Source organism: Argiope bruennichi, chromosome 10 (assembly GCF_947563725.1).
Source record: "Argiope bruennichi chromosome 10, qqArgBrue1.1, whole genome shotgun sequence".
Lineage (NCBI taxonomy): Eukaryota > Metazoa > Arthropoda > Arachnida > Araneae > Araneidae > Argiope > Argiope bruennichi.
Genome location: NC_079160.1, coordinates 93,035,916 through 93,180,094, shown reverse-complemented (window position 1 = coordinate 93,180,094; position 144,179 = coordinate 93,035,916). Strand labels below are relative to the sequence as shown.

At 28.6% G+C, this 144,179-nt stretch overlaps 1 protein-coding gene across 1 annotated transcript; it reads left to right on the top strand.

The window, feature by feature from the left end:
* The first annotated feature begins 39,573 nt into the window (after nucleotides 1-39,573).
* On the top strand, nucleotides 39,574-97,106 carry LOC129989193 (homeobox protein EMX2-like). The gene is made up of 3 exons (XM_056097572.1): nucleotides 39,574-40,762; nucleotides 78,404-78,576; nucleotides 95,213-97,106. Exons 1-3 carry the CDS (start codon nucleotides 40,216-40,218, stop codon nucleotides 95,438-95,440), a joined length of 948 nt encoding a protein of 315 aa, XP_055953547.1. The 5' UTR covers nucleotides 39,574-40,215; the 3' UTR covers nucleotides 95,441-97,106.
* The last annotated feature ends 47,073 nt before the right edge of the window (nucleotides 97,107-144,179 follow it).

The window sequence follows — 144,179 nt, the reverse complement described above, 5'->3', positions numbered from 1 at the left end:
TGAAACTGAGGCATGTGGCATATGACTACTAAAAAATAAATTTCTTGACTGTAGAAAACGAAGAGGAAAAACTGTACAAATTGTTTCTACCATCACAAAGAAATTTTAAAAGTGATACAACTTTCCAAAAATGGGAAAATGAAAATAAAAAGAGCAGACAATTGTTGAAACAAAGCAATGTAATTTAAAGGGAAAATTCTACATCCGATATTTACAGATCTTTATTTTATTTTATTCAAGATGTTATTAAATGTTATATATTCACAGAAGATATTATTTTTCTATATCTCAATGAATTTCAGAGTAAAACTTCCTCAATGCATTTCTACATCATACACCGCAAAATAAAACTGTATTCCTTGAAAAGAAAATTGAGACTCAGTTTGATAGTACATATATGTTACTTTTTTAAATATATCCTTGCTAAGTCACTTGTCATTTCATTTACGGAATATTATGTATTTCGTGTATTCAAAAGACATCTTTCTACGCGTGAATCCACAACAATTGGACTCTGGAAAGTTGTAGACGAGGCATGGAAATCAATACCTTTGGAAATTTTGGGAAGAAACCCTTCTATCATAAAAATCTCAATGCAGACTTTTAATCCAGAAATGAGGTTATAAGATCGATTTTAATGAAATAGTCTTTACATTTTAAAAGTTAATTAAACGCTAAGAAATAGTTCGAAAAATATGTTATCAACCGGACACGTCACATTATTTCTCTCCCCGCTGTTTTCAGTTCGCTTCAAAAATACTTGTTGTATTTTTATTTTTTTTTTCGAAAGTATCTTACATTTGGATTGCTAGATTTTGTTTTAAATATTTTATAAATCATAAGTAAGAAAAGTGGTCTTTCAAATTTTGATGAACGGTGAAATCATGGTTGAAAAATTGAAAGTAACTCTTTTTTCTGAAAAATCATACGTCATATTAAAGACATATATCCGCTATCCGAAATTTAATATATGATTTACTAAAATGAAAATTTGTCTATCAAGAATTAAAATGAGGATTTAATAAATGTAAAAGAAGAATTTCCAGAAAATTTTCGGGTAAATATTGTATAAAACAAGAGCAACGTCAGAAGAAACCTAATTTCGGTAGCATAATGAAATTATTGCGCAGAAATTTAATATGAATTATTTCGCCTCTAGCCGTCATTAGTAGACAAAATCATTATGGACCATAAAAGAAAGATTTTAATGAAGATTTAACATATATAGAAGAAGAAGGTCCAGAATAATGTTGGGTAAATAGATAAAACAAGAACAATGTAAGAAGAAATCTAGGCTCAGTGGCGTAACGAAAGCAAGCGTCGCAGAAGCGTAACAATAATTTTTTCGCCTCCAATCGTCGTTACTGGTTTAACAATTGTAAAGGAGGACGAGGGAATGTAGGGAACATCCTCATCATAAAAATGACGTAAAATCACGATCAGTTTGTCTCTATGTTACTCACTAGACTCTATGTCACCTATGTTATGTTACAGACTAGTGCTGGTGCATGTATACCCCTTTGCCACGTTCTATGCCACTGCTGAAGATAATGAAATTCAATGTAAAATAGACATAAAAACGATTTAAACTGCAAACAAAGGACATAGAATGATTAAATATTTTTCTTGAAGAAAATAAAAAATTATCTGAACGAAACATAGCGTTTCTTATATACTTGCATGATTTGAAGGAAGAGAAAAAAACAAAAACAAACGACACATCCTCCTGGCGAAAAATCAGTTGAAGCTTAGGACGGAATTAGTTCACATAGAAATACAAAGAAATTGTTTCAATTGCTACCAACTCAAGAGAGAATAAAAATGTGATGGAAATTTAACTTCAAATTTAATTGTAACTATTTGGTGATACAGCTATAAATTTCGACTGGACAACACTTCCGTGTGCTTGTCCACATTTTGCTCGATAAAAAAATATAAACATTTTAGAGTATTCTGCTATGAATTCAGATCTATAATTAATTAAGAGTGTTTGGAGATCACTGATGCATACCATTGATTTCAACGACAAGCAAAATTATGAATGTAACTGAATAATGTTTTTTTCTTTCTCACACTTGGTTAATTTCGGATACAAATTATATAAGCATATATGTTTCATAACTGAGAAGCAGAATATTCAACTTCAAACATCACTTATTCAAATTCTCCATTAATCGTAGTCCAGTGGATAATTCCTAAATCTTTAGAGATAGATGTATACGCAAACTGTTTAAAATGATGTTAAGAATTATGTTTTATGTTGCTTCAGTCAACAAAGACATTATTAAAAAATGTATAAGATCTAAATTTTTATACAATTGCTTGATTTAGAATAAAAGTTTCATAACATTCAACAAATATAAACAATCTGAATTTTTAGTCTTTTCTATAGTGAAATTTTTTTAACATTTTAAATTATTTTAAAGAATCTAGATTTTTATATAGTCTCTTGGTTTAATAAAATATTCAAAAATTTGTTTAAATCTCCACTGACCAGATTTATTTTGAAGCTTTGAATAATAATATTTTAAATTGTTTCAATATTCTCTTCGAAAAGGATCCACCAATCAATAGGCAGAGCTTGATTGAGTGCTTTAAAATGGTGAAATTTAAAGTTTAATAACGCGATAAATTTTAATATTAAAATATTATTGGGTAAGAAACATTTTACAAACTGTGACGGATGAAATGTTTCAAAATTTAGATATAAATTTTTCAGCATTTTATTTGTTGATTCAAACATAAAATGCAACTATTTCATTTGAAGAACTTTCCTATTGGAATTACATGTTTGTCTAACGGTTTAGAAAACTGTTGGGAATGGATTAGAGCAGAAAATTTAATAGATTACCCTCTATTAAATGATATTTAATAGTAATCTATAAATATCATTTATAGATTACTGTTACTATATAATTACTATTAAATTATATTTAATAGTAATTATAAATACGTTACTTATTTTTTTTATGTACCATCCTATAGGAAAACTACCTATTGCAATGGTTCTCATGATAAATAGTTCAGAAAAATTTCTTCAGTTTTTCACCGATCATAGTCCCTAGAACATAAAACTACTCTTCGTTCAAAGGTACGAAACGACAATGTGGGTATAAATGAAAACATTATTCAAAGTATACACCATAGGCTTAAGCACAACAATCCTTGTCGAAGGATTTCTTGTTCCCAGAATTCATGTGGCCAAGACGAGACCCAGTCCTACACAGCGTCCTTGTGTTCGCCATCCGAGTTCAAGCGCTTCCCTTCCAGATGTTTTTTCAGGGAACCAAACACACGAAAATTGCAGAGTGATATATCCGTGCTACAGGGCGGATGGTCGAGCTGCTCCCACTTCAACTTGGCCAGTTCCGCGTGTGTGACTCTGGAGAAGTGTGGACGCGCATTATCATAGAACAGAATCACCCCCTTCATGAGTAACCTCGGTTTTTTGTTCTTGATGGACCTGCGTAGTCTTCGGAGTGTCTCACAGTACACATCGGAGTTAATGGTTCTTCTGTGCTCTAGGAATTTTACCGGTGACGAATCCAATTCATTCCTAGGACGTCAAAAAAGACGGAAGCAACTCATTGCCTGCTGACGCCACGGCTTCGAACTTGTTAGGGGAAGGTGACGACGTATGCTTCCACTGCATGTTGTCCCACTTTGTCTCTGGCTCGTAGTGATGGCATCAGATCTCATCACCTGTGACGATCCACTGCAGGAAAGCGGGGTCTTCATGATACCGAAACAGATGTTGAAATGCTCTAGCCCCTTTACGCAGTTCCTTTTGCTGACCGGTCAACTTCTTCGAAACCAACTGCGCGCACACATTCCGATAACGCAATCTATCTTGAACAATTGTCCACACTGTTCCAACCCTAACGTCCACCTTCACCGCCAACATTCGCAATGCGACATGCAGATAACTTCTCTCTAGGTTATCCACCTTGTCGATGAGATCGTCCTTGATGACTGCGCTTTCCTGGCCTAATCTCGGATCATCAATCAAACTCTCACGACTTGAACGAAAACGGGCACTCCATTTTCTCACTGACTTGTTTGATACACAGTCTTCCCCGAAACACCTTCCGCTGTTAGAAATCGGATAACGCCGCGCTGCTCCTCAATCGTCGAATTTTACAATGTGAACGCTATCCTGTCTTCACATGCACTGCGGTGCTAGAGACGGTGCTCTTTATAAGAGCCTCGTCTCTATCCTGCGCATCCGGGAGCCCGAGCATGCTCCGATCTACACCGGAGACTCCAATCCCAATGCCTTGCTAAGTTCCCCCATAGCAGCATAGGCAAATATATATATATATATATATATATATATATAATATCTTATTAGATTATATTTAAAATGTAAAAATCTCGGACGATTTTGTAAATTAACCATCTAGTCCAAAAGGGAGGGAAATTGTTGGGGGAGAATTGAAATCTTCATTTTGCTATAACTTTCTTAATATTGAAGATAGAAAAATAAATCCAATTAGCCAAATTAAGACGAACAACTTTGCTTAAAGTGTTTAAATAGCTGCAATAGGTCAGAAGTTCGGGGCTTAAAAGTGATTTTTAAGCCCTAATTTTGACTGTTTTTAACATCAACAATTTAAGTTGTCAGATAGTAACTTAAATGCAAAGGAATCTACATTTGCCTTCCAGCTTTGCGAAAAAAATGTTTTAATTTTTAATCATATTATGTAAAACTGTTCTCCTTAAAGACCAACTTTTTAAATTCTACTAATGATTATTATTTAATTAAAACATGACCATGATAATAATTTCTTTTTCACTGATTAATGCCCACTAAAATACTAGAGGTACTGTCATTCTCCATGCATTAATACCGAGCTTTTCGCCGTTGATGTAATAAACGAATCAATATTTCAAAATTCATAATACAATATATGACTGAGGTCGGTATTTAGACTCATCATTTTTATTACCATCGCTTCACTTAATTTTATAGAATTATTGCTTCGCAAATGCATTATCCACTTTTGCTATCGAAGTTCCACTTTCTAAACGCCCTCATCACATTTTTTTTCCTTTCGGCAAAACAAAATATCTCTTCAAGATTCCCTCATATAGCCAGAAAAAAAAAGAATCAAACCTTTTGTAATTACTTTCATTTAACGTCAGATCAATTATCCTTTAAGAACCATTGATGCCTATTGGCATATTAGGGTAATTGACATTCTCCAAGCATTAGTATTGAGATTTTAGACCGTTCTTGGAATAAGCCGATCGAGATTTCGAAATAAATTATATAATATATCACTGAGGTAGGAAATTTAGATTCACCATTTTTATTATCATCGATTCACTTGATTTCATAAGATCATTATTTCGCAAATGCGTTATCTCTGCGTTTCACGATGACATTTAGAAAGTTCCACTTTCTAAGCGTCATCATTATAATTTTTTTCCCTTTCGGCAAAACAAGACACCTCTTCAAGAATTACTCATATAGCCAGGAAAATGAAAAAAAGAATCAAACCTTTATAATTACTTTCATATAAAATCAGATCTATTATCCTGTAAGAACCATTAACGCTTTTTTAGGGTTACTGCCATTCCCCAAGCATTAATGCTGAGATTTTAGATCGTTGTCGTGATAAGCAAATTGACATTTCGAAATTCATAATATAATTTACGACTAAGGTTTGAATTTAGATTCACTATTTTTTTAAATTCATTTTATTACAAATGCATTATCCCCTTTTGCTATCAAAATTCAACTTTCTACATGTCATCATCATATTTTTTTTTCCTTGTGGCAAAACAAGATACCTCTGCAAGATTCACTCATATAGCCAGGGAAATAAAAAAAAAGAAGCAAACCTTTATAATTATTTTCATATAACATCAGATCAATTATCCTGTAAGAACCAAAAACCAATATCATTTCTTTTTCTTAAAAGTGGCAAAAGAAAGTCTCAAATTATAACATATATTACTAAACCATCTTGTTAGTCGCAAAATCTATTGAATACATTACTTAACCGAATTAATCACGTCAGTCCACCAATCACATCAATTAATTTTAAATAATCTAATCATTCTCCAGAAAATTATTCATAAAAAAGGCCAAAAAATTTTATATTTGACTCGGATAACGCTAGTAGTTAGTAATTATTTGAGATTGAATTTTCCCCCATGGTCGAATCCTCGACTTCTACGAAAGTAAATCAATCGGAAAAATCAAGCGGCTCCGATAACTCGAAATTAGAGATTTGATTGATGATTTGAGTAAAGTGAGTATTTAATGTGATGAAAAATAAGGGTGTGGAACCAGATTACACGGAAAACTTGGAGTAATTTCAGTATCGGACGTTTAAATGATCCGACTACTATGCATGCGCGTAATTCGGGCGCAATCCATCATGTTTTACAGATGATGGTTAAATAAATTTGATGTAAAAGAAATTTCAACATTTCATGAGAATACCATTGAGTTAAATGAATTCCCCGTTTGAAAACATTTATTTGTAAAGTTATTTAATCATCATATAAAATTCCTTTGAAGATATTGTGGGGAATGTTAATAAGGTAAAATAATAGAATAACTGTATTCATTCGATTATATTATCTTTTATTTTAGTTTTTTGTAACCTTTAGATTTAGAGCGAGGGAATCTTTAAGGTAATTTGCCTTCAAACTATGAAATATTGCTTAAAATTATAGTTCAGTAGTACTTTTTATTATACTAATTTTGATGTATGATATATATATATATATTTTTATTATTGAAGCTTAATTATCTTCTAGATATATCTACTAATCAGTTTATTTTCGTCTTTTCAAAAACATATTGATACGTTTTTTTCCCATGAAACAAATATAATTCTTTCTTGAGTATGCGGTTTTAATTTCTAAGTATACCATTATTAACCCTTTCTAGGGTCATTGGAAGTATGCTTCCCACCAAATTTATCAATCTTTGTATGAAATTTTGTAGGTTGGTATAAGTCCTGACAAATTTTTTTAGAAAGACAGAAATTTAGATGCTTCAGTTCTTTATCTCAATCAAAATGATAAGTCGATTTGTTACTTAATTATTAACTAACCAAATTAATTAATTAATCAAATTAAATTTATCTAATAAGCTAAATGAATCCCTTTTCTTATTCTAATTTCAAGCCTAAAAATATTTTAACATAATATGACTAGAAAAAAATGACCCTTTAAAGGGTTAAATAATTTTTCAAGCAAATATTTTCAAACGGGATTTCATTTTACTTAATGAAATTCTCGTGAAAAGTTAGTAATTTTTCTCTACATCACAATTAAGGTATTTCATCTCTTGTCTTTCCACTCAAGTGACGAGAACCAAGTTAGTCCAATCCACAATTTCCTAGGATAAATGGAATATTATGTTGAGATAGGAAATATATTTTCTTTCAAAACCAACCTTAATATTAAGATTTTCAACTGTATAATATGATATCGCAGCCCTTGTCATTTTAATTTTCAGTTTCATTTTCAATGTTTACAAAACTGATACCTAATTCAGATTAGGGAAAACGATGTGTTTTCTCCTTCTGGCTTTCCTCTCTCCAATTTGATTAAAGTCTGGGAAGCCTAAGTATCTATTGAATTCCCTGGAAATTTGATCTCAAATTGATGTTTTATAGGTTCCCTGGAAATCTTAGATCTCAAACTGATGTTTTATGGATTCCCTGGAAGTCTTTGATCTCAAACCGATGTTTTATGGACTCCCTGGAAGTCTTTGATCTCAAACCAATGTTTTATGGATTCCCTGGAAGTTTTTTTAATCTCAAACCGATGTTTTATGGACTCCCTGGAAGTCTTTGATCTCAAACCGATGTTTTATGGATTCCCTGGAAGTTTTTTTAATCTCAAACCGATGTTTTATGGACTCCCTGGAAGTCTTTGATCTCAAACCGATGTTTTATGGATTCCCTGGAAGTTTTTTTAATCTCAAACCGATGTTTTATGGACTCCCTGGAAGTCTTTGATCTCAAACCGATGTTTTATGGATTCCCTGGAAGTTTTTTTAATCTCAAACCGATGTTTTATGGATTCCCTGGAAGTCTTTGATCTCAAACCGATGTTTTATGGATTCCCTGGAAGTTTTTTTGATCTCAAACTGATGTTTTATGGATTCCCTGGAAGTCTTTGATCTCAAACTGATGTTTCATAGATTCCCTAGAAGTGTCTGATTTCAATTTGATGTTCTATATACTCCCTGGATGTCTTTGATTTCAAACTGATGTTCTATGGACTCCCTGGAAGTCTTTGATCTCAAACTGATGTTTTATGGATTCCCTGGAAGTCTTTGATCTCAAACCGATGTTTTATGGACTCCCAGGAAGTCTTTGATCTCAAACCGATGTTTTATGGATTCCGTGGAAGTTTTTGATCTCACACCTGTGTTCATCGGAAAAAAATTGTTGAGAGCTAATATTATTGTACATGATAAGGATATGTAACTAATTGGAGAGGCATCATAAAATATAAATTACCATAACACTCGAACAGTTTTTTCAGTAGTAATAATTGTTCTTGACATTTCAAATAACCGGATCAAATCCACTATTTTTTTTTCCTTAAAAAAAAGCTTTCTTCTTTGCCATTTTCAAACTCAGTCATGCCACATCAAAATCGTATGTAATATCAGTTTTAAGCTGACAGCTATTTCAGTCCTTCTGTAATCTTAGATTCCTCCAAACAGTAGTGTGGGCAAACTCTAGTTTTCACAAGTGGATAAGTCGCCACAATAATATTTATTTGATACGAATAAGTGTAGTATATTTTAAATAGCTTTCTACAGTGTTTTGTGTTAAAAGTAGCACACTTTTTCTTAATTGTAATTTTGGATTTATACTATCAGCATCTCAAGACTGGAACCACGTTTCAAGAATGGACTTTTATTTTTAATGTTGCCTTGGTGTGGATACCTTTGTCAATTCAAACGATTTATTTAAGAGATGATAAAAGAGATTGGAAAAAAAGTAAAATTATTTTTTTAAATTATACTTTTACCATTGATGTCATTTCCCGGCGCGATTTTTAATACTTTTATTATTATTATTCCGGCAATATTTGAAGATAAAAATATTGTATTTACTTAATTACTTTCAATTAATACCATAAACACTGTTAAATAGATATTTTGTTTTCAAAAAATTCTGCAATTTTCGACACATTATTTGTTTTTATTGCAATCAAGAATTGAAAAATAAAAATATCAAATGCAAAGTAAAAGCTAAGAATTTTTTTAAAATTATATTTAAGCTAAGAAGATTGAAATTCGAAGAATATGTATCAAAATAATCAAAGAAACCATAAAGAAATATCTTCATGTTCGTAAAAAATAGCACGAATTAATAGGATTTACTTAAGTCTTCTTGAAATATTATGTTCAACTCTGCTTGTTAAATAAACATGCAGTTAATAAAAACTCTGATAACAATAAGCAAATGAGATCTCAGTAGTTTCATTACAAAAGATTAAAGATTAAACAAAGATGAGATGGATGAGAAGTGGTATTACTTTTGACATATGGCAAAATAATACTAATAATACACTATTTTATAAGTATCAATTCATATTATTGCTCTTTTTAATTAGAAATTACATCAAAAAATGTTATATAAATGCTGATGATAAATAGGAACATTATTTACACTACATTTCGAATCGCAAAAAAATAATTTCAAATAAATCTCCATTTAATTGCGAAATATTAAAATCATATAGATAATCTGTTGATATATGAAAAAAATTAAATTTTAAAAATTATATTTGCTTTAAATTATGAAATGAACAAGAATTATTGATGGAGATTAGTTTTATAAATATTTTTTATCATCATTACGTAGAAACTAATATAACAATAAAACATTTTAAGCCTTTGCTTTTCACTTTAAACAAAAATAAATTACTAATCATAATTCAATTTAAAATGAATCGATGCCATTTCAGCCTACAAATAAGTCTAAAAAACTTCCACTGCACTTCTATTTAAAAATACTTATCAAATAGAAGTGTAATTTCAGAAGGCAAATACTTCTCTTTGAGCGTTTAAACTTCAATTATGATATTGTTTTTATGTGCTTAAACAGTTTTTACATTTCATTCAGAATAACTCTTATAGTTATTTTGAAAGCAATCAGTTTGAGAGTTAGCTAATCAAAATATAAACTTTTTGTTCATCCATTTAAATAAAATGGAAATTTGGCGATATGTTTTTGTTTGCTCTCATACTTACTCAAATAAGAGCGACAGATGTTAATGCCATGTAAATAAAAGACACTTATTATTTAGTCTATGATTAAAGTTTTTAGAGCGCAGATGGGAATCGAATTAAAGATAAATAATGTGGATGGTTGCAGACAATTTTATAACAAAACTCTCCACGCTATTTATTTTACAAATGCTTTTATGAAGAACAATATTAAGATTTATCTGTATCCAGGCTCAGTAATTTGTAATTATTTTGTTTTTTAGGTTATAATATACGAAACAAATTGGTACCTTATTATATGAGATAAGCTTTTATAAGAGACGAGAAGTGATTTAATTTTTCTTAAAAACGATGAAATGCTTTATATCATTCAGATTGCGCTACCATCCTCAAGCGAAAACATTTTAAAGAGTAAACGTTTTATGTAAATCAGAAATAGAAACAAGTATTTAAACTGTTAATTCGAATATCGCTTCAGTTTTCTTAGGATTTAAGAATACGAACAAATTAATTGTCAAAAAATATTGCATTTATTTTGATAAGCCAGCGTCGACTGCTTTAAAGCCACTTTGAAAGGAAGTTAGTTGCATCTATAATAATTAATTTATATCAGAATATGTCATAACAATCATATATGTTTTAAATCAAATTTAATTCTAAATCTAAGATTACTGCATTTCAGAAGTGATTAATTGCTTTTGAGTTTCCTTTAAATGGATATAAGGAAAATTCTATTATAAGATTCTATAAAATTCCTTGAATTTCAAATTAAATATTTAGTGTCATTTCGAATAATGCAGCATAATTATGCGTACTAAAGCCTGATGTATTTTGTAAAAGCAGATTTGCTGAGTTAGTGACTATTATTCATAGTAATAGTTAAGTATGAGACAATGTCTTAACTCTAACTAACCGATATTTTTTTAATCCAGTTATATGCTACCAGTTAAATCCATACAGTTTCAGAAGTAAAAAAAAAGAAAAAGAAAATTATTATATTCATCTTTATTTTCAGGATTTCTGCCATATTAAATCAAATTATTTATTATAATTCGATGAGATAATTTCTTTTTATTATAATTCAAATTTGTTATGTCAGATTTTATTGTCATGATTCATATTCGAAAATTTGTCTTTCAAACAATGTAAAAAATGCAATTTAAAGAATTTCATTAAAGTCAACTTGTTTTAAAATTTGCGAAATAAGAAATAAATTGGAATTTTTTGAAATGTTTTGATTTCCATTACAATATGAAATATAACGCGGTCACAGTTTTAGTTAATAGCAATTTGGAAATTGAGAGTTTTGAATATACCATAATTCGCTGCTTGAAATGAACAGTGGCATATTTGCAAAACACTACTTTTCAGGAGAGCGTTTCAAAGTTTTTGCACAATAGAATAAATTATTCCCGAATATATTATTAGCCACAGCGAAATATTTTGGTGGTAAAATAATTGTTTTTTACTGAACTACTTATACAGGCAAAGAAAAAAAAATGCCTAAAATATTACTATTTAAGAAAGAAATGAAGATATGCCGTTGTTACGTAAGTATTATTATTAAATACTGAAGATAATTCTAGGCAACAATAAGGTAAGTTATTATTTAATTAATTGGAAATAAAATAAAAATAATTCATTTGAAACGTTTTAATATGGAAATAAAGTAGGTACAAACTAGTTTTCAAACTGTTATAAAAATCGGAAAACTGTCGAGGAATAAGGCCATTTTTTAACACACCCAGTAGCTTCTCCTTTGTTTTTTTGCCACCTTGAATGGAGTTGGGTATGCCTGCTCATAATCAGGAAATGTTGGACTCCCAGACTTTCGGGTTTTCTTCATTTCTAAATCTACTACGATTTGGAACTGCGCATCCCCGTAAGACCTTTTTCCATAAATCTTCAAGGGCTCACTCTTTTTAAACATAATGACGCTCATTTCTGAAATTGCTGGGATAGGGATGCCCTTATCCCTAATATTTAGGAAATCGGAGTACATCATCTCAACAAGTTTGTATGGCTTTCCTTTTTTTTTTTGTCATATTGATTATTGTTGAGTATTGAACTGGTGAAAATATGCCGGGTTGTCCACGCAAAAAGTGATTGACAGATTTTTCAATTTGGCTATGTACGTTATCACCTTCATTTTGAGTATGCCCTGTGACAAGATATTTGTGTGTGATTGAATCGAAGTTCATTTTATTAATTGCTTGGAGATACATAGACATTAAGTATTGGTTTTTTTGTTGTCCAGAACAGTTGTCGCTGTAAAAGATGACATTTTTCACTAACCCCTGTGCATCAAGGTAAGAGAGATACTTCCAGACGGACGTTCCGATTTCTACTGGGCCACGGTGTCCCTGTGTTTCGTTCCAGAAGTAACAGAACACTTCATCTTTTTTAATGTTAAATATAGTAAAGTTGTATGAAGCCACCTTAGACAGGTAATAAAAGTCTGACACCAAACAGTTCGGAACCGAAAGAACAGCTTGTAAATCATACACAGCAACAGCAGTTTCAGCGTCCGAGTTTTCTTTGTCTGCCTGCTTCTCCATTCGAGAAAGATCTTTCTCTATGATATGCTGCTCATACTTCTCAGTTAATGCATCCGATTTTGGAGAGTTTTCGTATTGTCGGCAAAGTGAACATTGGTCTTTTTTTGGTTGAAAAAAGCTAATATTATACGTCTTAAATATTTGGAAATATTGGTTGTAAGTAGCACATTTTTTTCCTTCTATTTCTCGTTCCTTCTTGTAGTCTCTATGCAAATCTGCAATCGACTTTCCCCCTTCGATGTAAACTCGTGAAGTGTCTTGTCGGCGGTAGTGGCTAGGGATTTTTGGGATGGAATTGATGTGTTTATGAACACTTTCCACCAAAGTAACTTCTATTTTGTTATGCTTCTGGTGTTTTCCCCTTTGATCTTTTTTTAGAATATTTGTTTCGTTGTCTATTTTTTCAATGACTGTTCTGATGAACCTGTCTGTTATGTTGAATGTGTTTTTGAAGAAATACTTACAGACTCTGAATCTTTCACCTTTATGAATCACATAATATCCTTGGTTTTTACCTCTAATACGTGTCGCATTCAAAGTGACCCTTTCTACTTTTGGCGCTACTGTTTGCATACAATCTTTGACGTATTGACGTTGACGCTGCAAGTCTCCAAGGGCCCAAAAGGTTGTAAACATTTCTTGTCTTTGGCTCTCGTCAATTTTCTCCTTGCAGTTTAACTTACAATTTTGACATGGCGGTAACAGCTTTTTAGCGGCGACAAGCTTGTCAGTGCGACCTATGTATTCTTTACCCAATTGTCTCAAATGTTTTCTTGTTTTCCTCCGATTCTCTTTCTTGGGTTTCTTGGTCAAAAGCTTCGGTTTTTTGGCATCTGGTAGGGATAAAATATTATTATTGCTCATTTCATTGTCAGGGTTGTATGACGGATCATTTTCTTCGCCGTCAGACGCTGCAAAGGGGTCTGGTGCCCCATCAGAATCTCTACCAGTCTTATCCAATTCATTAACTCCATTCTCATTCATTTTGGTAACAGCAGTCTCATTTTCTTCGGTAACTTCATTTTCATTTATTTTGGTAACATCAGCCTCATTTTCTTCATTAACTCCATTCTCATTCATTTTGGTAACACTAGACTCATTTTCTTCGGAAATTTTATTCCCATTTATCTTGGTAATACTAGTACTAGTCTTATTAACTTTGGTAACTCCAGTCTCACTGGTTTCAGGAATTCCAGTCTCAGTCTTTTTAGAAACTCCATCAGTCTCATTCATTTCGTTAACTCCATTATTTACAGTCTTAATATAATTCAAAGTGCCATCAGTATTAATTATTCCGGCATCTTCACAAAAGTCTTGCATCTCATTGTTATCATTGCATCTGTACTGCATTGGTTGTACTGGTTGTAGTTCAAAATAATCGGGGTCCGGCAGGTTGTTTACCCATTCTTGTGTACCTAAAACCGTTGATGTAGAACCTATCGCTGTTGGTGACACTGGTGGCACAATTCGCCATTCATCCCTTGGTGATGGATCTGGTGACACAATTCGCCATTCATCCCTGTGTGATGGGCCTGGTGCTTCAGTAACGCCTTTTTCTATCATTTGGCGCTTTCTCGCCATCTGAAGAATTAACGCTGTCCGCCGTTTCATGATTCATGAAGAACTACAACAAACAAATAACAATAAAATTAAACAACTGCATGCAGAAGTCTGGACAATAGTCAATTGGATGAAGCAAAAAAGCTTTGAAATCAGTAAAGTCTTTAAAATAATGCAGAAAACAACACACTTATTTTGAAGTATTTTGATCTGGTTTTCTCCAAAATGAGGGAAACACCAGAACATCAACCAATACTCCAGTCTTTTTTTAAAAAAACTACAGTTAGCTGATTCTTACATTGAAGAAAAACCGGCATATCAGCTCAAGTGACAGTTTTACTTTGAGTGTGAGATCAGTAGTTAGTCTCCCACTCGATGTAACACCGGCACATCAGCCGAAATGCCGATTTTATTTTCATAATACATAGTGAAACATAGAAGTAAAATGGTATTAAGGGTACTTATGCCGAATCAACTTACAGAGACATAGATGTTCCTCCTCCAAGCACTTCTTCAGAACTGACGCAATGGCGGTTGTGTCGTTGTTTACTAGGAGAAGCGCGCCAAAATACCAACTATGCACAACGACACTAGCGATTGCTGCGTGATATTTTGAAACTAGAGATATGCCGACATTACCACAAGAAAGAGTAAAAAATAAATGAATTTTTTGATGTAATAAAAAAAATCGATTTTTGCAGATATGCCACTGTTTATTTCAAGCAGCGAATTATGTAGAGCTAAGAAATCTGGCTGTTAAATAAGAAGCTAAACTAGAATAGCGTACAAGATTTGATAACTGTAATTAATATAATTATCATATGTGTCTTTTTAAATTGTATTTAAAAAAAGCATATTTTTGTAATGAGAAATGTAAAGTTTTAAAATTATATTATTGTTTTATAAAATATAGCTCATATTGAAAACTAAGAAAGAATTTTATCTCGAAATGCTTGAAATGCATGAAAATAGAGTTTTATCAGTTACAGTTCTCATTAATTCCAACATATGATTTACTCAGTCTAGATAAGAAAAATTCAACCTACATAATTATCAAATTAAAAATTGAGATGACCAAATATTACCTCCAGTACAATTAAATAATCCCGATCGGTAAAATACAATTAGATTGATTAACTAATCTAATTAGTTTATAGACTAAAAGAGTGTGTATTAATTAAAAGTTGCTAGTTAAAACTTTCAAGTTATAAAGTAGATTTTTAAATTAATTTTTATCCCATAGATTACATGCATTTTTTATTCGAAATATTTTACTTGCATAAATTTCATGCCAATGTTGCCAAAACTAGATGCAATTCTAAGTTCAAGAATTCCTTGAAATATTTCCTATTACGTAAGAGAAATGAATGTTTGTTACCGGAAATTCAGTAAGATAAAGGAAAATACTATTAATTCAGATGCAGACATGCAAAACCGCAGTTTAAACAGGAAAACCGAATGCTGTCTTTTATTTCTTTTATATTTCAGGGCTGTCTTTTTATTATTAAACTTAATTACCCAAAAATGATAAGTTTATTCTTAAAAAAGAGTAGTTTTTAATAAAATTCGAATTTTTTTCCCAATATATTTTACATTCTAATTATATCATTTGCTAAAAGTGAATGAAAATAGTTTTTCTTTAATGTTTAATATTTTAGATCTTTTAATCCTTTTAGAATTTCGAAATTTTCTCACAGCTTGCAACATTTTTTTGACTTAACTTTTAATTAAAATTCTTTTTTCTTTTATTTCTTTATTTCTAAAATGTGGATTTTCCGTTCAATCTTTAAACTTGCATTTCATTGATTTTTTTAACTTTGATTTGGCATGTTTATTTTATATAGAATTTTTCTTTATTTTCACGTTTTAATTCGAATTTATGCATCGCATTAATGCATTCGAATTAATGCATTATTATTCATTTCTGTTAAGAAAATTTTATTTCAAAATTTTATGCATAGCTTTAATTGTCCAATTCAATTTCACAAATCAAATAGATTATTCAGAAGGAATGAAGAAACTATGAAGCTATTTTAGGAAGTGATATCGGATATTTTAGTGGAATGTATTTTTGCTGGCTAGTTTATTTTGAAAGGAAAATTTGTTTGATTATTTTTACAGAAGAAAAATTCCAGCTAATTTTAAAACTCTGATGCATATGAGAACTTACTGATTATACAAATCTTAAAAAAAATAATTCACTTCAGCTCTTACAAAGATAAATGTTTCGAACAAATAATATAAAAATATAGAAAATACTGTTTAAATTTAGTTTTTTAAAATTTATATTAGTAGATTTCTAAGAAAACTATTTAAGATTTATATCACTTAGCAAATGAGAAAACTTATTTATAATGCTACTTGTTTGCACTCAAAAACTACGCCAAATTCTGAATTCAATAATTTTCACTAGAAAAAAAATCTTTCCCCAAGTTATGACGAATTTTTTATAAATCTGTTTAGTAATAATACATACATTCTCTCATTAATCTATTTATTAATAAAATATTTAGTAATAAATATTTAGTATAGAGTATGTTGTTGAAAACTGGCAATATGTTTTTTTATCGTGAAAGTATTTCATAAAATTACTAAATTAAATTTATTATTTTAAAGAATTCTTAATAACATTTTTTTACAATTGAATATTGAAGGTCTCCTAGCAGTTAATAATCCCAATTTATTGTCCTGTGCTATTTATTAAAATTATTAAATACTAAAAATAAATCTTTAACGCCCTTTTTAGTTTTAAAATTGACTATATCTCTTGTACAATTTTGAACCCGATTTTGCTTAATTCAAATTTTTGGAATTCAATTATTTTATTAGGATTCCGTCAGCTTCGAAATAATTAAGTTCTATTTTTACAGATTTCTACCAGGAAAAAAAACTTTTTATCCCACTTGTAAAGTATGTCAAACATACTTTTCCCCATGCTAGTCTCTTAAACATACTTTATTCTGACTTTTCGATAGCTTCTGATTTTCTTTTACGAAAGTCTGATAAGCCCAAAATGCTATTCAACAAAAACACCCATAAAGGACATAAGATACAAGTTAAGATAAACATGATTTTCATAATAATTCCAATGAATTATAAAGCATCAGATAAGCTGTGACAAACATTATCCCTAAACGTCTCATATTCTTAGTGGATTTTTTACGTGGGATTGGTGCCAATACGTGAAAGATCGCCCATTTAAAAATTATCAGCGAAGATGGGCGTTACTGGTTCCAGTGTCCAGATCTTGGTAACACCTGTAGACTCCATTTTGTGGTATGATATGCATCAAGTCACACCCTAATGCCTGTAATTATGCTTCTATTTCCAGATGAAGAATCAGGAATAAAGAGAAATGATAGACTTTGTAGACATTATCACGTTTTATCAAGATTTAATGTCATCATATGTGGATTTGAGAAATTCAACTGCGAAAGGGATTGGCTTTGTAATGAATGTGATGATATTACTTGGCAATATAATAAAGAAACTGCTAAAAATTGCTTCATTTAGTAATATCTCATGATCACTACGGTGATGTGTAACCGATGGGATTTTTTTATTCAGTGTTGATATTAACCATTCAAAATAAAAGATCATAGTTTCTCGCCATGCATTGAGCCTGTATGTTGAATCTCGTGCCGAAATGCGAAGGAAAATAATGAAGTGAAAACTGTTGTTGTTTTACATGTTATTAAAATGTTGTTTATTGGCTATTTTTGTATAAAAACAATCTTGGTTATTTTTTGATGCCGATGGACAAGGGAACGAATTTGGTGGCTTTGGATGACAAAAATGAACAATCTGAAAAAGAAAAAAAGAGAGAGAGAGAGAGAGAGAGAATCTTGGTATTAGGTCCATTACGACTTGAATTCCATTGTTTGTTCTAGAATATTTGATGACCTATCACTTGACCTATAAACAGAGTCAATAACAGTCGAGTATCTCTATACTTCGTGAAAAAAAAGTTCAAAATAACATGGCATGAGGAGAAATTGTATTAAACAGGATTTATCATGGTAGACTATCTTTAAACAAAAGAGAAACAAATAAAACAACAAATAATTCATTGAAACAGCCCAAAAAAAATTGATAACTTATTAGAAAGTAGAGAAATTTAAAACGATAATACGCCAATAATATATCGATTTTAGTGTTACGTTTTGTAAATCTCGCAACATACACTTAAGTACTGTCTTCACATATACGAGAGGGCAATAAAAGAAAAGGTATCATAACATATACAAGGTGATTCCAGAAAAAAATATAGGAAGTAGTGCAAAATCAATCAGCTAAGAAGAAATAGCAATTATACTGGTACAGCATCTGTTCTATTGCATATAAAATTTAAAACATTTTTAAAATTTTAAGTTTTAAATAAATTAACAAACTTTTTTTCAATAATCTACATAAAAAAGAACTAACTTGATATTGTCGGTGTACTGCTAAATAGGACCAATTTAAAATAAGGGCCTGGACAGCTTGGTTGGTAGGGCGTTGGATTCACGTCCCTTGGGTTGAGAGCTCGAAACCGGCAGCCACGACTCTCCGTGTGTGGTGGTGGCTGGTGCACGTGTGGAACTGTCTTGGTCATAAAGTCTTTCATGTCGAGAGTAATACCACTGTGGGGACTGGATCAAGGGTGATCGTTCTCTGATTCAGGTCTAAATTACGATCTGTGGATGAATGAATGAAATGCATGAATAAAGTCCAACCCGTAAAAAGGGTTGCGACGTGTTGTAGCTGAGACGTACTTTTGACCCTAGATGGCGCTACTTAAAAAACAAGAGACGCATACTTGCCGTAAAATCACTGACTTCTAAAGTCAGTGGACTTGTCTATGACAGGTGCCATTAGAAACAACAAAAACAATAAAAAATAAAAAATTGACAACAATTAAAAGATTTAGGGAGTTTTTTTTTAAATTTTAAATTGTTACTGCAGTAACAAAAGAAATTGCGCTTATCAATCTTTGTGTGGTATATATTATATAATACCGCACAAATATTCATATTTGTTATTTTCTTTTTGAAAGACTTTAAGATATGTGACTAGGTTCGGGATGAATTTTTTTTTGAAAAACGTCCTATAGATTGAATAGATTGAATAAACATCTATTAAACCAAAATATATCAATTAAATGGAATTTTTCTTTTTGAAAATTGGTAAGGAGAACCTAATCTGACTAAAAATAGAGATAAAGCAAAATTTTCCGATTTTAAAGATTTATGAAACGATTTGCTTAATATTTTGCATATAGCTCTAAGAAATATATTATCTAATTCTTAAACAAAAAAAAATAAACAATATTTCTAACCATTTTTTAAACATTGGGGTTCGAGTGATAAATAACAGAAAATTTTCAGTTTCTTTTCACATTGTGAAGCATTTAAATGACTACAAAATATTTCAGAATGAATAGATTATTTATTTTCTAGTTCAGGAACTGTAGAATATATTGAAAAATTATTATACAAAATTTGAGCAAAAAATGTACATTAAATTTTAATTTATGAGGTTTTCTTTAAGAAAATTTTATCAAAGATTAGAATTTGAGACAACATCATCTAAAGATATAAGATAGCATTAAAACATATGTAAATACAAATATAAAAGTTAGTATAACTTCCCCCCCAAAAAAGAGACAAAATTTCAAAGACTATATAAACGATTTATTCCAAGCCTTAAGAATATTAAATAAAAACATTTCATAATTTCGCTAAAATTCGACTTTTCAGCGTAATTATCTACCAAAATCGTTTTCCATATTCTTTTGATATATACGTTTCAGCAATATATAGTAACAATATTTCTTTTGTCCTAGATTTCATTCTAAACTAATTAAACTGTAATTTTACCTTACTGGATACATTACGATAGTTTAGATGGTTTCTTTCAGTTAAGGGAAGTCAAATTGTATATTTTTATTATAATATCCTGGATTTTTCCTTTTTTTATATATAAATTCTTAAGAAAATACTTACATTCTATTTTGTTGCCAAAGAATTCCTTAAATTTTTTTCGTCTTAAAAGACCTGATTCGGATCGCCGCATGACACGTAATGTGAAGAATTATCATAAAAGTATTTTTAAACGAAGCATAAAAAGCGCAACAAAGTTTTTTTTAAACAATCTAGAGATAAAAGTAAGTCATTAAAAGAAGAAAACCTTGGCAATGGAGATTTTCGACGAATGTAGATTTTTTCTATGCCAAACCACATATGACATTTGCTTTCAGCTTATTATCTGATTTAAAAAAATAAAATGAGGAATCCAAATGGGTCGAGTTTTTTATTATTATTATTAAACATTTATAAAAGTAGAAGTTGTACACTTCTTTCTTCCAAACAATGCCGGATATTAACGGTTTTGAGAAATTTTTGCTGAATTATGTCATCTCTTTTTTTTAAAGTAGATAAAAAAATTACTACAAAGGAATCTTCTATAGTAAATTAAATTATTATGCATATTGAATTAATGTACATATTAAGGTTAAAAAAATTAAAGAAATATTAAATAATTTTCAGATCCTTTTTCCCGGAATTCTACGGTTCCTTACACGCTTTTAAATGGAATTAATAATAAACAATAATTGTCTAAATTCCTATTCTGCAAGATCCTGGAGTTTAATAGAAAGCAATTAGATCTGCATTCCAATTTATTGTAATGCGTGTGAAAATAAAGGAAATGATTATATTCATTTTCAATTTTTTCCTTCTTTATCTTTAACCTACGTTCTCTCTAGGATAAAAAAAGAGCATTAAATACAATTTTCTAACAAAACAATGATGTTTTGTGATCTATTAAAGTGTAATTATTTTTTAGCCACGCTGTAGGAAGATATCTTCATTGAAACCGGGCATTGACCGTGTTACGTTCTTTCACTTTTTTTTTTCTTTCCTTCCTTCTCTTGCGTTGAATGAGGAAATAAAGTTATTAGGCATCTCTTGTGATGCTTGTTCTAATTTAATTGTACCAAAATCCAACTCCTAATTGTATGCAGATTGAATTATTGTTCCTGCGTGATAAATTATTAAGCAACCTCGCACCATTTGACGGGAAAAAAATGCAAAGTAGAAAACCAGACAAAAAGTTCTTATCAAATTACAGGTTTCAGAGTCACCATATTTGTTTGTAAACATTCCAGGACCATGGAAGAAGTAGGAGTGGTAGTTATTATTATTTTTTTTTTCGTTTACCATCTGCATTAAATAATCGTTAGCAGACGATTTCTAAGTTTAAATGGCTTGCAATAGCACATATTTTTCTTTTTTTCTTTTTATGATATAGCATTTCTTTTATTCCTTCGAATCTCTTCATGAGCTGGACTTTTAATTTCCTTCTGAAAACGTAATAAACGGCTAAGTTATGACTCAAACTAAGTTTTTTTTTCATTGCCTGCAAAATAGTATTGATTTCGTGCAACTTTTGCGTGACTCATAACAATGAAAATGGTAATTGCTATGTCGATGAAAGAACGCTATTTATTTTTTGGAAGAATTCTATCGCACAAAATTATTTCTGGAATTGCTTCAATTATAGGATTATAAGTGAGATATATAACAGGAAACTTCATTGAAAATAAATAAATTATGTAAACTATCCCTATACGACTTAAGTACTGTAGTTGATGTGTTTTTCTAATATGCCAGCAATTAAGATAAATTTATAAATAAATGAGAACATTGGAATTGAAGCTTGATATGTAAAATATTGATTTAATCAGTTCATGTTTTGTTTTTTTGTCATATTAGTCATCAGCTCTGTTTCTGATTGGTTTGAATTTGTTTGAATGTTATGAAGAGGGCCGACTAGTTTGTCGTTTCATCAATGTTATTATATGTTTTTTGATACGATGAAAAAAGTGAGAGTCCAGTGGGAATGGTCTTCAAGAAAGTTTCTCGTTTCTCTCCAACAAAGGTCTTATACCCTTTCTTCTCCATAGAATTATATTATAGACGTTTGTCGTATTCTATCATTTTTACTGAATCTTCCGCAAGAATATGCATTTTCGACATCTTTTTGACGCTAGTTGGCATGAAAATGTGATGCAAAACTGCAGTTACAGTCCCAATTTTACATATCGAATTTCTTTTTTTAAGTCATTGCGTTTATGAAATTATTTCATTTACATGTATGTTATAATCATTGAAGTGTATTACTTTGGCTTTACTTGCAGAAGAAAGATATCACTCATTTCTTTTCTCGTTTAATAACAAGTCATTTCATAATAATTTATTTTATTTTTATTTAAGGAATGGCTAGATCAACTAAAACTGTGCTGGTTATCTTGAAGTCTACAGAAGCATCTTCTGTGGTAACGGAGTGATTGGCTGTAATAAAAAAGTCTTTACAGCATCTAATTATAGTTTGGGAAAAATTAATTGTTTTAATGTTGCAACCTTCGCTTGTACCTATTAAATTGTATTGCTGCCTTATCCATAGCTATTCTATAAAAATTATAATATATAAAGTTGATAATAAAAGTTACATAATTGAAAAACACAATAAATATAATTAATAATAAAATAATTATAGATAAATATAATTATATAATAAAATGTAAACATAGTACATAATAAGTAAGTTAATAATAATAACCAATTCATATAATAAAAGCATAACATTAGAAGTGTTTTATTTTGTTTAATATGTATTATATAACAAATCACACTATCTAGTCTAACAACATGTCCTATTACTGGGTAAGTTACTACAAAATACATAAGAATGCATTGTACATAGTAGTAACTTTTGTTTATCGTTTTTTATCGTTTTTAAAAATTTTCATTAATTAGAGTAAATTTTAGACTGTGTTTCATAAAAATATTTTAACAGTTTCTTCTAAAAAATAAACATGTTTTTATAAATAGCTCCGGTGTTCCCTATAATTCTTACTCTTTGCATACGAGAAAGTAACATGAAAGTAAAAAATGTTCGAAGATGAGTGCTGATTATATAATGTATTTATTAAAAACGATTTTTGCAACGTTAAAAAAAAAAACTTTGAAATGAAACTCTTTATACCTTCCTAATCCAAAAAGAGAAGACAAAGTAGCATATAAAATTTTAGTTAGTCATCTCTATTAAATTAGATTTATGTCTTAATTAATTACATGCCTCTCTAGGAGGGAGGGGTTCAGAAGTGAAGAGAAGCGCCATCATCGTAATAGAAGTCAAGTCCGACCTCATTATTCGAGCTTTAACCCTCGCACTGACTATCATTCGCAGCTTATCAGTTCCATCGTATCGGTTTTGTCAACCAGAAGTAATTACGCTCAGGTATAAAAACTTTGTGGAAAACGATGTCTTTAACGACGACCTTAAGATAAAGATCTTCAATAAAGACCACACAAAGACGAGGTGGATTTGCACAGGCTGATACTTAATTAACTACATTTTTTGTATTCCAAAAACAAGAAGAAAGTTTATTGCTTCATTTTCTAAACAGGCGTTTAAAAGGTAAAATGTGGCCAGCTTTTAATTAAATTGTTTTATTAATGAGAATCGTAAAGAAAAAATGGCTGACAAGAAAATAGCCAATGATCGTTTTTTCTGCACAATGTTTAAATTATTTGTGCAGAACAATTAGGTAATTCAAAGGTTTTAGATTCAAATTCTTCGGGATCATTTAAAATACTGTCAACAAATTTCTCAAATAATAAAAACTTTGAACTCATTGAATGAATTATTAATTGCAGTGAGGTTGTATTAATTATTTAAATACATTTTCTATAAATTGTTGGAAGTTGTATTTAAAATGTGGCGATCTATTTATTTAGTAAAATTATTTATTTATTAATTTTTTTTAATTATAAAATTTTTAATAATTTAAAAAATGATATTTATGGTGACAATTAATTTATTTATTAAAATTGCGTATGGTTTTTTTTGGTTTTGTATCGTTTAAAAAAACTGTTAAGTATTTAAGTTAGAACTTTATTGCGACGTTTTTATTTAAATGACGTTTTTATTTAACTAATTTTTAGCCCCAGGCTTTTTTTTAATTTCGATTTTATTTTGATCTCATCAGTTTCTCGATAAGATGGAGAATCGATAAGATGGAGAAATTGCGCTTTATTTATTTAGTACAGTAATAGGAAATAAAAGTTTTAAAAAATCTGATGTTCCTAGCCACTGAGTGGAAATTTTATTTTCATTTCTCGTGTCTGAGGCCTGAAATCAGGAACACGAAGTATTTGCCTGTTAACGGTAATTTATTGAGCAAAAATTATTATATTTAGATATATTGCATTTAGATAACATAATCTCGTTTGTAATAAGATTTGTTACCTTAGAAATTAACGACCCCCACCCTCACCTTTATAGTTCGGAAAATGGCAAAACTGTAACTGCTTTTAAAACAATTTTTTGATTTTTCAGATACACGAAAATTGGTATTCTTTATTACCCCTGTAGAAATATAAAGGATTTATCAGAAAAATAAATTTAACAATCATTTAAGCAATACAAGTAGCTTAAAAATTTCGTTTTGATGAAATTATTGAAATTTTTCATCATTTAATTTTGTAGCCTATTTTATAAGTTTTCTAAAACTGTCTCATTTTTTACTCTACTTGAGTTACAAATGAAGTTACATCTGTTTTATCATCAAGCCACAAACACTATTTTTTATATTAAAACTTTATATGCGTTATCTGGGAAACGATATATTTGAAGAATGCGTTCGACCGTAACAAAGATTTCTGAAAAAAAATTTCAGTTATTAACATAGAATTATATTAAATTGTGCCCTGAATGCTTAATCATTTCCTCCATAAACTAAGGTCAGTATTGGATGTAATTAATATATTTGTGTTTAATTTGAAATAAAAAGCAATTTTAATGAAAAAAATTTATCAATTTAGCAACTTTGTTCGACTATATTTCGAAATTATTTTGAATTACAAGAAATATTTTAGAGCTTATTGCAGATGACTGTCATGAAAATGTACTCCTGCAAGAATGTATTTCTATTTAAAATATAATATGATCTATGGCCGTTTGCGTAAAGCTAATCTCGTAATTATTTTTCGTCCAATTTCTCAATTTTTTTTAAAAAAAAATAATAGTTTCGAATGCTTAATTGTACATTATTTTTATAGTTTTGAAAAATATGCTGTAAAAACAATAACATAGAAATAAATATACGAGTTATTTTTAAAAAGAATAATAATAAATTCTTTAGAAAATATTGTAGGATTTGTAGGATTTGGACAATGAAATAGGTTCATATATGTATTATTTCTTAGCAAGTGATCCGCAAGATGGAACGTTTCTTCAATTGTTCATGCCATTGCTTTTTATCAAAATAAGATATCTGAAAGATTGTGTATGTAACAATATCTAGAATCTATTAAAACATAAATGTTCGAATAGAAATGCGATACATTTTATGAGTAAATGTACTCCAAGACAAAACTAAACATATAAATGATGTTTAGAAATAAAATACAAGCACATTTTGTGTATGAATGGAAAATGTGTGTTTTGTGTATGAAGAAACACATAGGAAATTCTACAAAGAATATTCTTGCAAAAAAGATTCAGAATAGAATTAAATTATGCGTTAAAATAATTTTTGTAGTCCTATAGATTTCAATGTTCCTTAAGCAGCAGCTCATGACGTCAAATAAAGTTACTCAGAAAGACATATTACCTTTTCAAAAGCCCTGGATGGCATTTTTCCGTTCAAAATTTTTCACATTTCTTAATATTCTTCAAGTTTAATGCAATTTACAAATAACTGTACTCAATCGGATTTGCTTGAATTAATGATCCACTGATATATCTGGCAATATCAAAGATAACTATATATCTAATATTTCTAAGTAAAAGTTACTTTCGCGTAATATATTACAATGCACGAAATCGTTTTACAGTTTGCAAAAACCTTTTTAATTAAAATGAGAAAAATAATGGGCTTTATGCAGAATTTTGATTCCAGAGTATAAAAAAACTAAAAAAAATCAGCTGCTGGTATGTCAACAAAGTGAGTGTGTATTCTTTGGAATATATTATGCACCTTCCTTTAAGAGTAAAAAATTTTTTTTCAGACGATTTTTTTTTATTTCATTATTATCGTCTGTAAAAGCAAATTTTGAGGATAAATAACAAAGAAAATTAGTTTTTATATTTTAGTTATTAGTTTTGTTGGCGATAGAAATATTATTTGCATCTCTGTTTGCTTTTCTAGAGAAATATTTCGACAGAAGGTTTTAGTGTAAGAACTTATTTCATCGTTATCCTCGATTTAGAATTATTTGTTAGAACCCTTTTGCTTGTATAAATATTATAATGATTCTCCAGTAACAACACATACTTTTGAATTGTATCTCGATACATTAAATAAATTACTATCTATACTACTGTTTGAAAACAAAATAACGATGCAGCACACTGAGCATTTTGATATGTTGCAATTTACGATTTTTTTCTTTGAAATTAATAGATGAGTTATCTAAAGTTCTGCAATCGTACACAAATAAAAATTTTCCAATATCAAATAAATCACAGGAATTATATAAATTAAAACAGTTTCGGTTGTTATAACAGCTATTCGTTCTTTTGCCCGAGAAGTATAATTTACTAATAATATGCAATTACCTACACACTTCTGGACTTATAAAGTTTATCTATATTGCTGCAATATCTATATTTAGTTTGAAAAACACTATATAAATAATTTGGTTCGGTGTTATTAATATATCCTTTGCAAAAGCATAAATATATCATTTCAAAGCATGTATTCCTAAGCCTAATTGCAGATTGGGCATAATATTAACTAAGAAAAATTTATGAAAGAAAAAATATTAACGAAAATAAGATTTGTATGCTGAAAAGCCAATCTATTTTAACATTAATGTAATGCAAAAATGGACATTTTAGCAAAGCATCGCAAGAAAAAGCCAAATTATAGCTTTCAATTCATTTAATTTTTATCTAACTTCCAAAGTTTGAAAAGTTGACGATGATCTTTATCTTGTTTCAAAGACCATATTTTTAAAAAATTCCTTCGAAATTTGATAAAAATTGTAGATTTGCGCAAGAAACAAGAGTGACAAAACATATACTCTGAAAAAACATACATGCAATTGGTCCACTCTTATCGCTTCCTAATAACTAATTTCTAAATCGTCAGATTGTGACAAAAATCAACTTGGGAAAAGTTTTTCAATGACGGAAAGGATTATATTTTATGTTTAGATTAGTATATATTTCACAAAAAAAATTACAAAAGCTAATTTTTTTATACAGTCTCTAGATCTCATTAATCGTATTTAGTAAAGTATTCTTCATGCTGTAACATTTTTAACAAATAAATAAAAATAATTAATTTTTCTGTTTCTAAAGTTGATCGAACCGATGAATAGTTGAAAATCAGAATATTAAGCAAATTTTCAGCAATATTCGCTGTTTAGAAATAGAAATTTAAAAACTAAAGTTTTGCATTGTTAAGTTACTAAACGTTTTTCTTTCCGGTTACGTTACTAAGGAAGTATCACTATTATTTTGGAAATATTTTTAATGCATAATTATTTTAATGAATCTTTTCTTTCTCTTTTTATTAGTTTTATTTAAAAAGCTACTTCTAATGTTTTTATTTCATGCGAATACTTTTTGCGCTCAATTCAGCAAAAAATGTGCTCTTTTTGCTTGAGATTTAAAACATTTGATGTCAGCAAGGAGATATGGGAACTCATTTACACATAAGGGAAAGAAAGAAACGAAAATATTGAATTCTAAATGCAGATAATGATTATGCCTAATAGATCACAAACCGGCTGCCAACGGACAAACGAATATTTAATTCCTTCTTTTATAACGCAAAATTTCAGCTATTTGTAACAATATGTTATGCTTAATATTTTTTCAATATTTACTATCATGTGAGAACATGATTTTGTTTTGGTAAGAGAGTTTTGAAGATCGAAATCGCATAGGCAATGAAAATTGAAGCTCGAAACCGCGTAGTCAATGAATAAAGCATAAATGACAATTTACGTCATCATTTTTTAATGGCATATATTTGTTTTACCTGCTTTTACCAGTATTGCATTATTATTATGTATGTTTTTCTGAAAGGAGTTGCGTTTTTAAAAGGTTGAACTGCTTTTACCAGTATTGCTTTATTATTACGCATGCTTCTTTGACAGCAGATGCGTTTTTCAAAGGTTGACGTAGAACTTTGACATCATAGCTGTTAGTTCATCTCAAAATCAGTCAAGCTCTATTAAAAATTAAAAATGAAAGTTTAAAATATATATATGACAAATAATGACTTAAAAAATAATTATGTTCTCACATGATAACTTGAAATTTGCGACCGTAGATTTAATTTTTTTTACTAATATGAAAAACTTTTTTCTCGCTTCCTTGATTCTGTTTGAATTAAGAAAGCATCTTTATGTTAATACTTTTGTTACTGATTATTTATACTATTTATGTCTGTGTATACACATCTAGTGGAGAAATAATTACAAAGATTAAATTGTCTTGAAAGCAAGTAACGTTTGAAGGTTAAAAATAAAGTAACTTTTATTTCCCACCTTAGAATCATTGATCATAATCGCATTTCAAACATCCTTTTATTTTTTAATCAAATGGTTCAATTCCTTAATCAAATGATTTGTTATTTCTATTATTATTTTTGCACAAGTTTAACATGTTTTTATATTATTCTTTTGAATATAAAAAAAATCCTAAAAAATTACGATATTTTTTATTTTATTCAAACATGCTTTTTTTCCAACTTTTTCCTTAACATAATATTCCATTTCAGCTCCATTCAGATTAAACAGCTCTAACTCGGTACATTTTATTCATGAAACGATGGAGATTTTTATCATATGTTCTAAGGTGTAAGCAATTTTTTACTAAATATGACTGATGGGATCAGGGGAATGTCAGATTAACAAAAGAAACGGTGAAAATATTTTTAAAAGACAAAGGAGAAATATTTAAAAAATAAGGTAGATTAGTTCAAAATCTTGTCTCTGCCTAATAACTAGAAATTTATAAATTCCCTTTATCAAAATTATTTCATTTATTGTTTTAATAATGAAATTCTAATTTGTTTTAATTTTAGGTGAAAAATATTATAAAAATAAAACTGATATAATTGAAAAAATAAATTTTTGAATTTTTAGATGACATAAATATATTTCTTGTTGAATAATTTGTTTCAAAGTAACTTAATATTAAATAATGAATTTAATTAAATATTCAGTTTATTATAAAGTAACTGAATATTCTAATAAACTGAATATTTAATTAAATTCTTGCATTATGAAAAGTTAAACTGCAAACGATTCTTTACGATCTCTGCCGAGGCATCGAATTCATCTGTAAAAAGCATTTAAAGTAGCAATTTTTCAGTGTTTCATAAATTGTAAGGTTTAAATCACAGAAGAGTGTTTTTTTTTAAATTTAGAATGTTATAAAGTCAAGAATACTATGACATTCTAACAAAATATGATTGATAGTACCAGAGAACTGTTAAGTTAGATTTCCCAAATTTTGGAGAAATATATTTTTTGACACAAATAAGAAAAAATAAAATTTTCTCCGTTATTTAAAATATCTTTCAAATTTTTATTATATGTATATCTCCAAATGTTTAGAAATTAATTGTTTAGTTGCTAAAAAAAAGACGTTTTTTTCTATACGAAAATCAGATTTAAATGTATTTTGTATTTTCGAGTGAAAACAACATGATTTCGATTTTTAATATATTGACTTCCCACTTTCAATTAAAATATTAAAAATAATTCCATAAATTACTAGAATATTACTATCAATAATAAATATAAGTGTGTGTGTGTGTGTATAGGTGAGTGTTGGCGCTCTACAGACTAGACCGTTTCACCTACAGTTACTAAATATATATATATATATATATATATATATATATATATATATATATATATATATATATATATATATATATATATATATATATATATATATATATATATATATATATATATATATATATATATATATATATATATATATATTATATATATATATATATATATATATATATATATATATATATATATATATATATATATATATATATATATATATATATATATATATATATATATATATATATATATATATATATATATACACGAAATATGCAATTCGTAGCGATTTTTTTTTTCAAATTTTGATTAGAATTCTGGTTAGTTAAAAATTCACCTGGAATTTGGAATTTTTCAATCATAACTTTCGAAAATATTATGAATGAAAAAAGGAATTCAACACCTTTTCAAAATTAAAAAAATGTGTTTTTTATGTTTAAGGATAGATGTTTGTTAAATTTTAGCAATTCTTAGAAGGAAAAAAAACTTTCTTTTTCTTAATGTCTAGCAATAGATTATAATGTTGCTTTGAAATTCAAACCATTTCCCTTGTTTCATCAAATAAAAAAGTTAAGTTTCAATACCGCGGAGTTTTAAGACGAATGAAGATAGATGATACTTAAATTTTTAATACAGATACTCTATAATGGGACTGTTTCCACTAGAATGATTCATCTACACAATAAGAGGACTTAAGCAATAACAAACAATATGGTCAAACAATATGGACCTGTACTTATATTTTAACGATTTATTTGAAATCAAATATAATCAAAATTCCTGACTAACCAGTTGGCCGCTTGAGGCGACAGATATGTAATATATTTTATATTTTTATCGTCTGTCATCTCTTGAAATATTTTCAAAATATGTGCCATTTTTTTCAGTAAAACAATGAAAGGCATTTTTGTTGAATAATTTTATCTAAAATTGAAAAATAATTGAAAAAAAAAGCATCGATTGTTAATCGTGCAAGGAAAGTTTAAATTAAAATAATTTTTCTGCAAATTTTATGTTAATTTTTACGTCAAATGGTTTTCTTGGAACAATTTGTTTACAAACTATAAAAAAAATCTGTTTGAAAGATGTCGCAACTTAAATTCATGTCTTTTAGTTTTATTAAAAGTTGATCTAGAGAGTAAGAACTGTCTAAAGTGGTTACTTCTACTGCATAACATAATTTTTTTTTATTATAAGCTGAGTGTCTTGAAAGATCATTTACAAATATTAATGTTAAACCAGGCATAACGGAAGTAAGTCTTTTTATAATGGAGCATGAAATCCCAAATACAAAGAGCGACTGTTAAAGATATATCTTCGTCAGTGAATTAAGTAATTGAAAATAATACTACACTAGATAAAAGGTACAATATAGGTTTAACAGAACACAAACTCACAATACCACAGTTATTTTCACAAATATTGTATACTGTTACACTGTTATTTGCACCAAAAACAGTTTTATAAATTGCAGGCAACATGGGAAAAATAATGGCAAGAAATTGCGGAATCAACAATAAAACTTGTGAAATACTTATAATACGCCTAAAGCGATACACACTTCTTGTGTTTTTATTCTTTTTATTTTGTTATGGTAAATTTATTTTTCATTGGACCAACATTATTTATTTCATCTGGTGTATTCTTTCCGTTTACTTAATTCATTGGAGAAGAGACTCTTAGAATAGTATTATTGTAAATCTGTATTTCACTAAACTTCCACGAGATAATTTACCTGGTGTTTTTTTATTTGCCTAATTCATCAATAAGAAAACTCTTTGCAAATGAGCTAATGTGCAGTTGTAAATTTGTCATTGAAGATATCACATAATTTACCTAATATAGTATTTTCATTTTCTTAATTCATTGGCAAAAATCGTTTTATTAATCGATTTATTATTTATTTTCGTTTAAAAATGTTTTATTGCATCACTATAAATTGGCCTTCCAATTATGTGAGGTAGAATTTGCCTAATGTATTCTTTTCATTTACTTAATTCACTGAATAGGAAGTCCTTAACGCTGTATTATTATATTATTGTAAATCTGTATTCCTTTAAAATGTGTATTTGCTTTATATGGCATAATTTACATGGTGTATCCTTTACATTTACTTAATTCACAGGCAAAGAAATACCTGCAACTGAGCTATCGTACCGCTAGCTCTAACTCTGTATTCCATCCAAACTCTATGATATATTTTATATGGCGTATCATAATTCATTTGTTTAATCGCTTGCAAAGAGCCTTTTGCAATTCAATCATTGTGCAATTATCCTTTTCATTTATTTAATTTATTGAATAAGCGTTGTATTACTATATTAATATAAATCTGTTTGCCACTAAGCATATATGACATAATTCACCTGGTGTATCCTTTTCATTTTCTTAATTCACTGGTAAAGAATTCCTTGCAATTAGGCAATCGTACAGCTGTAAATCTGTACTCCATCGAACTTCTATGATATATTTTATCTGGTGCATACTATACATATACTTAATCACTGGCAAAGAGCCTTCTGCAACTGAATCATTACACATTTTTTAATTTTTATTCCATCGAACTTGCATTACATAATTTTATATTTATTTAATTCATTGAGAAAAAAATCCCTTGTTTCATTAGTATTCTATTCCATTAATATGGCATATTTTCTCTGATGCATCCTTTCCATTTACATAATTACCTGGCAAAACAACCCCTTAGAAATGTGTTATTTCATTATAATAAATTTATATTTTACTTACCTCTATGGTATAATTCCCCTGATGCATCCTTTACATAAAATTAAATCCTTGACAATAAGCCTCCTAAACTTGAGCTATTATATAACTGTATTCCATTCAACATATACAATAGCTTCTATCTGGTGTACCCTTTTCATTTACTCAATTTTCTACAAGGACCTTTCTGTTGTTGTCTATCTCTGTGATTGCGATTTCATATTCCACGGTAATAATGATGTGCTTCTGTAATTTTCTATTCTTAATAATTGTAAATGATCTTTCGGGATACCCTGTATTAGGATAAAAAATATTACAAGGATATTGATATCTTACGATTTCAAACATCACTAAAGGTTTCTTCATATTTTATTCTTTATTATCATTAATTCTAATACCGGCGTCCTTGCATAGGGGTAGCGCATCTTCTCCGTGATCTGGGCGTCCCGGGCATGGTTGTTCTTCATCTGTATTCTATCTGTGAGGTGTGTGAATGTGCTCCCCTGTAAGAAGGGGTTGTGCAAGCGAATGTGTGAGTTTCATCTTCATATGAGCTAGAAGTCAGACTTCTGCCTTTTGGTACTCAGGGGTCTTTACCCTCAGAAGCTACTGCACTCCCTTTCCGTGGTAACGCGGACACGACATCATCATCATTAATTCTAATTGTGAATAATATCTAATTTCAGTGACATTTTAAGCTGACAAAAATTACAAGAATAAAAGAGAGAACATTCTTGATAAATGAATTTGCAGATGTTCATATCTTTAGAAATACGATTAAAAAATCCCCCCCAAAGAAATTCTTATATCAGGAAAGGTAAAGATTATGAATAATACTAAGTTACAGATGCAGAATTTTATAAATTTGAAAAGAGCAAATGCAAATTCTCATTAAATATCATACAAGTCTAAAAAAATTAATATTTTAGAATTAGCATTGCTTTATTAGTATAATAACAGATTAATATGTTCTAAAAATATTATAACTGTAAAAAAGTTCCAACTCAAAGTATTGTTGCATTTTGACATTTTAAAATCAGTGAGTTGAGAAAAGGAAAAGAAGCGGAATTATATCAGGTTTTTCGTGAATCCATGAACAAACTAATTTAAAATGACAACAAAACTAAATGGAAAAATGGAAATCTGTACTGATGCTTTTACAATAAATTGATTTTATATTAGCTTTGAACCAAATCCTTTAACAAAAAAAAATTGTTATTTCTCATAAATAAATATTTCATTTTCTTCTCTTTGCATTAAAATTCTATGAAAATTAACTATATTTGCTAAGATCCCATTACAGGCACTTTGTCATTTACTTTGAATGAAAACTTTGCATACAGTTTTGCTTATTTGGTCTGATTATATGTTGCCATTCACATTCAAGAAAACTGCTAGATACGTTCAATTTTTATATTCATTTACTTATCCATTGAACGAAAATATGAAATATATATTTATTTTTGAATATATTGCTGTGACAATACACTCTTTTAAAAATTTGTGATAATGAGAAAAAATTGGCATGCCAATTAAATCGACTTCTGTGGGCACATATGTAGATGCAGATATGTACATGTATAAAACATCTGCATCTACTGCTTATGTATTTATTATAAACGATATTTTTAATGCAAACGATTCTTTTATATGAATATTTTAATACAAAATATTTTTAAAAAATTTCTCTTATCGTCTGAAAGTTTATTAATTAAAATCAGAAAATCTGTCGAACAGATTACAAACTTTTCCAAACGATTATTAAAAATCACAAAAAGACAGTTTTTAATTGGTTATTAATAATCTTTAAAGAATTAAATTTTATTTAATTACATATTGGAGTAACAACTAAGATATGTGTTTACCACATGTATTTAGATAATAAGAGTTTTCGTCGAACATTATCGGACATTTCCAATCTTCGTCGAACATTAAAAAGAAATAGCTAAATTTTAAATTAATTTTCAAGAGACAGAAAACCTCAAAACAATTTTGAAGTAGAAGAAACATTTTTCGATATAGATAAGGTAAATTAAACTTTGTTTAAACATTTTACTCTTCCGGTTTTAGGTATTTTAAGCCCAATTTACTAAATAGAGCATGAACACCAACTCGTTGTCTACTTGGACAATACTGTTTTCATTGACGAAAGCAAAACCTTTTAATAAAAATCAATTAACTGAAGAAATCGATACTAAAATTTAAATTAAGGAACCGTTACTAAAACCATTTTGATGTCTCATACGAATTGTGAAAAAATGTTAAAACAATTATTCAATAGTTCGAATTTCGGTAGTAAATAAAAATTTAGACGTTTCAGTTTCATTTACATAAACTTCATCTGAACTTTTAATTTAAAAATGTTAAATAGTAATTTTTTTAATTACAATTTTCACTATTTTGTTTGAATGTTTCATAGTATATATTACTTTGATAAATGTGTAAAACTAGACAATATAAAAAGTTGTCAGATATTTAGTTTGATTGGAAAGGTTTCATAAGGTTTTTTAAATTGATTGAAAACGTTTTATAAGGTTTTTTTAATGATTGGCAAGGTTTTATAAGGTCTTTTTTTTATTGTAAAGACTGCTAGCCATGCATTCACAAATGTTCGACTTAATATATGTCGAAAACTTTTAGATTTTGAAGGAAAATATGGAGATTTTGTATATTTGGAGTTAAACCAAGAGAAGAACAGCGAATTTATTATGATAAAGCATAAATTATAAATTGTCATCCAACTGACATCAAATTATAAAAAGTAAAATTTCGAATAAGAATTGAAATAAATTTCATTTTAGTACATTGCCAAAGAAATACATTTGCTTATAAAATATATTATATTATTTGAAGAATGGAATGGAAAGAATGGAAATTCTGCGGTAATACATAGCCGAGAGATAACCTGTATAAATTCTGCCCGGTTTCAAAATGACAAAAAATAAATATATAATAAAAAAATTGAAGAAAAAATGTAAGAAAAACACAGAATAGAATTTGCATTTGAACTATTAGATCTAATGATATCATTAAAATCAAAATGAAATAAAAAATAAAATATTTTTATATGAAAATTAAAAAAAAAAGAATTAAATGATGATTGTCTCATCTTAAAATCTTTTTGTTTTGAAAATTCCAATAGGTGGCGCTTCTGTAAATTTTTTACTGAAGATAAATAAATAAAAAGTAAAAGCAAGGAAATTGTCTTGATTTGATGCATCACAATAATATGTATTTATAAAATAAATTTATATATTTTCGCTAACGATTAATATTTCCTTCATACATTTAATTTTTTTAACTGCATCTCTTATTACGTGTGCAGCTGCGCTCCAAGATTTCAAATTGAAACTGAAAATGTATTTATTTATTTTTGCCTATCTCAGTTGAAAAATTAGAAGAAAAAAAAAACTTATTTTTAATTGTATAGTTGTAATATATGATCCCGAATATCCGATAATCAAGGATTTGCTCACATTGAAGCTATTATTTTTAGAGAAATATTCTTCATATTTTCTTTTCTTTTCCTATTTTTCCGTTCTTTTTTAATTTGTGTAAAGAATTCTTGAAACTTCGCTTTTCTCTAAAAAATTTGGACTTTGACCCCATCTGGTTACAGAGTATGAAAAAGCATTGATCAAAGACTACGGAAAAGACTGCAATCGGATTCAAAGTATTTCAAGCATTATCGAAATTATTGTGCCTCTGCTCTTCTACTTCGTACGCACAAATAAAGGAGATTTTCCTTTATTTTTTTTATACAAAATGCTTGTGTGACACGTTTCTTCAAATCTCTCTCTCTCTTGGACTCCCTACAAAGAAACACATCATTTAGCTGGATGATTGTTCAATTGAAAATATTTTCTTTTCTTTGCATAATTTAACATATATTTACTCACTAGATGGCTCTGGCAACCACTTTAAAATGAACCATTTCTTAATGCAATTTTTATATTAATACGATTTTTTCCTAATTTTATATAATTATTAAAAATATTTTCATATATATTTGCAAAAATGTTTTTCATTGCTTTAGATACTAAGTTTTTCAAACTCGTGTAATTTCAATATTACATACTCTTTGTCAAACGTTGTCTTTGTAATGTAATTAAGTATAAAAAGATAAATCAAATGGATGAATCAAATCTAGAAATTTTCACGCTACCATCTCCAGATAAGAATATTCTTATCTCCAGATAGTAATTGGAGATCTTTTCAGATCACCAATTATTTTTATCACATTAATTTTCGTTACATTATTGTTAAATATCCTCCTTTGGTGATTAGCTGGTTCACCAAGACGTGTAATTTGGTGCTCACGATCACCAAAATAAAAATTTTCAAGCATCACATTTTAATAGAAAGCGAAGCTGATTTATTTTATTAAAAATATATATCTTCTATTTATCGTGTGCATGAACTTTCCTTATGAAATCACGTCTCGTTACATTACAATGCCAATTAAAATATTAGTATCTGCGTAAGCATACAACCGAAAGAATGCGGTTCAGATGAAGGGCCGAAACGTTGCAACAGAATAGGTACGAACTATGAGTGAATCCAAAAACCATCACCAGTAACCTTACAACCCTTCCCATAGAAGCAACATCTCATCATCAGCCAGAGTTACTATACCCAACAGGATCAAGAGAACCAACCACCATACTGAAAGCTTCTCGTCCTTATTTTTGGGATGCCTCCCGGTGTGATATCTGTCCGGGTAAACTAACAACGATTCGCACGTTATTTTTTGCATATGTAAAAGGGAATTTTACGTATCTTTAAGAGGTCTGGATTGCCTGGTTGGTAAAGCATTGGTTTGCATCTCTTGAGTAGGGAGTTTGAACCCCAAGGGTCGAAGACTCTCCGTGTGTATGCGTGTGGTGTCTGGCGCAAGTATAAATTTGTCGTGGTCATAAAACCTTTATGTCGAAAGTAATACCACTGGGATACTGGATCAGAGGTGATCTTTCTCTGATTCTGTGAATGAATTGCATGAATAAAGTCCGCTCTGTAAAAGGGGATGTGACGTGTGAATAAGTAAGTCGTACTCTTGGCCCTAGTTGGCGCTACTGAGAAAACAAGAGACGCTCATTCGGCTTAAATCGCGGATAGATAACTGTCAGCGGGCTTGTAGAGTGCCATAAGTCGCAGCAACAGCAACAGGTATCTTTAAAAGAATGTCGCAAGCAGTAAGGATATTTATCCCTTTATTCGGAGCGTGGGAAAATGCTGAAGCTAGCAATTTTTATAGAGCGCTTGTAAGATTAAGTTAATAAAAATTGGTGGAAAAACAAGAATATATATACGTGTGTGTGTGTCAAACTGAACAACAAAAACGGAAATTAAATTGGCTATACTGAAAAAAAAACAAATTGTTAATTAATTTTTTTCCAGTCATCGTGGAAAAATCTTGTTTCTTAATTAATCAAAATTTTAATTATTCTAAATTACTTACTTGTACGTTTTGTATAATAAAAATACTATATATATATATAATATAATATATATAATAAAAATATATAATAAAAATACTATATTTAATGCATAGTGTTGTCATGTGTTTCTGGAAGTTAAAAAGGCTCAAAAGTAAATTATCAAAATTCTGTTCAATAAGACGGGGCCCTATTTACAATCTGACAACAAATTTGAAAACTCCTTTTATCTGCGCAATTGTCAAAATTACGAAAAGTTGTGCAAGTTGATCTTTAGCAAGATGATTTAGAGAAGATGAAACTGAACTATAAAAATTATTAATTTGGAAATAAATGCATTAAATAGGGATTAATAAAGCATATGTATTAATTGGAATTAATTAATATATATTAATTGGAATTAAATAATATATATTAATTGGAATTAAATTATATATATTAATTGGAAAAAGTTTATCTTTTAACTTCTTCCATTATTGTTTTTCTCTACGTGCTATATTCCATTTATCGAGAGATTAGTATTTTTAACATCCATTATAAAGTTTCACCGTTTTTATACTTCCTCAAATATATCTTGAATTTATTTAAATGTGTATTGCATTGTGGTTCATAATTACTTGAAATCTAAAACAATATACGGACATATAATTTTCAATCAATTTTGGACGACTTTTGATAGAGCTAATCAGAAAAAACTCAATACATATGGCTGTATTCGTCGTTTGTTGCCATTTTCTGTGATGTATGACAATAATCTCCAATATCTCTCTTTCAAATCCACTGAGATTCATCGAAGAATTAGTGGCGAAAGATATGAATTTTGATGCCTTTTTAAGTTTAATGATCCGTTTTTGAGAAGTGCTTTATATTAAATAAGTTTTGTATTTGTATCTTTCTCATTCGGATTGTGCCTACTTCATTTCTGTACTTAAAAAAATTAAAGTAATAACACTATTTTCCCAAAAGAATTCTAGACTAATCTCTCAGTAAGAACTTTCTGTGCCTAAACGGAAGGCAGAAATTTTCATACAAATTAATAAATTGTATAGTATTTCCTTATTTCTCAGAACACATCTATCCACAGTATAGTACAATTTACTTTCGTTAGATGGCGCCAGGCAGATTACCCACCAAAGTTTTTCTCCCGGCGTGTTCGGAGTGACTTGTTGCTTCTCTTCTCAATCCAGCCTTTTCTGCCAATAGCTATTCAGCAAGGGCACTAATCCGGTAACACGTTACGGCGCGTGCGTCGGATGCTGAGAGTTTGCGGCGAACTTCCCGAGACTTTCTTACCCGTTGAAAGAGCGTGTTTTGCCGGTGCGGGACGTCCAACATCCCATCGTCAACCCCACTGCGAAGTCCGTGCATCTTCTTTGTGTGTTCCGTCAATTAAATTCGAATTAAGTATTTGGATTGGAAGAAGTTTACTTCATTGTTTCTCCATTCATTTTGCCCATAGTTGTATATTTTGATAGAAAAAGAAAACTAATCTGTTTAGGTTCGATTCTACGAGGACAAGTTGTGGAAATCTTCAATAGCAACTGAAATGTAAATGTTCATCATAAGACATCATTACTATAGAAAGTATTATCGTTAAAAGTATCAACTGAAAAAATTTTTAGATCATTTTTTTATGAAAATCGTGCACAATACTTGAATCGAGGAATTTTCCTTCTCATAAAACAGCCGGAAGTACCAGTGAAAGCAAGAAAATTTTCTTCTGAATGAAATTGGTATGATTCCTGTGATATTTTGACAGAATATTCACACAGCACCATACTTTCTGTTATTTGGTCGATGTTTTGAAAGTGAGACCATCCATTTTAAAAGTGACTTCCAATCCGCAATCGATGAGAGGTGACTTGAGACCCAGTATGATGCCAATGGCTCCAGCAGCCATTTTATCTCCACACAGAACTACATCCAATCCATCTAAACCTAAATTAGGTTTCTCGATCGAGTCCATAGTTGGTCTGGAAACCAAAAGCACTAGTAAAAGGTCTCCAAGTCCAGAAGATGACCGGTGCTCAGATGGCGAAATCACCACCATCACTCCTCCACCAGCTCATACCCAACAAAAACTGTCAACCACTTCAAGTTCGCCCTACTACAGGACACCAGTGGAAGACATCTACAGTGGTTATGGCCAATATGGACCTCAGAGGGTTTTGCCTACAAGGACATCAGATTATACTCATAGAGGAGATTTGGTAGCGCCTCATGCTACTAGTAGTCCTTTAACATATCCATCTGTGATGTCCCATTATGGACCTGCATTACCATTAGGACATTGTCCAGGACAGTATCCTCTGACATCCTATCTGGTCAATAGGGACTATTCTTCGTATCCTTGGTTGATGGCAAGGCAACCTAGGATCCTGCCCTACAGGCCGCAAGGTAAGATTCATCAACTATTTTAAGATGAAGATAAGAACTATTTTAAGATTACTATATTAAGAGGTAACTTCGTGAAAATTAGACAATGCATGTTTTAAAATGTAATTTTATGTATCTTAATTAATTTAAATTAAGATATTTAATGAGAATATGAACTATGTGTAAAATATTTACGTTACAATCTAATTAATTGCTATAATTAGTTTGTGATGCCGCTAAATAAGATAAAGAATTGTTTCATCACAAAATATCACGTTTCTATCTATTTTTATAGTTAAGTAAATACATTATGACTTAATTTCAAACTAAAAAAAAATCTTTCTTTGATGAATTTTTATCTATCTATGCAGATATAGTTTGGATAGAACAATTTTTATAATGACATTTATGTCAGTTATTGTTAACTTAATATTTAATCTCAATAATATTACTGCGTTAAGTATATCTGCATTACAATGTTATAAATTATATTCATTTATTTTATGATGGTATGAAATAAATTAAAGGCTTGTTTCATCGCAAAATGTTAAGATATTAAAAAAAAAGGCATAATAATCTAATCATAACTATATAATTCCTTTTTTTAAAGAATAGAAACGGTTATATAGAAACTATATAAACACTATATAGAAACGGTTACAGATACACTTGTTTTCACGTTCGAAGTTACGAGTAAAATTAAAGCTATTTCACATTATTTTTCTCTAATTTTATTTAAAGAAATTTAGCTTTTTTACGAATTTTTCATTCTTAAACATATCATTGGTATAACTAATGTAATGTATCTAAAATTGTGTTTTAGTATAAGTCATTTCTATGAAAATCGTATTTGTACTTAACTAAATCACAATTTTTTTTTAAATGTGACTTTATAAATCTTTGTTTAAAATTTAAATTGTTTGAGGAAGTTTAAATTTTCGTAAAATTGTGCGTCATCTTTACAAAATATTATTTCTTAATGCAATTGCTATGATTAAATTTGAATTTTACGTTTTATTACTTCCTGATAGACATTTAAATCACCGCGAAAATGAGGTTTCACTAACTTTTTTTACTGTCATCCGGTTGTAAATGTCAAATAACTTCAAAAAGAAATGATATTTTAAACAAATTTTCAAGATTTTAGGAAATTTTAAAAATTTATTTTGTTGAAACCATCAGCTTAGCAAGATATTTTGAATTTATTTTTTAATTTAATAATTTAATTGGCAGTTTTGAGTATTAGACTTTATTATAAAAAATTAAAAATTTATTGAAAAGAAAAATTTGCATTAATATTTTTTTCATTCTTTTTATTCACGCCGATAAAGTATTATACATCCAAAACTTTCCTAAATAATTTTTATTTGTCTACTTCATAGTGGTCTTAATCTTTATGGTACTTTTGATATATATTTGTACGAAAATACTTTTTAGAACTGTAATGATTTAAAATAATTTATAGTTAAAACGTATATTTAATAATAATTGCTTAGAATTTTCTAGTTTCAATAAGAATTATGTCGAGTTTATTTGATTTAAATAAAAATAATTTTGAGAACACCAATCTTCACTGATAATGGTTATGAATTTACTCCACTTTTGTAAATATTAAAACATTTTTCGTAGCCATAATAAGAATACTCTTTAGATATTAAAAAGCTCAAATTTATCATTATTTGATAGGAATTTAACATTCAAGTAAAAAAATCGTTTTCATTTATGAATTGTTTCTTGTAAAACTGTTTTGGCCGTTTGATTGAATATCTGCGTAAACAAAATGTGAAAAATAAAAAGGTGTGTGTGTTTTTAAATCCACATAAATATAACTCAAAGTAAAACATTATTAAAAGCAATACATTTAAGAAAGTAGGCTTCAATTTTTTTATTACAAAAGTCTTTTAACAACTTCGAATTCAAAATTAATTATTTTCGGAAAAACGTTTTCTTCTATCAATTAGTTTTGTTAAACTGTTTTCAATTTCTAGCAGGAAATACTATGTAACGAGTTAAAACGAAGAATCATTTTTTTCTTTCTAGATATGCCATTTATAAAAGTATGCTTAATAAACGCTTAATAAATTACTCTTCACAGAAATAATAATGTTTCCTCTATTTTGCATGAAATGTATGTTCATTGCTTTTTAATTAGATTTTTATGATATTTAATTTGTATTGAAGGAAAAAATCGTTCTCGTTTAAAAAAATTAGTAAATGGAATTGGGAAAGCAAAATAGTTAAAATCGCATTGGTTGTATTGTTGAGGAAACATTTATTATTATTTTTGTTGTAATTATTATTAGTAAATTTCTATCAGAATAGTAAATAAATATTTGTATTATAATTTGATACTTAATATATAAACATTTTATAGTACATTGTATATGTTTTTTTTTTCTAAATTTTAAAAAATAAAAATGTAATAAATCGTAAAAAATTCAAAGATTTGGTTCAAAATTTCTTAATATTGATTTTTTTTTTATATTACCAAAAATAAATATTTTTATACAAACTCCTGTTATTCTTTCAGAAGATCGAAATTTGGTGAAAAATTAATTTCAGATTGTTTTTATTTTGCTGAAAATATTGAAGTGTCTTAAATCCTTTTCCCAAATTCTGTATTAAACTCAAATAAAATCAACACAAAATCTTTTCAAATTTCTTCCATAAGTTTTTAAAGTATTTGACAATTATTTTTCATAAATTAATTAAAATATTAAATTTAATTAAATCAAATCATGGAAAATCTTTCAAATGAATTCACATAATTTTAATTCTTTAGAATTTAAATAAGTTTTATAGGTTTGTTCATATTCATGTAAATAAATTTTGTCATGCCAAAGTTAAAAAAATTTTTGTGATGTAGTTTCTAAATGCATTTAACAATTTGTTCTTGTTAACATATTATCGATTAAATTAAGAAATAAATATTAAAACAATGTATACTTGTTTTACAACGGAAAGAATAAATGATGATTTATGAAAGATGAATGATATATAATAAGAAATTAATGAATAATTAAATTTGTACTTTCAATACTGATTTTATATATGAAATATTTTAAATGGCGATAGATAAAAAGATTATAATTACAAAAATATACAATTAAATTAAAATGTCAATTTATGTTCATAGTACGAGAAATACGTCGACACCCCTAAATAACAAGATAAATAATAAAATATGACATGTAAAAATATAAATATAAAAAATTACTTTGTCTTTTAACACTTATTTTATCTTTACTTTTCGCTAATCATTTAATTTTATCTTGTGGCAGACAAATAATTTGAATAAATAAAATTTTAAATATATTTAAAAATTGCCGCTTTTTCTAATCTTTAAATGAGAAATGAAGTCTTTATGCCTTTGAAAACTGAAGGAAAAAATATGAATGATTAGGCCAAATCTTTTAATGCATTGCACAATTTTAATTGTTTATATAATTTCAAGGCTTGATAAACATTATTAAAATATTGTTTCTAGCTGGCAAATTATAATTATTTATTTCTAATAATTTCCTTTCTGAAAGAAAATTAAAAACCATACCGCTATTTTATTTTACGTTCTACTGAATGTTTTCAAATTAAAAAAGAATGTTCGGAAAATTTATCTTTTTCGATTATTTCTATTTTCTGAAAGTTCAAATATAATCATTAATTTTTTTTATGTAGTTTATTTTTTAGAAAGAAAATATGAATTGAAAGCGTTCAAAAATGAACGCATTCAATTTAGTGCATGGTTTGTTAATTGCTTTTTGTCTCAATGAATGAAAAGTTTTGCTTCAATGCACCTAATTTTTTTATAAATGTTTTTCTATTTTATTCGTTTATAAAGACAATTACAAAGCGATTGAAATATAGATAATAATTAATTTTTAATCATTTCAGTGACAACTTTAAAGAAAAGATAATATTTCTACAAAATTCAGTGATTTATTACTGTTTTCATTGCATTCGTTATTATAGTTACACGTTGAAAGTTTGATTGAGTTTGAATTTTGTTGTAATAGAAAAAAGAATTCCAACCCTTTTTTTTTAACCTTTTTTAATGCAGTATGTTTTGATGATGCAATTCAAATCATTGAAAGAATAAAAAATTCAACTAAGAGGTCAGCGCCATTAAAATTGCGTATTTTCTTACAACTTTTAAGAAACTATAAAGAAAAGATATTTAATATTTCTACGAAATTCAGTGATTTATTACTGTTTATATTGAAGTCTTTTTAGCTACACACTGAACATTTGATTTAGCTTAAAATTTTGTTGTAATAGAAAAAGAATTCAGATTCTTTTTTTAACCTTTTGATTGCAAGCTGTTTTGATGAGGTAATTCAAATCATTAAAAGAATTTTTAAAAAATTCAACTAAGAGGTCAGCGTCAGTAAAATTGCGTATTTTCTTACAACATCGAAACAGTAATTAACCACTGAAAATCTATTAAGTCGAGATTTTTCATCTTTTTAAAAAATATATTCAGGTTCTTACATTGGAAACTCAGATTTTTCTAAAGAAAAATTTGTTCGTTATTTAGAAAAACTTGATATTTCAAATGAATTTTAATTTTTTGTTTAGTAGAATGTAAGCATATTTGAAAATTAGTTGAGAGAAGTTTTGATATTTTGAATTTGAATTTTTAGTTTACTTTTGCAATGGAGATGTATTTCTTTATTTTCTGTTTTTTAATCATTATTGAAATTGAAAATTAAATGAAATCATGTCTTTTCAAATTTTGAATTTCTTGTGCAACTTTAAATTAAAAATTGTTCTCGGATTAATGTAAATTGTCATCTAATATTCCATTAATAAATAATTAACTTTAAACCAAAATATGCTTTTTTTTATCAACACCAAATTACTCATTTTTAAAGCATTTTTATAAAAAATGAAAAATCGTGATATTCTGTCATTAAAAATTTTTTTTAATTGGAATTTTTAATTTTAAAAGCAAAATTTGTATTCTAATGAATTAATTTTTCCAAAAACTATTCAATGGAATGTTTTAAAATTAAGAAATAATTAATGAAATCTTTTCAAATATAAATTCTGCTAAGAAAATTTTGTTCAAACATATATCGGACTAGAAAAAAACTTTTTAAACAAAATTTTTTAATTTAAATTAAAACGCTTTTAAGTTTTTTAAGTTTCTAATTTACCTAAACAAAACTTTTTAAATAATAATTGTACTAAGAAAATTTAATTCTAATGTTATCGAAATATTTATAGATATAAATAGTTATTTTTATGTAGAAAATGGCAGTATTTAATATGTATTGAATTTTCTTTCCAATTAATCTTAATTTTATTACGCTATTTTTTGCAGAATTATGATTTTTCTTGCGCTCTAGTTGTCTGGAAATAATTTGTTGGAAATTATCTTTAAATAATAGACTTAAATTTACATTTTATTGCTGCAAATTTATATATAATATTTGAACATTTACAATTGATTCGGATTGTTCCTTCTGGAAAACGAGTATATACGCATCTGATAAGTTAAAAAAGTATTTATTTGAAGAAGATATCTAATGCTCCATCAAGGAATTTTGCAGTTATTTGCTAAAAGAATCTTAAAGAAAATCTGACTGATTTTAACAATTATAGAAACATTAATTGCTTGTTTTAATAATAATTCAAGATTGTATTAATCAAAGATTTGGGAAGTTTTTCAAAATCTTAGTTTGAAATAAATTACTTAATTATTCATATGATCGGAAGTTTTAAAATTGCTTTTTTTTTCATGAATTTCATTATTTTTAGATTAAAGAAAGAAGAAATTATTTCTGAGAGAATGTATTTATGTAAATTGACAATATTATCCTTAAACTTTTATATAATATATATGAAGAAAGTAATTTAGATATTCTTATTTAGTCTAAACAATTAAAGTAGAAATTTGAATACCTCGCTGTATATATAAGATTCTAATTATCCGTTATAATTTCAAAGCATCTAAAACTAAAGTTTCCAGTGTTCAAAAATTATTTTGAGCTTAATTGCATCCACTGTGAATTAAAATTCGAAAAATAAAATTATATTTTTAATCGAAAAATTATTTTAGCATTACTTATATTTATTTAAAAAAACACGTGACTGATTAAAACATGCTAAAATATAAATTATTTTCTTTTTTTCAATTCGCCATTTTTTTTTTTTTTATACCATGAGTTAGAAGGTTTTCTAGAACTGTCGAATTTGCAGTTCATTATATCGGTTTTTTAGATTTTCGATGTTACTTCCGGTACATGCTCATCGATTGTTCTGGAAAAAAGCAGCTAATCTAAAATACTACAAAATATGATAACACAACTATTTGTCTGATTCATTTTTGAAGATCGTCTATAGATATCCTTTGCCAGTAAAACGCATTTGCCCACATACGTGAACTTACATAATAAATTGATGGAACGATTATTCATTTATGTATTACAAACTCTTTTTTTTTCCGATTTATAAAATGATAAATTTATAGTTTTTTTTTATTTGGACATATTTATTATTTGTTGATTTATTATTTTAAAGCAGATGTTCTTTCGTTTTACATATCAAATGCAAATTATATCTAATATGTAAAGCAGGTGGATATTATATGTTATAATATAGTTTAGAATTCTTCTATTGGGGCAGTTTTCAAAGGTTGCAATTCGTTGTTAGAAAAACGAATACATATGCATCTGATAGGTTATAAAAGAAGCATAGTACATACATATTATACATAACAAATAATAGAATACTCAAAATCTTTATCATAAACACCGCAAGCACATGGACACGGTGGTTTACAGTATTTGAATGTTTGAAAGCAAAAATTGTTAATTAAAAAATAAATTATTGTTATGATATTTAGGTAGACCAAAGCTTTTTAAATTGTGCTTTGATTTAAATATTTAAGTATGGCAAGGTCTTTTTGTTCATTGATTGAATGATAAATTTAGAGTTTCTTCATTAGAATAGATTTAAAGGCGGGTGTTATTTGTTTTGTTTTACATATCAAACACAAATAATTATATATTTAATATGTAAAGCAAAAGGCATAGAGTATCATTTCACAATTCTTCTATGGAGCCAATTTTAAAAGAGGTTACTGTTCCTTGTTAGAAAACTAGTAGATATGCATCTGATAGGTTATAAAAGAAGCATTGTATATACGTATTTTATTATACCAACAAATTAATTTTCATCTAAATTGTTTAAATTTTATTTCTTTTCTTTTTTATGAATAAAATCTTTATAATGAACGCCACAAGTACATAGAAACGATGCTTTAGAGTACTTCTATATTAGAAAGCAAAACTTGTTACTATATTTATTTAGAACAGGGTTTTTAAATTATACTTTGATTCAAATGTTTTCTGTGAAATTTATAAATGTTTATTTTTTTTTATTGAATTCCATTTCAGTTGTCATTCATCAGCGCTTATTTATTTTCACAGGGACAAGAAATTTTTAATTATTTAAAAAGAGATTTTTCATGTAAAAAATTCGATGAAATGGGCAACAATGGAAATATTATGAAGCCTTGAGTTGCAAATTCAAGTTTATTCATACAGAGAGTTGTGTTTCCTTTATACCACTACTACTTAATAAACCTAAATAGACGAATTTTAACAAAGCGAACTTTTTGCAAGTTTGTTCTGTTAAATTCTTCCATATTTCTGATTAAAAAAATTAAGCTAATGATTTCAATCATACATTTTTTTCTTGTATATGAAGTATAGAAAAAGGGCTGTAATCGTCAAAAAAATCGAACTCAAGATTTCTGACAATTCTGACGTTTTAGACCTCCTTAAGTCCAAGAAACGCAATTTTAACTCTATATCCGTTCGTCTAGATGAATGAGCTTCCAGGCCAAATTTGTAGATTGATATCACATTTTGAATTATATCCATTTATTTTCAGAGGAAGTCCGTATTCAAGTGAAAACGATAACTGCAAAGTTTAAAGAGCTAGATAGATAAAACTTGGTGCATAAGAATCTGCAATATAGATTCTTATCACACTTTGAGCAAAATATGCTAATAATTGATTGTCTATTGGTCTGTATTTCGGATGTATATAAACGCTGTAACTCTAAAACGCAATGATTTAAATCAATGAAATTTAGTATTTGATCGTGGGACTACAATTGTAGTTTTTTTCTCTAATTGATCGAAATACGTGACAATGGAAATATCAGTTCCAATAAATTTTATTTATATTCAATTCCCTGTAAAAAATTTCCTGATATTATTTTTGGTAGAAAAAATTCCCTGTATATCAATATCCTGGAAAAAGTATGAGACGAAGTCAATTACCACCAGAATGTTGTGAATGTGGCTTCAGGTAGACATATAAAATATTTCTAAGAACAGCGCAAATAAAATCTCATCACATTGTGAGTATTGTGGAATGTTTTCAATTATTTTTTGTCTATTCGATAAAAATTATTAAGGTTTCAAAACAGATAATACTTTTAAAATATTCTCTGTTTTCCAACATGTGGTTTGCCCCCTTTTTTCCCCATAAAGTTTTGCTATATCGCAAACTCGATTACTTCTGGGTTTGTCTGTTTTTGGAGACCAAATATTTGCCTGGATTTGAAAACTACTTCGAAAGTTTATTCTGCCTAGTCTATTCGAATTATATGTAGAATTGAGTGAGAATGAAGTAGGTTGCATTACTTCATTCGCAGTTTCTTGTAGTCATTTCTTTGAACATAGTTAATTCCATTATAGGATCTTATTGAATTTAGTATCAGAAGTCAAATGACCAAACTTAATTTACAGAGGTTGTCCGGGCTTTTATTTACTGTCTATATTTTTACATTTATTCCTATTAATAATTGTAATATAAATGACAAGTTAAAAGTTACAAAAAGCACATCAATAGTGTGTGATGTCATATGCATTTCTATGCGTTTTAGAAAAATAGAAAGTGCTTTGTGAAATTAAACTGGTCTTATTATAGAAAATTTTCAATATTTTAAAATAAAAACTAATTGTATATTTAAAACTAAATTTGTTAAAAAAATGTTTGATACAACTTATTCAAGTCATGGCATCTGCGTCATGATTCTTAAGTATACCTAAACCAAAAGAATTAATAATTATTTTTAAATACATTGCGAATATATTCAAGATTCTTAAGTAAGTGTAACAATGTACCAAATTTTTTCTTCGTATTCTCTTCAAAAGCTGTCATTGACAGTAAAGCAGCCGAGCTGACTTTATTTATTTCCAGTATATTACATATACAAGACAGATTTTACGTTTGTTCTGAAGTTCATTTTATGAGAAGCAAGTTTTTAAAAATGTTACCCATTAATATTTATGGCCAGTTATAGGATACTAAAAAATGCGTAGCCTAGACAATAATGCCTATTATTCTCCATTTGTTAAAAAAAATTAATTAGTGCGCTTGGCTCAGCATATTAAAATAATGATTCTTGTGCCATACTGTGTGTTCAAGTAGTATAATGTATTATTATACTAAATTGAATTATGGCTCAAAAATTACATTATGGCACAAGCATTATATTGTAAAAATTAACGCAAATTGTATAAATATTATAGCATAAAATCAGAACAACCATAGAAATATCAAGTTATGGAAAAATGAGGCGAAACATGAAATATTGAGTACAGACGAACTGACTTCCTGGTACAAAATGCTAATCTGAAAGAAACTGAAATATTTGTAGCAGATGACTAACTGTAAGAAATACTGAGGTGAAAAAAGATGGCTAAGTCAGGCTGAAATGATTGTAAATTATTCAAATATTGACAAAATTATAATATTTGAGATACAATGAAATATCTGTATTAGATGCCAAATTATGAAAAAATAATGTAAAAAATTACATTATTTAAATTCAGAATTTATAATCTAAAATTCAGATAGAATTTTAGATACGAAAATTCCATCATCAGATAAATTCTAAACTCTCCATATTAGAAAACAAGTTATGAAAAAAAAATGGATACCAATTATAAACTAAACTAGGGCTTGAATTTCAGAGACTGAACATTTATTGCAAGATATTCTACTCGTGACTAATAATAGAAAAAAAAAAGAATTACGTATAATACCTATTTAGTTCCAAAAAAATTGCATATCACTGCATATTATTATATGGCGGAAGTTTTTCATCCCAGCATTATGCAAAGATAAGGTTTTGATACAGTCATCAGTGATTTTAAGTATGTTTAAAAAGAAAAACTCTATTTTAAATGCTTTGATTTTTAGTTTATAATTAAGATGAATGAATACGCAGTCTAAATAATCTTATCTCGCAGACGATACTTGTAAATGGCAAATTTAAATTGTTTATGTCTGCATCTGAATGTTTTTCTTCTTTCGTAATGGTAATTATAATGTCTATATATGTATTTGAGAAAAACATTGAAAAAAAAAGATTATAAGTCATAAAATAGATAAAGACATGACTCATAAAATTCTGAAATTTTAATAATACTATAAGAAGACAAGTATTAATATGCTCAATTATGGAAATTTATTTTATTGCAAAGTAAAAGTAATTTTTTTTAAACAATATTTTACTAACTCTTAATTCTACTTCACCAAACTATTTTATTTTTACGTAATGAGCGGAGATGTTTGTTTATTTTAATTTAATCCAATTCTTTTTAAACAATAGAATGAAGTCTATTATGGCGGCAAAATTCTAAGAACGAATGACTTCTTTTAATTTCGTGCTAATATCAAAATATTAACTAGAAAAATTTAATAAAAATATTATTTTAACTTTAAAAGGTTCTACAGATTTTGTTAAATCTTAGCAGTGAATTAAATTTACTCTTAGTACTTGAAAAGTTACTAAGAATTGAAGAAATTAATGAAAATTGAAAGCCATGGAAGTTTTAAGTTTCTCTATTCGATAATAAAAGGGTATGAGAAGTTTGTATGTATGTATTTCTATTAATAAAATATTAATGGGCCTAAAAATTTGTTTTTTTTGTATTTTACTAACAGATTTGATGAAATACATTTATTTCATTATTGAAGTTTATACTTAATTCTGTGGAATTTAATTGTTTACTAACTTCTATGAAGTTAGAATTTCTATTAAAAGTTGCTACAATTAAAATAAATTTATTTTTACGCAATACTATAATAACTAAAGAACGACAGATTTTATATTGATAAGTGGTCTGAAAACTGTTTGATTATTTGCTTTGGATGCTTTAATTTTCAACTCATCATTAACTGTCTTTATGATTTCATTGCACGGAAGATTATGTTCTTTAAAGTAAAGTGCATGGTGACCTTTTAAATAGCAATCAATCTCTTCTAAAGTTTAGAAAAATCACCTTTCTTATAATAACACTCCACCAAGACTTTAGAATAAAGTTTTAATCATGTTTATATTTTCATATTAGAGTCGCTTTTCTTGAAGATATTTTGAAAAAAAAAAAAGAAAAAAAAAATTTCGCCAGCAACCCGTAAATGGTAGCTGAAGGCTGAAATATTTTTTTAAATTAATAATTAAAGGATTCATTATTAAGTCTTTATCTTTGCTTCTAGGATTATTCTGCAATAAAACAAACATAAGATGCAATAATAATAATATTTAAAAATTGCTGATAAGTTAATAAGGTATATAAAGGATTTTGAATTATAGACTGAGATACTGTCATGCCAATATTAGGCAATTATCATACTGTTATACTAAGGTATATCTTCAGCGGCATTTCGAAATAGTATGATTCAGTATGTTTGAAAAAATATCTCTGAGAAGTCACATATTTCCACGAAATTTAATTCATTATTTTTATTTGTAGTTTCTGAAAACGTCTTCTAAGCTGAAATTATGAAATCAAGTTAGAAAAAGCATTAACCGCTTAACGATTTCGCTACTTTTTTAATTTTACAACTATACGACCCTCCATGATCTCTTAGAGGAGCCATGACAACGGGATATTGTTCATCAAATGATACTGGCATAATTTTGTTAAGCTTGCCCTGCTCTAAATACATATGGGATTGCATTATTATATAATAAAATTTTAAATTTATTATTGATTATATAAATGTATTATTCATTTATTAATTTGTTTAAAATTAAGTTATTAAATGTTGCTTGATGTTTTCATTTTTTGTGCAGTTAAAATTTATAGTTAATTAAAAGGTAATTTTTGTATAATATTTGTTTATATTCAGCTATGCTATACATTTACTTATATAAGTGAATATGTAAATGTATATTGATAAGTGAATTTTTTATTTTTTTGCACACGGATAAAAATTAAATTTATTTATTCTTTTTTTTTTTGCAAGTTAATCCTGCACTGGATAAGAATATATTTATTTTTAATATTCTTTTTATTTAACATTATATGAAAATTCATTACTGAAATTATCATTTAAAATCAGAAGGGACTCATATTCTTATAAACAGTATTTTATGCTATCATCATGGGAATTTGAAAAAAAAAAATGCACTGTGTACATTTTCGTACATTTTTTTTTCTTCAAGAATCAATACTGTGTTTTGATTCTTGAATACAATGTAATTGCTATTCTGCTTAAGATGTGAAAAAGAAAGTAATCTACATTTTTTAGAAGAATCTTAAAATAAAATATATTAGAAATAATAAAAAAAATATTTAATTAAAAAACTAAGTTTTTTATAGGTCAGTTTATGCATACATTTGTAAAGGAATCAGAACAGCGTTCATAATAATTTTCATTTTTGATTATTGTTTTCTCATTATGTTTTTCAAAAAAAATAAGTAACAAGAAAAAAAAAGACATTTAAAATTCTTTTCAAAATTATTATAATTTAATTTTTCTGCTCTATAAATAAATTTTGAATTTTGATTTTTAAAATTATTTTGAATTTACAATTTATCATATAAATTGTGAATACCAAGTTAGTTCATACACATCAATATATCGGTTGGAATTAAATTCATACGATTTTTCATAGTTGGTAATTTACTTAAAATTTATTATGAATTTCTTTTTCTTTTTTATACCAGAATTTTTTAAATTGTGGGTTTATATTAAAATATCTAGGATTCTTAAGAAAATTCTTTGAAGAGCTCATGTTTTTAGATTATTGGAAATTAGCTAGCAAATTAATAAAAAAATTATCTTTGTTGTTAAATTAAATGAAAAACCTGATCGGAACTATAATGATTTCATATTTTCATATTTATTATTTGGTAATTTTCTTAAATTTATTGTAAATTTCATTTTATATTCTGTGCCATATTATTAAATTGAGGTGTAACAGAAAATCTCATGGTACTTCACTTCAAAATTTTAGTAAAATGATCCAAACGATTATTTTTTTTATTAAATTAGAATTTATTATTTCTTTGGTTATTTTCCATATTTGGATGCGAGGCAAAAATTTTCTCATTAAAATTGAATTTTAAAATTCTTTTCTGCTTGCAAGTGAGGAAAAATTAATAAGATTTGTTTTATGTGCTAATTTTTTATCATTCAAGCATAAGAAAGCTGTCCTTAATTTAAGACTTACTTTCGTATTCTTCTATCATTGATTAAATTTATTTAGTAGCGAAAAAAAAAATTCATCCAATTTTTAAGTTACATGTAGCCGGATTCTATTAATATTTGCTCCATTTAATTTCAGGCTGAACAATGTAGCTAAAGAACCTAATAACTTCAATTTAATTGATGGTAATGGGCGTCGACTTTTTGAAATTGCTCTTCGTAGAAATGAATGCATTTTTCAATTAATAAATACTCGTTCATAAGTTCTTTCATTGCGAAATCAGACGACTTGTTTCTTCGTCTTTTCGAGTTAACTCCTGTATTTACCTGTAATAACTATTTAACTACTTTCTTATAATCTATTAATTAATTTTTCCTTGACTTAATGATTTGAACCCAAACATAACATTGCAGCAAGGAAATTGCATAGTTTATTTTTAATTGTGAATTTAAGTTAAAAGATATTATTAAGGATGTATTGTAATATAACGAATATGGTAATGTGTTTGTTTTGACAACCTCTCTGATAACCGTTTGAAAAAATCCTATTTTGTACGTTTTCCCATTAATTTCCACATTTTTTTAAATCTTTTTCCTCAAAAAAGAAATAAAAAAGTGCCAACATCATTCGATGAAGAATGTAGAAAATAATTAATTTAATGGAAATGTAAAGATAAAAAGCTAAAATGTATTCTTGTGATGGAATTATATGAATGTAAAGTAACTTGAAATTTTCTTAAATTGTTTAAAGATTGATAATTTTAACATTATTGATAAAGAATGTGAAAACTACTAATTCAATAAGAATTTGAATGTATGAATTTAATTAAAAAATTAATGAATTTAAATTAAAATGTACATGAATTTAATTTTTTTTATTGAATGATCTAGAAATATAACAAAAATATAAAATTTCCGTTTTTTTTTTTTTTTTTTTTTTGAAAAAAATTGAAAATGTGAACATTTGCGATGGAAAATGAGAATAAGTACACCTTGTAGTTTTATTAAAGAATTTAAAAATGTAAAGTAAGACATGCTTAGTTTTTCTAAGTTGAAGATTATGCTTTAACATAAATCCCAGTTTTTTTCCAGCCAATAATTTAAAAGCCAATCTGCTTCGTAATTAAAATTTTGTTTATTTGAAGACTTTTCGTTTTCTAAATATAAATATACTAGAGATTTTAGAAGTTATCCTTAACTGAATTTAATGTTCCAATTAAAGAAGTAAATTCTGTCAGAATTAGTTTTTTCTATTAAGTTATTGCGGTGTGTAATTTTAAAAATAATGTCCATCATTATCTTCATTGTCATTCAATTTTTAACTCGTGGTCAACCAAAACGCAATGGAAGCAATATGCATCAAATTTGCAATGTTTGTGATACAATATGCATACAAATACAAAAATGTTCGCGAATTTTACTACATAAAATAGCGAATAAATTTTCAGATCAAACTTATCATAGCTTTAGTTTTACTGAGTTAAAATTTAAATATTTGAAAAATAACTCATTACTATTTATCGTATTCTGATTCTTGGTAAATCCAACATTCGTTCCAACAAGATTCAAATCGAACATTCGTTGGATTTGAATTTTCAGTTCATAAAAAGGCAAAAAGTGTTTGCAAAAAATAGAAGCAAATATTTTACAATACGTTACAGCTCCAAATATCAGAATTAAAAAAAAATTACTTTTTTAGAGAAAATAAAATTGAACAATCAGCATTTTTATGAATTCCACATTTTATTAGTTTCTGAATTACTTATTTGAATTCATGTATAAAAATTCGATAGATTTGAATTAAAAATTCCCAAAATGAAAAAAAAAAAAAAATGTTTGAGAAAAAATTAAAACGAATGCTTTTAAATGTATCTGTTTCGGCTTTTTGGAATTAAAAAATAGTTTTAAAAGGGGAAAAATTTAAACCATCAATATTCCATGAATGAAAGATTTTCAAGTTAGAAAAAGCAGAAGTTTTTAAACCTAACATAGTTTCCTTTTTCCAAATAAAAAAGAAAAGAACCTACGCTTATAGAAAGAGAAAAAATAAAAATAAAAATAAGCCAACTACATTTCCATTCATAACACATTATCTAATTTATTGAATTGCTATACTTTGACTCATACTTACAAATTCCTAGATTTATAAAATAGGATAAGAAAAATATTTAGAAATATGTAGGCAAATATTTTTAAATGTGTCATGGTTTCAATTTTTAGAAATAAAAAAAAGAAAAAGAAAATATACTGATGGAGGGGAAAAAAACTAACCTATCAACATTTCCAATAATGATATATTTTGTTATGCACCGCTTTACCATGTTTTGATTCATGTTAAAAAAACTTATAATGTTTGAAACAGAGTTCTTAAAACCGACAACTAACTTAAGCGAATACTTCAAAATATATCATAGCCTGATTTTAATCAATTTCAAAACTTTAATTTTACTTTATTTTGATTAAAGTTTTGAAGAAATATATTTTAAACAATCGACATTCCCTATAGGTAGGAATTGCGAGAATTTCGAACTATGTGCAATTCAAAACCTGTTTCTTGGGACGTACTATCTCGTCAGTCATCGGCTAATTTCTCAGTTTACTGGTTTTCTTTTCTTTTCTTTTTCTTTTACATTCTGTAACCATCGTTTTACTTCAAACTTTCAAATTGGTCATCTATCAGCAACAATAATCAACTTGTTTTGGATGTGGTTTTTATATTCAAATGCATTTTAAACTCTTGAATACACAAACTTTGGTTATTTTTCTCTGACTAACTCATCGTTTTCATTCTGTCATTCGTATTTAGCATCCTTTCACAAGCTAATATGAAATATGACAAATTGCAATTTTAGACATACAAACCTCTCTCCACGCCTTTTATTTTCAAATTTATTCAAAATTTCAATGATATCCTTCTTACATAGTCGGCGTTTTACACTTAGATCATCAGTCACACAAAATTATACGTTTTCCGGCTATGGAGTAGGATTTACAATCCAAAAAGTGCGCTAAACACTAAGAATTTCACGACACACCCAGAATTATTTTGCATTTCTTTGTCATTTTACTTGCAATTATTACATGCAGATTTACATACAATGCGTGTATTTCTTGGTTTGTGTTTTACCCTCAACACTAAAGGTGTATTCTTCAAAAATTATATTCTTATTTAAATGCAAGAATTAACTCATTGCCATTTAAAAGTATTAGGAAACAATACTGAATGTGCAAGAAATATTTCCAAAATGAAATAATGTTTGGAAATAAATAGTTCAAGTACGTTTTATTTAAAGCTTGCAAAATATTCAGCTGAGTAATTTTGAGATAATTGTTATTTCATATAAATTTCTAATGAGCGTGTTTGGTTGCATAAAAGAAATTGCCATTCATTTTCATAATTTAATTTGATTAATAAATCTCGATATAATCCCAAATATTACGGGATATTATATGTAAAATATTATTTTACAGTATTATACAATATATTTCTATATTGTATCTAATCATAACATTTCATATAATATTTTGCACTGTTTAGGGTGTAAAGTGTGAATTAAATTTAAATTGTAAAAAATAAAAGTGCACCGTAGGGATCTTTTTTAATTCTTATTATCGTGAAAGCAAACATGTGATGCCAACCAGAGATTAAATTCTCAGCAAGTTTTCCAAATATGGCTTTATGTTAAAGCTGTTTAGTTCAAATTTTAGACACATATATTTCGATCAACAAAAGAAATCTCCATTGAGATAAGGAGAGTGAGATAATTATTAATTTAATTGTTAAAGTAATTGGTAATTTTGTGATAATTATTATTTCATATACATTTTAATGAGCTAGTTTGGCTGTATGAAGAAAGTGGCTTACTAGCATAATTGAATTCAAATAATAGATTTCAATATCAACCCAAATATCACACGACAATATATGCACAATATTGTTTTACAATATAGTGCAATGTATTTGTATATTGTATCATATTATACTATTTACTAAATATTATATTACATATTATATAATATTTTGTGCTATTTAGAGCGTAAAGTGTGAACATTGATCAATTTAACTTGTAATTTGCAACAATATAAAAATGTACCATCATGGTTTCTTTTAATTCTTATTCTCGTAAAAGCATACATGTGATGCCGACCAGAAATTAAATTCTAAAGCAAGTTTTCTAAATATGGCTTTATGTTGAAGCTACGGAATTCAAATTTTAGAGAAATGTGTTTCAATCAATAAAGAAAACTTTCATTTTATATAAGAATCTCAGAAATATAACTCGAAAATTGGAAAAATATGAAAAATTAACGTTTTGTTGCATCCATTATGTGATGACATATGATATATATTTTAATCTACTTTACCAAAAGCCAAAATGAGAATATATAAGCATTTATACGCATGACATGAATTGAATATATTTTTATTTGCTCATGTTGACAATTTTGTTACCATATTTTTTTTATAAAGAAGGAGTTTAATTAAATGTTGCAAGTACGAGTTTTTTTTTCATAGTTATAATAATTACGTTTTTGCCTACAAATCAAAATATGACTCCATAATAATAAAATCAACTTTGAAAAAATATTTATAACAATAAAAAAATATTATTTTTAATTTCAATTTTCATGATATTAATTTTTAATAGACTTCATTGATTTGGGATATTTTATTGCACTCTTGCCCTCATAGATTGTTTCAATGCAAAACATCTTCTGTTTTATTTTTAAAGGACTTTTTACTTTTATGCCTGTGATAATGTGATAATTTATTTGTTTTGGTGTCCTTGTTTTCTAAAAAAATGTTAGTAAAAAAGTAAGCTTTCTTCTTTTATCAAAATAAATAAAAATGCAGATATTTTGCCATTCGTTTAGTTTGATGCATCTCGGTTTCGCTTTTCTTTACCTAATAGTCTTCAAACAGGAGGTAGCAAATGAGTTGTCTCATCCAGTTCTTTTTTTTCTTCAATAATGTGTATAAACATAAGTAGAAGCTTCGTCATCCCTTTGAAAATTTTTTTAAAATATATTATTTTGAAGTGTGACTAATGTGCAAATATATTTCTAACTTAATGATACATAAAAATGTTAAAGGTTAATATAAAAAAAGTGTCATGTCAAGTTCAAAGAGTGATAAAACCTTTTCAAAAAGAGTACCACTTCTTGGAGAGAATTAAACACCTTTTGGCTAAAAAATAAATTAATAAAATTATTCAAATAGTTCAAAACTATACAGTTCAGGAGATCTCACTCTGCTGCTTGCTATCTCTAAAATAATATGTTAATATATAATAATTCTATTTGAAAAGATTTCATCATTCCTTTATTTTGACGTATACATTAAATGAGATTGTATATCTAACTTCATCTCTTCTAATAATAACATTCAATGTGTGTCTATTTTGGTGCTCTATAGACTAAATCATTTGACCCACAGCTGCCAAATTAGACATGTATATACATTAGCGAGTGAAAATGTGAACTTTGGAACGATTTTTTAAAGAATTTTAATTAATTCAAAAATAAACAAAATGTTTGAATTTTCCCCTTGATAATTTCCGAAAACATAATTTTGCCCAAAAATTTTATAGGTATCAAAATTTTTTAAAAATTGTCTTTTTAATGACATCAATTAAAAAGTTGTTCAAATTTTCTCAATTTTGGCAAATTTTTTTTAGTATTTTTTTTCCTAATTTCTAAAAATTCCTTACCCTAAAATTTAAACGGCTTTCATTGCTTCATGAAATATTTAATCTCATGATTTTCTTTTGTTGTTCAAAAATGAAAAAGAAGGATTTTGCTTAGTATTTTGCAGCTTACAAAATGAATAACAAAGTAAATCATAATTACAAAAATAACTTACAATACGGCAAAAATTAAAAGATAGATAAACAGGAGATTTTCGCTCTTAATAGCACTATGATGTTATGGATTTGTTTGTTTGTTGAAGGTTTGCTGCACATTCCATGTGCCACAAACTGTTTTCGTGGCATGTGAATGTTATGGGACTAATATTCATTAGTCCCATAACCTTTTAGTTTTTTTAAAAATTTACCTTTCTTTTTTATTATTTTATTTATTTATTTATTTTTATTATTTTGCTTAACGTGTGATTTGTAAGCAATATTGTATCGAGCTTTGCGACGCCGAAAACAAAAATAATTTCTTGGAAAATCAAAGAATAACAAAAATATTGTGAAAAGAAAACTATTTTTAGGAACATGAATTATGAGCCTGCAATTGGAGGCTAATTTTATAAGATTCGTCACATGGTTTTGGAATTTTAGGGAATAAACAGACTCTTTTTAATTTCAACTTCACTTTATTAAATTTCAAAATATAAAAATATCCCAAAATGAGCCTAATATAGCTTCAAAATAAAACTCAAACTCAACGAAATTATGATTAAATTCAAGAATATTCAATGCAACTGTTTTGTTAGAATAATCGTTCAAAATCGATGCAATGTTAGAAAGAAAAAAAAAATCTTTTATGATATTTATTTAAAAATTGCTATTGTTCTAATGATACTATTGGTTTTAATATAATTAAAATTTTTTATGCTTTATAATTCTAATTTTTTTAATGCTAAACTAATATAAAATTGGAAGAAAGGGGGAAAATAACCGAAAGCTTTTGGAATTTGTTGTATATTTTTTTTTTTCGAATTGATGGGGGGAAAAAACTTAATGATGTTACTGAAAAAAAGAATGCCTAAATAAGAAATCAAGTTAAATTAACTCTCTAAGCAATTATGATTTATTTATTAATCAAAAATAAATACTAAATGAAAGACAGACAATTTTAATTCAATAAAAAATATTTAATTTCTCTTTTTTATTTTATGGGTCCCCTACCGTTGATTGTGCCAAAGTTTACACCAAATGTTGACAGGCCAGAAAAAAAAAACACCTGTATCTAATTCTCATTTCACCCACTATTGACAGGAATGTTTTGCGTAGACCAAAATCGTTCTTCTCCCCCCCCCCTCATCCAATCGCAATCGTCTGCTGTTTTGGAACCCGACGGGGTTTCCATTCCAGCTATCTGCGCATCATTCTCGTAGTTTTGCCTCGCAGTGTCAGAAGGCGTGGCGATTCATGGTTCCTGTTCAAACAATTCCTCATGAAAAGCCCCGTTGCGAAAATGATAGCGATCTTAAAACCAACACAGGGCGTCTCCGATCTCCGAGAATATTATTTAATGAGTCCGACTTCTCATTTGCTGAGCCTGAATACCTTCTCGAAAGAATAATCACTGCATGTAAAAGGTTATTCGTCGTGTTTTTTTTAGCGTGTTAAAACAAGATGAATTTGAGATTTCGTTCGGTTGGCGTGTTATTTCTGTTGAAAAAAGTAGGCCATTTAGTAATTAATCATTTAACGAGGTTCTCTCATCTTGATTTTCAATATGGCGTTGGGATACTTGATGAATGGCTTCGCAGAGCTGATGAATCATTTGGGCGTAATGGGCATTTGCATAATTGTTCGGAGAAAACATAAATAAAAAGAAATATAAGAAATTAGAGGTCAATAGAAAATGGAAATATGCTTGTTTTTCTTTATATATATATATTTAGAATAGGGTCCCTTTGATATCTGACCCCATTTTTGGTTGAAACCAATTTTGCGATCCAAAAGTACAACTCTTAGTTCATTATCGTAAGAGAAAACGATTATTTTTTTTTCTTTCAAAATTTAATGCTTACAAAGTTTTTTTTTTAATAATTAAAAAAAAAAAGAAAACAAAGGTCGTCTGAAAATGAAAATAGTTTTTTTTTTTTTTTTTTGTATTTTTTTTTATATCTGTCTCAACTATTTGTCATAATTCGTAATCCAGATTAGAATTCCTTTGAATAAATAAAATTATCAATTAATGATAAAAATCTAATGAATTTTAATAAAATTCCTTTATTAAGATAATTCTTATGATTTTTTTTTAAAAATATTTTTAAAAATCAGACTAAAACATATTTGTCAATAATTCTATTAATTTCAATTAAAAAATAAAACTTTAAAAAAGCCATGGAAAAATTGAATATAAAAAATGCTTTAATACAATTATTTGAATCATTAGTGCATTTTTACTGAAAAAGATTCTATCATTAAAATGCATTCTATCATTAAATTAATACATATTTGTCTATATTTCCATTAATTGCAAATAAAAGAAAAGAAAAGGAAATCAATATGAAATCAAATATGGAAACATTTTTTTATTTTTATTTATTGATATGAACTATTGATACTATTTTTATCCGAAAAAAATTTTATTATTAAAAATCAGACTCAAATATATTCTTCTGTGTGTCCGTTAACATCAAATAAAAGTAATAGAAAATTAAAGAAAATCACGAGATGTTTGAGTATAAAATTGCTACGGTATTTTCATTTATTAGTTTAAACTATTGATATTATTTTTATTCGACAAAATTAATGCATCCATTAACTTTAAATAAAAGAATAATAAAATAAAAGGGAGCCATGGAAAAATTGAATACGAAAAATGCACGGGTGCTTTTATTTATTTCCATGCAATAATTGATGCATTTTTATTGGAAAAAAATATTATATCGTTAAAAATCAGACTCAAGTATATTTGTCGATATTTCCATCAACTTCAAATAAGAGAGAAAATTAAATCAAAATTAATATAAAAAAAATTCCCTGGCACTTTTATTTGTTGGTTTAAATCACTAATATCATTTTCATTTGAAAAAAATTTCGAGTCTAAATATATAATAGAAAAAAGAAAGAAATTCAAACAAATGAAAGAAAACAGTAACCAAACAAATGGATTAAAGTAGATTTCGAATGATATATTTTAATGAACTATTTTGATGAAAAATTGATTTTTCTTAATTATTCTAAAATTCTTATATTGAAAATTTGTGCCAAAGTATGTATAATTACTGTTGTTGTTGTTTTTTTTCTCTTCTCCCATAACAAAATTAGAAGAAATTAATACTGAAATTTAAAAAAAATAGAAGAAATTGATTCTAAATATTTATTTTTATCTTTATTACAAAGTTTATGTCTATTATTATTATATTTATTCCCCATTTGAGTATATTATCCGTCAAACTACACTTTATAACTTCTTAGTAGGAGTAACTAACTTTGTAACTTCTTAACAGTTTTTCTTATTCAGAAAAATAAAGCACCTCAATAAAACAAAACTGATGGGAAAAAAATCTACATTTTGCAAATTTTAATTAAATTTCTTGATAAAGCAGATTTCCTCAATTATATTTTGATGATGATTGATGTTGATTCAGATAGGGCAAAGCTTTCCCAATTCTGAAACGCAATTATTCAAAGTAAGTTCAGAATCTTCTTATTTAGAAAAGCTATTTAGGATGAAAATGAAAAAGAAGAGGGTCGAGGGCACATAACGCAGATAGGACCGTGTAATGCAAAAACAATGGTTATGTGCAAAATAAATAAATAAATAAAATTAAAAAAATTAAAAATAAATAAAAGCAGCATATGTCATTGACCCACGACTTGACAAATTGCAAAAAATTGTATGTCCAAATCAAAAATATGACATTAAAATATGTTCGAAACATTCAGATCAAACTGTGAAAAACAATCAATTTTAAAGCAGTAGAAAGATAGAAATGGGGTACATTAAGAAGTATGTCTGTAAGAGCGATACGAAATTAATTACTAACACTAACAGTGTTGAGATGGACGGGGAGGGGGAGATACGAAAATAAACTGCCAATGCTTTCAAATGACGACATGAAGTTGGAAATGCTGTGTCATTCAGCTGATCATTGTACCAAAGTTTTCTCAATTCTAAAATTATGCGACCATAACTATATACTAATATGATGTCCACAGTCTATTTTTCTCTCATTTATTAAGTAGTCATCCTGACTAAAGGAACTAGTCAGGATGTATTATCAATAATACAGAAACAGAACAGAGCTTAATCCTGTCGATGGTCTTCTCTGCTAATGTAAGTATTACAAGTCTGCTTAGCTTTTTAAAACATGCGATGATAAGAGGAGGCAGAGTATGAAAGTATTTTGTCTCGAACACATTTAGATTTACTATGCCGCTTCTAAGTTTATACAATTAAATAAAATTGCAATATTCCTAAAAAAATATTTAGGCAATTCTTCATACGAAACTGATTATTTTATATCCTGACATCAGGTGAAAGTACAACGGTGAAAAGGAAGAGAGATCTGATTATTTTAGGACAAATTATTAGCAATTCTATTTTATTTGAAAAAACATCGACTGAAAAATTCCTTTTAATCTCTTCCCTCCAAAAAAAATCTATCAAGGATACCTGTTTTATTTCTGTTTTCCTAAATTTACGAAGTCAAAAAGAATTTTCGGGGGTAATTTTTTATTCAAAAATTTACTAATTATTCAAACAATTCATCAGTATTAGTGACATTAAACCATTTTTATTTATGACAGATTAATGTTACTTAATTTATATCGTAGTATGTACTTCGCACTTATGAAAAGAAGTTTTGAATTACAATATTATAATTGGAAATCTGCATAGAAATTTTAAGGAAAAATCGCATAGCATAGAGATAAAAATTAAAAAAATTAAAATTGGTTTGAAAGAATTTGATGTGACAAAATATATTTTACCTTGGAATAGCATTTATTATTCCTATCTTGTAGACGGAAGTAGAATCTCATTCACATATCAAATTTTTCAAATTTCTAAAGGGTATCTGTTCTATTTCTGTCTTTCTAAATTCATTAATTATTCAAAAAGTTCCAAAAATTTACAAATGTTAGTGAAATTAAGCATTTTTATTTATCATAAAATGATAAATAAAAATGTATCATCATAAGTAGTAGTACGAACATCCTACTTATGAAAAGAAGTCTTGAATTACAATATTATAATCAGAAATCTGCATAAAATAGAGATGCAACTTTGAAAAAATTAAAATTGGTTTGAAAGAATTTGTGAACAAAATATATCTTATCTTGGAATAACATTTTTTATTCTTGTCGGCTGAAATAGCAACTCATTGACACATCATATTTTTCATATTTCCAAAAGATATCTGTTCTATTTCTCTTTTCCTAAATATCTACTTATTAAAAAAATACCAACAATTAACAAATGTTAGTGATATAAAGCCATTTTTATTTATCATAAAATGACAACTCTTAATTAGAATCATAGTACCGTGATCATACTTATGAAAAGAAGTTTTAAATTACAATATTATAAAGAGAAATCTGCATAAAAGTTTGAAGGAAAAAATTGCGTAGTATAGAATTTCCACTTTATTAAAATTGGTTTGAAGGCATTTGATGTGAAAAAATGCCTTATCTTGGAATAGCATTTCTTACTCGTATCCTGCAGAACGCAATACCATCTCAGTCACAAATTATATTTTGGAAAGTCTATTAATGATTGTAACAAATCTTATTTTACTTAGAATGAGAGTGTAATTTCATTATTAGAATAATGTATTAGAATGAATAATTTTGTATGAAAATTAAAAGAAATTAGATAAGAAATCCAAAATCAGCTTCCATCCATATCACCTACTCTACCACGTACAGCCATTTCCCACCAAGGAAAAATTGCATATTATGGAATTTCCAATTTATTAAAATTGGTTTGAAAGAATTTGATGTGACAAAATATGTCTTTTCTTGGAATAGCATTTCTCATTTCTATCTAATAGAGTGAAGTATCATCTCAGTCACAAATTATATTTTGGAAAGCCTATTAATAATTGGAACAAATCCTATTTTACTTAGAATGAGAGATTATAATTAATCAATTTATTAGAATGAATAATTTTATATGAAAATTGTTAGCCGAGATAAGAAGCCCAAAATTAGCTTCTATCCCTATTGCCTACTCTAACACGTACATCCATTTCCCATAAATAGTTCCATTCATGAATTTCCAGGAATTTTAAAAGGATTTGACGTGACAAAATATGTCTTATCTTGGAATAGCATTTCTTACTCATATCTTGCATAGTGAAGAACCATCTCACCTTCAAATTATATTTTGAAAAATCTATTTATGATCCGAACAAATCCTATTTTACTTAGAATGAGAGGTTTTAATTCATTAAAAGAATAATTTATTACAATGAATGTATGAAAAGTATTAACCGAGATAAGAAGTCCAAAATTAGCTTCCATCCATATTGCCTACTCTAACACGCACATCCATTTTCCATGAATAGTTCCATTCATGAATTTTCAGGAATTTTGAAAGGATTTGATGTGACAAAATATGTCTTACCTTGGAATAGCATTTCTTACTCACATCTTGCGTAGTGAAGAACCATCTCACTCTCAAATTATATTTTGAAAAATCTATTTATGATCCAAACAAATCCTATTTTACTTAGAATGGGAGATTCTAATTCATTAAAAGAATAATTTATTACAATGAATATATGAAAATTATGACCCGAGATAAGAAGTCCACAATTAGCTTTCATCCTTGTCGGCTACTCCACCACGTACAGCCATTTCCCATCACATAATGGAAAGTAAAAGGCGAGATATTTCTTATCTCATATATATATTTATATACCTAAAGATATCACATTTGACATCTTTGTATATGATACTGAGTATTAAATTCTTGGGAGAGACCTTGAAATACGGCCGTGGGCGCGCGAAAATCAGATCTTTATAAAGTTTTCTCCGGGCGGGTAAGCTACTGACCCCACTAGTTTAGAACCTTTCTTATCAACTACTTAATCAGTTAGTTAATCAGGATGTATTTCCAGATGCCGGCTATCGAAGCCGTAAACGTGATAGAAGCTAAAATAGTGCTTGATGGTACGATTTGAAGAGAAGAATGCTATATCTTTATGCTTGGAGAAGGAAGTTTATGAGCTAATATATGGTAGGAGATCTTAATGAGAGCCATTTTTATGAAAAAATCGCGCCATTACTAAAGTATAAAATGCTATATATCTCCAAGTAAATGCAGGTGGTTTGTGGCATTAGCAAAACCTACGCAGATTTTGAGGCATTTAAAAGGCCTATGTTACGTGTACAGGCAGAAATTTTTTTCAGAAATAAAATCACGTTTATTTTAAAAACTATGCCGTTTGAATAAGAAATGTGGCAGAAATTTTGATAAGTACAAGAAATGTAAATTCTGTTGCTAATTTTGGATCTTTTGTGCGCATTTTGGAATGCAGCGCCTGAGGTAGGATCGTTGGGAATGCATTTCTGGAAAAATTATGGCTACATAATTTTTGGTCAAAATTATGTGTGTGAAAATGTTTTGGCCACAATAATTTGGAGAAAAATCAAGAAAGTTTGTAATATATATGTTGCTTGTCTTTTGGTGTTTGTACAATATGTGCATTAATGAAGCAATCTAGGCATCAAGAAAATTTAATTTCAAAAAATTTTATGTGTTATTATTAAGTATCATAAGCATCAAAATGGTTTTATAGAAAAACTTTCGTGCGAATCATAAAAATAAAATTCTTTTTTCCCCAAAAAAATAACTAGCTGTTATCTCTAAAAATTGAATTAATTTCTGCAACAATAATGAATCAAAGCCAAACTATAAATATAATCATTTAAGACAGGTCTTCTAAAAATATATCCCTCAATTAAATATAAATAAATTTTATGTATTACTAATAAATAACTTGGATGTGTGTGTGCATTTATGTATGTATGTATGTATCCATGGAGGGAGAGAGAGAAAATCGGAACAATTAGAAATATTTTATTAAAATACAAGACAAAACCTGATGAATTGTTATAAAGTGAAGCATTTTTTACTAATAATGCGGGAAGACTGATCAATTAAATTTAGGAGAATCATAATTAAAATGTGCAGTTTTTAAAAATAGGACTCTCGAAATACAATTAAATTTAGGAGAATCATAATTAAAATGTGCAGTTTTTAAAAATAGGACTCTCGAAATATCGTCAATATGTGGCTTCTAATAAACATATATATATATATATATATATATATATATATATATATATATATATACATGAAGATGGATGTTTGATTATGTTTTGACATAAATCAATAAGTTATGTTCATCTTTATGAAATTTGGCAAGTCGAAGAGAAAGATCATTATCAACTTTTTAAAGTCCTAAAGTTAATAAATTGTAAATAAGTTGATGAATAAAATTAATGAATAATAAACATATAAATGAATTAAATTTTAAGCAAATTTTTGGAATTTTTCAGCTGTATATTCTAAGAATATTATTTCATTGAAATGACTTTTACTCTATTGTAAAATACGGAAGATACAGTTTTAATTATACCGGTTTTTATTCTATACAATTTTTCTTTAGTTTTAATTAATTTTTAAGTTTAATTTGGTTGAAAATCATTAACAATGATTTTCAAACAAATGATTTATGTCATTATGATGACAATGATTTTGCTATTATGTTAAAACTCCAATTACTTTTAATTTTTCATCAAATAATCTAATTTTCTACTTTTTGCTAATATGAAATTGAAGATAAAATATTTTTTTTATCCTATAAACGTTAATTCTATAGTAAGATATTAATTTTGCATTTATTTCGTTGAACATAATTGAAGAACGATTAATTTCATTAATTTAACTGCATAGAACTGATTAATTTCATTAAATTCCTATTTTTCAACGATATCAAATAACGAGATAGAAATATAAAGTAAATGCATTTCATATTAAAAATTGAACAGCAAGGAAAATACAGATTTTGCGGGAGAAGCCTGTCACTCAAAGGTAGCTTGTTGCAGATAAATTAAAAATAAAATTAAGATTAATTAGATATACTTTTAAAAATCTTAGTTTCTGAAAAATTATCATTTAGAAACTATAATAAACTTTTGATAATAGTCGATTGATAATCCTTAAATATTGTTAAAATAATTTTGATCTCAAATAAAAATTAGTTAAATCCATACACACACAAAAAAAATTATTTCTTTTTTACCTAAAAAAGGCAATCCAGCAAGTTTTTCAATATAGGAAGCTTCTGTTTATTAAGTCATAATTGTATGTGATGAACCCTTATTGGAAATAAAAGTTGTTCAAAGGCATTTTGATTTAACATATTTTATAACTTTTGATGTAAACAAAAAGCATTTTGCTGTTTTCCCATCTTTTTCTGTTATTTTGCTAATTAATTATACGCACAATTCATTTTTCTACGATTGCCAGGTTACTTATTTCCTCAGGTAATCGAGATTCACCGGTTTTGAATATGACAATCGTAAATTAGTTATTATGTTTGAATCCATCTAAAATAAAATAAATAAAGAAAGAAAGAATAAGTATAGTAGTACTGTTCATTTTATGGATTAGAAAACCTTCATCACTTTTGCGCATGCGTCAGGATGCGTTTATTTAGTCGAAGTAGAGGAGAAAGGAAAAATAAAAGGAGATGTTTATATTTAATAATAGGGCGAACTCCATGGATTTGGAAATGTAAAAGCTTTGGATAACTTGTAATATTGTGAGATAAAGTAGTAATTCACAATAATATGCTTTAGAGCAATTTTTATTTACAGTAAGGGGCCTACACATTAAATTATGATGAATAAATGGGTGAATTCTGTTCTTAAAATTTGCTAATTCGCTTTTTACAAAATAATAACTTTTTTTTATGTTAAATGCTTTTTTGTTATTGAATTTTTTTTAACCTTTTGATATTAACAACAGTAAATAATCTCGGTCACATTTAATGATATTATATAAAATATTCTTTGTGCTACTTCTGAAAGTTTTTTTTAACACTTGAACTATCCATATAAGTAATCAATTCACAGTTCTGAGTTAAAATAAAATAGTACTGACGAAACGATACGACACTCACAAACTTATGAAAAAAATTGAACGAAAAAGTATCTAATGGAGAGAAAATCAAGGTTGAAAAATTCCGGATATACGCTCGTCCTTTTTCATCCCTTAGCGAGATGGAATCGTTGAAAAGTGATAGTCTTGGAATACATGAACGTACAATAAAATAATCTATTTTTGTTTTCTTTTTGAAATTTAATTCTTTGCATTTTCATTGCGTCAAAGTGATCTGGTTCAAATCTATTACGTAAATCTTCTATGCGTGTGGAATGAGTCATTGAATATTTTATATGTCTTCTATATGTAATATCCCTAATTATATCTTGAAGTACAGAAAATTTTCACTTTAATTTTGCAATTATTAGTTAAGAAAAATGACGCAATAAAGAATTTCGGAGATAATTTTTTTTTCTTAACTGAATACTTTTTTTTCGAACATTTGTGAAATTATTTCTTAGAGTACTTATTTTAATGTAAACTTTTTATTAACTACTTAGCAGATAGGGCGTATCAAAACATATATAATATTCTGTTTAGAATAATTTTAGTTCAATGCTAAAATTTTTCATTTCCTAGAAAATTGTTCTTATTATAAAATTGCCTATTTTGGGACACGCCTTTGAAAGTTTGGGACACGCAGGTTAATAACAAACTACATGCTATTCAACCAAATATAAATATGTGGTTAGTTTTACCAAACCGATGCGCAGATCTAAAATTAATTCGTCTATGCATTGGGCACACAAGGTATAAGCATAGACATTTACTGTTTGGTGAACGAGCCCCTCATTGTACGAATTGTGGAGTATTCAATTCTATTGCACATATTCTTAATCAATGTCCTAATTTTACTTCTGATCGTTTAAATCACTTTCATTCGCCCATTTTAAATTTACATTACTTGCTGGGTAAGAAACCTCATTCAAAATTTATGGACTTTTTAAAAGCCATTGGTTTTTTTCATAGTATTTAAAATTTAAGATTTATTTTTATTCTTGCGCCAAATTATTATAAATCATAGATCTTCTCACATTTTGACGTTTTACAATGCATCCTACTTTCATTTGCACATTTTACAAAATCCTTGTGAATGGCGCAGCTTGTCCAAAATTGGACCTTGTGCCAAAAAACCTAAACCATACCATGCCTATTTGCAGATTGTCTTTTACATCTGAGGAATGATCAAACTTCCAAGTTCAAAGCATATAATTAATTTGATACATTCCAACAATTAATTTGACCTCAAATCAAGGAAGGAACGACAATTATTTCCATTTAAAAAGAATCGAAATCAATTCCCCTTATTAAGATAAAAAGTGGAGACATCTATACCTTCCCTTGAAATCCTTAATGAGGAACCAAACACTTGAGCCTAAAATTGTGCTTTCACTTCCGGGTTGTTTCTGGGTGAACCACACATAAATCAAAAGCGGCTAAATTTACGATACATTAGCAGTGGTCTAATATGGTATAAATAACGTGCACAAAATTAGATTGAATAGATCTTTTTAATTGAACAATTGGACGTGAAAAAGATCGTGGGAATCGAAGCTTCATTGAGACTTATGGTAAATTAAATGAACGCGTCCTTGCTGAATCAGGTGGCATTAAACAAAGACTCATTGAATAGATCTTTAAATATATACCTTACAGGAAATGGAAGTGATTCGATCGAGTCACTTATACTTGTTGCCAAATAAAATTTAAATTAAATCACAGATGTGTGATACGTAATGCAAAGATACTAATTTGACGCGTATTGATCATTGTCGTCTGATGATCAGTGAGTTATTATCTTGAGAATGATGTTAACAAATGAAAAATAAAGTTAACGACCAAATCTATGTTGTGATTTTATTCTATTACAAAAGATCTGATCAATCTGTCTTTTGTTGAATTGATTGCTATTATTGAAGATCCGACCAATAATCATAAACTTTGTTGAATCAATTATCCTTTCAAAAGTATTAATCACTCTGAGTTTTTTGTCGCCTTCGACTTAACTTTGTCGTTTAGTAATCACCGATTTTTATTTTAATTTTAGAACGAGTTAAAATATGATATAGATAATTAAAAACTAAGGACAAAAACCATATTGTAATTTTATCTAGTTGATATAAAAGATTAGATTGATCTTGTGAAATTAATAATTACCATTGCAAAAGATTGCTCAACGAATATAAACTTTGTTGAAACAATTACCATTACAAATGTACGGATTAATTTGTAACTTTTATGACACTCAGTAACTTATATTACTTCTCAGATTTCCAAATCTAGCGGAACATTTGACGAATTATTTAACTTTAAGAAGAAAAAAAACTGATGAATAAATTAAAGCTTTGCCGAATCAGCTAAAGTTATAAGAAACTGATTACTCTATATAACCTTTGACAAGTTTTGAATATAAATAATGTTACAAATGACATAATAAAGTTACCTTGAAAATTTATGAGCTATATATGTTGATAACTTCTTTGAATTAGGTTTTATATTAATATGTAAATTTATGTAAATAGTATACATGTAATTTTTATTTTATTTATATATTTTATGTGTGTGGAGGAGTCAGTTCCCTTCAGGACTATCACTATTAGTATTTTGTTGTAGATTATTTACCACAGGGACTTTCCAAGCGTGCGACTTCATTGTTTTTAAAAGAATTACTTACAAACACTTGCTTGAACAGTTTAATTCTTAAAATTTTAACCATAAAAAATTGTTCATTCTTTCACTTTCCCGTGTTCCTTCCTGCATCTGATTTCAAATATGCCTACTAATTAATTATTACTGATGAATCTTAATGAGGGAAATGTTTCTTGATGGATTTAATAATTGCATTGCATTTCGGATAGTATATTAACTATGCCCATTCAAAAATATTTCTTGATGGAGTTAATAATTGCATTGCATTTCGGATAGTATATTAACTATGCCCATTCAAAAATATTTCTTGGTGAAGTTAATAATTGCATTGCATTTCGGATGGCATATTAACTATGCCCATTCAAAAATATTTCTTGGTGGAGTTAATAATTGCATTGCATTTCGGATGGTTCTTAATTCATGCACACATTCTGAAGTTTTATTTTACTTTCTTGGCAGATGCAACTTACTGATATTTTAATGAAATGTGAATCTTCTTTTTCTATCTTTTATGTTTTTCTATTTTCTTTTATGTCCGGCGCTGAAATATTTAACATCTTTTTAAATTGTGATTATGTGTGAGCAATTTCAGGAGTTTCAAATTAGTAGTCTTTGAATAGCAATGAGAAAACAATTATATCATGCGTTATTAACTGAAACATTCCTCCTTTGGAAGAATGAGTATGCCATCATTTAACAGGTTTCATACTGCTCGCCGTATTTAACTTGAATATATATTTAGCAAGCGTTCAGAAAAAAAAATGTTTATAAAAAGATGATTATTTTACATGACGAGTGTCTTATTAAAGTACAAAGTAATAAATCTCTGACTTGAAATTATCTTGAATCCTTTTTTATCCTATCACCCTTCCATATCTAGAACTTTAAATCAGTTTCGAAGGTATCAATATGCACGATATTGTAATTATATGATAAAGTCAACTGAAGATTTCTTTTAACATTGACGTGCACTTTATCTTACACATTGCTGTAACTCCATGGTTCTTTGTACAGAAAAATGAATGCAGGATTCCAAACATAAATTAGCATTGCAAGAATGTATCAGATGAATTCATTCCAGTGATGTAGGTGAAATAAATGGCACTCTATGCATATTATTTAATTTCGCACTTTTCTTTTGCCTGATTCTTAATTTTCTGACACAAAAAAATTGGAACTTGAATACAGATATATTGTCTTCATTGTTAAATCATAACATCTCGAACATCCGTAAATCCTTTACTTATCCCTCATTACTCCACTAAAAAATTAATTGAGCTATTTCATCTATTTCTAAGTGTATAAAAAATTGTTGAATTTTCTCCAATTTATTAGTTATTTTATTTTTACAAAGAGAAAGTAAAGTATATAAGTAAAGATATATGAAAATTTTGCTATACAAATATATTCCATTTAAGAAAATTTGGAAATAACTGTCACCAAAGTATCGATATTACAATTTATTTAATTTGTACGCTAATTCATACAGAAATCGTAATGCAATATTTTTGACTAAAATAAATAATAAAGATCATTATTAAAAATGAGTTCAGGACCATACTATGTGTAGCCATCAAAATACTTCGACTTTTATATTGATAAAGCCGTGCAGACGATATATTTTTTGAACTTTAAAGAAATGTGGGTTTTTTATCATTGAGTTAATTTGTGCAGAAATCATAAGTTTTTTATTATTTGTATATTTTATATTATATATTGTGTCCGTTTTTGCGATTGGTTAAGTATTTTCTTTTTAGAATTCTTTTTAAAAAAATAACATTAGCAAAATCTTCATATCATTGAATCATAATTGTCTATGTTATCATAGCTTTCTTAATTAATTAATTAATATCATTTACAATATATCTATATGAAGAAAATTGATTTCGGAATTCTACTAAGAATAGTGATTACCTGGGAAATATTATACTATTTTTACTTTCTAGTTTACGTAATACAGAGAAAGTATAGCAATCGGCAAATAATTCGAAACCTGGATTTTGAAGCATCTGCACATTTTAGAACACTCTGATTTAGAAAAACTAAATTTTTAGAAAATGTTCGTCTGTCTATGACAAAAATAACTCAAAAACGCTTTCAGCTAGACGGATGAAAATCGGTGTATATTCTTTAAACCAAATTTGCAGATTTCTAGCAAATTTTGCTAAAAATCTTATCATAGGAAGTCCGTCTGTTTGAATATAAATTAACATGATGATTGCAAAACGAAGAGAACTTGATAGATAAGATTCGGTACACAAATTTAAAACCTACAGTGTAGACATTTGTCAAATGTTTAGCCAAATCCAACGACGGGTTGACTGTCTGTTGGTCTGTTCTTTTAGAAATAAATAAACGCAATGTCTTAAATATATCAAATTTTGTATGATAATTTGTGACTACAAGTTCAATTTTGTGTCAAATTTTTGTTTCAATCGCTTGAGAAAAATGTGTCTAAAACACAAATTCGATTTTCGGATACTATTAACCATGCCAGACATAATCGCCAAATAACTCGCCAAGAATGACAAGGTATATTCAGTAAAAAAAAAAAGCTTAATCCATGCCGAAAATTAATATTTCGCAACTATTGTACGCCAGTGCCATATAAGACTTTCTCTGCTATAACAAATTTATTAGAGAGCAAGCGAGAAAGTTTTAGGGTGACCTCTCCCGCTCGATAATATAAGTAATTTAATGAAAAGTTACATTAAATTTTATATATTTCAAAAATCATAGATGCTGTTCTCAATTATATTACCAAATTTGATTATATTGTTAGGACTAATGTTTGCTATTAACTATATATTCGGTAACGATTTCAAAATCGGATAAACATAAGCATATCTTTGTTCAAGATACGGATATCTATTAATGTTTCTGCAGGCTTGTATCTTGCTGCATCCTCTGCATCCCTCCTGCATACTGATTGCCCTGCCATCTGTTGCGTGTATCAATAGACCGGGGCCTTTGTTTACCTCTCGGCAGATGACACCCCCTCCGCACCTGTTGACAACCTCTTAGTCCCGGGCATTATTAAGTCGCCATTAAATGGATAAACAGGTTCGGACGCAGAATCGTGACCCACTAATATGCTGCCTCTTTTGGCCGGCTTAAGATATACACTAGGGTGGGCGGAAAGATGGTCACAACGTATTAAAGAAACGAGATTCGTTTGAGAACGAATTTGAACATGAGAATGATGTTGAAACTTCTTATGTTTAAAGTTTTTTTTTTCGGATTGTAATTTTTTTAATCATTTATATGGTGTGTATAGAAAATAAGGGTAGAAAATTCACAACATTCGCATTGTGCATTTACACACTTACGTTCAATATGAGATGCGTTTAAGAATCGATTTGATTATCAGAATGATGCAAAAAAGGAAATGCATTTTTTTTTTTTTTTTTTTTTTTTTTTACGCGTTTAAGAGCGAATTTGATTATCAGAATGATGTAAAAAGAAAAAACGATTTTTTTAATTCATTTAAGAATGCATTTGATTATCAGAATGATGTAAAAAGAAAAAATGATTTTTTTTATTCATTTAAGAATGCATTTGATTATCAGAATGATATGAAGAAGAAAAAATGATTTTTTCCCCTTTGCAATAAATAAAGTGATTTTCTCTTTTCTTTCGGATTACAAATTTTCCAGGTAATCGCCGGAAAGAATATCAAATCAGAAAAAAAAAGTTATAATCGGTCAATGTAAAGGTAATTTTAAATAAATTTAAGAGATTGCCTACTTAATTCATAAATGAGTCCTGTAGTAAGTCGAAGTAGAAAGTCGAATTTCTCTAAGTTTTCTAGATTTCGATCGCAGTAACATGATATGTATAGAAAATGAGGCTTAAAAATTCGGAACATTTTCGAGAAATAAGATTTATTTAAGAACAAATTTGACTCTCAGAATAAGGTGAAAAGTGTAAAAGGATTTTTTTTAAATTTTTTTCAGGAATTTCATTATCAGAATTATGTGAAAAGGGAAGATAGTTTTACCTTCTTTGCCAAAAAAGTATTTTTATTTTCGGATTACAAGCTTTCCAAGTTATTGCTGGAAAATATATTCATTACCAAATCAGAAAAAAATATAATAAACCGGAAAAACAATCAAACCAATAAATGGAATATAGAAACATATGACTAAAGTTATCACTTAATCTATTAGATTTTTTTTCATCTTGTATGTCCTTATTTATTTAATGGCTGTATATTATATGACAACTTCAGTGGTATAGCAAGATGTGTGCTGGAGGATTATAGTTGCCTTGTATCCATTCAAGAAATGAGTCGAATGATTATAAAGCAATGTTTATATATTACATAGATACAGAATTTTATTAATAATTGGAGAGTGGTTAGTATCTATTGCACTTCTATACCTCTAAGAAGCGTAACATGCATCATCATTTATAACTAACTGTACTGCTATTGAATTTGTGTATCATAGAATATTATTACAATTATATCTAAACTGCTCCTCCTGCTCGATATTTGAAGGTCTTTCAAACATATTTTACAACCATGCTCTGAATAGGAATACTTTATTTCTAATTACTGAGTTCCTCCTCCAAACGGAACTATATAATATTAATACAAGGGCCTATTTGAACCATAGTAATTACTACTTCACTTCAACATTTGCGGTCAAATTACAATTGATGTTTTTCTGTGCAAAAGTCTGAACAGGAGTACTTTAATCTAATCACCGTATATATCCTACAATACAGAAAAGTTAGGAAAAGAAAGGAAAGGAAAAAAAAAAAAAAAAAAAGGGAAAGTTTTGGCCATGATAGTCACTATTCCTCATCACCTTTTGAGATCAGATGACAAATAATCTTTTTCTCAGTTGTTTCTGGACAACATTATTCTAACCACCAGATACATTTTACAAAACGGAGTTCTAAAATTTTCGAACAAAAATCTGGAATAGGTAGTCCTAATTATTTACAATTCTTATGATGAAGTCACAGTCAGCTGAGTAAAGGACATTTCGTTTTATGCTTTCTGCATGTTCCCAGAGTGACAGTCTAATATTTTAAGTGCCAGTCCAGAGTAAATCTAATCATGGGTTTATTCTACGTACGGAACTATATACTATCGTAACAAGGAACAATTTAGGCCATGATAGTCACCATTCCTCATCACCTTTTGCGATCAGATGACCAATAATCTTTTTCTCAGTTGTTGTCTGGACAACATTATTCTAACCACCAGATGCAGATGTAGATGCGGAGCTCTACAATTTTCAAACAAAAATATGGAACATGATAGTCATTAATTTTTTAAGGCTCTTATGAAGAAATTACAGTCAGCGGAGTAAAGGGCATTTCGTTTTATGCTTTCCGAAAGTCTCCAGAGGACCAATCTAATAATATGTCAGCCCAGAGTTAATCTAATCATTTGTTAATATAATCACCGAACTATATATTATTGTAATAAGGTAAAATTCGAGCCATGGTAGTCACCATTCCTCATCACCTTTTGCGATCAGATGACTAATAGTCTTTTTCTCAGTTTTTCTCTGGGCAACATTATTCTACCACCAGAGAACTACATAATTTTACAACAGTATTCTACCACCAGGACAACATTATTTTACATAACAGGGTTCTATAATTTTCGAATAAAAATCTGGAACATTTTTAGTCATGAATTCATTAAGTCATTAATTTTTTTTAAGACTCTTATGACGAAGTCACAGTCAGTAGAGTAAAAGGCATTTCGTTTTATGCTTTCCGCAGGTCCCCAGAGCGCAAGTTTCATCCTGCACCAGTTCCGCAAGCCGAAGCGGATCAGGACCGCTTTCTCGCCCTCGCAGCTGCTGACGCTGGAACACGCCTTCGAGAAGAACCACTACGTCGTCGGCACAGAAAGAAAGCAACTTGCCCAGTCCCTCAACCTCACCGAAACTCAGGTAATTATTTCATTTCACTCATTTTATGGGAATTCCACCAAAAATGCTGTCTCACAAATGACTCTATCTGGACCAGTCATCAAAGCTCAGCTTGTGGGAAAATATGTGAGAATGCTTTTATGATGTAGAGAATAAATGCAGCTGACTTGTTGTGAAAATGGATTGAATTTTAATAGTTTCAGTTTATTGGTTTTTAAAAAGAAGCATGTAGTTTTATATTTTGGAAATTTCTTAGCCTTCAGTAATTCAGTAAAAGCCTTCAACAAAAATTCTTAATTTTAAGCAAACACAAATTTCTTTATTGCTTAAAAAATGGCAGTACGTTTGGTTTCATTAAATGTTTCCATTAAGTCCCAAAAAAATCTGCTTTTTTCATATTAGAAATATTTTAATATTTTATCAGTTATTATTTGGTTTATATTTCAGTGGTCCTAAATGCTTTAATATGAAAATATTATGATTTTTTTTTTCAATTCAGTGTTACAATTAACGATTTTAACTTGATATTTAAAGAAAAATTTTCTAAAAATGTTATGAAAAATTATCTTTTGGTATATGAAAGCAGAATTCCTCATATTATTTTTAAAAAATTTTCATTATTTCCGATCAAAACTTTTTTCGGCGATATTATAGAGATAATTAGAGATTGGAAGGGAAATTGAAAAAAAAAAAATTAACATAATAACGAATTTATTTAATTTAGCTTTAATTTTTTATTACTATTGAAATATAAATGCACCAGTTTCAATTCTTAAAAATCATAAGTCTTTCGAAATTTTGTTGTGAAAATTAATTTTTAGCGAATAAGTTTCTGTCAATTTCTTTCTAGATTACCAAATTTGATAAACAGATTTGATATTTAAATTTTATAAACTGTAATTGGAAATTTAATATAGGTTTTATAATTTCGACAATCTGTAAATCTTAAAAATTATCGAAGTTCATTATTTTTTTTAAATTCTCGCTTTAAAATTTATGCTCATATGTATTAGCAAATATAATATCATACCTGCGCCATTTCAACAGCTATTTAAGAATAAAAGTGGAATTCTAATTCGGAAACTTTCTTTTTTCATTTGTGAACTTGATTCGTTTCAAGATCCTTTCGTTTCGTTTTTCGATTTCAAATTCCTTTCAAATTTTTATCACGCAGTAAATATTGATAATATAAATATTTATGTCCAACAAACTAGTCGTTAAATGCTTCCAGTTTAAAGAATAAAGCTAGAGGTTTATTTTTAGAACTTCCTAAGCTGATCTAGAAAATACATTGACTGTCGCAATCCATATGTGAAGACCAAGAAAAGAGAAACGCATTCAAAGATAAGACAAAGAGAGCCATACATCTTCATTTTACTTTAAAGATGTGTCACTTTTTCTCACTTGTACCTCATTTGTAAACCTGATTCACTTCAAAATCCTCCTCTTTTTTCTTTTTTATCACCACAAAATAGAGGAGACGTCTTCCTTTATTCGTACCGCCCATCGTGGTATTGCCAACAACTATCTCAACTTAAAAGCACACCCTTCTTTGCATTCTAATACTCCACTGGCAAGGCCAAAAATTCCATTTCAATTAAACCTGCTGGGAAATATCAGGGAAGTCTTCCTTTTGGTGAATTGCCGTCGCAATCTGGACACTTCTCACGTGGTGAGAATGTTCAGCTAACGAGGCCCTTATCACAAGTGAGATGATATTATCTGACTTATTTGAACGCTGGCCACAGATAGGTAAAAACAGACAAGGAACTTTTTTGCGCTATGTCTTATCAGCTTGAAGCAAGTCCGCCATGGCTTTTCGCGCCTTCCACTACACCGTCTGAATAAATAACTAGAAATGGACTCGTAATTCACAAAACTGGTATCTATTTGCTCCAGAAATACGGCAGATCGGTATTCTAAGTGTTAATAGCTAAAAGTAACGCTTCTGATGTAATAGGATCCTTTCAAACTCTTACTGCGGATTTGCCGGCTATCTGTCGATTTGTTGAATTCTGTTCTGTTTTTAGCATCGGATGCAATTTCTGTCGACAGATTTACTGCAAAATGGACTGCTATCTAGAGGTTGAAAACAGTTGGATAGCCCGCCTGTGTAAGATTTTTTTTTCTCTCTCTATGTTGTTTTTTTTTCCCTCTTTTTACCTCAATTATCTGGAGCGTGCGAAAATGTTAAATGTTCTCCCATTTTTTATGGCCTTATTTTTTTTTTGGTAGTTTGTTTTTGAATCACGTTAGTCTTCAGCCACCTTAATTAAGACTATGATAATTGAAGCAAAAGCATATGAATCACGGCGAGAATTTTCTCTGCTAAAACAAGTTATTTGAAGGTCTAGGAGCATGTGCTGCAGTGCGTTTCATTTTGTTTTCGCTTTTTTCCACGTTAATGCAGAATTCCAAATTTAATGCAGAATTCAAAACTTACTACAGAGTCTTGTACTATGAATCTTGAGAAATTCCATAATTTATTTCTCTAATCCGCTATTCTGTATTTCATCTTTGAAATCACAGTTTTGCATGTTCCATATATCTTGTCAATTAATGCATTGCAATCACCAGCATTATTTGCTACTTGTTTTCAACAATATGGCAATAATCGAGTACCTGTAGCATCAAAAGTTTTGTTGATGACCTATTTCTTTCAAAATCTCTGGGGCAGTTCTCTTGCGATTGCGACCTAGTGATTCCTTCTTATTTGCTTATTTATTATTTCTAATAAAATCATTACCATAAGAGCTCGTATCCAGGCACAGCAACCTCCAGTCCAACAAGAAAGAAAACAAACAGCTATGGTTTGCTATGGAACAAATCTGAAGATTCATCAAGCAGCAAACCACAACCATCGCAAAGCTATGCTGCTCCAGCTGTAAACTACTTCCAGATAGCTGAAAACAAATCGTCTACATCTCTGGAAACTACACCTATGAGCTATAAACATTTCAAGCTAGTGCTGGTTTCATATGGGCTGTAATTTTGTACTTGCTGCTATCAGATTTTAAATTTTTGTGGTTTGTTTAAGGATTTTGTACCAAATGTCATAATTTTAATATCCTTGGAGTATAAAATTATAATCAAAAGTATTCATATCAGAATACAAGTTCCAACTCAGCGAGAAAGAAAAGAAACCGTTACGTGTTGCTACTGAATTTGCTAAAGATTCTCCAAGCAGCGGATCATACCAATTTTACTTGTACTGCTGCAAATAGCAAGCTACTTCCATATTTCTAGAAATAATTTGTATACACTGCGGGGTGCTATAATTGCTGTGCTATAAACATTTCAAGCTAAGGCTTGGTTTGTATGGACTATCATTTTATGTTTGCTGCTATAAGATTTCTAATTCTTGTGGTTTACTTAAAACTTCTATAGAAAATGTCATTAAGTAGTTAACTTTAATAGCCTTGGAGTATAAAATTATAATGAAAATTATTCATATCCAAGAGCAGTAACTTCTTACCCAGCGAGGAAGGGGGGGGGCAGTTACGGATTGCTATTGGGCTTTACTTCAAGCAGCGGATCATACCAATTGAATCAGTAATAGAACTTGTATTCTGCAAGTAGAAAATTACTTCCATATTATTGGAAACAATTTGTATAAAATACTGTGGATTACATTGTTTTGCTTTAAAGGTTTCAAGCTAGTGCTCGTTTCATTTGGGTACAAATTTCATGATTGCTATATTATATGAATAGTTATTCCCATGAATAGATATTATGAATAGTTATTCCCATTCCTTGCGATTTTATTAAGGATGCAATCCCAGAAATGTATATATTGTGATTAATATTTTTACTCTCCTTAAAATATTAATTTGAAATGCTGGCATGCTATAATCTTGTTTGCATTCATCATTTACGAATCTGTTTCATAGATGATGAATGCAAGCAAATCGAAAGCTAAATGTAACAAAAGGCTGATAAAACTGCAATGTGACGTAAAAAAAAAAACGTTTTATCTTTTTATTAAGAGTAGATATTTTTCCGATTAGATAAAATTTATAAGTTTTTGAAAAATTTTAAATTTTTTTTTTTTTTTTTGCAGTTTCAGAAATTTCTACATCTTGATTATCATCTTTATAGCTCTATAAATAACTCCTGATGCTTTGAAAAGAATATCATAAAATAACCAGTCTGATTTATATTATACAATTGGAATGCTGTGAGAACTACTAAAAACCGCCTTTGTTAACTGCATTTTTAAAATTCAAATTGCAAAACATTTCAGATTAAGTTAAATTATTTCACTTACAAAATGCCGCGTGATATCTTTTTCACTTTTCTGTTTCGTCCTGTATGTTTTTGTTGGAACTTATAATATGATTCCACCGTTTAGACGTGCTTTCAATTCTTAAACAGGATTCGGTTTGAGTTGCGTGAAGAATTGAGCACATGATACTTCATTATAATAAAACCCAATCAGAACTGATATCTTTAACAGAAAATATCTAATCACGGAACGGAGTCGTTGAACTAAGTGATGTGGAAACTCATTCGAAAAATGAAAATTGGGCTGTACAAAAAAACACAGCAGATCAAGTGTTTAATCATCTGAGCCTCAGATTACCTGTTCCGATTCAATTTCGGTCACCTTGGTTGTTCAGATGGATTTCCGTCTCAAAGAAACGATAATCAGACTTTTATATTTGTCTTTTGATGTACAGGGGATTCAGAAGTCCAAAACAGCTTTAAAGATCAAAAAATATTAAACACATTAACGATAAAAAGATATTTTTCGTACATAAAGGATCGGAATGATACTGGATTTTTTACATAATAATGCATATGGATTATCTATCATCTGCAAATAGAGTGATTTGACATGAATTATATATAAAACAATCAAAAACTTTAAATCTAGACTTATGACATTTGATTCTCATCAATTTTTGTGTCATAGGTGTTCACTAAAACAATTTCTTTTTCAAAATTTTAATTAAATTTTCAATAAAAATTAAATCAAAATGTTTATATATTTTTATCAAAGACTTCGGAACATATTATTGCACAAAGTCATATTTTCGCAACTTCAAGATTGTAGAAGTTAATATTCCAGGGATATTAAATCTTCCGTAGAAGACACGCACACACACGCACACACACACACACACACACACACACACACACACACACACACACACACACACACACACACACACACACACATATATATATATATATATATATATATATATAAACTATTTTGTATATTATAGAAATGTAAGTTATAACAAGACAGTCAGATTCTAATTGCACCTGAGAGAATAAAACAATTGTCACCCGCAAAAAATATTAAATATGTAAAATAAAATAGAAGGTTTCCTCTTTTTATTCGTATGTTTTCCCCTTTTAATGCTTCTTTTCTTCCTTCCGATTTATTTCGATTTTTTTTTTTTGCTTCGTTTTATTTCATTGTTTCTGTTTTAGTTGTCTGGAAACTTCTGTATTTGGTTGTATAAATATTCTTTTTCAATTAAGTTATAATTTATTAGCAGTATAGTTTACAATTTAAACAAGTAGATGATTCTATATTTGGCAGAACTATTCTTAAGATTAGACCACGAACAATGTAATAAATATCAAATGATCAATCTGTCGTTCCTCGTACAACACTGTCAAATGAGAAACCTCATTTTTTCTTTCTTTTTCACAGCAATAAATAACTTTGTGTGTTTGTATTTTATGTTATTAGAAATGGTGTTTATTGCTGTGAAAACTGTTGTTCCTCATCTAACTGAGCTGCTAAATGGAAGGCATTACAACCATTAAGATTGCTCATATAAGATATTTCTGTCATTCTCAGATTATTGTTGTGAGATCTGTCAAACTCATCTGACAACTATGCTTCTGAAATTTGGATGACAAATTGAAAATTAATGAGTCTCTATTTTGAATGTAACGTATCCTATGCCAGCTTTGACAACTACAAAAACATTCTGTAGTTCAAATTGTAAATTATAGTGCTTTTAATTTCCGAATTTTGAAATAAGAAATTCTGGTTTCATTCTTATTCTTGCAATGCCAATAGGATCGCTCTCAGTCCATTCGCTCACGATTCACTGATTTTTTTTAAAAAAAAGTTTCACCGAGCTTCATCGCTAAATCTAAAATTTTGACTGAATTTGGATCTTTTAAAATGCAATCAATGATTCATGAGATTCAAGTAAGAGAACGAATTGCATGTCCAGTGACAAAGTGCTTGAGTATTAATCTGTTTTAAATCTGTAGATTAAAGATCTGGACAAAATTTCAATCATCTTGAAACAGAGATTTTGACGAGGAAATTGATAAGTACTTTTCGAATAATAAGAAGATAAAATCTTCCGGTTTACGATTCTATTCAGATACGATGATCTGGTGGTAAATTTATTTTCAACACCCGATTCCATCGTAGAATCTCTTTGCATGTATTTCGGCTTTATGTTAAATTTGTCTTCAGTGGTTGAACGGCCTCTTATTATGGTATCGAGATTATCGACATGGAGATGCTGGCTAAGGTTTTGTCTTTGTTATTTAACCGTAGCACAAAGTTGTAGGGGTCATATAAAAATTATTTTTTCCAAATGGAATGTAAATATAATAATAAATATTAGTCCTCGAATCATACCACCGCTTTTATGACGACAAGAAATGTAGCACAATTTAATCCTCGATTCAGACAATCAATACTTATGACAACAACATAAGATATATAAAGCTTTATACTAAAACATAATGTATAATTGTATCTTTGTTTTCAGTTCACTCAATAAAAATGGAAGGATCTGAAGTATTTCATTCAAATAGAGACAAATTCGAAATATTCTTTTATTCCAAAATAACAACAAAAAGCTATTGAAATTTATCTCGTCATTTTAATTAATTTAGTAAATGTTGTTTTTACTTTTATTAGAACTCTTTTCTTATCTTGAATTGACTCAATTATTTTTTGTTCTATAAGAAGAGATGATAGTTTCTTATTGTATGGAGTATATGATAGGGAATAATTTTGAATTTTTGAATTGATATTTTTTTTTAATTAATGAAAATAATTTATGTTGATTGGAACTATTTTCTTAATTTGAATTGACTAACTTATTTTTTTTCCTGCTTTAAGGAGAGAGGGCGCATACTGTTAAGTATAAGAACGAGAATCCTTTTTTCATATTGAATTGATTCCTTTATTATGAATCAATATAAGTGAATTTTATTTTTAATGAAAGGGAATTGTATTTAAAGATAATACAATTTAGGTTAGAAATAAGCTAGAAATAAACATTTGCTTAACTTACCCATGCAGAATTATTTTGAAATACGCCTAAACAAAATGTATTTTTTAAACGTTTTGACAAGGCCATATAAAACAACTTAATTTATTTCAAAATAAAATAAACTTGGTAAGTAATAATAATAATTTTGAAAAATTATTTGAAATAAATAATATTTCAAATAATTAATCAAATCCACTTATATTGATGAAGTTATATTCACTTATTTTATTTAAGTATTTCTCGACTGGAAAAAAAGACAATTACTATGAAGTATGCGAAAGGAGTGATTTCTTATAAATGATATGCGTATTATAATTGTTTATTATATTATACTATTATATCACATTGTATACTATTTACAATATATTCTTACTAATTATATTTATTTTAATTACATTTTTAATTGACATATTTATTTTTTATACTATAAGAAAAGAGGCAATTTCTTATCCTATTATACGAAAGAAATGCAATACTTATGTTGTTACATCTTAGTTTGAATTAATTCACTTAATGAGGATTGATAAAAGTGAATTATGTCTTCTTTCGGGGGGATTTTATTCACATTTTTAATTCTTTTGTTCCACTGACCGACATTAATAATTATTTTGAAAGCGATGAATCGAATTTCTGAAGTCTTTCAGATACCGAAGATATGCTTAAAAAGTGCATTTCCATTCTACGTCAAATTAAATGCAACTGGAAATACTATACTGACTTTAGATAAAGGCCTGGAATGTGACAAACGATAACGCAGAATTAGCAATTTGGCGGCAAGATAGCATACGATTTCATCGAGATAAAGCTTGGTTATTTTATTTTGAAATAAATTAGATTGTTTTATCTGGCCTTGTCAAAGTGTTTTCAAACAACGGCGTTTTGTTTAGGGGAATTTCGAAATAATTATGCATGGTTAAGTTAAGCATGTGTTTATATTTAATCTAAAAATAATAGTTCTTTTTTTTAATTATATATTTCCCTTATGTATATGATATTCTGATTTAACATTTTTTTTTCTAATTGAAGCTATTTTTTTAAGATTAGTCAAATATGTCGAATTATAATAATTAATTTAATAAATTAATAAAGATATTAAATTCAATTAAACTAACACTATGTATTTTTATGCTTTCAGTTTATAAAAGATTATTTAACTTTGTTGCAGTATCTAAGAATGAAAGACATGATTGTTTGCTTTCTGATTTATTTTATTTCGATTTTTTTAAAGAAAGAATCTATTTTAAATTTCCATAACATTTATTCAATGAAAAACCTCAAATAACAACCGCTAGAGCGGGAATAGTCACCTAATTTCAGATGTTTAGTCCTTTCTATAAAATAAGAAGAAACAAGGCAATATCATTTATAATAATATTCAAAAAGGAATTGAAAAATATTATCTAAAAATATCCTTAGTATTAATGTCAAATATATCCTTATTATTAATTTATATCAAAAATTGACTTTCAATTAATAAAATGTGTAATTGGAAGCTTTATTAAAAGAATAATCCTCAGTATTCTTTTCTTGACAGTGTCTGACTCTTCCAAGTTTAAGCATGTAAGCATGTTACATGTAACATGTAACTTGTTAAGCATGTAATTGGGAGTATTATGAAAAGAGTCATCTTAAGCATTCTCCTTTCGATTTCACTGATATTTTCAGGCATTGATTGTTAAAGAAAATTCAACTTAAGTTAATGAAGGATGTAATTGGGATTATAGTCAAAAACATTAATGGGGTTATTTGACTATATAGAATACTTCCAGGTATCGAATAAAATTTGAGTCATAAAGAACGTAATTGAGAGATAAGCTTGAGTATTTTCTATTGCCTGTCTCTAATGCTTCCAAATATAGTACTTTGGAATTTGTTGTAAAATTAACATATTCGAATGCGTATATTAGAAAGATGCCTCTTTCCGTGGATCGATTCGATTCAAAATTTAATAATGGTCTATAATTTGTGGATAACGATCGTGTAACGATAACTAAAATTCATGCAACCAAATTTCATGTTTTTGAATTAGTACTTTCGCTGACACATAGACATACCGATGCACAATTGATAAAGAAAATGAATTAGATATAAAATTTGATATTTATTTACTGCTAATATAAACATATATTTTGTCTGTCTAATCTTTACGTTTTTGTGTTTTCGTGTTCATTTGCACTCGTGTGGACTAATAAATTTCCTTTCGGTAGTATGTTGCTTGATTTGTGTTCATAAAACGACCATCAAAAAAGATAATTTTAAAAACACTTTCTTCGGGCATAAAGTCTAAAACATGAAAAATCATCAAAATTTCAATGAATTTTCAATAATTAAAATGTTTTTTATTCGTTTGGACCTAAATAAAAATCACCATTAAATTATTCTACCAGTCAGACCCTAATAATTATCATTATCAGTACTAGTTGGACCCTGATAATTTTCATTATCAGTACTAGTCGGATCCTGATAATTTTCATTATCAGTACCAGTTAGACCCTGATAATTATCATTATCAGTACTAGTCAGACCTTTATAATTATCATTATCAGTACTAGTCGGACCCTGATAATTTTCATTATCAGTACCAGTTAGACCCTGATAATTATCATTATCAGTACTATTCAGACCTTGATAATTATCATTATCAGTACTAGTCGGACCCTGATAATTTTCATTATCAGTACCAGTTAGACCCTGATAATTATCATTATCAGTACCAGTCATAACTAGTCATGTTTGGGAACATCATAAGCATGACGTTGTAATAGTCATATTTTACATCAGAAATAATGAAGATGATTAAAATTAATCAAAATACTGTATTAAATTATATTTAATTAATGATAAATTAACCCTTCATTTGTTTTATTTTTTGATGTGACTATATGTTTCCGGGGTGTTTAGAATTTATTTTTCCTTGGAGGAATCGAAGGAATTTTTTTGCAAAAAACATCTACGATGATATGATCTAATATAATCATTTGCTTTCAACCATCATAAGATGACTAAAAAATATTATATTGGGAAGGAATTGAAAATGTTGTACGTGAGAAATCTCTGAGATACTGTTGCCTAAGAGAATCGTTTGTCTTACTGTTACCGTACGTTGAGTGAAAGGGAAAAAAAAAGTTCTTCCTTATTAAAATCCAAGGACTTATCCGTACCTGATACGAAATCATGTCTTTCGATGATGAAATTCACTTGAATATATTTGCCGTTTACCTTAAATAGATAATTCATATCTCTACACCACACTGCTTACAGTAAACAAGCATTTCCATTTGCTTGACTCATAAAACTCCAAACACGCTATTAGTCAAGTAGGTCTGCTTTTAAGAGTATGACTGCCATTTTGTTGCCAGATGTTTTCTAAATAAATAACTGCGAGCATAGAATCGTCTGCAGGCAAGGAAAGAGGGTCTCGGAAAAAATTGCATCAAACTCACACATCACGATCGGTTTTAAAGAGAGTTACTAAACGGATAGTTTGTTTGCTAAAGATTTGAATCTAATAACCTGCAATAATCTATTTACAATATTTTTGAACCATTCAAATTTTTCCTTGAAATTTCTCCGAAAAAATTACTACTAATTATTATTTTTTAATTTTCTTCTACCTTTGCAGTTCATTGTTTGTTCTTAGTATTTCATTTGATTTTTTCCAACTTATTTGAGCAAACATTAACATATTGTTATATTTTTAATTTGTTGCATATTATATTATTTGTTGTTATTTATAGAAACAGTTTGTTTTAGAAATATTTTAGTTTGGCACAACATTTCCTAAAAGAAGATTTTTTTTTATTAAAATATTACTAAAATTTATATATATTTGAAGAAAATCTAGTAGAATTTTAAGAGTTAAAAAAGAACTTTTATAAAATTTTAAAGGAAAAAAATCTAGTAGAATTTTAAGAGTTAAAAAAGAACGGTTATAAAATTTTAAGGGAAAAAAATCTAGTAGAATTTTAAGAGTTGAAAAAGAACAGTTATAAAATTGAAGAAAAAAAAAAGAAAAGAAAAACATAATATAAACTGATCTGATCAGTTTATATTGTGTTTTTAAGATTTATGATCAAATAATATCAAATTTCAGAAGCAAGATAGAAAGAAGAAATGATTTATAAGAAATATTAAATAGAACATAAAATCTAATATTTTTTCACAAATATATTTACTATTTTATTGATGAAAAATCATGGTATGTTAGATAATAGCTAAGTCATTTTTAAAGTTGAAAGTTTATCAGCATATTCGGCCCAGCCATACCAAATCGGGATTTTGCTCAAAACCGATTAAACAAGCAATCTGTATGCTGAAATATTATAAAAAATTTACATAGATAATTATTAACTAACAGATATATTATTTTGCATTCTTAAAAATATTCAAGCAAACATTTAAAATTCATGACATATTGTAATTAAAAGAAATTAGCATCTTCAGTATGGTACTTTATTTTCTTTTCGACCTATAAACACATTTTTTTCTGCTACCTCGAGGTAATATTAGGTAGCAGCTGTCTACGAAGTAACTCCAAATGATATTCATCCAATACCGAATTATCATTAGTCATTAGATATGCATTCAACAACAAAAAATTCTTTGCATTGCCTTTCTCTCTATCTAAAACTTGTTTTAGTCTAAGGGTTAAAATGCGTCAAATGAAAAAAAAAAATGTGTGAAGTGCATTTACGAGATGTATAATATACTCCATCTTATAAAAGAAAAAAAGAAATGTTTAACATATGTTCTTTATTTTAAAAAATGTTTTTTTTTTTTTTCAATTTTACAACCATTCTTTTTTAACTCTTAAAATTCTGCTAGATATTTTTCCCTTAAAATTTTATAACCGTTCTTCTTTTAACTCTTAAAATTCTACTAGATTTTCTTCAAATTAATTTAATTTGACTATTTTTTTATTATTTTGTCACTTTCCATTCTTATATGTTAGCAAATAAATAATAAAATAGTAAAAAGGAACAAAAACGTTTCAGAAAGAATTTTTCTAACATGCGCTACAAACTGTTTATAGGAACTCTGGATGGAACTATTTCTATTTGAAGGGGAAGGGGAGGAGAGACGGGTAACATTTCTAATATATTTCAAACCTCCCACTTTTTTTATCTATAAGTATAATGGGTTATGTTAAATATAATGGATTATATTAAGGAAAAGTAGAAAGGTTAAGTTAATAAAATTCAGTTCACCAAATCTTTGAAAATATCTGAGTATATTTTATAGTGTTAAATTTAAATTTTCATACTCTAAAGATGGTACATTGTTCATTTACTTAACATCGTAACTATAATGATACTCTGTTAGGTTCACAGATATTCATGAGGATAAAGTATATTCTGGTCGACCCCCCCCCCCTTTTTTTCCCACCAAGACCTCCTCATTTTCCCATTATCGTCTCCCTCAGAGTGGTTTCACTATTCTTATGCTAATAGGCCACTTCCGTCTGTTGGAAAGTCAGTCTCCAAATGATGAACGATGCAACACTGGGAAGACAGTACTCCCCCATCCAGTGAATTGCAGGAAGTGCGGATGGATATTTACTTCAGGTGAATTTGGGAGAAAAATTCTGAAGTCTAAAGGTTTTACTTAGACTTTATCTTACTAGAAATTTTGATAGATCGTATTTCTTCATTTAGCACAAATCAAAACCCGAGAATTTAAAATACAAATAATATTCTCCTGATTTTGGAAAGAATGGAAAATATTTGGAGTATAAATAAATTGCTTTTATTCGAGAGAATTATTCAATTCCAATGCTTTTTTTATTTTATTATATTTTCTAGCGAACTTCCGTTTCGTATTATAAAAATGCATATTAATAATTAATTTATTTGCATATTCATATAAATATCGTTTTCAGCGATTTTATTATATTATACAACTGAATTTTCAAATTATATAATTACGTTGTTCTTTAATAATGAATTTACTTTATGAGAAAATTTATAATTCATTTGATTTTGAAAAATCTTGATTTCTATCCATAACTGGCTTTGATGGTTGAATTAGTTTATTTACATTTAGATCATTAAGTTTCTAAATTCAACCATGAATAATTGAAAAGAAAAAAAAAGATGTAATTCATTCACAATGAAACTTCTACATAAATAAAAAAATATATAATTGTTAATTTCACTTTTAATTGTAACTATTTTTAACAATTTTTTGTTTGTTTAAGTTTTGTAGAAATGAAAAGCTGCCTAAATTATAAGTGAGCAAATCTAACGAAATGTAATAAACTATAAAATATTATATTAATAAAATTTTAATTTAATTCACTACCTTTAAAATGTATTTTTAAAAAAGAAAAATTATATATAATAAAATATTTTATGAACAAGGATTTATTTATTTCCCTGCTTCACTCGAAGAAATTATTTTGGTTTTCAACAATTTAAAATTGGATTTCCATATTTAATAATACAATAAAAAAACCAACCCCTCATAATTTAACATTTACAAATTTATTGTATCGTATCTCAGATTTATCGTAAAATGCCCTTTTTTAGCAAAGTCCCGAGTTCTTTTTTTTATCAACAAATATAGTAAGCTATATTTTCAACAGAGGTAACAGAGATCCCACACCCATTTCCTGATTGAAACTGAGAATAAGCTACTGCTGCCATTTCTTAACCTATATCTTTAAATTCAAATTGAATCCACTTTACAAGATAAAAAAATTTACACTGTTCAAAACTACACCTGCGTATTCTTTCTTTCCCCCTTCAACAATCTGCGGGTACCATATGGCGAAGGAAAGGAAATAGGCAGGTGTGACTTGACTAATGTGTGGTGTTACGCTCCATTGAAAACTGTTATCCCGATATTAGGGTTCATTATGGTTCTGTCGAGGATGTGCTTAACACTTTGTGCCTTACTTGTAGCCTATTGTTTAGGTAATTTGGCGGGAAGGGAATATATCCCGAGGGAATACGAAGAACCATAACGGAAAAGAAAAGATTTGTTAAAGTTTTTACTTTATCGACTAGCGACATTTAAATGTTCTGAATTTTTGTGCAAATTAATTTATAAAAGCATTCTCCTTTCGCAATGGTATTATTTTCTAATATTTTTTTTAAAAATTGTTTATGCACATTATGAGCATTATTTTGTCATCTGAATAACAGGTTTGTTCAAAACTCAATATGGATTTTAGAAAAATTTTTAAAATTATATTGGGTTAAATATCGTTTATTCGTTTGTTTGGGTTTAATAATATTTTTTAGTCATGGTTATATTCTTGGTATTGTTTTCTATTATTTTTTTTTAAAAATCGTCTTTGCACATTATGGGTATTATTTTATCATCTGAATAACAGATTTTCTCAAAACTCAATATGGTTTTTAGAAAAGTTGTTAAAATTATATTGGGTTAAATATCGTTTATTCGTTTGTTTGGGCTTAATAATATTTTTTAGTCATGGTTATATTCTTGATATTATTTTTTATTATTTTTTTTAAATCGTCTATGCCCATTATGGATATTATTTTGTCATCTAAATAACAGATTTTCTCAAAACTCAATATGGTTTTTAGAAAAGTTGTTAAAATTATATTGGATTAACTATCGTTTATTCATTTGTTTGGGCTTAATAATATTTTTTAGTCATAGTTATATTCTTGGTATTGTTTTTTTTTTAATCGTCTATGCACATTATGGATATAATTTTGTCATCTAAATAACAGATTTTGCTCAAAACTCAATAAGGTTTTTAGAAAATTTGTTAAAATTATATTGGGTTAAATATCATTATTAGTTTGTTTGTGCTTAATAATATTTGTTAGTCATGGTTATATTCTTGGTATTATTTTCTATTATTTTTTTAAAAATCGTCTTTGCACATTATGGATATAATTTTGTCATCTAAATAACAGATTTTGCTCAAAACTCAATAAGGTTTTTAGAAAATTTGTTAAAATTATATTGGGTTAAATATCATTATTAGTTTGTTTGTGCTTAATAATATTTGTTATTCATGGTTATATTCTTGGTATTGTTTTCTATTATTTTTTAAAAATCGCCTATGCACATTATGGGCATTATTTTGTCATCTGAATAACAGATTTTGCTCAAAACTCAATATGGTTTTTAGAAAATTTGTTAAAATTATATTGGATTAAATATTGTTTATTCGTTTGTTTGTGCTGAATAATATTTGTTAGTCATGGTTATATTCTTGGTATTGTTTTCTATTATTTTTTAAAAATCGTCTATGCACATTATGGGTATTATTTTGTCATCTGAATAACGATCTATTCAAAACTCAATATGAATTTTAGGAGATGTGTTACAGTTGCATTCCGTTTAATATTGTTTAATAATATTTATTAGTTGTAGTTATATTCTTGAATTGGTACTGCTTTCTATTATTTTTAAAAAATCGTCTATGCATATTATGGGCATTATTTTGTCATCTGAATAACAGATTCGCTCCAAACTTAATATGGTTTTTAGAAAATTTGTTAAAATTAAATTGGGTTTAATTTCGTTCATTTATTTATTTGGATTTAATAATATTTATCAGTTATGGTTATATTATTGCATTTTTTTTTATTTTGTAAAGTATGGTATTAGTATTTTCAAGTTTAATTTTAAAATCTCTTACTCATAACTTGATACATTTTATATTATTTATGTCCCCAAGTTTGTTTTTACAAGCTGTAAGTTGATCTGTCAATCTTTTTATGCTGCATCTAAAATCATAAAGTGTGTTATATCTCGACTTTTTTCACTGTAAATTTTGGAAAAAAAATAATAAAAATGAAAAAAAAAAATTAAATCTGCTATCGCAAATTTCAAATTTTCGTGTGCGAGCATTATCGTTTTTTTTGTCACTATTTGTCTTAATTAATTTAAGTCGTTAACCAGTTTTAAACCGGTTTGAAACAATCACGTAACTCTTAGACACCGCATACGTCGATATTTAGAAAAACGAAGGTTTTTTTTTCATCTCAAAATATTTCAAGCTCCAATTTATTTATTTTTTTTTCCCAGCTAGAAAAATCACGTGTTTTAAGGCTTCAGAAACTCAAACCAAAACAACATCATGTTCTCACATGATAAAATTTTTTTTGATTTATTTATTACTAAAACATTGGTTATTAATTTCCATTTTTTTTTTTTTTTTTTTTTTTTTACATTTAGACATTTCAAAAGACGCAGACCATTTTAAAAAAGAAAAAGAATCGCTTTATTGTTCACTGTATGCAAAGAGATCGAATTAAATAAAAAAAAAATGACACAATTTTACTTTATTGTAATGTTGCCAAGATTTACTATAATATTTCATTTAAAATCATCAGATACTAAATTTATAAATTTTCTACTAAACTTACAAAACATATTTTAATTGCCGATTTCTTTCTTTGTTTCAGGTGAAGGTATGGTTTCAAAATAGACGAACTAAGCACAAAAGACAAAAGCAGGAAGAAGAGCAACAATCCAGGCCTTCTGATGGACAGTCCAGCGGCAAAGGAGAATCGAACGATGACCATCCATCCTCAGTGTCTCCTGTTATAGAAGAATCAGATGAATCCATGTGCGAAGACGAAGACGAGTGTGACGAATCCGCATACGATGAAGCGAATGACCAACATACGTGATAGGCACAAATCGTCATAAGGTATCCTCAAATTGTGTCTGCTATACAGTAATGTCGATCTTTTGGATGATGGACGCCAAAGAGTCGCATGACGATTTGTTGCAGAATTCTTGTCAATTCATCCCTGCATTTCCCATTGCAAGCATTGTTTATTTTTCATCATGAAATAGTTATTATTCGCTTTCATTGTTGTGCGTAAAAGCACATCTTCGCAGTTTTGGGACAAAACGTAGCAAAGTGTTTTTGGCAAACACAAGTTGCTCCCTGAATTTGATAACCAATATTGCATATCCAGAAATATGAACTAAAGTATCTGAAAGCATTCACTGGAGATGGAATAAAAATGTTTTTAGAATGGAAAGATCTGAGAACAATGTTTAAAAATTGAAACGCAATTTTAAAAAGATGTGGGATGAAAAGTTATACAGTTTCTGAGTGTGATTGAAAAATTGTTTATTATAGTCGCCTCTGTTTTGTAAGTCTCTGCATAGCGAAAGTTATTAAAAAGGAATATTCGAATAAAGTTTATTTATGCATAAATGAGCTTTGTTACTAATAAAATTTCCCATTTCAGTTTAATTTATTCAAAAATCTAAATTTACGTTCCTTTCATTCAAATTGTTTGAAATAAATCAGACTTGAATTCCAAATTTTATTGAACTTTCGAATTAATTATTTGACCTCTAAAAAACAAATGAATAAATCTTCAGCCGTTGAAAAAAAAAATCACAAAATATATTTTTTCCCCAAAATTATAATTCGAATAAGTAAAATATAAAAAAATAAAATAATCAGAACAGTCAGAAAATAAATTTAATAAGAACAATAAATATTATTCCATGATGAATTTCAATTTCATGAACTTTTGAATTTCAAAATCTTACGTTGTATGGTAGAAATATTTTCAAACCAAATAAATATTTTTTGCCAAATATGGTAACTATTTAAAAAATGAGTTGCAATTTTTGGAACTTAAATTTCGCAGTCATTGAAATCAATATATGTAACAGCGAATTAAAAAGTTTTTAGATATTTATTATACTACGTCTTATTAGAAAAAAGTGTTTAATTTTTTGCATCATTTGATGAAAATATTTATTTACATTTTTTAAAGATCGTTTTCATCTGATAAAAAAGTGATAGGCGATGGTTGTCACAAATTTGACTTTAATATTGGTAACATGAAAAAAAAAAAAAAAAAGATGAATCGACTACCTCATTGTACTAACTAATTATCGGACGATTGTAGATATCATTGAAATATCAATATAAAAGGATATCTGTACATATTTTTATGAAAAAACGAAAAAACTTCATTGAATAACTGTTATCCAAATCTGTTCTTTGCTAAAAAGCAGAACAACTCCAGTTAAATAAGGCTTTGTTTTTAGCACAGAGCTTAATCGTTTTTGCAGTTAAAATGAATGATTTTCCAATATTTTCACAATTTCGCAGTGATTATAGTGTACCAAAACAAAATAGTTGGTAACACTTCTGATAGAGTGTTAGATGCCACCTGAATGACGAATGTCATGGACTATCATTTTATGAACTAATCGATGGTTAGATAACTCTGAGTAATTACTTTATGCCGTGTACAGCACACTTTTGCAGCTGATTGTACATTTTCTGTGGTAATGCTGATAATAAAAATATATGAATTGCCATTATGTGTCTTTGTTTCTTTCTCCCGATATGCGTTTTCACAGAAATGTTGCAAACATGTTGCAGAAGCACTGCGATTGCGAGAAGTTGTCAATTGCAATCTAGAACTAATTGCAAATTGATTATATGTTTACTTTAGCTACTTCCATTACAGAATGATATTAAACATTCTTCCGTGATTGAGGGAATTATAAAACTGCAAATTGCTTTTATTTCTGGATAATATATGAAATAAATTTCAGTTTAAAATGCTAAAATGAGTTCCACATTAAGTGAAGTTCTATTTTATTATGCTTTCACAATGACAAAATTGTGGCTAGAAGGAGAAGTTGCCAATTGCAATATGAAACTAATGGCAAATTGATTATATGTTTATTTTAGCTACTCCCAATTAAGTGGTTACTATTAAACACATTCTTCTGTGATTAAGGGAATTATAAAACTGCAATTGCTTTTATTTCTGGATAATATATGAAATAAATTTCAGTTTAAAATGCTGAAATGAGTTCCACATTAAGTAGAATTGTTTTACGAAATTAATCAATTTAACTTTTGACAGAATAATATATCAACACTTGCATATAAATAGACTTTTTATCTGTAAATATTTTTCAGTAACGATAGATGAATAAAAAATTAGTTGACTTTTGATTTAAAAAAAGTTCTTTTATAATAAGTGTTTACAAAGAGAAATAATCAAGTTTATTAATTTTTAAATGGAAAGTTTTGCTTTAGATTGTTTTATTTATCATAATGTGTGACATTTTTCAAGTTAATCATTATAAAACGTTTGAACAACAGGCGTTCTGGCCTAGGGGTAGTGCGTCTTCCCCGTGATCTAGGCGTTCCGGGTTCGAGCCCTATTTTGGGCATGTTCTCTCTGTGAGATGCATGAATGAGCCCCCCTGTAAAAAGGGGTTGTGCAAGCGAGTGTGTGTGTGCTATCTTCATTTGAGTTAGAAGTTAGACTTCTGCCCTCGAGTGCTCAGAAGCTACAGCGCAAAAATTTGGCTTAAAAAATAGTCACACGACAAAAAAAAAAAAAAAAAACATTTGAGTTTATTGAATTTTTTAAAAAATGCATTAGAAATGCATCTGTTATATGAGAAAAAATAGTGCAATCTATTTTATGTACCGGGTGGTTATGTACAGGTAAATTTGCAGAATTATCTCTTTCCATCTAATTAGAATAAGGACTAATTAGGAGTGTAATTGGTTTAAAATTGGTAATTGATAAGAATCTATATTTTAGATGATAAAACCAATGTGCCAAATTTTATATGTCTAGATCATTACTATTATTATTATTATTTGTAGTTATAGAATTCCTCGGACTCAAAATTCTGAACGAATTTCGCACAAAATTTTGTAGAAATCTACTTGTTACCAAATTTCATCCCTCTAATTCCAAGCATTTTTGAGATCGTATTTACAGACAGACAGACCTACTTTCAAAATTATGTTGTTCGGAATCAGGAAGATTTGAGTTTCATCAAAATCTCGAGTTTGAATTTTGTAACGATTATAATACTTCCTCTATACCTCGTATATTAGAAAGTAACAAATGAATAGATCTACTGACAGATAATAAAATATGATTTGACCATTGTCTCAAACTTTTTTCCGTGTACAACTCTGATTGTAAAACTGCATATGAAGTTTCATCTCTTTACCTTGACTTTGAGTAATCCTACACAATCATCCTGTCATCCTACATCCTGTCAGTTCATTAGAGTAGAAATTCACAAATGAATTGACAGATAGAATGGGTTTTATCCTAAATTTGAAATATATCGATAGTTCTAATGTAAACACTAGATTGCTAGTTTTATCTGTTTCCAATAGCGAGCTCTTTAAAAACTAATATATATATATATATATATATATATATATATATATATATATATATATATATATATATATATATATATATATATATATATATATATATATATATATATATATATATATATATATATATATATATATAATAAATTTAAAATGATGTTATGTAGCTTTTCTTTTTCTTTCGATCTCAAAAAGATCTAAAAAAAACAGAAATCCTAAAAATTTATTTATAGATAATAATTAATCTAAATTATTTTTCAAAAATTATTTTGAAATACTAGAAAATGAAATTGTATACAAAACAATAAAAATATTGAACTAAATGTGTAAATGAATGATGTGTACGACCAAAAAAATTGAGACAGTAAGAAGCATATATAACATAACAATATTCAGAAAGCATACAAAATAAGGAAATTTTTACGTAACAGGCACTATACATAAAAAAATAAATGAAAGAAGAAATTCTTTATTATTTTTCTCAAAACAAAAAAAAACCCACATAAGGAAAGATTTCTTTTATATTCAAAAATTTATAAAGTAATTTAGAAATGAATGATTATTTACACTAGCTTTAACCTATTTTTTATTATTTTTGTCTTAGAACATTTCAAAACAATAGTGCATTATGAATATTTTTTAACTAAGCGTTACTGTTATTCATCAATCGTTATTTAAAGAAATTCACTGTACTTAAAGACTTACAATTTTTACAAAACAAAAAAATATTACAAATTTTTTTCCATATTTATAAAATGTATCAAATAATTTCGAACTGAATGACTCTTGATTATAACTAACGTCAACCCAATTTATGTTATTGTTGCCATAGAACGGGTTCAAAACAATTGCACACTTTAGATATTCTTAGCTGCGAATTACTGTTGTTCATCAGTCATTATTTAATAATAATCTTCGAACCATTCAAAGAAATAACCTAGAAAAGAAACAAAAATTATAACATAATTACTTTTATATTTATAAAATTTATCAAGTGATTTGTAAATGAATAATTATTGATTAGACCATCTAAAATTCAATTTATGTTATTACTGTCATAGAATACTTAAAAACAGTAATACACTTTAAATATTTTTAACAAAGCTTTACTTTTATTTATCAATCATTATTTAATAACATTCGCTGAACTTTTAAAAAAAGATTGAAAAAAAAACCGTAATAATTTTTTACAAAACCATCATAAGAATTGTTATATATGAAAAAGAGTTGTTATATATGAGTTATATATATATTTAATCAAACTTTTTTCATTATTGAGCAATAAAGTTCATAAATATAAAAAAAATGTTGAACTAAACGATTTAAAATTTACATCAAAATTATGATTTGTACCCTTTGGTGTGCACTTTTATATCAAAATTATATATTTGTACCCAATTTTGGATGAAATTCGTCGAAAAAAAATGTCTATCTATTTGTGCATGTAAACACGAAAATTCAGAAACCCAACATTGTAGCTTGAATTTTGTTATTAGATGTGTTTATTTATATCAAATTTGGATTAAATTTATAAATTTACCAATTTTCAGAATTCTGCTTCTGACTACTACTATTACGCCATATCGCATTCCCGTTCCAATTCGCACCTAATCAGTTTGGGATGTATGTGAGTGAAATAGAAGATAAAGGTTTTTTTTTTTTTTTTTTTTTTTTTTTTTTTGCTAATTTATGAGTAGGGAAAGAGATAAGTTTTTAAAATTGTATGAAATAAAATTTAGGAGTTTACTATTGTTTTTACAATAGAGGAGTTTTGTAATTTTCAACAGAAAAATCATTACTTTAAATTATTACAGAAAAAATCACCACATTAAATTATTACAGAAAAGTCATTACTTTACTAGAAAAATCATTACATTAAATTATTACAGAAATATTATTACTTTACTAGAAAAATCATTACATTAAATTAGCACAGAAAAATCATTACTTTACTAGAAAAATCATTACATTAAATTATTACAGAAAAATCATAACTTTACTAGAAAAATCATTACATTAAATTATTACAGAAATATTATTACTTTACTAGAAAAATCATTACATTAAATTATTACAGAATAGTCATTACTTTACTAGAAAAATCATTACATTAAATTATTACAGAAAAATTATTACTTTACTAGAAAAATCATTACATTAAATTATTACAGAAAAATCATTACATTAAATTATTACAGAAAAATCATTACATTAAATTATTACAGAAAAATCATTACATTAAATTATTACAGAAAAATCATTACATTAAATTATTACAGAAAAATCATTACATTAAATTATTACAGAAAAATCATTACTTTACTAGAAAAATCATTACATTAAATTATTACAGAAATATTATTACTTTACTAGAAAAATCATTACATTAAATTATTACAGAAAAATCATTAAATCCTTGCATTAATTTTCAACATTAATCATCATTATTAAAATCATGCCATCCATTTTCTTTTGAGGGTTTGCTACTTAGTACTTGGGATCATACACATAAAATGCATATTACTACTGTGTTTCTAGTTTGGACCATGCACATAAAGTATTAAGTACGGTATAGAGGGTTAGGGGAAGAAATGAAGGAAAACAAATATATACAAATGCAATAAATTTACACTAGTATAATACATTATCGGGAATAACATGACATAAAAATGAAAAATCAAATTTAAAAAAGTAAAAACAGGAAAACTAAATAAATTTAAGTAAAAAAAAAAATAGAAATGATGAGCTACTTTAACGATAGTGCTTATACATACAGATTTACAGGGTACAAAAAACACCAATTAAAAAACAAAAACATATTCTTGAAAACGAGACAGAAAAAAAGTAATAGCCGAGAATGCAACCATGCGTAAAATGTCTCCACAAAGATCATAGTGGAGTAGCTACGCATATACAAATATGAATTCTAAAGATTTTAAGAATAGAGAGATTTAGAAGAACTTAGAGGAATTTAGAGGAAGATAGGGATTTTAGAAGAACATAATAATAAAAGCAATTAGATAATGCCCAATAATCAAAGAACGATTTTAATAACTGTTTTTATTAATTACTAGCCGCCTTTGGCGACCAGCCGGTTCGCCAATCTTAATGTTCGTTTAAATTTTAATAATTAAATAGGTTGAACCGGAGTTTAACCCCCTTCTTCGCCAAGTTGCGATAACGCTCCAAAGCTGGCAATCTTTATTATGCACTATAATTGAACATCTGCTCCTTTGCTTTTGAACATTTCGCAAGGCCGTTGTTGGCGATTTTTAAAAATTGCGCCAAGCAGGGGGTTAAACTCCGGTCGTACCATTAAATATTTTACGCAATTCCAACTTTAAAAGATTCTTCGGCAAAATATTTTAAAACTTCAAATTTTGATAGTCATATAATTCACTCATAATATTATAAGGGCCTTCCGTCATAGCCTGATATGTATCTCTCTAATTTTCTGTTACCCCTCGTAGAAATTCTGCTTTAAATTAAAGTGTAAATGATTAATCTGCAATTAATATAATAATATTTTTTACTGAAACAAAGCATTTTTTTAATACTATGATTACTGATAATAGAGTCACTGAGCGTTTAGACTTTATGGGCACTAAAGAATATCTTTCTTAATTTATGTAATATCTCAAGAATTTGTCAACAAAATTTTCTCAGATTCATCATGAACAGATCGATTCATTAACAATGTTTAATTTTAAATGCACCAAACACTAAAAAAATTAAATGAATCGTTTAAAATAATCGGTCGAAAACAGGTTTAAAAAAACTACTTAAAAAACGATGTACTTAAAACTATAAGCATATACAAAAAAGTATATAACTAACATAAATACAATTTAATTACAAAAGCATCCAATTAACCTAAAAATAACTTAAATCATTGAAAACAGGTTAAAAAAAACTACTTAAAAAACGATGTACTTAAAACTATAAGCATATACAAAAAATATATAACTAACATAAATACAATTTACTTAAAAAAGCATGCAACTAACCTAAAAATAATTTAAATCATCCGTTGGTTGCCATGTCAACAGTCAGAAAACAATGCGCATGCGTGAATTTTCTTCGCCAGTTACGTTAACGCAAATGCGTGAATTTTTCTACGCCAGTTGGGGTAATGCTATGCAGATTATACATTTTTAATTTCCTTTATTCTGTGTTATTTTAATTCAAAAGTACTTCAGAATGAATCTGAAACATGGATTAATTAACAATGTTTAATTTTAAATGCATAAAACATTTAAAAATAAACAGAATCGTTTGAAATAATCCGCCGAAAAATGTTAACCCTACCCTCAATTCTGTTGGGAGAAAAAAATAACTGAAGCGTTACTCATTTGGCGGTGGGGAAAATGGAAGATTTTTTTGGCGGAAAAGTTGGCGGTGGGGAAAATGGAAGATTTTTCTGGCGGGAAAGTTAGTTTTTAACTAATAATTAAAATTCTAATTAAAATTTCAAAAAAAGGGACCCCAGGTGCACATTCCCGACCTCTAAGGTATACATGTACCAAATTTGATAGCTGTATGTCAAATGACCTGACCTGTAGAGCGCCAACACACACACACACACATTGAGCTTTATTATAAGTATAGATAAAGGAGAATGTTTATATATGTATGTGGTGTTCATATGTTTTAGAGTTCTTAATATGGCACATATACATATACAGGTAGTTATCAAAATAATGGAAACACCTGTGACTAAAAGGGATATTTAAGAATGCGCTTCGTAAATATTAAAATATAGTTCTAGCTATCAGTTTTTTTAAATATAAAAAGTATATACAGACAGCTTGAAATAGTTTTTGTGAAGTCGTGTACATCTTGAATTTTTGTCAAAGGCCTAACGTATCGAACCTCACAGACTTTCAAAGAGGCCAAATTGTAGGAGGAAATTCTGGAGCAAATGTGATCGAAATGTCCCAACTTAAAGGCTTTTCTAGAGGTACGATGTCTTAAGTCCCAGCATACACTCAGCGTAGCAAGACACGCTTGGCAAAGCAAAATAGAGAACGGAAGGAAAACCGAGATAAAGAGATTCCGAGGGTATTGAAGTGGACTGTAATGTCCAAAAAAAAATAACGTCAAACGAAATGACCGCAGAGCTGAATCAGCATCTGCATTTTCCAGTGTCCATAATTACAGTTAGGAGGCACCTTCATAAAAGAACATTTACAGAAAAGCAGCAATTCCCAAACTGCTTATTGCAGATGTTAATGCAAAAGTCGTCTACAATGGTGGCATAATCACAAAACTTGGAAGATTGATAATTGGAATACATTGTCAGACGAATCATTTTTCACATTTTGATCCACGAAAGGAATACATTTGGAGGACACCCGCACAATCGTATGATCCTGATTGTCTCCTTCCAGTTGCCAGGCGTGAAAGTGGATTATTGCATGGACAGCCGTGTCATGGATTTCTGCTAGCCCAATCGTAAACCCGAAAAGACAGTTCACTTGGAAGAAGTATAGAGAAGTTTTAGCTGATCAGGTCCACCCTGAGATGAAAACTTTGCTTTTCCTGCAGAAGAGTCCAATCGTGGTTTGATGAAAAAAGATGAAGAGAAACATATGTCTTGACCTGTACAGTTTTCCTTCCTCAATATAACCCAATCGTTGTGGTCTATCTTAGAGCGTTCAATCCGGAAACGATATCCTCCATCGGCATCTCAAGCAGAACTTTTACAATATCTTCATGAAGAATGGTACAATATTTTTCTAAACACTAGTGTTATTCGATTTTCAGGCTGTATTATAGGCAAAAGTTACCCTATGTCTTATTAATAAAGATTATTATATTAATTTCTGCTGTTTCCCTTATTTTGAAAACTGAATTTGAAATTTCAATTTTGATTTCAATTAATTAAAATTTGAAATTTTTACAAAATAACTCACGAAAACATTATTGTCATTTAAAAAAAATAGGTTTCCAATTATACCAATTTATTTGCCATTTAATTCTTTTCCAAATTTTATTGATATTTTAAAAATATTTTTTATTGCATAATTTCCAACAATATAGTCCATTGCTTCAATAAAATTTAAGCCATCTTAAATTTATAGTATGTTTAGTGCTTTATCGAAAATTTAGGCGCATGTTTTTCCCTACCACTGAAAGCTGAAGAAGAAGGATTTTGTTTAATATCTCTGTAGTTTTGGAAAGTAAAATGGGAATTTAGAAAATAAAATTTCATTATTAATTACCAAGTATTTTTTTTATAGGTTGCGCAAGTACTTACGTTTTTAAAGGCACTTACTGCAGTGTAATGACACCCGATTTCAGTTGGCAAGTTCCTTTTTTTGTTGTTGTTGAAAGAATTATGAACATTAAGTTGCGCTTAAGATATTTAATAAAAATTAATTGCAACCAATATTTTCGCAGAACCAGCTGGTCATAATTTCCGACTAATAATTACCAAATAATGATTTTAAAAAATGAGACAGTACAGTGAGATAATGGGAGCTCTATTTTTTTTCGCTAGTGCATGTCCTTGAATGAAATATTTAAATAGGAAGTTCATTATAAAATCAGCCCCGTCTCACATGACGTCTTAATATGTTTATGAGACGCATTCTACCCTTCCTGTAAGCGAAACACCAGCAAGGACTAAGAATAAACGTGTAAGATATAGAAATAAACGTGTAACAAATATATTATACATTTTGATTCACTTTTTATGTATACCACGGTGGCAATTACAAAAATATTGCAGAGCCCGAATACGGAAAAACACATACATAATGATTTTGCGAATGCCTCAAGAGATTTTTAATCGTATTAATATGCTACGAACGTGGCTGTGTGCGCGCTTTCAAAGTTCTGATAAATTTTCACATTTCTGGAACGTCGCAGACATTTGGAATGCCTTAATGCCGCGTTTGTTAATCATAATAAAACCGAATTAATCCTCTCATTTTCTGAAGGCTATTTCAAGCATGTCTTATGTAAAGGACGTCGTGATAAAAATCTTTTCAAAATGATTTTATTTTAGATTTAAAGATACCGAAGTTGTAATATCTAGTGGTACCCAGAAAGAACAATCTGAGATAGCTTGTTTTTGAGCAAATTCTTCCAGATATGATTGGTAAACGAGTGGACTTCATTTTGAAGACATACACGTCCATAGATATACTCCGTTTATCATCATCAGGATAAAAGTATTACTTGCATTAATTTGCCTGTTTTTAAGTTTGAATGGAAGATAATTTCCAATTCTGCATTGAAAAAAACATACCGGCTATTGCGACGTAGACATAATTTGGGATATTTGAATTATATTTATGAATAAAAGCTTGTCCATTTATAATTCTTTTGACAAACAGTAAATTGTTTTATTATTTATTGTTTCCAAATGGATTGAAGAATGATTTCCTGACAACTGAGACACTACAATTTCTTCTAGTTAAATCATTAAAAAATTGTGCTCGTTTAGATGGGCTGTTATCATGTTAACAATATCTCAAATATGATTGCTATAGATTAACTAATGGAAATTGTAGTAGAAAAATTCATGCACTTTCATTTCAGATATGATTGTCTTAGATTAACTTACGAAAGTTGTAGTAGAAAAATCCATGCACATTCATCTCAGATGTGTTTGTCTTAGATTAACTTACGAAAGTTGTAGTAGAAAAATCCATGCACATTCATCTCAGATGTGTTTGTCACAGATTAACTAACAAAAGTTGTAGTAGAAAAATTCATGCACAGTCATCTCAGATAAAATTGTCACTGATTAACTAACGAAAGTTATAGTAGAAACATTCATGCACATTCATCTCAGATGTGATTGTCACAGATTAACTAGCGAAAGTTGTAGTAGAAACATTTATGCACATTCATCTCAGATGTGATTGTCACAGATTAACTAGCGAAAGTTGTAGTAGAAAAATACATGCACATTCATTTCAGATATGATTGTCACTGATTAACTACGAAAGTTATAGTAGAAACATTCATGCACATTCATCTCAGATGTGATTGTCACAGATTAACTAGCGAAAGTTGTAGTAGAAAAATACATGCACATTCATTTCAGATATGATTGTCACTGATTAACTACGAAAGTTATAGTAGAAACATTCATGCACATTCATCTCAGATGTGATTGTCACAGATTAACTAGCGAAAGTTGTAGTAGAAACATTTATGCACATTCATCTCAGATATGATTGCCACAGATTAACTAACGAAAGTTGTAGTAGAAAAATTCATGCACATTAGCTTGTAACAGATTAATTAACGAGAGTTTGTTGAAGAAAATTTCATGAACATTGACAAAGCGTTTATGAAATAAAAAAAAAATATTTGTGATACATCTTAGATGTAAATATAGAATAGCACCAAAAGTTTTTTCCTCACAGTAGGATCTTCCCTACCCATAAAGTTCAAGAACAGTCAAATCAAAAATAATTTTAAAAAACGAGGTTGAAATTTAAAAAAATGATTCACTAATAAAAAAATCAAACGTGAAAGAGATTTGAAAAAAAAAAAAAAGCTAAATTTTACAAAAATGAATTGTTTAAAATATAAACACTTAGAATAAGTACTACTACATGAATAATGAAATGTTTTGCAAAAGTTCATTAGATATTAAAAATATTGAAGAAATACCCAATTGTATTGAAATAAATGATGACCGACTAACAGAAAAAACTGCATTTTCGAATAAAACAAATTTGCTGAATAGAAGAAAAGGAAGAAATGACTCAATATAATCTATATGCACATTTATAAACACTATCAGATTTGATCTTTTTCATCATCCACGCACAGAAAAAAGCCTCATTAAACAGCAGTTGATTAAATGCCAAAAAAGCATTGTGGATGTATATGGACATTTCTTGTATAAAGGAATTAATCATTTTCAATATTTTTAATGTTTAAAAATTATTTAATTTCTTTTGTAAAGTTCTATTACATGATAGCATGACTTACATGAATGCTTATGATGTTGAATAACATGCACTCAAAACATTTCTAAACAAAAAGAAACATTTAAAAAATGGGGTACTTTTCTTCTTTCATAAATAAAGCATAGTTGTTATATTAAGTCCCAAAAATATAAAAATAGATTTTAGATTTTCTGATCACGAGATTCGATGATGATTAAAATTGATTTGCTTTCAAAATTTTGCGTAAGAATTATAGTCACTCCTTTCTTTTTCCCTTTATTTGCAACAAATTTCATTAGGACATAAGCCAGTTCGCGGAGAATATTGGTGATATTAAATTTAAATTCAATTTCTTATGTAAAGTTTGTAAATTCCCTAAACAAAATGATTTTAAGCATTAATATCTGACAGATATTAAATCCATAATAAGAAACCGGAATCTCAGTGTAATTCATGGTTTAATTGCGCGTTGTTTTTTATGATAATTTAATTTTACACTCTGAAACAACCAGTCAGATAAAAAGTAGAATTTAATCTCCTTAACTTATAGCAACAATATTTTTATATCAATATAAATAAATATTTGATGCAATAACAATCTATCATTGATTATTATACAAAAAAATATTTTTTTAAAAATTTGATAAAATTTAAGTAAAAAGTTGTAAGATTAAAATTATTAAAAATATATCTTTTTTTAATTTTAAAACGATATAAGAAAGTTTTATGCAATATTATATTTTCGAGTTACCGCGGTAAACGTTACAATCTTGTTTAATTTTCCATTAATTAAAATTTCGGAAAAATTATTCCTTGATGTACATTACCATTCTCTAAATTATAACTGTGACCAATTTGCAGCTGAAAGTCAAATGATTCGTCATGTAGTAAGCCAGCGCTCACACACTCACATTATTATTAGTGGAGACTTGCTAGGAGCGAGCATTCGTAGAGATTTTTTTTAAAAAAAACTGCTGTTGGAATTATATTGCTCAGAAAATTTCACCAAATTTAAACAAAGTACTTCATTTAAATGTTGTTATGACATGTAGGAAATCATGAATTCCCCTTCTTAAATAATTATTGATTATTTTTAATGCATTAAAATCACATTTCTTTTGGTAATCTTTGAATCATATCTTCCTCTGTCGAGTATCATGCACTCTTATGTCGATGTCTGGATAGTGATATGCCATTTCAATCTGTGTTTCATCTGTGTCATCTTAAAACGGTTGTCATCTTAAAACGGTTGAAATCAGGAAGAAAGCACTTTTCTGAAAGAGAAGATGCGAATAGTTTGATAATAAACAGTGCAAAACACTTAAGGGGTTAAATCATGCATTGACATGTGAAATAAGAATGGGATATGTCCAAGAGATTTGGGAGAATGGGATATGTCCAAGAGATGTCCAGCAAAGATGCTTGACAAAAATAAATCCGGCTTGAAAACGGAACTTTAATCCAACTAAAGACGATATTAAATTAAAAACGCTTGTGAAACTTCTAAGATTTAGTAAATTAACTGTCATGAATGTTTGGACAATGAGAAGCCAGTTCAAGTATCCTTATTCAAAACACGAGGACGAAATTGTCTTCTAATCCATGGTTCAAAATATGAGGACAAAACTCTGTCAGCCTTCGCGTTGCTTGAAAGAGTGACCTTCATCATCTAAAACTATGAGCTGTTATGTAACTTCTAAGATCTAGCAAATTAAATCTACTGTCATAAATGTTTGGACAATGAGTAGTAAGTTTACGTATCCTTATTCAAAATAGAGCACGAAATCGCCATCTAACCCATGCCTCAAAATATGAGTACAAAACTATGATAGCCTTCGTGTCGCTTGAAAAAGGGACTTAAATCAACTAAAACTAAGAGCAATTATGTAGCTTCTAGAATCTAGCAAATCAAATTTATTATCATGGATGTCTGGATCGCTAGATACCAGTTAAAGTGTCAATATTCAAAATACGGGCACGAATAATTATTTAACCCTTGGTTTCAAATGAAAGGATGAATGCTATAGTAAGCTTTGTATAGCTTCAAAATAGAGCGTTAATCCAACTAAAACTAAGAGCAATTATGTAGCTTCTAGAATCTAGCAAATCAAATTTATTATCATGGGTGTCTGGATCGCTAGATACCAGTTAAAGTGTCAATATTCAAAATACGGGCACGAATAATCATTTAACCCTTGGTTTCAAATGAAAGGATGAATGCTATAGTAAGCTTTGTATAGCTTCAAAATAGAGCGTTAATCCAACTAAAACTAAGAGCAATTATGTAGCTTCTAGAATCTAGCAAATCAAATTTATTATCATGGGTGTCTGGATCGCTAGATACCAGTTAAAGTGTCAATATTCAAAATACGGGCACGAATAATCATTTAACCCTTGGTTTCAAATGAAAGGATGAATGCTATAGTAAGCTTTGTATAGCTTCAAAATAGAGCGTTAATCCAACTAAAACTAAGAGCAATTATGTAGCTTCTAGAATCTAGCAAATCAAATTTATTATCATGGGTGTCTGGATCGCTAGATACCAGTTAAAGTGTCAATATTCAAAATACGGGCACGAATAATCATTTAACCCTTGGTTTCAAATGAAAGGATGAATGCTATAGTAAGCTTTGTATAGCTTCAAAATAGAGCGTTAATCCAACTAAAACTAAGAGCAATTATGTAGCTTCTAGAATCTAGCAAATCAAATTTATTATCATGGGTGTCTGGATCGCTAGATACCAGTTAAAGTGTCAATATTCAAAATACGGGCACGAATAATCATTTAACCCTTGGTTTCAAATGAAAGGATGAATGCTATAGTAAGCTTTGTATAGCTTCAAAATAGAGCGTTAATCCAACTAAAACTAAGAGCAATTATGTAGCTTCTAGAATCTAGCAAATCAAATTTATTATCATGGATGTCTGGATCGCTAGATACCAGTTAAAGTGTCAATATTCAAAATACGGGCACGAATAATCATTTAACCCTTGGTTTCAAATGAAAGGATGAATGCTATAGTAAGCTTTGTATAGCTTCAAAATAGAGCGTTAATCCAACTAAAACTAAGAGCAATTATGTAGCTTCTAGAATCTAGCAAATCAAATTTATTATCATGGGTGTCTGGATCGCTAGATACCAGTTAAAGTGTCAATATTCAAAATACGGGCACGAATAATCATTTAACCCTTGGTTTCAAATGAAAGGATGAATGCTATAGTAAGCTTTGTATAGCTTCAAAATAGAGCGTTAATCCAACTAAAACTGGGGCATAACTCTTAAGTTTTATCAAATTAAATTTTCTTTCATGGTAATCCAGACAGTGAAATATCATATCATTACAAGCGTTTTCATTGTCATCTGACCATCGTTCAAAAGATGAGAATGAATATTATAATAACTTTCATATATAGGGTTATAAGAAATAACAGGAGGTGTTTGGAGTCCTGTGGCGTGTCATGTAATGGATGAAATATAACAACAATTGGCCACCATACATATTAAGTATGCGGTTCCGATTTGTCAAGAAAAGAAAATTAGTACCAAAAAACGCCAATAGGGAAAATTCTAGTGCTGCAATCGAAAACTTCATCATGTCATTTTCATTACAGGTATTTTGTGACACGATATCGAGAATAAAAGGAAGTGTTACGGGAATTCAGTAAGTTACACCTCCTGTTATTTTTTGATTATCTTATAGTTTGGAAACTGGACCTTAACCTAAATGAAACTAAAAGTGATGATAATGATTAAAGAGAATCTTTACAAAGAGCTTCATTATATATTTTTAAAAAATTAGATACTCTAACTTTAGAAGAAGAATGGCAGTTGTGGTTATGCTAAATCGTTTTTATCCTCTAATTAGCAACGAGGCCAATGAGATTTATCAGATACAGGCATTGCATGCGGGTTTGATGCTGTCAATTTAAAATCGTGAATCTAATTTTCAGGAAGCGGAGTTATCCCCAGACTGCTATTACAACTCTCCAATTCAAATATATCAATCATCCGACACTTCATTATCCGTGTTTTCATCACCGTTGTTTCCTCATGTTTAAAACATGCAGTGATCCCTTCAATCAATTTTTAAAAGATACCGCCAAATAAAAGACGATGAATATAAAACGAAAATCGAGGCATTCAAAGGCAATTCATCTCTATTTATAAACAATTATTCAATCTTCTACCGTATTCAACGGCACAATTACAGAACATTGGACGAACACGTGAACGCAGGGGAAAAACCCTATTACGCAAAACCGTAATCAAATTCAAGGCAACCGCCTATATATATACTTGCGAGTTAAATGCAGATTTAAATGATTTTCTATAATGGCGAGGCGACCATTTATAAAAGGCTACTAGTTACTGGAATAAAAAAATAAAGTCTGAAATCAAGCCATTAGCTGGGCGTGCTTCAGGATTGGATCACAATATAATGTCGCACTTTTTTGCGCCTTAAAAGCCATTTAAGTAATTTAAACGGGCAAAAATATCAATTCTGTTCCGCGATTATTATTTGTGGTTGTTATTATTTTTTTTTTCTTCTGGAAAGTAACCGCTCACGCTTCTACACACCCTCGGATGAAGAACACATAGTCAGCAGTGGATAATTTAAATAATATAATTTAATGACTGGGACGGTTTACGAAGAGGGAATAAAGTTAAGAATAACAAATAAAATTTCATCTCTATTGTGATAAGAAATAAAGCAGAGGCGCTGTTTAGATGTTGATCATAAAATGAGAGTTCTATATTCTAAAAGGGACAGTTATAGAAAATAAATGCTTAAATATATAGGTCAACACCGGAAATAAATTGCATTAAATTTCAGATAATTTTTCGTATTCCATAAAACCTTTAAACATTAAAATTTTCGAAATTTATTTTATGATTTTATTTGATAGACGAAACTCTCCTGAAATTTTTTTGGTTTTGCACATGTGTGTATGTTGATTAGTTTTAAAGATATAGTCAAAAACGGGAAGACCACTGTTGACTATTTACTATGAAGCATTTACTTTAAAATCATTTTTCTCAATACTACATTTTCAAAGCTTGCACGCAAGATTAAACAAAAACGGTGGATCGGATCAGTATGAAAATTTCCCGGTATGCTTACATGAACAAGATAAAGAAAATCACGCAAAATCAAAGCATTAGTATGTACATTTCTTTTTGAGTGTTTGCAGATATATTAAAAGTGTTTTTTTAAAAGCGCGTTATCTTGTTTTATCGATATAAAAATTAAAATAACTCCAGTAAATCTATTAAAGTATGAATCACTTTTCATAATTGTTAAGCAATGTTCTTTGGGAGTAAATTAGTGTAACATTTGCTAATATAGGTTGATTTTTTTCTGAAAAACTTTGAGCGCAAGCAGATATATGTTTTAATAAATGAAAATTATTTCACTGGTTTAAAAATTCATAATTATAAGGTAAAATGTCTTATAAAACTGTGGTAAACAATCTATTAAGTTTAAGAGTTATTTTACTTACGTTAAGAGGATAGCATTTGACCAGCTTTTAAAATCTGTTTCAGCTGTTAAATGTTCTATAACGATAATTGATAATTAAATTAACGATAACATCTTTCCTTTCTTCGACAAATTGGAGGGAGAAAAAGTGAACCTAAAACCTAAATTTATTTCAAAATTCTTTAGAAATTTTTTTTTAAACTTTCATTTTCAATTTTTCTCTCTGTCAAACAAATTTTGAGATGAAATAATAGCTATGATGTCATAGTTCTACGTCAACCTTTTAAAAACGCATCTGCTGTCAAAGGAGTATACATAATAATAATGCAATGCTGGTAAAAGCAGGTAAATATATATATATGCGATTAAAAGATAATGATGAAAATTGCCATTTATGCTTTATTCATTGCTACGCGATTTCGAGCTTCAAAACAACATCATGTTCTCACATGATTAAATAAATAAATAAAAATAAAAAAAACCTTGAACTTTATGATTTGTAAGTTATGAAGACAAAATTGAAAAGGAAATTAGTGAAATCGCTCCAATTATTTAAGCTGGAGGCTGTGATAATTCTTTATTTTCCACGGACGACGGAGGGGAGCAGATAGTCAGGATGCATATAAACACTGAGAGCTTCCAAATGAAATATAAGATGACAAAATCTATATGGTGTTCGGAACTGGGAAATTCAGACGGGGCATTTTTCTAATAGAGAATATGTAGTGAAATAGTACTTTAAAATTTTTCTCAAAAATGGAGGATGGAATTGTGCGACATCATTAATGGCATACCTTTATAACCTGATATTTCAAATGAAATATAAAGAGGTGAAATCAGTACACTTGGAGAATTCTGTCTTGGATGTTTTCTGTACAAAATATAGAGCAAAATTATGTTCTAGAGATTTCTCTCGGAAAGGGTGGAAGGGTTGATTAGTGGCCAGGAATGGGATATTTTCCTATTTATTTACTATATAAACCATATCAAAAATAAAAGAAAATGCCGAATTTCATAAACGTTGTAAATATTAGAATTCTGAACCAAATTCAGCCTTATTTAAAATATTGTGAAAGCTTCAGTAAATTAAAAAAATTCCTAAGACTATTTTACAAAATTAAATTATTCACTAAATCGAATGAAATACAAAGTTTCTTCAAATAACTGCACAAACACTATTTGAAACCTATTTCTGAAATCTATACATTTTATGGTCAAAAGAAGATGAATATTTGTTATACGAAATGAAAGGCAGACCTTAATATGATTTGTGAAATAAAGATGATTTCATCAAAATATATATATATATATATATATATATATGTTTTACCTAAAATTTTTTAGGAATGTAAGGAATCGCCTTCAGCGACTAACTGGATCCCCAGAAATAGGGTCGAGTTTACTTTCAGTTAGTTCTTTTATGTATAATTTAATGTTCATGATTTTCCGAAGAAAATATTTTTTAGCATCAAGTTCTGACAGACGTTAAAGCCATGTTATTTTGATAGCCGTACACTTTCTCTGTTCGTTGTGCATTAAAATGACTTATAAATTCATTTTAATCAAGTTTTGTCCCATGACATTATTGTGAATTTTAAAATATAACTGTTCAGTTTCATTCAGTTTCTGTATTTCGAGGTAATCAAATTCATTTTCGTATTGATCATGTAAATTACACATAAATTAAATAGAAATCATTTTTCTTCAGTTTTCAACAATAGAAGAAAATCATATACTTGGTGAAACAAGGAAGACAATTTGAATTTCAGAGCAACAATGAAATCTATTGCTGAAAATACGCAAAAAGTTTCTTTTAAAAAAATTCCAAAATTTTGGAAAAATTTGTATGTTAATTTATTTGGTATTATTAAAATTTAAAAATTATACAAAAATCAATTTTGTGGATATTATTATGGGAAACATCAAAATTTTACTTAATTTTTAATTAATTAAAATGTTTCTAAATTCGTTCTAAAGTGCACATTCCCATCCTCTAAAGTATATTTGTGCTGAATTTACCAGCTCCGTATGGAAAGATTTCTACTGTAGAATGCTAACATCCTCCCCCCTCCCCCTCCACTTAAGAGAGGATGTTAGACACACATTCATAAATTCTAGTTTATTATTAATAGGGATTTTAACGCTTGCATTGAAGAAATGAATTTTTCAGCTTTCAATTAAGCAATAAAGGAATTATATTTTCTTGATTAGTTGAAATTAATTGGAATTAATCATATTAGCTGAAATGGAGAAAATAATTAAAAATTGTAAATTACTAATTTGTCAGCAATCAGATATCAGATCCTATGCTTAATTAATGGCAGAAATAAATCTTAAAAAGAATTATTTTAGGATCAAACCAGGTATCAGATGACTTAGAAAAAAGATTTTTAAAAGGTTGATTTAGAAAATAAAATAAAATTATTTCAGTATTTTTTTAAAAAATCTAAATTATTAGCAGGTTTTTATGACAAAATATTCGCCGTTACAAAATGTGAATTTGTTTTCGGAAACTTATACTGATGTAGCATAATCTGATTTAATTTCAGCATCTTAGTCGTCAGCAATTCTCCTGTCTGTTGTCACATTGGGGTTTCTGTTTCAAAAATTGAAAATTCTCATCATTTTGTATTTTAAATTACATGGATTTATTTTTTAATTAGAATCTCTTGGGCGTATCTCATTCTTATTTCGCATGTCCATGCATGATTTAACCCCTTAAGTGTTTCGCACTTTTTATTATCTAACTATATCGCATCTTCTGTTTCAGGAAAGTGCTTTCATCCTGATTCAGTTATAAATCCCCAAAATACGTGAAATATTTGCTAATAATGTGGAATTTTTTTTCAGTATTATAGTGCCTTTGAATTATTTGTTGTCAGTTTATACATACGAGAACGCGATAGCTAGATATTCATAAGATTCAAACATGATGATTAAAGGTACAAAATGTTATTGTTTGTACAAAGGACAAATATTTTTAATTACAGTACTGAATTTTAACTGCAGTTTAACATATAAACATTAACTGCCCAATAGGATCCTATTTGTCTTTTTTGCAAATGCATCTTAATTCGTTCATTTCTTTTATCATGAAACTAAACAAAAAGAGTAATACAGAACCGATGAAGAACAGAAGAAACCGATCAGTTTCAATGGAACTGTTGTTACAAAAATGAAATCGACATCAAGATAAACATTGCGTTTAATTTCATACTGACGACGGTGGTAAATACTTCTTAAAACCCTCCTAATTGTTATCAAGATTATTCTTTTATATCGTGCATAGTATATCAGTCAAAGTATATCAAAAATTGCAGTCATAATTTGTATTCTTAAGGATTGATGTACAAAACAGGACTCTACCTGGCTGATGTCTATAGGGGAACTTTGCGCAAGGAATTCAACTAATTTAGTTTAATAGTAAGCCACTCCAACGAGTAAATATATGGTACGATTGCGTTTAATGAGGGAGGAAGATAGGATAAGATATTCGGACGTTTTGGGTTCTTCAATATTGAAAGAGTTAAATCTGAAGACGAGAGTCAAACCTGTTAACAAAAAACGAAAGTTTATAGAAAACGTGGAGAGAAAGTTGAATCGGTTTAAGAGTAAAATGTTCTCTGACTGGCATGGCAAGGAAAATAGGTACCACTTTTTTCATCTGATCACAGTTAAAAACTGTAAAGTCAGTCTCAAAATAATCCTCAGATAGCTTTAAATTGGGATTGCAGTGTAATGGAACTAAACAATAAATTAAATCAAGAAGAAAAATTTAAAAAAAAAAACTTCAATCTTTCCATAATTTATTTATTTATTGATGTCACAAATGTGCCGTTTTTAATATCGAGGATCTGAAAAGGTTTATTATATTTAAAAGCATTTCTAGCACGTTATAATACTCTTAAAATTTGATCAAAACTGTCCGGGAATCGTTTTAAGATAATTGTTACACCACTATCAGCTACCAAAGAAGGCCCTTATAGAATTTTCATAGAACACCGACTCTTGATCATAGAGCATTTTTTAATACATAACAAATTTTACACAAGACTCTTCAATTTCTTCAATTAAGTAACTTAATGCCTTTTAAAGTAACCGATCATTACGTGATTCTTCGTGAATCTTTCATAGAATCTCCACTAATCTTCCAAACTGAAAAAGCACGGCGGTAGCAATTTTCGTGGCAAATCTAATTTTCAAAAAAACTCATAGAAAACGAAAATTTGAGGGAGTGGCCTTCATTTTCTTTGGTGCTTCCATCTCTGGAGATAAAAAGTACACTTATTACAGAACATGGGTTGCCGCTACTGATGGAAATCCACTCTCAATTATGGTTATTTGGATCTCTAAAACATAATTCGCCTCCTTCGTTCTCCTACTGAAAATGTGGGATTTAATTGAATTCGTAATTTAGAGACGTGAGACGAGAATTAAGTAATTTGGGTGTAGTACGGTTTAGGATGGATTCTGTTTTGAAGATCATCTTGGCGTATAAACAGAATTAAGCAATTCATATATTCTAAAGTTTGTTTCAAGATAAGGTTTTGTCAAAGATGAATGGCGGTTTGCGAGTTCGTTATGAAGAATGTTCTTGGTGTATCAGTCAAGTCCTTCATTCGGTATTCTAAAATCTGCTCCAAGATGGAATTTTGTCCAAGAAGAATATGGGTTGGAGATAAGCAGTTCAATGGATTAAAGAATCACCAAATTGTAGTGATTCATATCTTAGTAATTAAAGACATAAGACAGGCCAGTTTGGGTGTAATAAGAATTAAGAAGAATTGCTTTGATAGATCATCCTAGTGCATAAAAGAATTTAAGTAATTTGCATTATATTCAAAAACGTGTTACCAAATACATTATTCTCTAAGAAAACAACTTAGAATGAATTGGTATGTGGTATTGGTATTGGTCTGTGGTATGAATAAATTAATAAATGAAATTATTCACTTTCTTAAGATAACAATTAATGGGTTGGAGAACAAGCTAATTGAAGTTATTCATATTCTGAAGATAACAATCAATGGGATGGAGAAGAATATGAAATAATTCATATTCTTAAGATAACAATCAATGGGTTGAAGAACTAGCTAATTGAAATGATTCATTTCTCAGTAATTAAAGACATGAGACAAGAACAGGTCAGTTTGGGTGCAACAGGAATTAAGATGAATTGTTTTTATGGATCATCCTAGAGTATAAGAAGGTTTAAGTAATTCGTATCATATTCAAAAATTTGTCACCAAACATATTGTTGGCAAAAAAAGAACAGTTTAGACTGAATTCTTTAAAAAGAATGACTTAGTGTATCAACAAATCAATAATTGAAGTGATTCATATTCCTGAGATAAGAATCAAAAGGTTGAATAACCAGCAAATTAAACTTATTCTTATCTTGGTAATTAAAGATATAAAAAAAGAATAAGCCAATTTGGGTGTAATCATAATTGGCCACTCCAACACGCCAGCCACTAAAGCACACGGATTAATATAACTTACCGGACTGCTGCGACAGTAACACTTTGAATAAGGTTGAATCCTAAAAGCCATCACCGGCCATGGTACATCCCTTCCCGTGGGTAGGGATGTTCCCTCATCGGTAAGATATAACCGACCCCACCATTTCTGTACCCACGCGGGTGGCGTGAACCAGCCCCCATACCGAAAGCTTTTCATCTTCATGTCTGAGGTACCCCCCACCCCGGTAGGAGCCAATTTAAGTGCAATAGAAATTAAGATGAATTGATTTTGGGGATCATACTAGTGTATCAGACAGTTTAAGTAATTCTCATCATATTCAAAAATTTTTTACCAAATATATTATTGATAAAGAGTCACAGCTTGAACTGAATTCTTTAAAGAAAATTGCTTAGAATATCAGTAAAATAAGGACATTCGTATCTTATTCTCAAGCTTTTTCAAAATGAATTTTCGATCAAAAATATATAAGATGGTGGGGAGGGACAAGAAGAATAGAGTTTAGAAAGTAAATATTGGTTTATTGAAAAAGTGAGGTCATTCATATATTATTCTAAATTTTGTTTCACGACAGATCTTTCCTTTAAACCAAATTCATTTGGAAGATCATCTTATTATATCCTCTAGGGTAAGAACCATAATCTGAAGTTACTCCACATATATTTTTAGGCTTTTAAAAGGAATTTCAAGATTATTTGTACACATTTTAGAAAATTAGGTCCATTCTAGTTTTTTTTTTTTTTTTTTTTTTTTTTTTTTTTTTTTTTTTTCTGTTTAGGCAGTGGAGCAATTTTTAGAAGAAAAATTTGAATTATGCTTGAGTTATATATTCTTTAAATTTTAGTGTGAAGTAGTATCATATGAAGAGATTTCAGTATTGTTTCTTTTAATGCATTTTAATAATAAACTAACTTTTATGCAGTGCTAAACGCACTTATTGAAAGCTAGGGTAGAAACAATAAATAAATCGTACAAGTACTGCTTATAAAAATGAATTGCATACCCTAGGGTAGAAACAATAAAATGCATATGTACCTGATTATAAAAATTTGTTGCACGCCTGATATCTGATTAAATCATAATAAAGTTTTAGAAACATTTTTATTCTGTCATGGTTTGGCGTATTATTAACAAATTAATCTATTGCCACAACTTCTTCAAAGAGATGCATATTTAACGCCATTTTAAGATCTACTCTCTCGGAAAGAACAGAACAATAATCTTTCCCTTCACGTTAAAGCAAACTTCGAGCCATCCAAATTTCTTAAGATAAAATTGTTCGTTTGGGAACGCCATAAACTAATTCTGCTTTTCTAAGAGTACCTTTTTTTTTTATGAAAAAGGGAATCAAGGCAAGATCTTTAAAAAGTAATCCATATACTTACAAGCCCCTACTATACTTCTATACATTATAGGTACATTTGCAGCAGATGTAAACACTGTAATCATTATCTCTAACAATAATAAAGATGAATGCGTGTATGTGTTGAAGTTGTACATGTCAGGCCGCTTGAATTATAACTGCCAAATTCAGCATATATAGGGTGAAGATGCACATCTCTCAGAGATTGTCTGGAAATTTTAATTAGAAATCTTATTAATTAATATTAAGCTGAATTTTTTTAGTTTTTTCCGAAATAAGTTTCAAAATATTACTGTCCAAAATTGAATTTTATTCTCTGAAATTCGTGAATCATGGATTTCTATGGTAATTGAAGTTTATGGGTAATTGTTCTAACAGATCTGTGAATTCATTTCCAACTGCTATTTTTAAAAGGCTTGGCTACCTTATATTAAACTATTATTTGATTTTGAAAAGATATATCTGCCAAGGAATGTATTTTTTTGGACATGGTTTATCAGCAAGAAAAGTAATCCCATTATTATTTTAAAAACTTCGTTTACAAAGGAAATGTTTCTAAAAGACGAAAGTGCAATTGGCATCTATAGTAATTGTTCTTGAAATAAAATGAATTCAGTTTTTTCTAATGCAAATGGCATAGACATAAAGTTCATACATAAGTGTATGGTACAACCACTTTACTTTTTTTAGATAACTATCTCATTTTTATAAATATATGTTGCTTGCCAGTAAAAACTGTGTCATAATAATTATGACACAGATAATTCCTTTTGCAAATATGTGGTCTCAAAATTCTTTCTCTGGAATTTGCAAAATTCGTCTTTCCTCAAAGAATTTATTTTGGAATTGATTTTCATTGAAAAAATACGTCCAATTTTGGTTGAAATAAATATTTAAAAAATATTTGAAGTTTATTTGCTGATGGTAGTATTATTATAACTGCATTCAAAGATGATGGACGATGGCTTAAAAGCTGATGGATCCTTTGATTGAGTTTCTTTTTAAGCTAAATGTGGATAAAATTCCTCTGCCATAAGTGGATATGCATTATTACATACCTAACAAAATTATCTTTTTAATATATCAATAAATTTGTCTTCTTGCTCTAGCATATCAAATAGAATTTGTGGGAATCTATTTCTTAAATATCATCGTTACAGTCCATCTTTATAGCTACACCCATCTATGATACATGAAGTGTTAATTCATTAATACTTAATCCTCCATTTCTATTCCCACCACGCACCGTCTATCAAATGTAAAAGCCTCCAAACGAATTCATCAAAACAATCCTTTAATAACTCCAAGTGAAAATGGTTCTTCTATTTTACCACACACAGTTATGCCTTGACTTCTATTGTAATTTCAACCTTCTTTCTTAACCTGTATCGACATGACATTCATTTCAGACTTATCAGGGAATCATTAGTACGGGCATGCTCTATCCATGAAACGGATTCTATAATTCGATGTATTTTTAACAAGCGTGTTGCCAATTGGCGTTTAAGCAATTTCTGTTTCCTTTTCAACGCCCGAGGCCATCCGTCGCCTTGCTTGCGAAAATAGCTGGCGTTTTCAAAAGCCTCTATTATTGTTATTACCTGTAATTTAGACGCTTATAAGGGTGGAAGTTTAGGGTCATTATACAACGTTTAGTCGTGATAATGGCGTGCGAAAAAACACGCTTTAATAGTTCGACTTTAACCGTAACCTCGCTCGGCGCGAGGGGCTTATTATGATAGACGCGCAACCGGATTTTTTTAGACTAAGCTGAAGGTTTCTTTTACTGTTCGTCTGATCTGCGAACGCGATTATAATTTTTTAAATAATTATTTCATTTATAAAACTGGAATATATTTAATATAGTGCCGCAATTCTTCGTCAATATTTATCATCTATAAATATTGAGATATGCAGATATTTAACCCAATGGAGAACAGCAGAAAGGCATGCTATTAAAACATTAGGCATTTTAAAAGCTTTGATGATATATGCATTTAACACAATGTAAAACTTTTAGCGAATTCGTTAAGTTAACTAGGTAATTTATATAATACCAGTCGCCTTAGGAGACCAACTGGTTCGAGGGGAAAATAGGTACTTCTACTTTCAATTAAATCTCTTATTCATAACTTATTCCCCTAAGAAAATATTTTTAAGCCTCAAATTACGACAGACATCAAAGACTGAAAATTACACATCTTTCATCATTATGAAAGATTTGTAATTTCATTAACATGGTATTTGTTCTCTTTTTTGTGTACGATAACCGAATCAAATCCAGCCACATTACAAAACTATTAAAAATGTAGTTTTCGGAAAAATATAACTTTTCTGATCTTATAATTTCATTTTTTTTTTATTATTTACCATGTTGTTCGCTGGGAATATTGGTTATATTTGATTTCAAATAAATCGTTTAGATGTAACTTCATACCCACGATGCCAACCACATTGTCTGACATTGAAGCAGAGTTACTTTAATTGTCTAACTTAATTTTTTTTTATTGCATACATGAACCTTTCTAAAATCATAACGAAATTAAAAACGTAAATATCCAGTTAATCTATCTTCTAAATTTCGCGATATGGCAGGATCAATTTTTTATTTGTCTTTGAAAACTGCACAGATATTAAACTGAAGTCTTCTTCCTTAGCTTTCAGCAAAGGAAAAAACTAACAAAATTAGGTATTTGATGAAACAATCAATACGATTTTGATTCCAGGGCATTAACACAATCTATTGTAGAAATCAGAGAAAATATTATATTTAAAAAATTTCCAAAATTCAGCAAAGATTTACAAGATTATTAAATTGGTATCATTAAAAACAATTAAAAAAAGGCAAAATTAACTTAATTTTTAATTAATTTGAACCAAAATTTTTAAAAAATGCTCCGAAATGCACATTTCTGCTCTCCAAAACATATATGTACTTAGTTTGGTAGCTCTAGATCAGATAGTGTGACCTGTAGAGCACTAACACACATTTATCTTTAAGGTGAGTTTACACTCGGCCAGTTATAAGATGGCAAGTGGCATATATCATAAAGAAATGAACCGTGTATGTTGCTGACATGTACTCTTGCTACTTCTTCATTAAGTGAACAATTAAAAATTTAAAATATTGATAAAACTATAAGATAAACGGAAATACATCGCTTTATCTATACTACTAATAATGCTGGGTTTACTGTGCAGTTGTTTACCATCTTTTTTTAATTGCAAAACTAGGAAATATATATAAGATGGGTAAAACAACTCCTTGTTTATATTATACTCGCATCAATATTTATAATTTATGAATATTAAGAAGTTTGTAACTGAGCACTTTATTGTGAAATATCCAAAGTGCGAGTATATTGGGTTAACTTACAAAGAATGAATATCATCGGAACCATTTTTTTTTTAAAGAAACTCAATGTTTCAAATTCCTAAGATTTAAATAAGAATATTAAATTTTTCATTTTTTTGCTAATAGATACGGCTTAATTAAAATGTAACTCATAGCTTTTACCAGCAAGTGGAATTTATAAATGTGAGGTTGATAATGACCTTTCACAACTACTGTCAAAAAATAAATATCATCAAACGGACTTGCCAGCAGCTTTCTAATGTCTTAAATAATTACTTTAAAAGTATGAAAAATAACCACCAATAATTTTTATAAGCTGCCACAGGATGTAACTCAAGTATCTGATGGTTAAAATATTGAGAGAGGTTCAGATATATATATATATATATATATATATATATATATATATATATATATATATATATATATATATATATAATTCCATAAACAATAATTTCCACACAGATAGATGCTTTTAATATTTTCGTCCAGGTTGAAGAATTGTCTGTATTTTCTTTGGATCTGAATGGCACCGCACAGATAAAATAAATAATATCGTTAAAAAAATATGCATCTTTTTTTTGTTCAACAAGAACGATAAAACGCGTTTGTAAAATATTATTATGCAAATACAGCATTCCTTTTTTTTCTTTTTCTTTATTTATGTTTGTGTAATTAAATAGTACTGTGCTGATATTAAAATAAGCCTTTAAGACATGTGTCTATATTCGGGATAAAGTTTTTGAAAAATGTTCGAAAATAGTTGTATTTTTAAATATGTGCATGAAAAATGTCGAAAATACATCTATGAATCCAAAATATACCAAAATTCCAAAAATCTTTAAAAAATTGAAGATAAGAGCGTTTTCGTGGCTAAAATGAGATGTAAAGCAAAAATCTTTTAGTTTAGAGGTTGATGAAATGGCATGCTTAAAATTTTGCAGATAGCTTGAAAAATATATTATCTAGTTCCTGAACTGATAAATAAACTGTATTTCAATCCATTCTTTAAATACTGAGATTCGATTGATAAATAACTTTTTTTTTTACGTTACGCAACTATAAAATATCTCTAAATAAATAGATTACTTATTTTCTAATACAGGAACTGAAGAACGCATTGAGAAATTATTATACCTAATTTGAATAAAATATAAGCATTAAATTTTGATTTATGAGGTTTTACGTAATAAAATTCTATCAAAAATTAGAATTTGAAAAAATAGCATTTAAAGATGTGAAACAGTATTAAAACGCATATTAAGGCAAATATAAAAAAATTATGTGGTTATAGACAAAATATTAGTGGCATTTTCATGAAATCTGTTCAAACATCAAAAATATTTTTTTTTTTAAATTTCATAATTTTGCAAAACAATCGACTTTTTAATGTAGCTACCTAGCTTAAAATTAAATTTCGGTAATGATGGATTTGATAAAATTCATGTATATTATCTATTTTGATTTTAAAATCACAAGTCCAAAAGCAATAATAGATAAGTTTTTGAGTTCTGGAGAACATTCTGAAGACATTCTGGATATCATACCGAACCACAATTTTAGCACCAAAACGGATTTCAAAAATGACAATTTGCAAATACCTTAAGGCCCAGCAAAATTATAAAGATGGGCACAAAATCTTTTACTCATTTTATTATTGAAATAACAAATTTTTATAAACACAGATCGACAGATATACGGACATAATTCCAAAAACGTGCTTCCAGATATAGGAATATTCATAAAAATCTCGAGGTCAGATTTTTGATTACGAAATACTACATCTTTTAACTCATCAAAAGGCAGTAAAAATATCTCTTTCGCTTTCAAGGAGATATAAAATGCCGAAACACTTAAAAATTTCGAGGTCACTTTAAAAAAAAATTAACAATAATTTCAAAAACGAGGATAGATAAAATATTAACTCCCTCTTTTATGGTCTTTTAAGCCTTCTTATCCTTTTTTACAAGTTTCTAATTTCTTTCAGCAAATTAATTTATTATTTCTTTGTACATAAAAGACACCACCTCACATCATGGGGAAAAATTCTTCAGAGACAGCAAGTCGCTAAAGAAATAAAGTACGTGTCTCATGAAACCACTCTTACTCAGCATCCTGCCTCGTACATCTCGTACAATGCATGCACGCTTTCCAAAGTTAGCTCATTGTCCAGGTACTTAGATAAGGTTCGTGGCCAATCGTGTAGTTGGCGCTTGTCAATAAATAAGGAGGCACGCTCCGGGTCTGCCAGGGAAGGCCTACTAAGACTATAAATCTAATGCCTGATCCGCCGGTCAGACCAGAATTGCGTCCGGTCGCTGCTTTTCTCTACTTTTTAAATTGGAGAATAGAATTGGAACACGTCTTAGATGACGATTTTAGATGATTATACATTTAAATTAGAATCATCAGTCCATCAATAGCTTATATTAACTAAGTAGATATTAGCATTGTATATATTCTAAGAATTTCATAATAAATTAATCGAAGAATGACAAGTATTTACTTGTTTAAATTGGTGAATAGAACTGGTACTCACCTTAGATGGGAATTTAAGATGATTAAACATTTAAGTTACAATTATTAATCCATCAAACGTTTATATTAACTAAGTAAATACGTATTAGAAATATATGTATGAGAAGAATTTCGTAATGAACTGGCCATTGAATTTTAAGTATTTTTTCTACTTGTTTAAATTGGGAAATAGAACTGGTACTCACATTAGATGGAGGTTTAAGATGATTAAACATTTAAGTTACAATTACCAGTGTATCAGTAGCTTATATTAATAAGTAGATATTAGTAATATATACATGCTTAGAATTTTGAAATGAATTGGAGAACGAATAATAAGCATTTTCTATATTTGCTCAAACTGAAGAATAGAATTGGAAGAAAGAAGATTTTAGATTATTAGATATTTAAGTTACAATTATCAGTCTATCAATAGCTTATATTAACTAAATAGATATTAGTAGTATATATACAGAATAAGAATTTCGTAATGACTTGGTGAATGATTGATATTTTCTCTACTTGTTTAAATTGGAGAATAGAATTGCTACTCACCTTAGATGATGATTTTAGATGATTAGATATTTAAATTACAATGATTGATCCATCAGTAGCTTACATTATCTAAGCAAGGTATATATGCTAAGTATTTCGTAATGAATTAACCAAAGAATGACAAGTATTTATTTAAATTGGAGAATAGAACTGGAATTCATCATAGATGAAGATTTTAGATGATTAGACATTAAAATTACAATTATCAATCTATCAAAAGCTTATATCAACTAAGTAAATATAAGTTAACTAAGTAAATATACATGCTAAAAATTTCGTAATGATCTGGTCAATGAATCATAAATATTTACTCTGCTTGTGTTTTCTCTGCTGATATGTTCTCTGCTTGTTCAAATCGGAGAACAGATTTGGCACTCACCATAGATGAAGATTTTAGATGCTTAGACATTTAAGTTACAATTATCAATCTATCAATAGCTAATTTTAAATTGGTGAATAGAGCTGTCACTCACCATAGATGGAGCAATATGACTATCTAAACTTCAATTCAAAATGCTATGAACATTTTGTGTGCATTCCTATTCACACAACCGTTGTAGCCAAAGAACAAATTGGACTCTGACCCATGGATGCCATTAATCCAATGCCGCCTAAAATTCTGACTAATAAAAACAGTATAGTAAATTTTGATTCAAACACAATTATGAATCAATGTTAATTTTGAGTAAAAAAATTCATTTAATTATAATGTTCTACATTTTAAAAGTAAAGATATGACTAGGGTTGCAACTGAACATTTATCGATTTTGTAAATATGAGTGAATGATTATTTGTTATGTTAAAATAAATAGCACATTTTTTGTGCATTTAAGTAAATAATTTTAAAAATATTCATTAAGATAACAAATTTTATATAACTGATTATATTTATTTAATCAATAAGCCTGTTACTATGTTTTTGTGTTTAATAAATGCATAGACGAAAATTGAAAATTATTTTTATATAACATAATATTTTGTACTAATCTTATTTATGATTTAAAGAATGAACGATTTTAAAAACTCTATTTTTCAGAAACCCCTTATTTACAGGATTGTTAAGCGTTAATAAGAGTAATTGACCCTTTTTTCAATTATTTCAGTAGATATTTTCAATGAATTACCAGCACCAAAATTCCTTGTCACTGTTTTAATTGACAAATTATTCTAGATTAGTGCGTTTAAATTTAGTAAAGCAGCCTTGTTTGAGCACTAGCAATTAAAAGGTGCAAAGTATTTATAATTAAAATAAAATAAAATTCAAAAACAATTTCACAGAAAATTATCAAATCTAAATTAAAAGCAATATATATCTGTAACTTTTAGTAGTTTGTTATCAGAGTGATTTTCTCTCTGTATTATCTACGGTAACCTTATACAATGTATATTAATATTTGTGAAAATGATTCTTTAGAAATTAAATTAAGGTTAGAATTTCGACACTTAAATCCAGATCTTATATCTTATTTTTAGATTGAATAGTTTACTAAAATTAAAAATTGAAACAATCAATCCAATAAATTTAATTTAAATTAGTAGAGCCAAACCAATCAGGGATAACTGATTGTTTAATTTTAATCAATTTATAAAAATGTAGACTATTCTAAATATTATTAAAATCTCATTTCGCAATACACATGATAAAAATAATAATTCTTAATGCAAAAAATACATAGCTCAATTTTAAAAAAAAGATTATAATTAATATATCAAGATCCATAAAAATTATGAAACATGAACTGTGCCGACAAATTCGGGATTTCAGATTTTTAACCGATAACAAGAATAGTAAGTACACTATTGCAAAAAAAAAAAAAAAAAAAAAAAAAATTACAATATTTTACAAAACAATCAGAACTTTTTCAGGATTAGCAATCCATAATTCTTATTGTGAAAAAACAAAACATCTACAGTATTTCCCAAACGTAAAATTATTAATATCCCTGAACTGTCATTCAAATTCGGGATATTTTAGAAATCTAAAACAATTAATAATCCCAACTGTTTATGTTAATTCGGATTATCTGGCTACTCAATTTTAACAAACTTATAAAACTGCCGGCTATTATAAAGATCCACGTCTCCTTTTACAGTATAATTGCAGCTCACAGCTTGCTATAAAAGCTATTAAAATAACTATCCATAATTCGTATCTAACAAAATAAGTAGTAGAGGAAACCTCCATATTAGTGAAAAATCCTTATTATCCAAGAAATTTTATTCAAAGCAGGACATTTCATCATTTTGAACTTGCATAATTTGAATTATAAAAGAATTGATAATCCTGATTATTCAGGATAATCTGCATCGCCTGATCTTTTAATTTTAAACTATCTTTAAAATTGCAGATTAATCAAAAATCGGTAAAATCTTATTTTATAATATAATTTATAAATAATTATCTCCATATAATATATAATAATCACACCATATATAATTCACAATTAATAATATATTATCCATTATTAATTATCCATAATTCACATTTAACAAGATAAGATAGAAAACAAAGCTTCAAATTACTTCCAAAATGGAAAAGAAAGAATCTTATCAAAGAAACTGCATTCAAATCAGGATATTAAGCGGAAGTGCTTTTTTTATAGTTAATGATTTAGGATTTGATACTATTCCTTCTTCTATAATTTATTATTTGATAATAATATTAGATGTTTGATGAAATAATGAAAATGGTTTGACTGTCAATGCAATAATGAAATTTATTGCTGAAATTTATGCAAATTTTTTTGCTAATAAAGTTACCAAAATACAGCAAAAAATTGCATGACAATTAATACGCATTATTTAAAAAGGGCAATTTTTGAATTTTCAAACAATGTAAAACTTCACTTTACGCAGTAGTTATTTTGAAGTTTATTACCTACCAAAATTTCGCTCTATTTTCGATTAATTAACAATCGAATTAATATTGTGAACATGGCTCGGAGTGGAACATTCTCACCCTTCAAAGTACATATGACACATTTGACAGCTCTAGGTCAAACAGTTTGGCATTTAGAAAGCCGACACACGCATTCTCTTTTATTGTTAGCTGTAGTAGCTTCAGATACGATAATATAAATACAAATTGAAGACACAAGGTGACTACACTGAATCAGTATTATATGTTTGGCATTATCAACAGACTCATCAATCCATCAATACCGCAGAGCACTCCAGCAACAAAAACAAAGGCGGAATGGAAAACGAAATCATATCAAATCAAATCAGTTACGTAACCTTTGGTGCCATTTGAATATCAAACCGATCACAAATTAGCAAATAAGAGCTTCTTTAATAACCTCCAAATTTCTTACTAGCCGAATGGATACCTCCATCACAGCGGCAATTACGAATCTCGTATTTCAGAAAATTCTGTTCCTTATTACAGCCTTCTTTCCTGGACAAACGGCCGTTAAATGCGGGTAACTTGGCCTTTTAACATATCAATTAGATCTGGAATTATGGATGGCTCGAGGCGCTCTGGCCGCTGAGTAATGTTGAAAATTTGTTTATTAATTGGGGTAATGGTTGGAGAACAAAAGAGGAATAATAGAAAGTGAATTAAATACAACGTTGCATCTGTAATTACCTCGGAGGACGTCATAATAGGATTTAAGTTCTGGGAATCTCAAGGAGGTTTTGTTTTCTACCACTTATCTTGTTTGGTACGAATTATGGATCTTTATTTTTGGCTCAAGCTCTGCGCTGCGATTGTATTGTAAAATGGATTTTACCTATCTTGAATAGTCTGCAATTTTAAAGGTTTGTTAAAATGAAAAGGTTAGGCATTGCAGATTATCCTGAATAATCAGGATTATAAACAACTCTTTGATAATTCAAACTATGCAATCCCAGAATGGTGAATTATCCTGATTTGAATAAAATTTCTAAGATAATGACATTTGATTTTAGTTTTGGAAGAAATATGGAGCTTTCTATCTTTTACCTTGTTACTAAATGTGAATTATGGATAATTATTTTTTGAGCAAGGTGTAAGATACAATTGTATTGTAAAACGTGATTTTAGCAATGTTTGAAATAGTCTATAATTTTAAAGGTTAGTTAAAATGAAAAGATCAGACATTGCAGATTATCCTTAATAATCCTGATTATAAACTCCGATCATTCAAGTCATGCACTCCCAGAATGATGAATCCTCTTGATTGTCCTCTTATGAGGAATTAGAAGTGAAATTGCATCAACACGAAAGGCTAGAAATGAAGAAATGAAATGAAATGAAATGAAAATGCTAGAAATGAAGAAATGAATTTAATGCTAGAAGCGATTGAGTTTAAGACAACTGAAAACAGTTTTTAAATAAAAAATGTCAGATCACGTTTTACACAATAATTGAAAATTTACAGAGATAATAAAGTAAATAAACATATAGTTGAGGGACTATTCATGCAGATTATTGGAAATTTAAATAGTTCATTCGGAATTAAAATTCTATATTATTATTTTACTCAAGATTTGATAAATATTTTTAAGGTTGCATTATTTTTAGGGACTTTATAAGTAAAATATAATAACGTGATACGCAAAATATATAAAATAAATGCAATGTAAAAATTTACTTGTAGAGTGTTTCTAATCAATAATTAAGTCATGAACTAATTGAGTTCACTTATGATGTCAATTGCAAGATTCCAAACTTTTAATTCTACTATCGAATTATTTTCATTAATTTCCTTTCTCAAAATTTTCCTAACATTTTTTTTCTAATTTACAAGCCTGATTTTGACTTTTTTGTCACTGCAACCTTTTCAGTCACTAATTTATCACTTTCGTACTTATCTTTATTCCAGAGATAAGTACGAAAGTGTTACCATTTGCAAAATCGATACCCATAACAATATTTGGGTTTAGAGAAATATTTAATTGATTGTCATTTATATCAACCAAACAGGTTGCTGAGTCTAGTCATACAACAATATTGATGCATTTGCAGCAAATCTTGGCATGATAGTTTATTGTTGGAAAGATAGCATGAAGTTAACTGGTGGTTTGATAGCATGACTAAATTCCATGCTATCAAACCCCATGAGCAACTTTGGCACTCATTAGCGAATAGAAAAGAGGATAGTGTTTTAACTCGTTTATGCATTGGACATACTAGATTTCCCATACTCACTTGTTGCTTGGTGAACAATCATCAATGCGTTCGCAATGTCATTGTCAAATGTCTGTCCAACATATATTGTCAGATTTTCCATATTTCAATTCCCAGCGTTTGCAATTTTCAAGTCTAGCACACCCTTTTCTTTATTCTATACTTGTAATAAAGCTCAGTGTGGTTTGGCGCTCTACAGGCCAGACCGTTTGACTTACAGCTACCCAAATTTGGTACATGTATACCTTGGAGTTCGAAAATGTGCACCTGGGGTCCCTTTTTTGAATTTTTAATTAGAATTTTAATTATTAATTAAAAATTAACATTCCCGCCAAAAAAATCTTCATTTCCCCACCGGCAAATGAATAAGGCTTCAGTTTTTTCTCCACGCTAATGAGGCTAGGCTAAACCTTTTTCGACCGATTATTTCAAACGATTCTGTTTATTTTTTAAATGTTTGATGCATTTAAAATTAAACGTTGTTAATGAATCGATCTTTCAGATTCATTCTGAAGTACTTTTGAATTAAAATTAAACAGAATAAAGAAATTAAAAATTTCTAATCTGCATAGCGTTACCCCAACTGGCGTAGGAAATTCACGCATGCTCATTGTGCTCTGATTGTTAACAACTATTTTCAACGGATTCGGACTTGATTAAAATTATTTTTAGGTTAGTTGTGTGCTTTTGTAATTAAAATTGTATTTATGTTAGTTATATATATTTTTTGCATATGCTTATAGTTTTAAGTATATCGTTTTAAAATTAGTTCTTTTCACCTGTTTTCGACCGATTATTTTAAACGATCCTGTTTATTTTCTTAGTGATGATAATGATGATGTTGTATCCGCGTTACCAAGGAAAGGGAGTGCAGTAGCTTCTGAGGGTAAAGCCCCCTGAGCACCCGAGGGCAGATGTCTCACTTCTACCTCATCAAACTCACACACATTCGCTTGCACAACCCCTTTTTTACAGGGTGGTTCATTCACACACCTCACACATAGAACACAGATGAAGAACAACCATGCCCGAACCGGGATTCGAACCCGGGACGCCCAGATCACGAGAAAGATGCGCTACTCCTATGCCAAGACGCCGGCTTATTTCCTTAGTGTTTGGTGCATTTAAAATTAAACATTATTAATTAATCGATCTGCTCATGATGAATCTGCGAAAATTTTGTTGACAAATTCTTGAGATATTGCATAAATTAAGACAGATATTCTTTATTGCCAATAAGTTTTAAATGCTTAGTGACTCTGCTTTCAGTAATCATATTATAAAAAAAAACGCTTTGTTTCAGTAAAAAATATTATTATATTAATTGCAGATTAATCATTTTCACTTTAATTTAAAGCATAAATTCTACTGGAGCTATCAGAAAATTAGAGAGATACATATTTCGTTATGACTGAAGGCCTTTATAATATTATATGACTATCAAAATTTCAAGTAAGAATTACATAAAATTAAGTAGAAAAGTAGGAGTTACATAAAATATTTAATTATTAAAATTTTAACGAACATTAAGATATGCAAACCTGCTGTTCGCCAAAGGTGGCTAGTAATTTAATATAAACATGATATCGACTCTATTCAGTGCCCAACAACTAATTTTTTAAACTTTATTAATTGGTGTATATATCTAATAAAAAAAACTAAATGAAATAGATAATTATATTTTATGTAGTTTAAATCAATAAATGTTCCGATGAATTAGCAATTTAAAATTTTTATCCAGATCTTCGGTTTTTAGAGTCATATTTAATAAAATATTCTATAGTCACTAATATTTTAAATTAAGGAAATGTTTTCTCTTTTTCAATTAAAACTGTTTGGGTTATCAAAATTTCAATGCCTCCATTCTATAAAAACGCTCTATTTTAGGCCTCTCCATCGACCGTCTTGGGGAAAATACGGCAATCAGCATTTGGACTTTTCTGAGACTGATTGTTTAAAATAATGAAATTATTGATTGTCTTAAATGAATTATATTCAAAGTTTTATAACTCGGTCAAGCTTGATTGCAGAAGATTGAAAAGTTAGTTTGTCAAGATTATTTTATTAATATGGCTTAATATGGCTTCATAATTGTTTTCAGAAGTACATTTATTGATTGAAATAAAATAAATAAAATATTATTTATCGCATTTAAATCTGTTTGAAAGTAAAACTGTATTTTATACTGAATCAGAGAATTTTTTATGGAATAATTCTTTGAAATATTGCATATATATATATATATAACCGCTAGTTCAGCAGCTTGCTTGCTTGCTGTCTAATCCTCTCCAAAATCTTTACTTGTCGGCGACTCCGACTCCTCTCTCAGACAACTTCTCCCCAGCACAAGGACACAAGGAAAAAATTTGGAGCGCCGGCGCCCGTAGGGCGCCATCTCCGATCGACAAAAACTTTCAGCAGAACGAAGGATGGTTTACACAGGAGTGGGAAAAGGTCTTGAATGAGGCTGGTGGCAAGGAACATCGGCTTAAGTACTATTGATGGGGTGGGGTGGATTGGCGAATCAGGCGTCTTGGTCTCGGCGGTGGGCGTGGTTTTCAAGGAGTTGGTTCTTCGGCGATGAGAGCGTCTATGAAAATGAGAAGTTTTTCTTGTTTGCTTTTGGCTTTTTTGCTGAGTTTGATGGCATTAAGAATGTTGGGGAATTCGATCAGGAGTTCTTTGATTTCTTTTAGGTCGTTGAGGTGGTTTTTCAGCTCTTTAATGTCGTTTACTTCGTCAATTAAAGTGGGTTGGGGAGGCTGTGGTTTTCTGTTATTTGGTCTTAGGGAGGTGACTTCTTGTCTTCTTGGGAGGGTAGGATTGATGTTATGGCTATTGCTTTTATTGATGATTTCGGCATAAGATCTTCTGGGGTAGTTTGCAGTTTGGGTTTGGGCTCTTGGTATTGCCGGACATCCTTTCCAGGCTGCTAGGTGGCCGGTTGTGTTGCAGTTGATACAAACAGGGTTTTCTATTCTTTCTTTAATTTGGCAATCTCGGGTGGGATGGTTACCGTTGCATTTGATACATCTGGGTTGAATTCGGCAGTTTCTGGCAGAGTGGTGGAAACCGGAGCAGTTAAAGCAAATGGTAGCGGTATTTTTTGACCTGTATGGCTCTATTTTCACGGACAGGAAGCAGAGGTGATTTAGATTGAAGATGTTTTTGTAATTTCCGGTCTTCCTGACTTCAACGAGAAATAGTGGGAGGAGGGTTTTTGCTCTGAAATTTTTCATTTGATTAATTCTTTGGATTTGGTAATTGTTTGCTTCGAGTTCTTTTTTAATGTCATCTGTTGTGGTGTAGATCGGGAGGCCTCTAATTACAACTTTGATGGGTCTTTCTTCAGGAGCTTCGTTGAGGATGAAGTCTTGTTTTTTGTTTTGAAGTAGTCTGATAATTTCTTGTCTGGTTTCTTCTGATTTAGGTTTAATTTGAATATGACCTCTTTGGAAGTGGTTTTCAGTATCGGGATATCTTCTCATAATCTCTTGTAGGACAAGGTTGTAATTTTCTTTGATGACTAAACTGATTGATGCTATTGATTTAGGTGGCCTGTCGCTTTCTTCTTGTAGATGGGAGTAGGAGTTTTCCGTGGTTAATTTGAAGTTTTCTTCTGTGCGGGGCTTTTTGGCTGCTTTTTTGGGCGAGACAATCTGGAAGTCGTTTTGGGGGATTTTTTGTATCTGGGATGATGGAGAAATCATTGTGACATCAGGGTTTGGAGTTTGAAGAGAAATGGGATATTCAGTCGGGATATGGCTGGTTGAGGTGGGTGCAAGGGATTTGGAGATCTGAGTAGTTGGTGTGGATCTATTTGCCCAGTTGTCTTGAGTGTCCATGTTTGTTTCAGGTGTTGAGGTTTTTTGGAGTCTAGAGAAATCAAATCCGACATCTTCTAGTAATTTCTTTGGAAATGGTGTCTTGCAATCATAGCAGTATCCATAACTAAAGTTGATTGCGATAAGTTTCCCGCAAGCGGGGCAGTTTACTCGGATAAGAAGGTGCTCTGAGACCGGCGTGCTATCCATCCGAACAATCTAATATGACTTCTCCCCAGCTTCAGAGTGCTCGTCTTTTATAGTTCCGGGAGGCGGGGCTAGAATCTTCAGACCAATCAGGGCGTACCTCGGTGTATCTAGGTTATTACTGGATGGATCGTGAAACTTCTCGAACTTTCCGGTATTATCCATTTAGTCGCCAAACTCGCCAAATTCATTGCCAGCTCAGCACGCACAATACAGATCTTACAAAGGTTTTAACGGTTTTTCCAAGATGGCACTATTTGTGCCGGATTGCAAAATTACAGATTTGTAACAATATATATATATATATATATATATATATATATATATATATATATATATATATATATACTGCACATTCTTTCTACTCAGGCGGCAATTCGCATTTTTCAAAGCCAAAGCGGTGCAAAAAATTTGCAAGTTACAAGTGCTTTCAAGTTCAACAGATATTGCAACGTAGATAAAAAAAATAAAAAAAATGTGTTGTAATATTTAATGAAGGGAGTAAATGTTTGTAACACGGAAATGTAAATGTATATCCTCAAGACCAAAATAAATAAGTACATTTTTTTTAGATTAATTAAACATTCTTTATTTAAATTTGATGCTGAGTAGCATCTTAGCCATTGCAGTTCCAAAGAACTGCCCCGTTGCCCAGGGAACACCGCGTGGAGGTGTGCTACTCTCGTTCCCCGCCCGCCAACCCTCCCTTCATCGCTGCATCTGACGACTCTCTTGATTCCAAGACAGCATCTTTTAACTGACGACAGTCTGTGAAAAAGCAGTTTGCAATCGACGACAGTCTTTGAAACCGCATCTAGACGCTTATGACAGTTTTTGATGCAGCATTCGGCAACCAAAGACAATTTTCAACATTATTGGGCAGCTGAAGACAGTTTTGTTGTCACACTGCATTCTGCCGTTGTGTGTACTCAGCTGGCAAGTCCAGGGCCATGCAAAATTGGTAGACAGCATAGGACTCCACAACTGGGGTCCAGGCGTGCCGGCAAATCCAGTGCGCAGAACATTTTGTAAATCGCAAGCGATTTTACAATTGGAGTCTCAATCTTCTGAACTTGAATAGGAACCAGTTCAGCAAGTAACTCCAGAGCCTGGCAGATCTTATAAACTGTATACGAGCTCATAACAGCAACATTGAACAGGCGGATGAGATGGTGCATCCGTATCAAGATCCAAAACTAGATATGAATCAACGTTCCCAACAGATGGTGCATCGGGGGAAAGGAAATATTCTAGTATTTCCCAAATCGCCATAAAGACGAGGAACACAACGATGGCCGAAGCCTCATTGAAATTCCCGAAAATCGCACTAAGCATCATTACTCAGCAAAAACAAAATGTCGCACAACATTCGGTTGCAAAACAGTAAATGAATTTTAATAGAAAGCAACAGAGCAGGGATTCATTGTTTGTTCTATTAGATTGTTTCCATTATAACTTTGTTGAGCATTTAAACAGTTAGGCTGCTGTTTCAAACAATGACAGCGGGTGACTATTGATATATTTTGAGTTTATTAACAACTGAAATATGGCGAATAGTTATTACCATCTTAACAATTGAAAGCGAACAATAATGCTTTGGAAGTTGGTTAGGGGGGGGGGAATAGGAATTAATATATAAATGAATTATGTAGAAATAAATATGCTAAAAATTAATTTAAAAGTGATTATTAATTAGAAATTCTAAGGACAGTTACCTCATTTTATTTAAAATTGCACGGAAAATATAAAAATAATATTTTCATTTCGCTTTGTAAGTGGGGAAATAATTGCACTTTCTTACATCATATCTGGCATAGGAGACATGGAACAAAGAAGGTTAAGGTTACGAAAAGAAGTGGAGAACAAGAAAATGGGGAAATTAGTGTTGAATTGTTTAATTACATATTTGATAAATTTTAATACAATAAGTTATATTCATTTATAATCAGTCTTTTAAAGGGAAAAAGAGTTTAATAAAACTGAATAAAAAAGCATATTATTGTAAAAATATAAATTTTTTCCATTTTGATTTACATAGGGAAACAAGTATCTGGTATTTAGTATTTTTAAGTATGAATACAGCAGTATGTTGAATTAACGTCCTTCTTCCAAATAAAGATAATCATTATAGTTCGTCAGCGAATGCGTCGTCAGCGTTATCAATTTTTTTAAATAAAAACTTTCAGAAATGTTCTCACAGAAATTCATAATGTAGAAATCAATTGAATTGTTTACAAAATTATTATGTACATAATTGTGACCAATATCTCATCTTCCGAAATCGGCCAGAAGTTTATAAATACTTACTACATCTCGTATTAAATTTCCGTTCTTATCGTTCTGAAGTAAAAATTTTCCACCTTCTAAATAGAAGTATGACTGCTCTAAGTTGCGATATAAATTAAGACGTCAAAGTATACAGTAGGTTTACAATATATTTCTGTTAATTTCAAGAATATATATATATATATATATATATATTTACGATTTAACAAGCATTTGGGCAATTCACACGTTTTCGAAATATTTTTGTACTTGAGCGACGAACAAATGCTTGAATTGAGAGCGATTTAATCTTATATATATAAAAATAAATTTTTGTTTGTTCGTATTTTACTCTAAGTTGCGATATAAATTAGGACGTCAAAGTATACAGTAGGTTTACAATGTATTTCTGTTAATTTCAAGAATATATATATATATATATATATATATATATATATATATATATTTACGATTTAACAAGCATTTGGGCAATTCACACGTTTTCGAAATATTTTTGTACTTGAGCGACGAACAAATGCTTGAATTGCGAGCGATTTAATCTTATATATATAAAAATAAATTTTTGTTTGTTCGTACTTTACTCGCTGCCGTACCGCTCATCGGATTACGATAAAACTTTCTTAACTTATTACTTGCACTTGAGCGAAGGTAATAGTAATAGTACAATTATAAGCATGCATTTTTTAACACAATAAAATATACACACAAATCTCTTCATACTTTTCTATAATTCAACATTATTTTAAAACTGATAATTAAAATCGACAAAAGATAAACAGTAAACGGCAAACGGCACATGTCATTCGAGTTAATCGCATATATATTAAACAACATAAAATTATTATCATCGATTCCAATCAATATGAGTGAAATAAAATCGAAAATATTTAGTGTAAGGATAAATTTTTTTTCTTTTCGTTAATGAATAGTCATCTACACAGGATATTGTCATTCAACGTGCACAATATTTTGGCTGCAATGAACCACACATATTATTCAGAGTTTATCTCGCACGTACAAAATAGAATTATTATTATCAATGCCGATCAAGGTAAATTATATAAATTATATATAATGAAAAATTTCCAGTGCAAACAGTAAATGTTCTATTTATTCAGTGAATCGACAAACTATATTTCGGTTATACAAGCGTATATCGTGTTAATTGCTTCGTCAAAAAATATGCCTCCCAAACGTTCGTCAGTTAGCAAATCTACATCGAAGCACACAGAAATAAGCAAATTTGGGATTCTCAAACCAACAAGGAAAGATTAGACCAATGAAGCAGATCGTTTACAAATTGCAAATTCACGTGCTTCAAAATCTTATTATCAACATCGAAGGCAATGTTAATGTGCTATCCGATCGCGCACATCAGAAGACCAACATGCGGCAAAAATAGAGGCAACAATTCTTAACTGAAAGTCGAATGGAGAAGATATGCTCATTCCACGCATTCCCATTATTCCCACCGACATACATTTTGATTTCAAAGAACTGCAGTTCCCCATTCGACTTGCATTCTCAATGACCATCAACAAGGCGCAATCACTTCAAGTGTGCGGATTGAACCTAAAAAATCCATGATTTTCACATGACCAGTTGTATGTCGGATGTTCACAAGTCGAACAGTTAACAAATGCATTTATTTTTACTGAAGACGGAAAAACAGAAACTATTGTCTACTCTAAATCACTTGAAAAACAAATGATAGCAAATTCAAATAATAGAATAAATATTGTTTGTACTTCTCTCTTATATATCATTCAATTTCAAGGAATATATTCATTATCGACAATAAAATAAATATCATTGTTTCTATCATTCCTAATTAAAAAAGATAGCTATTTCAAATTTCCAAAATTATTTCTTCTTCAGCAGTAACGAGCCGGGTACCAGTTAGTGTTTAATAAAGACACCTTATTTTATACTCTTTGCATTTTTAAAGTCCATAGAGTTTTATCCGTTTATTTAAATCTTGATTACTTTTTAAAATTTCTTCTCACATTCCCTTCTATGACTTTTTTATCATGATATAATTTTACCTATTGTCTGGCGTGTCATGGTCAACATTATGGTTCTTCGTCAGTAAACCCAAACAAATCTAATCAAGTTAGATGAATAGAAGGGCTTTAATAGCATACTGAACAAGATAATCTACACGAGAACGTTTTCAGAATAACCTAGGTATGGATTTTAATAAGACGTCAGTCAATCTGTTTCTGATAAAACTTTAATAATAACGGAACTATTTCAAAGCGATATGACAATTTATATCCAAAAAAATAATAGTCTGCCATCTGTTAATAATATATAAATCTTAAATTATAAAGACTCGCTTGTTGCCGATACTAGCATTTGTTTTTGAGTGCTAGTCGTCAACTACTGTCAAGCACAGAATCAAGAATCACTGTAATAAATCTGCCAAATATTACAGGGAAAATTGCTGTAACGATATTCTGGGAGTCATAACTTTAGACCAGAGATAAGGTTGTTTTTGAGTGATGATTGTCGTTTTTCTGTAGTATCGCGCATTTCTGCGGAAAACCTGATACCTACCGCCTTGTCCAGGCATTTTTATCATCATATTTACGGCGTCAGGACAGTTTTTATGCATACTAGAATAGTTTAGAGGGCCATACACTTGTTTTATCTGTAAAAACAGTTATATAGTCTTTCTTTTTAAAATGAGAAAGACAGAATTATTGCGGAAACTATCTCCACTGATATGTCCAGTGGTTCTAACATATATCACGTCCTCCATACTATTGGTATATACATGCTAAATATTTCATGTAATTTTATGAAGAATATTTATATATTTAAGGGAAGCATTTTTTTAATAAAACCCTCACAAAGCCTAATTAAACTAATAGTACGAAATCCACCAATAAAAATTTATTTAAATATTAATTTATTTTAATTATAATTATCAGATAGCATTTTATCGCTATAATAATATTTGCTCTGCTAGGATGCTGTAAATTATAGTACCAAGTAAGTACTGTAAGTTACTATACTCTACAGTCAATATCTATCAATATATTCTACTATCGCTATCCTAATCGGTCTTCCTTAATCTATATTTATGAATTTCGCGATGGAAAGAAGAATAAGAGATAATTTCTTAATTTCTTTTGAATATATGATGGAATAAAAGTCCCTTGAGTATGTTGTTAACGTTTGATATTTGTTGTTAACGTTTGACAAAGCTAAATTCATGACGCTTCTCCAGCGTCTATAATGTGCAACTACCTTCTTCTAGTAAATAAACTAGCTAATTATAACTGCAGATAAGTTAACTAATAAATGTTGCAAAAAATGCTCCTTTTTTGTATAATGATATCAAGAAAGATAAACGTTTACAGATAAAAAGTTTGTATTTATAGGTTTTTAGAGTATGTTTATTTGGTAAATTAAAGTTAAAACTTCACAATTGTTTCAATGCAAAATTTTTTAAAGAAATTAATAATAAACTAAATTATACAGCACGAGAGAAATTTGGCAATTAACAATTCGGTGTTTAGGAAAATATTTTTACTCCAAAAAGTATAAGCAAAGTTTATTATACACACACACACACACACACACATATATATATATATATATATAGTAACCAATCTTAAGTAAGAAAAAGTTTGAAAACGAAACTAAAATGAAAACGAAACAAAAACAGTTTCGAAATCGTAACTAAAATTTATAACCTATTTAAACTAAAACCAAAAAAGAACTTCATAGTATTTAGAGAGCGCAATTGCAGCTACTTCTAAAACACAGATGAATTGATACAAAAGTATTAGAATCAAGTTAATAGAAAAAACAAAAAATCAAACAAAAATTAAACCAAAAAAATTAAAAAATATAAAAAAAGAATCCGGCCTGAAGACTTTTTCAAGGGTCACCCTCAGGCAGGGATTCAAAGAAAGGGATTTTTTCTGTGAGGAAATACAGACATTATCTAATAATGATTCCTCGTGACCCGAAAATCCCCTGAAATTATGCTGAAGAGATATACCATTTTAACAGAAAGGAAATATAAAACAACAAATTAGAAGAAATTAATCACAACAAAGTAAAAATACAATAACAAAAATAACAATAAAAACAAAAAATAGCACTAAAATGGTATATCTCTTGAGCATAATTTCAGGGGATTTTCGGGTCACGAGGAATCATTATTAGATAATGTCTGTATTTCCTCAAAGAAAAAATCTCTTTCTTTGAATCCCTGCCTGAGGGTGACCCTTGAAAAAGTCTTCAGGCCGGATTCTTTTTTTATATTTTTTAATTTTTTTGGTTTAATTTTTATTTGATTTTTTGTTTTTTCTATTAACTTGATTCTAATTCTTTTGTATATATATATATATATATAAAGTTTGGATTGAAGAAACACAATCGTTGAGTTTGTTAACCCTTTTTAATTCTTAGAATTTCATGGATATATTCCAATTTTCAGATTTTTCCAAGATTTCTTTATTTAAGCCATGGCTAAAACAGAACGACAAGTTGAGTAACTAAGGAGAAAGAAAGAAAGAGCGATCCTATATAGTTTTAAAAGGAATTTGTAAACCTCAATGTTTTGATTCTGTCTGAAAATTAAAAGCCCGCTCAACTTCAAAATTACAGTGAAAATGGAACTCGAGCAGTTAGAAAATTATTCGATGAGCGTAAATAATGAAGAAATGATCGATGGAACGCTATTTTTATAAAATTAACAGTTTTTCAATTGCATCGCAAAGAAGAATATTTAATTTTTCAACATTTTATGAAGATATCCGAATAACTTGATTATTGCATCCTTCATATTAAGCTGCAACGTTTTATTAAATTATGGTATTGCTATATGCCGTGCGGTTTTCACAATGCATAATGATTATAGGCATATATAACAAATTACATATAAGGCTGATGTATAAAGCAAAAAAAAATTTATTCAACAAAATTAAAAATATATTTATCTTCATACGAATATCAGAATATATGCTAACTGTGAAGTTAAATTTTCAAAATTTAAATATCATTTATAGTATATAAGGTTGTTAAAATAATATCAAACTGTGTGCTGTTATAAATTCAAAATAAAAAGATGTCAATTTTACATTTAGTAATTACTTAACTTATATATTATATGATACTGAAAGCAAAGATTATTAATTCATATGATATGTCAGATTTTATTACATAACTGTAAATTTGCAATGAATTATTTACAATTGACGTGATTTGATTTTGAAATGCATTATTATATATATTATATATAAAATATATTATATATATTATATTATATATATTATATATAAAATATTTAATTATTAAAATTTTAACGAACATTAAGATTGGCGAACCGGGTGGTCGCCAAAGGCGGCTAGTTTACAAATAATTCAAAAATTTAAATTTTTCTCATTTTTTTATTACATTCCTCGTGCACTTGACAAATTTAGAAGGCAACTGAAAATGAGAAAATTTAATACTTCCCGTAGTTTAATCACTTTTATGCATATGTCACTTTGAATGTGATTAATTGGTTATATCAATACCAAGCACGGTTATTAATAATAATAAAGGGATAATAATAATGATCGTAGTAAATAAATGACAATAATAACACTACTGACTCATTTCCTGGAACAAAAATCTCCACAAACAAAAACCTGTGAAACGTTACATATATGTAAGAAGTTTTTTGCAAAGAATGAAAAAAACATGCAAACACAGATTCGTCTGTTTTAAATCAAAAATACTTAACAACGAAAGTGAAATGAAATAGTTTTAATACTGAACTGCTTTTTTCCTCTGAAACAACTTATAAGATACTGCCAAAATTTAGTGTTCTGCAATTTTTTAACTATCCCTTTTTTATCTTTTTCAAAGCAGTTCTAGTTATTCATTGTATTTGTATTTCGACTGTCCAATACGTAAAAGTAAAAGTTTATCTTCAACTATATCCCAAACACTTAAATACGTGGGAGGCCTCCATTTACTATATTTCTTTTACAAACTGTAACCATAATCACCAAAATACACCTCCAACCCCAGACGCATAAATCGATGGAAAGGATCAACTAAGTAACTTTCCCCTTTTCCACAGGTGTGATCGTTCAGTTATTTATAGTTGTCACTAAAGGTGTCCA

Bases quoted from the DNA above. Each gene is read 5' to 3' on its own strand.
- LOC129989193 (XM_056097572.1), top strand. From the start codon at position 40,216: ATGAGAGGTGACTTGAGACCCAGTATGATGCCAATGGCTCCAGCAGCC. The intron at 40,763-78,403 runs GTAAGATTCATC...TGCTTTCCGCAG, and splicing joins CCTGCCCTACAGGCCGCAAG to GTCCCCAGAGCGCAAGTTTC. The intron at 78,577-95,212 runs GTAATTATTTCA...TCTTTGTTTCAG, and splicing joins TCAACCTCACCGAAACTCAG to GTGAAGGTATGGTTTCAAAA.